General features: G+C 35.2%; 6 protein-coding genes across 7 annotated transcripts; 5 read left to right on the plus strand and 1 right to left on the minus strand.

Annotated features, from left to right (window-relative positions):
• The first annotated feature begins 227 nt into the window (after positions 1-227).
• Positions 228-25867, plus strand: LOC146138136 (apoptosis-stimulating of p53 protein 1-like). The gene is made up of 10 exons (XM_083393423.1): positions 228-699; positions 2985-3125; positions 10733-10823; positions 13085-13163; positions 16093-16379; positions 18203-19131; positions 21803-22021; positions 23490-23697; positions 23771-23895; positions 25315-25867. The coding sequence occupies exons 1-10, from the start codon at positions 239-241 to the stop codon at positions 25433-25435; spliced, it is 2661 nt and encodes an 886-aa protein (XP_083249549.1). The 5' UTR covers positions 228-238; the 3' UTR covers positions 25436-25867.
• Positions 25868-28154: 2287 nt separating this feature from the next.
• LOC146138137 (myophilin-like) lies at positions 28155-33943 on the minus strand. Its single transcript, XM_083393801.1, has 5 exons — positions 33785-33943; positions 32484-32611; positions 30926-30992; positions 28637-28774; positions 28155-28415 (listed from the first exon to the last, which is right to left on the minus strand). The coding sequence occupies exons 1-5, from the start codon at positions 33833-33835 to the stop codon at positions 28188-28190; spliced, it is 612 nt and encodes a 203-aa protein (XP_083249927.1). The 5' UTR covers positions 33836-33943; the 3' UTR covers positions 28155-28187.
• Positions 33944-57991: 24048 nt separating this feature from the next.
• LOC146138138 (E3 ubiquitin-protein ligase HACE1-like) lies at positions 57992-89329 on the plus strand. 2 transcript variants are annotated; one of them, XM_083394771.1, is made up of 22 exons: positions 57992-58260; positions 62723-62777; positions 62884-62973; positions 64171-64275; positions 67294-67384; positions 70594-70710; positions 73290-73469; positions 75878-75982; positions 76046-76171; positions 76885-76948; positions 77190-77279; positions 77407-77536; positions 78077-78167; positions 78236-78382; positions 79256-79363; positions 83024-83172; positions 83433-83614; positions 83775-83869; positions 87494-87599; positions 87727-87851; positions 87924-88102; positions 88165-89329. In XM_083394771.1, exons 1-22 carry the CDS (start codon positions 58185-58187, stop codon positions 88265-88267), a joined length of 2514 nt encoding a protein of 837 aa, XP_083250897.1. In that variant the 5' UTR covers positions 57992-58184; the 3' UTR covers positions 88268-89329. The 2 variants fall into 2 exon arrangements, with proteins under 2 accessions (XP_083250897.1, XP_083250898.1); XM_083394772.1 differs by lacking the exons at positions 57992-58260; positions 62723-62777; positions 62884-62973; positions 67294-67384 and having other exon boundaries at positions 64214-64275.
• Positions 89330-92428: 3099 nt separating this feature from the next.
• LOC146138139 (radial spoke head protein 3 homolog B-like) lies at positions 92429-100572 on the plus strand. Its single transcript, XM_083393702.1, has 8 exons — positions 92429-92560; positions 96279-96366; positions 97071-97240; positions 97684-97801; positions 98196-98399; positions 99319-99481; positions 99804-99890; positions 99958-100572. Exons 1-8 carry the CDS (start codon positions 92457-92459, stop codon positions 100020-100022), a joined length of 999 nt encoding a protein of 332 aa, XP_083249828.1. The 5' UTR covers positions 92429-92456; the 3' UTR covers positions 100023-100572.
• A 1481-nt stretch (positions 100573-102053) lies between these two features.
• LOC146138140 (protein lin-28 homolog A-like) lies at positions 102054-108712 on the plus strand. The gene is made up of 5 exons (XM_083394526.1): positions 102054-102063; positions 102243-102356; positions 107959-108069; positions 108209-108371; positions 108538-108712. The coding sequence occupies exons 1-5, from the start codon at positions 102054-102056 to the stop codon at positions 108710-108712; spliced, it is 573 nt and encodes a 190-aa protein (XP_083250652.1).
• A 2672-nt stretch (positions 108713-111384) lies between these two features.
• Positions 111385-121227, plus strand: LOC146138141 (stromal cell-derived factor 2-like). The gene is made up of 4 exons (XM_083393601.1): positions 111385-111609; positions 115761-115957; positions 120494-120632; positions 120837-121227. The coding sequence occupies exons 1-4, from the start codon at positions 111447-111449 to the stop codon at positions 120971-120973; spliced, it is 636 nt and encodes a 211-aa protein (XP_083249727.1). The 5' UTR covers positions 111385-111446; the 3' UTR covers positions 120974-121227.
• The last annotated feature ends 511 nt before the right edge of the window (positions 121228-121738 follow it).

A 121738-nucleotide genomic window follows, 5' to 3' on the forward strand; every position in this document is an offset into this window, starting at 1 on the left:
TCTAAATCTAGATTAAAATAATCTAGAATGGCAACTATAAGATCAGTGGTGAATCGGTGACAGGGTGTCACAATTGGTTGACAGGTGACAGTGACAAGTTGTCAATAAAAAGTCAACACCGGTTAAAGATTCTAGGTTAGTGCCAAACAAACTACTAACTATTCCTATTATGAACTGTTGTTTAGAATTGTTTTTTTTAAGTTATTCATATATTTATTTACAGCCAAAAATATATAAAATGATTCCAACTGTTATTAAAGTACAGTTAAGTGATGACCCTTTATCTATCGTTGAAGTTCCCATAACTCCAAATACAACTGCAACAGATGTAATAGAATGCTGTAAAGAACCTGGTGAAGTTAACTGCCACCTAGCCGAATTGTGGAGAGGTAGGGAGCGCTGTGTCACAGGAAATGAAAAGCCTTACACTATCCTACAGCAATGGGGTTCACATGCATTTGAAGTTCGATTCTGCATTCGACACGATGACAATGTTATTGTTAACAACACTCAAGCACTTGGTCAACAGAGATCCACTTCAGAAATCTTTTCTTCTATACATGTAACTGAAGATGGTCAGATTTTGTCAAGTAATGGTTTTGATATGTCTTTAAATGACCTCAAAGCAATAGCACAAAGACAGCAACAACAAATAGAACAACAACAACACACCCTTGTTGGCAAAGAACAACGTTTAAGGTAGTTTTTGTTTTTATTAATGCCAATTATAATAGCCTGCTTGCTTTTAGATTATTACATAGGTTAGTAATGACTTCACTCAATGACTTGAAGTACACTGAAGCCACTGTTTAGATTACCTAATTTTTCAGAAACAGCTATATTTTTCGGCGCTGGTCTACAATCCTAACACAATGAACGTAATTTAGGTAAGGGTACGGGTTAACGTTTGGGTTTGGGTAGGTTAAGCAATATTATTAAATAATAATACTTGACCAACCCAAACACTAAGGCTGGATGTAGGGTTCCTCTCCGTGAATGTTTCGACGGGAAATTGCCAGTATTTCCCGCGAATTAGCAATCCCAAATCCAGGGAATTTTTTTTTATAATCCCGGGTATTCGGCAACCTAGCAAAACTTAAAAAAAAATATTATTGCCGTTTTTGACTAATATAAAGAAAAAAATAGTACCAACCATGTTAACGTCGTTGCCTGAGTTGTTTTATTTGCGCTTACCAGCGAAAAAACCTAATTAAATTTATTCTAACAAAAAAATGCGTCATGCATGCACAAATAAGGGTCCTGACTCGTATTAGAGAAGGTCTGGCGCTCCTTCAGTTATGAACGTATAAATTAATAAAAAAAAACGGTCTTTAAATACCGCTTACCACAAAGCAAATTTTTTGGGTTAGAATGCGGGTTAGCGTTTGGGTGAGGGTGGGTCAAGCGTTATTATTAATAATAAACATAATAATACTTGACCCACCCTCACCCAAACGCTAACCCGCACCTTAACCCAAACAATATGCGTTGTGGTATGCGGTATTTCTTTCTTTTGTTTTTTTTGCATAACTTTCCACGTACATAAGTGAAAGAACGCATAAAAATGAGCTTAATTAAATGTTTGAAGCTAAAATAAAAAAAATACAAACCTCAAAATGACGTAATTTTATGTATAATTTTATCGTCGGGATCCCGGGATTCCCGGGAAGTTTCATTTTTCAATCCCGTTTCCCGGGAGTGAAAAAATCCGGGAAAAAGAGGAACCCTAGCTGGATGCCCTCCAGACTTCAGACACAACGCGACGAAGTATGTCTGACTGTTGCCTTGTCTCGTTTTGTATGAAAGCGACTCTGTCCAATCCCCAGCGACAAAGTGCGCTAATGTTGAACTCGTCAAAGCTAGGCTATATAATTGAGTTGTGATCATGGCGGAGACAAATGAAATGAAACCTTAGGGAGAAATGTGGATTTGGAAACGTTACAAGCGGTTTATACGGCAACACAAGTGCTGGGTACACCCTATTTGTAAAAATATATTAAGAAGGTGGTTATTTCTATACACTTTTTTTGCACTGTATTGAAACATGAAGATAAATTTTAAAATTATGCAAGAATTTTGTCAAAATAATTTTTTGCCATAGGTTAGCACTTTTAAAGTAAAAATTGTATTAGGTAGATTAAATTCCTATTTAAATTGGAAAAAATACAAGTAGCCTTTAAACGTATGCAAAATTACAATTAGAACAAACTGGAAACAGCTTTTAAACCGTTCCAGGATTATGATATTTCCATAATAATTTAAAAAAAATATCTGTTGAACCTTTCAAAATAACATTCCTAACATAAAACCTTTAAACACCTGTAAAAAACTCGTTGTTTCTATTAAAAAACATCTTTAGTCACGGCATAAAGTAGTGCACGCTCTATCTTGCTAAACACACGTTTAGTCGTGTTTGTCTGCTGTGCGTAAGATTTGTCTCAAGTCTGGTCGGCGGAGACGCGACAACAAAAGAAGCAGTGTTTCATCTTATCAGTCTGCTTTAAAGCGTTTTTGTCTAACCGGTGGTGATTCAGCTTAACTGGTACCCTAACCCAAATATTGTGTTAACCCAAATATTATACCCTAACCCAAATACAACGCTATGGTTGGATTCTAGACCTGTTAGTTTTTGTAGTAAAAGATTGGCCAGAATATTTAAAATAATCAATGCAATTTTTGTAGCTAGTAATCATTATATTATTTATTTTAACATTCTTATCTAGCAGACTATTGTTAGAAAAGCAACAATTGCAAAAGATCACTGGGTAATCTGAAAAAATGGTCAGTAAAACACATTTGGGGAAAACTAACTTTCATTTCAGGAAATAAAATTCAGTAACCTAAAAATCAGAATACTAGTAAACTAAATGCATTTGATTTCTTAATATAAACATTGAACTTTCTGGGGTGCACTAATGCAGTACCCTTATCATGTGCCAGTAAGCTACAATAACCTAATACATTGCTTTTAAAATTTAACCTAGATTTTTAAAACATCAAATGCAACAGCAACAAACCAAGGTAAATGACAATGAAAAGTTGCAACAACTAAGAGAAAGAGCTGAAATTCAAGAAGCAAAACTTCGAAAAATACGATCTTTGCGTGGAAAAGTTGATCAAAAAAGGTAATTGTCTTTAAAAATTAGACTAATAATATTTTTATATGTATTTTTTCAGAAGCATTTTGTTGGGAGGCGACCAGCCTTTTCTGTTTTACCTACATGTCTCTGTTTTAGCTACACGTTTAGGCATAAGTAAAATGTTATGCCATTCTAAAAAAAAATTCGAATTATTTAGCCCAGTCCTTGACAAATTTTAATTCACTTCGCCTGGACAATCCTTCACCACTTAAAATACAAATAGTAAATACTCCAATTTATGGGTAGCGAACCAACGTGGCATCGCTTAGTTCTTTTTTGGGATCACCAGCACTCACCAACTCCTGCAGTTTTAGTGATTTCATTGCACTTGTGGTTTAAACGAGTGCAGTAAGTGCAATAAAAAAGTTAAAGCAAATAAAACAGAATATGGGCTAGTGTATAATTTCAAGTACAATCAATTGCTTGTGTTATTTAGCTCAAGCATTACTTATCTGCAAACAAACTGGGGTCAATGTATATTCTGATTTCAGTTCAATTATATTGAGGTCAGGTAATAAAAAGGCTGGAGACCACTGTTCTATTTAACTTCTGAAATGCCTGATATTTCTTGTAATAAAATGTAAATGTATCTATAACAGTAATTTGGGCACAGTTTTTTTTCGTAATAAATCTCATTTGGGCTTGGATAAATCTCATTTGGGCCCTTTTTTAGTTATAATGTAGCTCCAATAAAACAAATTTATGTTCAATTTATTCACACCTAAGTCAAAAAAATAATATGTTTTGGCTGTATGTATCTGGACTAACACCAATTTGGGCATTTTTTTTTGTTTTATAAAACTTTTTTTTGTCACTTTTTTGTCCGCAAGTAGGTCATTTAAAACTCATCTGGGCACCTTTTGTCCATAAGCAGCACTAATAAAACTTATTTTTTTGCACTTTTTTGTTTGTATGTAGCTCGAATAATAAGGCACATTTGAGAACTTTCCTTCAGAATGTAGCTTGAATAAAACTCATTTGGGCATTTTTGTCGTTTTTATGTAGGTCCTAAAAAACTCTTTTGGGCAATTTTTTTAAAACTTAATTGAAGTAAAGATAACGTATTATATTTATAAAGTCTTATAGGCAGGCGCGTAGCGTGACCATTTCAAAGGGGGTGTCCCGCAATTTCAACTTAGGGAATTCCCCTATTTTCCGTCTGACTGTAATGAATAATGACGTCATAAAAAATAAGCAGAAACACTTAACGTCCAGCAAAAACGAACACGTGCGTCGTATGAACACCCTTAGCGGGTACGGGCGGAGCCCGAAAAATCTTACGTTTCATGTATTCTAGACGCTAAAAACGGCGATTATTAGGAGCTTATGGCTTTTTAAATTTGTCTATTTGACGTTAGAAAAGTACAACACTCCGTTGACTCATTCATGTCCGATTGGCACGTGATTTCAATTGTGCGCGAAAATTATTAGATTGTGGTGTCAGAACAGGCTCTGTGACGTGTCAATCACTAACTGTTGCACTTCGTTGTCAGCAAAATTAACGCTGCTTATCAACAAATCTGGTGATATTTGTAGTTTAGTTTCGCCGATTGACTGGAAAGTGGCTTCAAAATCGCCCTTTTTAAACTCGGTATATTTAGTGAATTATTCAGCTGAAACTGTACAAAAAGAAAACAAACAAGTAAGAAGTAAGTAAGTAAGACCATTTATTATCAGTTAAGCAGGAAGCTATAGTTCGACGACGTTTTAATAATATATCTCCTCAGCGGAAAATGTTATTTAGACGATTCATCGTGAAGGGAGGCAGAAGTATCTAGGTCATTAATAAAAAATAAATCGATTGCACAGCGCGGATTCGAAAGGAGTTAAATGTTAGTGAAGCGATAGCAATATTGTTCTAGTGGACAGTGTTTTTGAAAGTTTGTCAGTGAAAGTTTGTCAGTGAAAGCACGAGTTTTATCCAAAAATATGACATCTCCAGAAAGAAAGAAGCAAGAAGTAGGAAAAATCACATCGTATTTTGACACAAGGAGTGTCAGTGGTCGATTAGAATTGCCAGAAACGATCCATGAAAAAGATAAAACACAAATCGAATCAGCGAGTATAGTGTCACCTCAACAACAATCGTCTGGAATTGGGTCTCCAAATGACATTGGAAATTTCGTTGGAGCTAATATTTCGAGGGAGACAAAGCGGAAACTTTTGTTAAATCCGTGGATGCCAGACGAAACTTGCGTATTCCCAAGACTAGAAAGAATGAAAAACAACAAAATCTGTTATGTGTCCTTCCATGCATCATGGCTTAAAGCGCATCCTTGGCTTGTTTACAGCGATGTAGTGCAAGGTGCGTTTTGCAAACATTGCGTTTTGTTTGCACCGGAAAAGGCAGGAGGGTCATCCCTAAAGCAGCTCGTCAAAACTCCACCACGGAGTGCGGCAGAATATGTAAAAGGGACTACGTTGTTGAAAGATCACGCGTCGCTCGAATATCATAAAACAGCAACCGTAAAAGCGGAATCATTTCTTCAGGTATTAGAGAGGGGAGACGTTTTGGAACAAATGGATAGAGATCAACAACGATTGCTTCCTCTAAAAAATGACTTTCTTGTCTCTGTGGTAGAGAGTATAATATTCTGCGGCATTCAAGGCATTCCCCTTCGCGGGCATCGCGATTCTGGTCAGCTAACTGCTCCTGCAAACTTTCGAACTGAAGAAAACAAAGGAAATTTTGCGCACTTTTAAGATTTCGAACTTCGGCAGGGGACACTTCAGTCACAGATTATTTGGCTCAATCCAATCGGGCTGCCATGTATTACAGTCCACAAATCCAGAATGAAATTGTTGATGTTGTCGGCGATGTCATTCGTCAAAAAATAATTGCACGAGTCAAGAAGTTCGTTTATATTAGCGTTTTAGCCGACGAAACTAGTAATGTTTCTGACATCGAGCAACTTTCGCTAGACAGCTTAAACAGGTGGGAAGCTTAGACAGCTTAAACAGGTGGGATTGAAATTCAGACAATATGTGTGGTCAAGGTTACGACGACGCCGCCAATATGTCCGGAAAATTTAATGGCGTACAGGCAATTATTGCACGTAAATGTAGTTTACACGCCTGTTTTCTCTATGTCGTGGAGAAGTCTGTTCGTTTTACCAATAAAATACATATGCGTTAAAAGGCCTGTTTCAGATTACTTGAGTCGGTGACAGGCGAAATGCCAAATGAAACAACGATAACGAGCGGTGATTAACGGCGATAAGCACCGACCTGATTAGGCGGCCGACGTGTTTTCAATGCCAGGTGCAACGTTTTCCGATGTAGCAGCAATTACGGTTTGATTTTTGTGATCATTGTTTACTGAGATTTCAAAGGGGGGTGTCAAGACTCCTAAATACCCCCCCACGCTACGCCCCTGCTTATAGGTAATACACAATAAGACCTAAAAAGCAACAATACCTAAAGCAGAAAGATCTATAAAACCATAGTATTAAGAGTCCAGGGGCGTAGCGTGGGAGGGTATCTAGGAGTCTTGACACCCCTCTTTGAAATCTCAGTAAACAATTATCACAAAACTAAAACCGTGATTGCTGCAATGTTACATCGGCAACATCGCACCTGGCATTGAAAACACGTCGGTGCTTATCGTCGCCAACGCCTAATCACCGTCGTTATCATTGTTTCATTTAGCAGTAAATTGTCACCAACTCAAGTAATCTCAAAGTCTCAAACAAGCCTGATAATGAAAATATATTTTATTGTTGAAACGAACATTCTCAACAACGTAAAAAACGAGCATGTAAGCTACAGCAAACGTCTTCACCGCAGGTCGCTCTATTGAATGTTTTTATTAGCCTCAATCTCGAAAAGAAGCGCTTGACCGTCACCTTTTGAAAAAGGGCCATGTTTTTGTTTGTCTTGCACAGTTATAGCTGAATAATTTACTAATTATAAAGAGTTAAAAAAAGGGCGATTTAAAGCCACGCTTCATACCATCGGCGAAATTAAACTACAAATATCATCAAATTTGTTGATAAGCATCGTTAATTTTGCTGACAAAGAAGTGCAACAGTTTGTGATTGATACATCACAGACGCTCAGTGGCGTATCCAGGGGGGGGGGGGGTTTGGGGGTTCGGACCCCCCCCCCCCTTTTTGTAAGTGACAATATCGTTTTTTGTTCGTTTTTGTCAGCGTTTAAACTCACCGTCCGAAGCTGCGTGTTTTTAAATGTAATTGGGTCACGCGTCTTGAGCTAATGCGAAACCAAAATCAAAAGCAAAATGCCGTTTTTCGTCTTTTGTTTGGTCGACCGTAAACGCTAGATAGTTTTTTTATCTTTTGCCTTTCGTTATTCGTTCGGGTTGGCTGATCAGCAAGTGTGTGTTCGACAATTAATAATATAAATCCAGCGGTTTCCGCTTCTTTCTCTCTGAAAATGTTGAGTTAGACTGTGCTGATGTTTCTCGCTGTTTGTTGTCTGCGTTAATATCAGATGTTGGCGTAAGACTGGGGTCGGCAACCTACTGTATCGGGCCTGTCGCCTCTTTGACAAACTATACACGAGTTCATTTCAAATACTTTTTGACTATTTTAACTACGCAAGTGCGAAAATTTTTGATCTTACTACGTCCCATTTGTTGACGTTTTAATGCTGTATTTTGAACTAGATCAGCGCTTCTTTATCGTTGCACCGTGGAAAGCTGCCAATTGCGTCGCGGACAAACCGAAAACGTATTCAAAAATATTTGACATAGATTTTTCAACATTTTTCATTTTCGGCAATGTAATAAAAACTTATTTAAAAAGAAAAATTTAAAAGAAACGCTGTTATACCAAAAAAAAATCGCGCTCGCTTCACTCGCCAGGTGCGCCCAAACTTAAAATGGTTATCTAACGCTGAACTAAATGAACTAACTATTAAAGTTAGACCGTTTTTTTTCGAAATAGTTTTATATGTCGCGCTAATCAAAAAAACACCCGGGAAAAACGATCTCCGTTTAGTATTGCAGATGGCGAAAGACGTGCTTGTAATATAGCCTAGTCCTGTACATGGATCTACCAAAATCAATCACATATATTTCACGGTCTTGGTTTAGTTTTTCGCCTGAAGTTAACGATTGCACACTAAGCGGTTTCGCAGCTGGCGCCTGGTAGGATTGTCGATGACGCACGTGTTCGCTTTCCGTCTAAATGTTCGCTTTTGCTGGACGTTAATTGGCTGTTTCGGTTAATTTTTTTCTTGTTTATGACGTCATTACCATCGCTATTTTATGACGTCCTATCCGTCACTATTTTATGACGTCATTAACGTCAGACGAAAAAACAACGGGGAATTCCCTAAGTTGAAAATTCGTAACCCCCCCTCCCTTTTTGAATTTCTGGATCGCCCATGCAGACGCTGTTTTGACACCGCAATTCCATAGCGTCTCATAACACTCAGTAAAAACGATCTTCGTTTAGTATTGTAGGTGACGAAAGGCGTGCCTGTAATTTAAAGCTAGTCCTGTACATGGAACTTAGGAAATCACGCTGCTGATAGTTTATGATTCTTCCAAAATCAATCACACATATTTTACAGTCTTGGTTTAGTTTTTCCGCCTGGCAAGAGTGTCGACGACACACGTGTTCGCATTTGCTGGACGTTAGTTGTTTCTGATTAGAATGTTTTATGATGTCATTAAAATCACTATTTAATGACGTCACACCCGTCACTGTTTTATGACGTCATTATTCATTAACATCAGAAGGAAAATAGGTGAATTCTCTAAGTTGAAAATTCGAGACACCCCCCTTTGAAATGATTGCGCTACGCACCTGATTAAGACCAACGACTAGGGATGCTCAAAGTGGAATATCGAATCCAATTCTGCCATTTATTTCGGGTAATTGGAACCGATATAATTTAATGTTTTACCGCGGATTGTTGCGCCTAATTGCACAAACGCGTATGGTAAGTTGGCCTGTCGCCGCGGCGACCAATTTACAGTGCTTGCTTTAAATGTAACCTTGTAGTGCACTGTCAGCGTTTTTTCGGGCGATTTTTCGGGTTGCTTAAGACTTTTATGTGCAGTGTTGCATTTGCTCACTTTTGGCAAAAATATAAGTTTTGGACACAACCTGGGCAGTTGACATATTACAGTTTACAGAACGGCTTAAGATGACAGAACTTTGTTAAGAATGTTAAACATATGAGAGAGTTTTTTTATTATAATGTTCACATGTTAGAAAATGGTTTGGGCGATTTTTTGCTGTGATTGTGGGCCCTGTAGGGTAGATTAAGATTAATCCCTTCCCCAAACAAAATCGAGGATAAATAATTTAATAAAAATATACTAGGATTTGCTATTCTGGATTCGTTATTCTAGATTCGAAACCTATTATTCTAGAATACCTTGGGATTCTACTTTGAACATCCCTACCAACGACATAACTAAACCTGTTGGAATAAGGCAGGGCTTCCCAACCTGTTTTACACCGTGACCCGCTTTAAAAATTTTGAGTATTCAATGGCCTCTCCAAGAAACGTCATTTTAATTAAAAAACTTGTTTATACAGTAACCGGTAGTTAAAATGATAAAACGATATAAATACAACACACAATACATATGATAGTACATGAATTATTTATTAATGTTATTATACATATTCAGTTGATGTAATGGTTGAGCTTGTTTTTGCTCTGACAATGTCTTGCTGGTTTGGCGGTCGAAAGAGCCAGCCGCATTTCATATTAAATATCCAAGACACTGCGCTGCTTTGTCTTCAAAAGTAACATTCTTGAAAAACCACATTCACAACAACATGTTGATGGAAAAGGCAACAGCAAAGGCATGGCAATTTTATTAAGCTTAGGGTATGAATTGCTTAGTTTTCCCCAAAATGTGGTCAAACTATCTTTCTCAAAGCTTTTTTTTGCGGCTTCAAGAATTCATTAAAATTATTTATTTATTTTGATATAGTGGAGTAGACTTAGAGGAAATAAACTAAAAAAATACTATTTTTCCAATTTTTTCATGGCCCCCCTTGGAAAAGGCTCATGGCCCACTACGGGGCCATGGCTCGCAGTTTGGGAACCCCTGGAATAAGGCCTAAATTTTTGGGAATTAGTCCTAAATTCCTTGGAATAAGGCCCAAATTCATCCAAATAAGGCCTAAATTCATCGGAATAAGGCCTAAATTTATCGAATAAGGCCTGGTGGGTAATGGGTGGGGTTACAAAATGGGTTAGTGTTGAAATTACTAGGAGAGTTAGTGATGTAGTTAGGGGTGGTGTTTAGTTAAAATGTTGTTTAGGCCTGATTCTGACCATTTAGGTCTTATTCCGACGGATTTAGGACTTATTCCGATTTAGACGGTACTAATACCATTAGGTATTAAGCCTATTTTGGGCTAATTCCGAACTGCGTTTTATTCTGACGTTGATGTTGTTCTTATCTTGGTCTTATGGCTGGAGTCTGTATTATATTTCATTATCCTTGTCAAATAGTTATTATGTAGGATCTAGGAGACAACTGGAAGTCAAACTTTGTAAAAAAAAATTGTTATTCTTTTGCTTGTGCACTCCTTTTTTTTGCTTGTGCACTCATGAAAAAGATGCGTTTAGCTGTTAACACTTTTTTACACTATCTCTAGATATCAAAACACTTCAATATCAACAGAGTTAGAAGCTGTCCAAACTTTGTTTGAAGAAAAACAACAGGAGCTCTCAGTTGCAATGTCAAAGGTGGGTTTGATTAGTCTTACATTTTTTAAGTATTTAGTTGCATTTTCAATACATTACAGCAGGGCTTGGCAAATATTTTTGGTGCAACCCCAAAAAAGTTGTTGCAAATGTTTCATGAGTTGTTTTTAATAAAATGTTTTGTTCAAATCTGTGTGTTTGTGGCACCTTTTCTCGCAAAACATTGAAGAGTTTATATTAGTAGTTATAGTTTGAAACAATTAGTTTTTAGGGCAGGGGTTCCCAACCCTGTGGTACACTAGTGGTACGCAAAGGTTTTTTGGTGGTGCGCGAGTAGCTTCCGTTAAAAATGGATTCACAACTTTATACTTTGTTTATCTGGGTTTTTTTTTTGTTTACAAAAAAATAATACCGGAGCCTATTATAATTGTTACGTAACTATTTCTGTTGTTTCTTAACAATACGATCTTCAAAATACAGTTCATGTCAATTGTGCACAGTTGTTTCACACCCCCTACAACCCTGTTGGACAGTGGGCGTTAATTATGTCAAATATATAAATAGATATATTTTGATTGCTCTTGATAAATATCATCTACTGTTTTATAGCTTCAGCTACATAGAGCATTAGAATAATGCTAGTTGTAAGCTAAAAATAAGACAATATTCTTCTTCTGAATAAAATACGATTCAATCAAATAAGCTGTTCTGCGAGAAGTGGTACGCGTGGCAGTACAGAGCGTCCAAGTGGTAGGAGGTCGCGAAACGGTTCGGAACCCCTGTTTTAGGGGTGCAAGGCCTCGTCCTTGGTCGCCCAAAGTCAAGTATGTGTCATTAAAAAAATAAATAAACATTGACAAAATTTTTGCGAGACAATGCTAACATTATAGTAAAAAAGTTGGCAGATTTATCTTACATTTTTCTTAGTGTTGTGCTGCAAACATGAATCTTAACAAAAAATACGTGTCTATAGATAAAGTTTAAGATTTGTGTAAGCGAACAACAAGTGCCCAAATTTGCAGAACCTGCACTACAGTGTTATATTCAGCATGATTCGTCGCCACATAATTTCATAATTTTGTGTAATTTCAATGTTATACTATTTATACAAGAAAATGAAGTTCGTATCTGAACACAAATATAATCTTTATCAGTAATAAAGTCAGTCATGGACTCGCGTATTACCAAAACAAAATATTTAAATGGACGCAAGATATAGATTTTAAGTTAAAATTGTAATATTAAAAACGTACTTGAATGTTAAAGATTGCGCATGAGAAAAACAAAACACAGAAAGATGTTGAAAATTAAAATCTGAGTTCCATAGTCTAAATGAAACCATCAACCATGGTAATTCACTATTGTTAGTTCTCTGGTATGTCCTGTCCTCCTCCACCAGTTTTAAATTCAAATGTATATGGTAAAGCATCAATAGCATGTTGATGGCTTTTCAGTGTACTGCAATGATATGGAAGACGTAATCGGTGGTCAAAAAGCAGCTTCCGAGGGGCTAGATCACAGTTGTTATAAACACATATGTGTGTGTATCTTTCATTATTTAGTACGGTACTGTTGATCCCCTTCAATGTGAAGTTGCTTGTGCTAACCCAGGGGTTCTTAAATTGGGTTCCATGGACCCCTTGGGGGTCCGTGAACTAGTTTTAGGGGGTCCATGAAGGCCGAATTGAAATATTAGTGTAAATATATTTAGGAAGTAGTCAATTTTTTAAAGAAAACTGTTTGATTAAAAATAAAACAGTTTTGCACTGAATTTATTTAGACTCTATTCCATGTTCACATTTTTGGACCGAAATTAGCAGATTAAGAAGTTTATTTGTACTATGACGTCAATTTATGACGTCATTTTGATTTTTTTTGCCTACCGTGGTCCACGCGAGGCAAAGAGAGAATTTAGGGGTCTGCGGTAAAAAAAAGTCTGCGGTAAAAATTTAAGAACCCCTGTACTTACCGAATGTAGCAAGCATTAGCCTATAGTTGTTTCTTGACTTGATCCTCTCTGTTGTGTAGCCTCAGTTGGTAGAGCAACGGTCCCGGTATGACCGGAGGTCGTGAGTTCGAACCTCACTGCGGGCTAGTTGTTTTTCTGGCCTGCTCTGCTTGCATCATTGATTGACAGATTCGGAAAGTCTGTGATGGCTTTTTGGTGTACTATAATGATATGAAAGTTGTAATCGTTGGTCAAAAAGCAGCTCCTGAGGTGCTAGATCACAGTTGTTATTAAACACATATGTGTGATTGTGTGTGTGTCTTTTATTCTTTATTATATTATTGTATTTTCAAAGGTTCAAGAACTAACAAACCAGTTGGACGAACTTCGAACAAGTAAGACTGCTTTTGGATCATCTGCACTTCCAATATCTGGTAATTTTATTTCAGTGCTAATGACTTACAATCTTATAAAAATGTAATTCATGGCAATTTTTAGATTTATAATTAAAATACTGAGTATTTATTGACTTTTGATATGATAATCGAATTGTTTAATTTTAAGAAATTGCTGTATTGATCAAAACTTGTTCAGCAATAAACGAAAGCAAAATTTTGTCACTCTGCATGTGCCCAAAAAGCCATAAGCTTGACACAGTGGTTTAAACCAATATTCTTAACTTTGAACAGGCAAGCTTGATAAGTTTTTAACAAATATAGGTTTCATTTGTTTTTGACATGGGTGCAAAGCTGTTGTAATGAACTGATCAATATTTTCTTATCTTTGTGTTCCCTTTGATACCTAAACATTTACTCTGTCCCTTGCCTGTGCTTAGAAATTGCCTGCTATACTGTCACAAATTTAGTTTTATTGTTTACCGGGCGAAAAAATTGAGAACCACTGATTTAAACAGAAAATGTAGTGTTTACACATGTTGAAAATCAAGATTAAGTTACGTATTCCAAGTCAAACCATCAATCATGGCGATTGACTCTTGTTAGTTCTCTGGAAGTCTTTGTTAGTTCTCTGTTTTTTTATGCCAACCCAAATATTATTCATCAGCAGTATGGCAGAAAGACTTGGCGGCTATGTCGGCCGAAGAATCAAACAGAAATCGAAGAAATTGATCCAAAAAAAAAAAATTTTTTTTAAAGATGAATTTTCCAATCAAATATTATTTTTAAAATGCTGAATATGTAGGAACATTATGCACTAAAATTGGCAGGAAATAATTTTTTTGTGCCATTCTGAAAAAAGTATGAAGCACGTTGTTTAGCAGGGAAAAGCCAGTGTTTGGCATATGTTTATTAGTTTAAAAAGTACCAAATTTCGATAGAACTGTTGTGTATTTGCAGTTATACTTCATTTGGCAAATACTTCTTTATTGAGTTAAAAAAGCAATCACGATAGTCGCGATTCCTGTTAAATAGACAGGTATGACATTCGCATGGGCATAACAAGGATGTACTATAGGCCATGTTGTTCCATCTAAGGCTTAAACTATATTTTCGGCTGTGTTAATTATGTAAACGCAAAAAATGTTCACGCTTCGCGGACCCTCGGCCTCGTTTAGCTATGGTTGTGTCTCTGAAGCATATCTATTCAGTTGCCACTTAAAAAAATTTGATAGACGGCAAAACCTATTAAATTAAATGGGTGACGTTATAATATTGACTCATAAAACAACTCAACTTATAAACACCCGCTCTTTGAGAGTGAACTCATGCGTAAATATGCAAGTAAATATCGCCATGCCGTATCATGTCATGGTACGACACCTTTGGGCTGATATATTTCCTTAAAAAGGTCCGCAAAAACACACATTCAGAAAAATACCAACCTTGCTTAGCAATAATGTTGCACAAAAGTGTTCGACGAATGTTGAAATGCAACATTAGACTCGTTTAAAGTCTTAGAATATATAAGATTAGGCCTACATCAAACACTGTGAGTTCTACACGTTTTGATGATAGTGAAAACAATTGTTACTGAAAGTGAGAATAATTGGTGGGCCGCACGTAAACATCAGGCGGGCCGCAATGCGGGCTGCGGGTTGGACATACCTGGCCTAAAGGGTTTAAAGTGAGCTAAGCTGTGCTTTTCATATATCTTTTTGGGGGTCTCATTGGAACATGTGTGACCTCCAGTATTCTCAAAAGCATTTAATGTACTTCCATATCTCCTATTTTTAATTTCTGTATTCCATTAGTAAACAAGTGACTGAAGCTTTAGATAAAAGCCTATATGGTCATCATCAATTTGGGTTGCAACCCATACATTGGGAAACACTGCATTTGACTGTATACCACATGCATTTTTAATCATCCAGATTCTCCAAGGTTAACTGCAGGCAAACAAAATTCACAGTCAGTCAAAATCAATTAGAGGATTTTGTGTAGTTTAAAAAAAGTCTATCATAAAAACTTAGTCATGTATGTTAACAAAAGCCAATTTTCAAGCAATAGATGAAGCTAAGGCTAGTTTTCTGAAGCAAAAAAATAAGAGAACAACATATCATTCATAATTCATCCGTTATACTCTGTACATTTGAAAAAAAGCTATTGACAAAAAGCCTAAAAAAATTGGCTGTGTGGTTACCATGTCTTACCCGAAATGGCCTAAACTACTTGTAAGAGTATATCTGTATTAAGGGCCTTAATGAAACAAAGTTGTGTCGGTTTTTTACATGCATGTATGGGCAAATTAAATCACTCAGTAATATTAATGTTGTTACATTTGAAATTGTCACTCTCACACAAGTGTACAAATAGACTAAATTAAGTGTTTATTAATCCTTGTAAATGACCTATTATATTATTACAAACATCCACTTTAAACTCAGGGCAACTTTTAAGTGATCTCCAGAAGTCGTCTTGCAAACAAATCATACTATATGGTAATTGAATTTTATAAACCAAAAAGGTTTAAACAGACAGTTATAGAGAATATCTCGCCACACAATAAGTTTGCTATATGACAGGGAATGTATTTTAATAGTGTTGCAGGTAGATAGTTGATCTAGTTTAATCAGTCCTTAAACTGTTAAAGTAATATTAAATGACAAATTGTATTGTAATTTCAACTAGCTTTCACACAACCCTGCTTCATCAGGTCAAAGTAGAATTGGAAGCAATCAAAATACACAAATTAAGGCATAAGCACTAGTAAAATGCTATAACGATAGCAAGTCAAACACATCCACAGGCACATGCTCACAGATACATGGTCGGTCGGTGACTAACACAAAAACAAGCACAGCAAACATTGCGTTGTGTGTGTGGAAGAATAAAACAAAATGTGACATAAAAGTGACATAATCCAGTGCTATACAACAAAATTTTACATAAACTGTTTGTTTTATAGATGCATGTAATCAACAAACTGAGCTAGATAAACTCAAACAGGAAATGGACATACTAAATAGAATGAATGAAGAACAACAGAAACGCCTTCTGGAACAAAGGCACACTTTGCTAAAAAGGAACGAAGATGCATTGGATTTAGACAGGCGTATAGAAGAATTGACAAACCGTTTACACCAAAAGAGACTTGAAAACAGTATTGGATTTGGACAGTCAAAAGCATCTCAAGCAAAGATGCATACAATTGTGGCTGCAGTTGAACCTCTTGTAAAACAATTAGATCCAAATGTAGGTATTTTTTTGTTTGAAAATAGTTATTTTCAAGAGAATTGGCTCTTTAACAAAGTCAGATCACATTCCTTAAATTTATTTCAAAATAATATTAGCATTCAAGTTCTATAGTACAGTGCTTACACTTCATTGATCGGGTGTTTAATTGGTTTTAAATTTACCCGCTTGGCAATTAGAGTGCAATTCGCTCTGGGTGAGTGCTAGTTGACACCCACTCTCCCGACTGGCCGAAAAAAAATGGTTGTTGCTTTCAGACCTACAGATCTTAGTTAACAAATCTGTAGCATATTATGTTTACCTTCTTGACTAAAGGCCAATTATTTTTCTTTTAATAACTTACAATGTAGACTTGTGCCACTATAACAAGATATTTTTGTTGAGCATTTTATTTGTTTAATAATATTTCACAGAAGAGATTTTGCTCATTGGAATTTACATATCAAAATCTCTATAAATAATAGTGGTTTAAAATTGCCAATTAGAGTGGTTAAAAAAACCTAACCCCACCCAGGGGCGTATCCAGAAATTCAAAAAGAGGGGGGCGTCCTGAATTTTCAACTTAGGGAATTCCCCGTTTTTTTCATCTGACGTTAATGACGTCATAAATAAGAAAAAAATAATCAGAAACAGCCAATTAACGTCCAGCAAAAGCGAACATTTAGACGCAAAGCGAGCACGTGCGTTATTGACAATCCTGACAGGCGCCAGCTGCGAAACCGCTTAGTGTGCAATCGTTAACTTCAGGCGAAAAACTAAACCAAGACCGTGAAATATATGTGATTGATTTTGGTAGATCCATGTAAGTGACTACGCTACATCACAAGCACACCTCTCGCCACCTGCAATACTAAACAAACGTCGTTTTTCCCAGGTGTTTTTCGATTAGCGCGACATATAAAATTACTTCGAAAAAACGCGATAACTTATAGTTAGTTAATCTAGTTCAGTGTTCGATAACCTTTTTAAGTGAGGGCACACCTTGGCGAGTGAAGCAAGCGCGATTTTTTTTTTTGGTATAACAGCATTTTTTTTAATTTCTTCGCAAGTTTTTATTACATTGCCAAAAATAAAAAATGTTAAAAAATATATGTCCAATATTTTTTAATACGTTTTCCGTTTGCTCGTGACGCACTTGGCAGCCTTCCATGGCGCAACGGTAAAGAAGTGCTGATCGAGTTCAAAATACAGCATCAAAACGTAAACAAACAGGACGTAGTAAGATCATTTGCGCAAAGAGCAAAAATTTTTTCGCATTTACGTAGTTAAAATAGTCAAATAGTATTTGAATTAGACTCGTGTATAGTTTGTCAAAGAGGCGACGGGTCCGATGAATTACATCGGCCCGCGGGCCGTAGGTTGCCAAACCCAGTCTTACACCAACATCTGATATTAACGCGGACAACAAACAGCAAGACACATCAGCACCGTCTAACTTGACGTTTTCAGAGAGAAAAAGCGGAAACCACTTGATTTATTATTATTAATTGTCGAACGCACACTTGCTGATTAGCCAACCCGAACGAATAACGAAATGGGAAAGAGAAAAACTATCTATCGTTTACGGTCGACCAAACAAAAGACGAAAAACAGCGTTTTGCGTTTGATTTTGGTTTCGCATTAGCTTAAGACGCGTGACCCAATTACATTTAAAACCACGCAGCTTCGGATGGTGAGTAAACCCCCCCCCCCCCTGGATAAACCACTGACCCCACCATGCCAAGATTACGCTTTCTGCCATTAAGGCCGACTTTCTGTCTGGCAAGTTAGCTCTTTTTAACTGTGTGTGCTAAATTATTTTAAAACAATTTAAATTTATGCAGGTAATGGATTCCAAAAATTTTTTAACTCAAAATGACCAAGGAATTTCCACAAACAAACATTTTGCAGAAAAACCTAGATCTGGTTCTATTGATTACGACAGAAATACTGTTTTAACAAGAGGACAACCAGAGGGATATAATCCAAGATACCCAGATGTAAAATTCCAAGGAGCTGCAGAAAAATCATTAAATCAAACTTCGTTTTCAGATAAAGCACAATTTCCCAAGTCGGACACTGTTACTGCAACAGTTCAACCCATGCATACCATGAACTATTCTCCTTCAAGTGACTTGGCTGATGGCATAAAGTCAAACAAAGGTGGTTATTATTCACTGAATTCCCAAACAAGTACAAATTTGTTTGCTTATAAACCCCCTTCTTTGCATAACAATTCTAATTCGAGTAAGCCAAATGTGTCAGTTCTTCCTTCTGGCAACATTAAATATAATCCAAGTAAAAACAGAAATCTGCCTCCACCATACCCAAGCACAGATAAGGATAGTATGCACTCTCAGTCAATACAGAATAAAAATTCTGATCGTCCTGTAACTGTTGATATTGAAGCCTTGCGCAGGAAGTTTGCTCATGCTCCTAGACCATTAAAAAAAAGAAGTTCAATTACTGAACCAGAGAGGCCACAAGGCCCCAACTTACCAAAATTATTGTATGATCAAATTTACAAAAAGGCAGATACTCCATTTTACCGACCACACATGGAAAGTCATAGAAGCACACCACCTCCAGCATATGTTGAACCAAGTTACATCAATTCTATCCCTGAAAAGACAACCGATGTTGAGCATGAAGTTTCAAATGCCTTTACTTCTATGTTTTATGGGCACACTCCTGACAATCAAGCTGAAGTTGCAGCAACAATAAGTGAAACAAGGGAAAGTTCTTTAACAACTTATCCAAGAGGCATATTAAGGTACAAAAGTTTAATATTAATAAAGAATTCTTATTCAGTATATGTTGATAGTGATTTATTTTCTTTATTTTTATTTTTATTTATTTATATTTTTTTTATTTTGTGTGTGTAAAATATTTAAGTTATCTCTTTTGTTAATGCATATGTAAAATGTTCGGAGATTTCAATCCCTAAATCTTTCAATTAAAAAAATCTGTCCTTTTTACTGGTTATACAACCTGACATTATGCCACTTAAAATATATTTGCTTGAGGTTCCTTGGAATTTCACAGGTTTGAGTGATAATTTTGCTGTTTGCTTTTTACAGACTATTTATATAATTTATTGCAACCCATATTACACTTTCTTTAGTTGGGCTGGAAAAATGTGCCAATTTAAAAGCCTTCATTATGACTTTTATCTGCATGTCATTTTCTATGTTAGACTGTATTTTCAAAATCCCCAAAAGTGGCTATTAGATCTAGGTTGCAGATGTTGCCTAGGCAAGTAAATCAACCGAGCATGGGTAGGAAGAGCAGTTTTAGATGCCCTGGATTTCTGGCCGGGCGTCAAAGTGCCCTGAATTTTGGCCGATTTCCATGCGAAATTAACTGAATTTTAAAAGTTAGTTTGGCGCCTATGAAATCAATGCAATGAAACCTGCATTACTAAATTCAGATTAAACATACAATTGTGCAATAGGGCCTGAGAAGTTGTTTACTAAAATGAAAAATATATGTAGACAAAAACAAAAAGTGGGAACCTAATCAGAAACTCGCCAAACGCTATTTTTAGCGTGTTTTGAATACTTAAATGGAAATAATTTTAGCGCTTATCGCGAATCTCTTCTGTCTAAAAATATATATATTTATTTCCCTGCGGTCGAATGTATTCCATCATATAAATATGAACGAAATACCGGTCATTTTCTAAACTGTGAAACAACCTTATTTGGTTCATGCCAAGTTGTGTGTTTCTTCTGATTTATATGGCCATTTTACCACAAGTAACACTTATAACTTAAGCCATCAAAAGCACAAAATACATGTAGGATTTTTTGTGCAAATTTTAATGTATTTTGACCTTAATTTTTAAGTCAACATGCTCCATAACTTGATAAACACCAATACATCAAACAATGTACATTTTTTGTATGTGCTCAATGTGTCATGTCTCCCTCAAAGTGTACATTAAAATTTTCATTGTAAAAGAAATGCATCACATTTTTTTCTTTCTATAAATTCAACTTAACGTTATAACTAGTTTGTTAGATTATTTTTTTATAGGGTCAGAGTATGCTCTCATATTGCGTGTATTTGAGATTCTATGTTTACCCCGGCCTGCCACAACATTTTAGATTCCTAATGCGGCCCGCCGTTAAAAATAATTCCCCCCCCCCAATTTTAGAGCATAATGAGATTGTACTTAGACGAGAACAAATATTAAGGCCATACAACAGTAGGTATCAAAATTGAAAATATGCTGTAATTACCACGGAACTACACATTAGCTCATTTTGTCAAACGTAAAGACCATCAGCGTTTTCTATGCCTTCCAGGTGTTGTCTAAAAAATGCAATGCTCATGTTCAGTGTTCCCGCTAATTTTTTTACTCGACAAAGGACATAGACCTAGAAAGGCATTTTCATTTTAATCCTGGTCACAGCATAAAAATTAAGTATTTAAAAGTGAAAGGAAAATGTTTACTTTTAGGGCAGCGATCCTCATACTAGTTTGTCCAAAACCCAACTTTTGTTTCAATTCAAGGCCAGAACTACCTTGTATGTCATAAGAATATGCTTTCCCTGTTGCTACAAAAACAACCATGCATCACCAAAATACTGCCAGGCCTGTGGGTGTGAGGCACACGAACCACTGGTTTAGGAATTAGTAAACATCTCAGCTGCCACTTCTTTTAAATGTACTTAGATATTTTCTTTACCTTTAAACATTCAAATATCTAAGTTAACTGTCATCTGTTGAAAATATCATTAAGTTTGTAAAGATTAAATTTTGTCCATGAGTTTGTAAAAACCTTTGAAATCCTATTTACCTTTTCCATCTGGAATATTTCTGGATGATGGTAGACCATTAGGTTATAGTATAGTTTATTCAGGCTTGTGTTCAAGCTAAAAGGATTTATCACTTGTAATTACTACTGCCATTAGTGTACTGCTAGTTGATCCTTATATATTTATAACTACATGGTACTTTCAATACAGGATTAAGATTTGTACAAAGCCCCCCAGAAATTTGCTTTTACTTAGTTGAAAACCTCCAAAAAATATGGGGTATGGCCTCGTGCCAGTTTGTAAAATAGTTTGAGGGCAGGATAGTTTGCATTGGCGTGCCGGATCTGGCCTACAGGCAGTAGGTTGCCCACCCCTAGTTTTTGTGACCTTAAAAAATACATCATATATAAACTGTTGTGCTTCGTACCACTAAGGGGTACACCTACCCCTGGTTAAGAACTCCTGCTATAGAGAGTGGAGTATCAGTGCTCATCCGATACAAGGTTAGTACCGGTCCTGATCTGATACCAATTTCATTTAGGAATTTCAGCCATGATTTGCGATCAAATGCAACAACTTATTTCTTTTAAAGATAAATTTATCAAAAATAAGTGGGTTGAAATCTTAACTAAACATCTTAACAATAAAGCTTTAACAATATAAATTGTTTTTTGCATATAGGCGCTCCAATCAAGCTGGAAGATTTCCCAACCGCCGGATTCGATTTGATCCGCTTGCTCTTTTATTGGATGCTTCATTGGAAGGGGAGTATGACTTGGTGAGAAAGATAATCAGTGAAGTTAAAGACCCTAGTGGAGCCAATGATGAGGGTATTACTGCTTTGCATAATGCTGTTTGTGCTGGTCATTTGGAACTTGTCCGATTTCTGGTTCATTATGGGTAAGAATATTTTGTAGATCTGTAAATATATTTGGCTTGGGTTGTTTGCTGGAATGCGTGATGTTAACACAGTAAGAGAGAAGGCTACACAATATGCAATGTATCACTGGGTGTCCCTGCATTATTTGAACTAGAAATAGAGTAATTTCAAGACAAAAAAAGTATTGTTGCCCAACAGTCCGAGCAATTTTTCACAACAAGGCTACTATAAGATGTCGCAAGCAAACGTAATCTCTGATGGTACAACATAATGTAAAATAGTGGTTTAGGCCCAAGATGTTTTGCTTATTACAGTATGTTCAAAATTTTGCAAAATATTGCGTTATTGTAGCTGTTTTAAAAGTGAGCAATTTTCTTTTTCTAATGGGATGGATTTCACCTATGTTTGATGCCATTTTAAAGCAAGATTACCTGTTTGCTTGAATATCATTGAATTGCTGCGACAACACAAGCAATATCCTTAACAGACTTTTATTTCACTTCAGGAGTTACAAAGACATTCAGTTTAAATTTTAGGCAAAAACTATACACAAATATCAATGGTGTTGCAATGGGCTTCCTATTGCCGTTTTGCTAGCAGATGTTTTCATGAACTAGTTAATCGTTTAAAATCTTTGATGTTGCTATGTAGATGACGTTTTTGCTGTAATGCAAGTGTATTTTTTGCCAGTTCGAAATAAACTGGTAAACACTCCATTTTAACCTGGACAGTGCCAGGTATTTTGTCTAGTAATAATCTTTGTTGTAATGTCTTAAGTCAATCACTTGGTTCAGTACAGTTAAGGCCCTTTTTTTTAAAGACTTAACATAACTCGTCTTCAGTCATTTGGACAAATGACATAGATTAATCTGAAGTGTTTTATCGACAAACTTTTTCATAAAGGATGGGTTATTTACTTCTATTTTTAAACAGGAAAAAATGTTCTCGCTATTTGTTTCGTTTTTGGTGTTTACTAAACAAAATATTGCTTGGATTTAAAAAGTATCGCATTTATTTTTTGATGCACTTGAATTAAATTGGATAACTAATTGTCTCGAACTGAAACTTAACCTGGTAATTGTTGAAAATGACTTGACTGGGGCTTAGTCATTTTTAAATGACTTGTTTACAACAGTGTAATTAATTACTTAATTCTAGGTTTACAGCATGTGAAACGTTTTTCATTGTGGATTATTGTTTATCAGTTATCTCGCAAACATGAAAATCAGTTTCTTTTCATAAGTTGCAACTATAGGATGACCCATTTTTCTGGAAATAACTGTTGTGTTTTTCTTTTGTAAATCGCTATAATAATATAGTGGCTTTTTACTTTTCTTCACCGAGTTAACCACCCAAACATTAAAACTACATAATGAAATTGTTTAAACTAAATGGCGAATGTCCGTTTAATAACTGTATAGTGTTTATTTCATGACAGTTTTTTTAATATTTTAATTAGGCATAAATATGTCATATTATTATTTTTAGAAGCGATATAAATGCAGCTGATACTGATGGTTGGACTCCATTACATTGTGCTGCTTCTTGTAATAATCTTACAATGGCAAGGTTTTTGGTTGAAAACGGTGCTTGTGTTTTTGCTGCCACTCTCAGTGATGGTGAAACTGCTGCTGACAAATGTGAACAACTTGATGAAGGATATATTCCTTGTTCCGAATACTTGTATGGGATTCAGGTAAAAAGAATCGATAAATTAGTATGTCCACCTAACAGAAAATGAATTCTACCCTACCCTATTTTTTCGACAGGAAAATCTTGGAGCTGTTAGACAAGGCCAGGTTTATGCATTGTTTGATTACAATGACAACAACTCCGATGAACTAGCATTTAAAGATGGAGATTACATAACCATTTTGCGGAAAGGCGACGAAATGTAAATAAATACCTGCATTATATTTGCTTAGTATGTTTTCTAACGGACTCCAGCCATAAGACCGACATAAGAACAACACCAACGTCAGAATAAAACACAATTCGGATTAAGGCCAAAATATGACTAATACTTGGTATTGGTACCGTCTAAATCGGAATAAGACGTAAATCCGTCGGAATAAGACCTAAAAGGTCAGAATCAGGCCTAAACAACACTTTAACTAACCCCAAAACCCACCCCTAAGTACATCGCTAGCTCCCCTAATAATTTCAACACTAACCCATTTTCTAACCCCACCCAATACCCACCAATAACCCCAAATAGGATCAAAAACCCGGTGTGCCATAACAGCGCCGGTCAGACTAGGGCGTCCAAACATATAGTCACCAAAACGGCCGATACCAGACTGATGGCCCCCGATTGTCCCATAATCTTTACCCACAGGTTGAATTTGGCCTTATTCCGATGAATTTGGGCCTTATTTCGAAGAATTTAAACCTTATTCCGATAAATTTAGGCCTTGTTCCGATGAATTTAGGCCTTATTCTGACAGATTTAGGCCTTATTCAGACAGATTTAGGTCTTGTTGAGACGATTTTAATCTTATGCTGTACTGGATATTATTGCGTATTTGGCTGTATTATGTCGTTGTTCGTTGGTCTTGATAATATGGTTTTATGGATTTTTCTGCTTTAGGTATTGTTCGTTTTAGGTCTTGTTGTGTGTTCCCTTTTTTAACAATAGAATCGAAGGCCCACTACGTAAAACCACTACAAAAACAGTGGCGGATTTAGGATATTTGTTTTGAGTTGGAGCCATTAGAATGAATCCACAAAGTTATGTTATAAAACAATGAACAGAAAATTACATTAACTATATATATTTTGGTAGAAATGTTATTTTGCAAGGAGTCTAAGTTGACACCAAGTAAAGGTGAAATATTACACGCATTGATTGATGCCGAAAACACGTAAAACCACTACAAAAACAGTGGCGGATTTAGGATATTTGTTTTGAGTTGGAGGCATTAGAATGAATCCACAAAGTTATGTTATAAAACAATGAATAGAAAATTACATTAACTATATATATTTTGGTAGAAATGTTATTTTGCAAGGAGTCTAAGTTGACACCAAGTAAAGGTGAAATATTACACGCATTGATTGATGCCGAAAACACTGCCATGCTATAATGTAAAATATACTATAAAACGAAAAATATATGCACACAGCGAAACACATTTGGGCCGCAGCCCACAGTTTGCTGACCACTGCTTTTAATGGTTGGCATTTTACGCAGCTTGAATTTTTTTTCCTGCAAAAGCTGCTTAGCAAAAATATTATTAAATCCGTGCAAAATGCAGCTAACAATATGATTTGTTCAACAGTTGCCTTATTAAAACTGATTTTGCATTTGCAGTGAAAGAGAGTGGTGGTGGGCCCAGTTGGGTTCCAATGAAGGTTATGTCCCAAGAAATTTGCTTGGATTGTGGCCAAGAATTAAACCAAGGGAAGAAACAAAAGATTTAATTTCTGCATAGTTAATTATGTAATGATTTAATTTGTAAAATACCAAGCAACTTTTGTGCATTATTTTTCATATATACCAAATTGAAAAGTAAATGTTTTTGTGTATTTTGATTTTTCCTGCTGGTGAACTAAATAATATACATTTCTAGGTATAACACAGTGGACTTCCAAAGAATATTTCGTTGAGATGTGTAGGTTAATGTTTCCCTTAAATTAAAAGTATATGTTGTTGCAACTGGCCATTCAAAGCACAAATGTGCAAGAAATTCTAACTGGCAATGACTTCGTGTCATGAATGCTGGCTTCTATATTGCAAGGGTGGCCAAAACCGGGCATTGTGAGCCGCATACGGCTCTTTTTGTTAAGGTTCTATTAAAGTTTTAAGATATCCAGTGTCAAATTTCTTGTGCTTTCTCTTTGGCTGTTTTAACTGTTTGTGTAAATAAAAAACAAATGTAAAGCTTCTCGTTTTTCTGTGATGTCTTACACCTTTTAAGAACACTTGACAGCGTAAAGAAATTTATTTAATAATTCCTGAAGTGCAAATAAAAAATTGCTTAAATGTTACATACGCAATTTTGTTAGTGTGTTACATTTATAAAAAAATCTAGCTAAAGGAATATCGCCATCTGAACCACTTATCCGAGCAGAAATTATGACAAATGTGGTATCATTAGAAAGGTGTGATACATTATTGGGGCAGTTGGCAGTATTAAATCGTTTTGCCAGGACGAAAAATCACGTTATTTCGCCTATGTAGTTGTGAATATAAAACTTTAAATTTTTTTTTATTTGATCAGCGTGTAAAATTCAAATTCGAAGGGAATCAAGAAATCTAGAGCCATTTGAAAATTGCCGCGATTGGTTATGAATATTAATATCGATTATCGGCTATCGCCGACTGAACCACTTATCCGAGCAAAAATCATGACAAATATGGTATCATTAGAAAGATGTGATAAATGTCTTTATGATAATGTAGGTCATTATCTTAATCTAATGAGAAACCAAAATCGAGCGCAAAACGCCGTTTTTTGTCTTTTGTTTGGTCGACCGTAAACGCTGGATAGTTTATCTCTTTCGTTATTTGTTTAGGTTGACTGATTAGTAAGTGTGCATTCGACACTTCTTTCTTTTTTTCTCGCTAAAAAACGTCGAGTTATACGCGGTATGTTCCTCGCTGTTCGGTCTCTGCGCTAATATCCGATGTTGGTCTAACATCAACATTTGTTTTAGCAGATTCTTAAAAGGAGGTATAATGGCGACCAAAGTCTCTATTTTTCAGTTATGATGGTTAACGCAAAATTATGCTCTTTAAGCATATTCCAAGACCAAGTGCTAAGTGTTCAATGGACACAACTTATTTCCCCTCAAACACAGCTCGGCGAAGATGTTGCGCTAATCGTGGTATAATAACACCCGGAAAAGACGATCTTCGTTTAGTATTGCAGGTGGTGAAAGACGTGATTCTACCACAATTAATACCACATGTTTCACGGTCTTGGTTTGTTTTTTTGCCTGCAGTTAACGATTGCACAGTGCACACCATGGTTTCGCAGCTGGCGGCTGACAGGATTGTCGACGACGCACGTGGTCGCTTTTGCTGGACGTATTTGGCTGTTTCTGATTAGTTGTTTTATCACGTTTGCAATCATCAATCTGTGACGTCATACTGTCACTGTTTTATGACGTCATTATTCATTAACGTCAGACGAAAAACAGGGGAATTCCCTAAGTTGAAAATTCAGGACCCCCCTTTTCAATTTTGTGGTTACGCCCCTGACTGCCCCCCCCTGGAAAATTTTCTGCGGGCGCCCCTGCCTGTCTGTATTATGTCGTTGGTATTAATACTATGTTGTTATAGATTTTTCTTTTTAGGTATTACTGTGTGTTACCCTGTCGTATGGTGCAAGTTGCATTGCTTTTTTTGTGTAAAAAGGAAATATTTGTTATAAGAATCATTATTCTTGGTGAGTTGCGTTGTGTATAATATGGTTTTGCAGCCCTGATAATCTGTCACATTGTAAAATGTAACCTTTGCTAAATATATTACAAGGACACAGGTAGTCAGTTCGCCCAGCATTAACGGCATTATAATAACGTCTTGTTGTGTAGTATTTACACTGCTCGTGTTTTGCCTTGGCTTATGAATTCTTAAAGCGCAGTAGATATCACACTTAAGTGATACGTTTATGCTTGTGACGTCATAATGGCGCATTGTTTGTTATTTTACTTTTGTGGTATTCAGGCGTTGGGAATGTAACTGACGCAAATGTTCCTGATTCTCCCGGTTCCCCAAATAGTTGGTATGAGCATATTATTTAAAATTGTACGACTGACTTTGTATTTGACACATTGCCTTTTGTGTAGAAACCGTCTCCTTTGTCTATTGCAGTGGTAGACTAATTTTCAGCGCCCCTTTTTAGAAATTTCCGTAGCCCGGCGCCCCGTAGCCCGGCGCCCCAATAATAAAGGGCCTAGAATCCTAGGACCAGGTGGTTGAGAACCACTGGTCTTAATACCTTAAGCCTTAAGCTATGAATGCTCTGCCAGATTTAATTTGTTGTATGTTTTGTTGTGGTAGCACATTTGAGAACGGGGACCTAAAATGGATGCTCTAACCTAAATGCTCCACCCGGGGACCGATGCTACGCTTTGCCACCTTCTTGTCTATAACCCTGTTAATTAACACTGCCTTCAACTATGTTTACTTTCGTTATACAAAACGCAATGGCTGCCATTGATTTATTTGGTTAACAACATTTATGATCGAGGACCTTCATCAACGTTAATTTGCCGACGAACTCCGAATGCACCTCCTGACTGACTTGCAAGCTTGTTGGTACCAGCCTGGATACCAATGATTTTTTTGCCTTCGGCAATGGTTGCCTCGTCGAACTCTCGGACATTTTCATGAGAAGGCTTGGGGCCAAGTGTTGGCCAATTCTTGTAGTTCGGACTGTTTTGGTTCCAATCTTCTTTATCGTGGCACTGGAACAAAACATCTTTTAGTTTGCCGTAAAACATTTCAGGTCGTAATCATATAACCATTTTATTTAATTTATTACTATTAAAATATTTTTTTATTTTGTTTCTAAAATTGTTTATAGTTGTGAATAAAATAGTATTAATTTTGGGTTGGTTATTAAAACAACCCCGAAACACAATATTATTGTTTAAATATGGGGTATTTAAAACGACTTAAAACTTACAATGCGTCCAAGCGCGAATAATGTTGCGGTTACTGCGGGAACGTTTGATCCTTCAAAAAGATCGACAGTTTGAAAGAGATCTCCTTGTGGAACTCCGTATTTTTTAACGTTTACCAGGAAGTTGTTGATATTTTCCATCTTTAAGAAATATTTTAAACATATAACAATAATTTATACTTCATAAGGCAGTTGATTTTCCAGAGTTCTAAAACGAAGAAAGTGTTATAAGTAAGCCTAACGGTCCTTAAAGGCGTATTTTTTTGTATTAGGGAAAGCCTTTAATATTACAAATGCTAAGTTTAGGACGCAAAAACATCACACAATTTGGCAAAATCGATGAAACTATTTAAGATGTATTATGGGCGACTTTGGCAACAAATCTTGTTAAAATCGATGACAACTAAATTTATCTTAGGCAGCTCGATGTAGTTTTATGTTTACAAAGTTTGTATTTCTTGCACTATTGCTTGTATTGCCAAAAAAGGTACAGATGCTATTATAGCATGGAGCGGGCCACAAAACAAATGTTTTCTTATTGTTTTTCTTTACTTGGTACAACTGTTGTGTTAAACGCATTCATTCACTTTTGTTTCAGAAAAGGAAGGAACAGCGCGGTACTCGACAAAATGGCTTAAAAAGGGAAAAAATGGGTTTATAGGATATTTTAGCAAAATTTTGATTTGGGAGGGTTATACCCGTGATAGCTTTCTGACAACTAAGAGCACAGAAACAATGGCAAGTATTGGCGCGTTTGCCATTTGACCATATAGAATAAATATCCTCTCATAGTGTAATAATAATTTTAGTTTTATTTTATTAAATTGGCCAAAAATAATAAGATGATTTTGTTTGTTATTTTTGGCCATCACAACATTAGTTCTCTTTCGCTGAGTGTGTGGACCGGTATAGTCATCAAACATAAAGTGGCTCCAGTCAAGTAAATATGTTTTGGTATACCAGTACTTCTTTTGAATTGTTTACAAGTTTTTTTGCATAGTCATAGCCTAATTGCATTATCTTGATGGTAGTGAATGCTTAATGCAGTGGTTCTGGTTTGGCCAATTCAACCTATATAAATGCAAGTTTATATTTGATTATGCCCAGTTTCAGTTGCATATTCGCGTACGGGATGGCTACAGAGAACAACAGGTGTTTTAAGATGAAATGTTTTATGACGTCATGTTTGAGTCATCCATGACAACTTTTATGTTCCCTCGAAACAAAAATCCTGGTTTGCTGGCAAACATAGGGGAAATAAATACTGAGCGAAAATTTGAGGTTCAACGAAAGCTTGCAGAATAACATGTGGGTTCGACACGTTGTCAAAGGTTAAGAACCACTGGCTTAATGAGATAAGCCGAAACAAAATATAAAAAATAGAGCTTATTCTATTACACCGAAAAGCTTATTCTATTATTATAATAGTTTTAATTGATAAAACACACAGCACACAGTTTGGTTCCAAAAAATTGAATCGGAATAGCATCATTATAACATCACACAATATAATAAATGAAACTACCCCGCAAAGTGAGCCAAAAGCAATTGAAAAATAATACAGTCTGTTATGATTTTTTTACTACCTTGCATCGTACATAGCGCCTATATATGGACAACTGGGCCACGGACTGCCAGGTCTGTTATTATACAAAAATTATTACGGAAATTGCAGATTAATGTGTAATAGTAGGAGATTTATAGGCTACAATAAACAATAAGTTTATTTAAAATATATGATGAACTCTGACAATGGCAAAGTGTAAACATCAATCTATGTGGTAATGGTGGATATTTAATTGGCAGTGTTGTAAACTAGTATTTTGAATTAACTTACGCTCCAGTCAAGTTATTTGTAACATAACTAAAAACCAAGTAAAGTATTTAAAAAAAACTTCAAGTCAAGTTATTTATAGAAATTCAACTCCAAGTAAAATCATTGATATATAATAACAAAACGTTAAACCATTAAACTTGGGAAACTTATCCGATTTATTATGAGCGATAACATAACTAAAAATAACAAAACAAAAACAACATGAAGCCACCTAATCGTTTTAAATGCAAAATTGAAATAAATATTCAATGTTTTTAATAAACTGTTAAAGGAAAACCCTTAACATCAACTCCATCGAGACACTTACTAAATTACTTCATTTGACTAAAGTCATTACAACACGGATAATTTGATGGTAAGACGTCGAATATATGTTTAGGTAATGTAAATGGGAGATTAGCTGTAACAAATTTGCACTTGTATTACTGTGAAAACAGTGGGACACTTTACTTTACCTGTTGAAATGGCTTCGTACTTGTTGAAATTTTTTTCACACTCTTAGGTTGCAACTTATTAATCAATCTAAAAGTAGAAAAGGTTAGTTTAAAAATATATATCAATATTGTTAAGTCTCAAATGATTCAAGTTTGGATCCCTCGCCTGTCTGTCTATTTGGAAAACTAATGGGTTAATTAACAAAAAATTAAACAATTTGCAACAGAAGTTTTTTTTTATTGGTTTATGACGAAGCTGCCACGAATTCGAAAGTCCTGGGAAATATCGTGTCTAATATGTAACGTCATTCAATTTTGTTATAGGCTACAATTTTAAAATGCCTATAGACACTCGAAATTGGTCTCATATTAAAAAATATACTGCGGGTGACAAATCGTCAAATTGGTTTAATAAATTTGCAATTAGCGTGAAAACTTTGGAGCCACTCAGGTAGCTAAACTCTGCATTACAGTGTTTCGCAGCGCCAGGTTTGTTAGAGTCTGCGAACAAATTGGCTTTGTCAATTTCTGTTCAGTTATTATCCGTTTATTTTACTTAATTTCCCGTTTATGAGGTATTATTACGTATCTGGGTTCACAGAACTTTTACTGAATTACCAAACTTAATCTTATAATTTTAAATAGGTTTTGCCGCCATTTTTACAGTCCTGAATTTTCAGATTTATAGTTCCGTGGTTAAAGGTGATTTTTGTTAAGTTTGATTAAAATAGACTCATAGAGGTTGGGCTAGTCAACATTTTTGAACTTTTGCTAATATTATTGAACTTTTCAGGGCTGGATAATTAAAAAGACTGGCGGTCGAGGGCCAGACATCTGTAAAGGTTGGAAATCACGGTTTGGATATTAAACCTGTCTTCACCTTATTTGACTTAATTTAAAAAAACGAACGAAAGAATATCAGTCAAAATTTATGCTGACGTTTAGGAAATGTCGTTTAGACTAATATGTCATCAAAATTTAAGCACCGGACAAAGCATTTCGTTTAATCAGGTATTGAAACACATATCTTCACAGCAATTTAATCGAGGTTAAATTCGGTAGAGTGCAAAACTAGGACGTATCTAGGATTTTGTTTGGTGGGAGTAGGGATGTACCACGCTTGATATTTTATATCGATACCGGATTTTTAATCGAAATTAATATCGAAACCAAATGACGTCATTACTATGTGCAAGCAAAATAGATGAGATTGAAACGGTCAGAGAAATTTGTTCTGGGTTATTAGGCCAAAATTTCCTCAAGGTTTAGTTACCTTAAGGCTTAAGCTGTTAACCTAATATTAAAAAACTACATGTTTTTAAGGTAGAATGTATTTCGTTGAATAGCAAATAATTATGCTTCAAATTACATTCAACCAGAAACAAAAGTTTATTTAAGTTACTGTTTCGTAGTGTTTCTAAACAAAAATCCTAGCTAGCCTACTTTCCTTTGTGTGAGTGAGGAAGGAACGGAGTGCTATTAATTTTCGATCGTATATGGCTCTTTGCTGTTAACAAAGTAGGTTGCCAACCTCGAACTTGATTAATAGCCTAACTGTAAAACAACAACTTGCTCATACTTGCACAGAATTGTTCCATCTTTTAAATTCTGCTCGTAGTTTAGCGTACTGTCAAATTTCACTTCTGTTATTGTTTCAATCCAGCTTATCACTTTAGCTTCTTTGCCCGGGTCTCGCTTGCTTTCAATCTGTAATTTAACCAAAGCTTTAGAATTTAGATAATTTAGTGGTTTTAAACATCGTGAAAGGATTACGATGCTGTATAGTGAAATAAACTCACAATATTTAGGTCAAAAAGCTTTGTACAATTAAGCAACACCATGTTTTTGATCTCAACACGAACTACCAAAACAAAACCTTGGCGACATTTTTCTATTACACCGAACCGTCAGAGTATTTAAAATAGATAATTAACCACTTTTACTTCTATTTATAAGTTCAGCATTGGACAGCATTTGCTGTAGGGTTAAAATATTGCTGGGGTTAAAATATTGCATTAGCGCAAATGTGCATTGAAAAAAAATCAAGAAAATAAATAACCGTTTCCAAGTTATTTATGCTTTGCATATTTCAAATTAATATAAATAGGTGGTGTTTAATTTCGAAACAACACAGCTTTTTTAAATCATCATACTAGTTTACTTAACATATATTAGTGTTTCTCAACTTTTTCGCGGCGACCCAAATACTTAGCTTAAATGTAATAGCGAAATTTTGGCGACCAACCCCTCTTCAGCAATTTTATGTTTGCGAACAAAACAGTTTTGCATTAATATTATCGAATATAATTTTTAAGAACCGTCTTAAAAATATTATTGAATATAATTTTTAAGAATCTTCTTTTCCGCAGTTATCGCAAACTTTGAAGCAATATTGTTCAGAACCAATTTCAATCACTCCTATACTATTAAAAACTGCAATGTCGCAGCCCAAACCAATCAAAATGCGATCAATTTTTGGCGTCCATAGGTATATTACAAGGTAATTAATTTAAATTCATTATAGTAATAAGCGAACTACAGTATATATAAACAAGTAAAACTCATAGTTAAAAACATGAGTAAAAACAGGATCAGACGTTTTGTTTAAAGGAAAATATATTTCGCCAAAGTGGCATCATCAGTTCCTTAATTCGAATGAATAGTATATATACAAACTGTTTTGCCTATCTAAAATGATGTATTTCACAAAAGTTGTTTACGTACCAGCAATGATGAAATTAATACCAAACCCCTTACTTAAATAGTCTGCAACGAAAACTATTATTGCGAAACTTGATATGGAAATTTTACAAGATTAAAGAATATTTGAGAGATATCACGAGTATTGCAAGAAACCGCGATCTTAATCCTTTCACTTACCTTCTTTGCCACTTGTGCACTAAGTCCGTAAGCGTAACCCTTATTTGCCATTATGAACTTTAAGTCTAAAAGAAAATAGAAAAGGATCAACAAATTTAACAAAAGTAACTATCATTTAACTGGATCCAACATAAATGTACGTTAGTTTTCCGCTACAGCATTATTTGCTATAGGCCTTCGTCCCGTAAGTTTTGTTCCTACTGGCTGGCGTTTTAAGGTCGAATGACAAAAAAATATAATTTTGGATAATTTCATGTTTTATTTTAAAGGGTTTATTTATTTCTAAGCGGGTTTAGCGTATATTTTTTACTCGCAGATATATATTTTTTTAAATCGTTTCTGTATGGAAACAGTTGAAATACCTCTGAGAAATGGTATATTTAGGTTACTACCTAATAAGTATGTAATTACTAAATGTAACAAAAATTGTCCTAAATTTAGGAATCAACCCTTGTTTTAACATAAACTTAATTGTCATTTATTCATCGCATTTATCCAAGGTGTGTAACCTTTTTATCGACGGCCCAAACATGTGTATCCGTATGAGACCATAAGGGGATTTTTTTTCGGGAAGGCACAAAGTTTTTATAGATGAAGTCACAAAGTATGTCGTTAAATAATTATCCTTTGAAACCTGTAGTCCTTGAATATGATTCAAGCGAACAAGTTGTGGCGACTTCAGACTTAATGGCGGTATGCGTTAAGCACAAAAAGTTTTTTAATTTTGATTTTTTTAACATTAATATAATGTTCATTGTGCAAAATTTGGAGAATTTTTACTGATGATCCAATGGCCTTATTACAAAGACGTTATAAATTTAGACAAACGGCAAAAATGCAATAACTTTGGCAAAATTTATTGTTCATAATCTGAGTGTAGAATAGAAAGTGTGTAAAAAACAAACTTAATTTTAACTTTTTTATCGTTTATTTAGTTTAGTCGGCAAAATTTAAGTTATATTTTGGCCGTTATTCTTTGCTCACGTGTAGTCATACTGCAAGTACACAAATGTTTCGCTCTCTGGGCGACACGTCCAACACCCCTGATGTTGAAACCATTTATATTATCTTTCGCTTTTTAACAAAAGATGCACAATTCATTTTGTGTTTTTCAATAATATTCAGCTGTATGGACGAACTAAAATTACGTTTTGGCCTTAAATTTAAAACATTTGTCCACCTTTCATCAATTTTAGCAGATCATATTGTGCTGTTATTAAACAAGATTCAATTAACATAAGTTGTTTAAACCGAACAACAGATATTGGTTTATAGTAGCTCTTAAAGCATATCTCTGTTCTGTTACTGATATCAAATCTAGCAGCCTGGTCCACCGGACTTGTCTGCATAAAATACGTTTCGCCAAACTGACACTCAATTATATATATATATAATTGCCAAATCCCTATGGACATCACTGAAATAGTTTATGAGTATATGGTGGCAACTCCGTTAAGTGCACCAAAGCGACACATGATGTCATGGTAGATGAAATCATATCATTAAACAAGGAGGTTTCGTTGTGTGTTCAGCTGCGCACCGTACCATTTTGTCTATCAACTTGCGTTAAGCTTTATACGAAAGATTTTATTATTATCAGTCGCTTTAAAGCAGTGGTAACTCTTGAAAGAATATTATTCATTACTAACTAGTAATTAGATATTAGACGCTTAACAGCGTGATTAAATTGGATATTGTTCAACAAATCCCCAATTTAAAATAATTTTTGGCGTTTGTCTAATTATAATTGGCGTTTGTCCAAAAATTATCAAAATATTTTCGTTTCCTTTCTGTTCAATTAGATGCGTTTTAAACTTTCAATCACTACAACACAAGCCGCTTTAATAAGCAACAAGTATTAAGTTTAGTCATTATAGCAACCCATTTTAAAATAAGTCTCGTTTTTTAAGCTGCATGCCCCACTGGTATAACACAAGGCTGTACCATAGTAGAAATAATCCATCCTCGTGAGAGAAAAAACATCTGAAGCCTATTTTTAAGGCAGAAGCAGTTGTGTTTTGGAAACAAGTGCAAATTAAAAAATACCCGAAATCAAATGGCTGTACTTAAAACACCTTTCATATTTGGGTCCACTTACGTTTTTGAGTCCGTGTTTTCCACCCCGAAAAACGGTAAATCAAAGCACCGATCAGTTATGACTGACATAAGCAGCTGGGCTAGATGTAAATGAATTGCCTCAATTGGCAACAACGAATACCAGACAGATTAAAAGGGGCGTCAATCACGATCGACCGGTTGATCGCCTCATCTCAGCTGGTCGATTCAAACAATATTCATATGAATAGAACGAAAACAGTCAATAAACTTGGATGAACTTGATCACAAGTAGCGTAGTTATAGTGGGTGTTGGTCCGTTCTCTACCAGCTTGTGTCAAAATTCGTTACGTGGAAAAATACTGGCCACGTCATTTCAGTAACTGTCGTACACTCGTACACATTTATAATTATTAGAATTACCCGACGCTGTGTCTGGACAAGTCTACTGCGTTATATGACGTAACAAATTGAATTACTGGCTTGTGATATAATCTTTAGGACTTTGAGCGGCTATAGAATTTTTTGGAAGACTGCAAAACCGCAAATCAGAATATAAAGGAATGTACTACGTAAAAATGTTGGCGCCTTTGGCTTGTTACATTATGCATCGCTCCTTTTCCTCTTGGCTGACTATGACTAGGACATTTGCTGGCTGTGTTATAGCTCTGTTGGTGTGCCGCTAGAGAAAACGGTTGCGGGGCACTGGTCTAGGTTTCTATATGCTGATTATTTATGCTTGTTTGTTCATGTCCGAGAGTGCAATTTTAGATATACAGTTTAAAGAATGAGTAAGCGTAAGTGTTGCACAGAATATTTTATCGTTTGTTGTTTGTTGTTTTCGCCTTATTTTCACTATTGCGTTGTCACTTACTTAACTTTTTTTGCCTCTTGACTACTACACCTCACCTTTCACCTGTTTATACCTTATCTAATCACATTTGTTGTTAACATATTTTTATCTGTCGTTACTGCATAGCCATCACACCTTTTTCGCATGGCCTGTAGTTTTGAAAAAGTTTAATGATAGTCGTCAGCAGTCAGGTTGGGCAAGGCTGGGCAACCACCTGTTTAGATCGTCTTTTACTCCCTAATTTGGTCTCTGGCAGCTTTATATTACGCCCTTTTACCGTTTTATGTTTTATATGTCAGTTCGCCTGTATCGCCCTATATTACATACAACACTGATAGGTCTCTGGTAGTGCTCAGGCGTCCGACAGGCCGTGAAGCAGAGAGTCGTGAAACTTTTGCGTAACAAATTGGCGAGCACGCCAGAACTCTACAGATGAGCAAGGGGCGCTACACGTAGGCATGTTGTCCTTCACATTGCCGCCACCTATTTATCGGTTAGGGGACAATTTAATATCTTTCTTACCTGTGTTCGAGTCCCATTGTAATTACATTGCGGCAAACGAGGATGTAAGAAAACATTTTGTTGTTAGCATGCCTCGATTGGGATTCTTTGTTCGAGCGGTTGGGAAAGTGAACTTTACGATTTGTCTTATGCGACCATAGTCGAACGCGCTTTAGCGGCCAAAGATTTAAATAAGGGAATTTGTATATTCTTTACAAAACCTTGGGGATTTAGCCTACCGAGCCGCCAGTGATAAGACGATAAAAAACGAATTGCTTTATAGGGTTTTGCTGCGCGGATTGAGCGACAGGACGCTCGCCGCAACTATTGGTCAAGACGTCACTATAAAGCGCAACTTTTCCCAAAGCAGCAAAGATGGAAGTACACGCGAATGTTGCCTGCCAGTCTCTCCCGAACATAGCTCATTTAAGCAATAACGTCTTACACGACAAGTTGATGGACCCTTAGGCCTTTCAAAGTTCTGCCTGGAAATGCAGATTCAGATGAAGCTCTTGACGACAGATATTTGCTTTAATCAGCACCGAATGTCCATCCGAGAGCCGAATGACCTCTCTGAAGGCATGACGGCACGGCCATTCTCATCGCAAACAGGCAGTGCCGTTCGGCAGCAACATCGTTCCTCTACTCGACCCCCAGTACCCTTTAGACCAGCGTTTCTCAACCGGTGCGCCATGGAAGGCTGCTAGGTGCGCCGCAAGCGATAGTAAAAAACATATCGAAATAAGTAAATTAATCGGAATAAGACTTAAATAGACAAAATAACGTTTTTAGTCTCAAAGGCTGGAAGTCCCTTTAAAGATATGCAACTATAAAACCCATATAATAAAAAAATGCAGGCAATTTAAGAGAAATATCGGTACACCTCAAAAATTTCGCGCTCGCTTCGCTCGCAAGGTGCGCCGCCACGTTTTTATACGTTTCTAGGTGCGCCCCCCAAGTATAAAAGGTTAAGAAACACTGCTTTACACTGCGGAGTCGAGACGTTGTTTCATCGAAAGAAAGAATAAGTTCCAGCATATTTGGATATCGGCAATCGTTGCTGCCGGATAACGCTTTGGGAACAAGACCATCGAAGTATACGGTGTTCACGGATAACTTTCGAAGCCGCCATGATCGACTCATCCCGACGAAAGAGATAACGTGTAACACACGCCCCAAACAACGCCGACGAACGGAATCATTCGAAAGGCGGGCGGGATCTAGCAACATAAATTCCATCTTTGATGACCGGCCAGCATTTAATGGTTGCCTCCAAAACGTACCCAGAAGCGGCCTGAAGCACTCTTAATCTCTTATGGGACTATGGCCAAGCAAACCAACGACCCAATGATGGAGCCAGCACCTGACGTCGGACTTTGCTTTACGATCGCCTCAACACCACTATCACCAACTTCAAAAGGCAACACCCACCAGCCCACAAATGACGCGGACCACAGCACACAAGTACCGGTCATTTTTCATGGCAAATCCATCCCTGCCACCAGGGCCGGATTAAGGGTACTGTAAATACTAAAAACACATACATGAAAAATTGAAATAATTTACTGCAAAATAACACAAACATAATATATACATGTAATAAATGTAATTAAGTGGCATGGACCCATAGTTTAGGGGAGATGTGGGACCAGTGGATCACTTTTGACGTTTTTACATCTGCAGGTTTTATTTGCGTTGTAAAATAGGATTTAGATGTCGTAACGTGAAGTTTAATCTACCCTTCAACATACCGTACCATAGCATTTAACTCAAGATGTAAGAAGAGAAAAGTTGAATAAATGTACCTACTTTCTAATTATTTAACAAATCAGTCATTTTAAATTAAACTAACTTAGTTAGTCATTGCAAAACTTGTTTTTGGACTCCGCCGAGATGATTTCCTAGATTATTTTAATAATGCGTTACTATGATTTGCCAAATACGCTGTGCATAACCTAACTGAATATTGGCCTAAAAGTTGACCTTGAGTAATTCCGTAGCATACCTTGCGCGTTTCACGATGGAATGTTGTTTTGCAAACTCTTTAAGGAAATTGGGAAATATCTGCACGAAGCATTGCAAGTTAGTTGCTTGCCCAACAACATTTGACGGAAACTTAAAGATTAGGCAAAGCTTATCGTCAAGTAATTGGCTAGCGGAAAAAACGCTGACGCCACACTACATGGCTACATATATAAAGCAGCACAGTAAGTGTTTCGCCACAGCAACAGGCCTTTATCCAATCTTGCCATCGCAAACGTACGGAATACCTAATAGTCGTAGTACCGTCTAAATTAAAATAAGTCCCAAACCCCTCAGAATAAGACCTACATGGCCAGAATCAGGCCTAAACAACAGTTTACCTAACCTCAAACCTCACCCCTAAGTACATCACTAAGTAAGTAAGTAAGTGATGTTTATTTTTCCGTTAGCGCTTAAATTAAAATACACAAGTAAGCTATGGTAAAAAAACAAATTCACGCACGATACGGCCGGAGCAGCGATGGGTCCAATGGACCTTCCAGTCAGCTGCACGGTAAAGGTAAAGGTAAAAAAAACTAACTTCCTTAATTTTCTAACCCCGCCCATTACCCACCAATAACCCCAAACAGGGCCAAAAATCTAAACACAGCGGCGCCCTACAATGGCGCCGGTCAAACTAGGGCGTCCAAACTTCGACACCAAAACGGCCCCTGCCAGACCTATCACAGCGCCCGATCGATCCATACCCTACAATTTCAGGCGTTATTTTGGCCATTTGGGCAATATTACGATGAATTTAGGACGTATTTTAAAATATTTAGGTCTTATTCAGACGATTTTTATCTTATTCTGTACTGGGAAGTAATCTGCGTACCGGTGCCGGTATTTGGCTTTATTATGTCATTGGTCTTAATACTATGGGTTTAAAGATTTTTCTGCTTCAGGTATTGTTGCTTTTTAGGTTTTATAGTGTGTTCCCCTTAAAGATGATAGCACAGAACATGGATAGATAGTTTAACTCGTGTGCAGCATAAATGAAACGATTTATTTATCTACTCACACACAAGGCACATATTGACTCGACTCAGTCATTCGTTTTCAAGCAAAAACTGTACTGTACCGTTTTTTTCCAGGGCCTAAGGCTGTAGCCTTATTAGCCCATTGGTTAATCGGGCCCTGCCTGCCATCATACCGAGGCGTTTGGAAAAAAACGTTTTTACCCCGATATAGAAACCTTCCGCTAACAATGTTGCCCAGGTGGGCAACGAAATTAGAAAGGGGGGATGTTGCGCAGAATATTTTATCGTTTGTTGTGTGTGGTTTTCGACTTATTTTCACTATTGCGTTGTCACTGTTACGTGCTTAATTAGCACTAAAAAATTATCACCGGTTGCTAATTACGCCGACTGTAAATTCTAACATTCATTATTAATTTTGCGCCTTTGTTCTTAAATGTAGGGCTAGGAATTAGGTTTTCGTATTTCGAGACATGTATAATTGTATATTAACGTAATATTCTTGTGCGCTGTGGTGTTCGCCGTTAATTGGACTTTAGACATGTTTTTTTCCTGTCTCCAAACATTTCTGCAAATCTCACAATCATTTATCGCTTGTTTTTCGGCGCGGTTTAACTTCTCACTAAAAGGTCCGCCCAATGTTATCTTTCCACGAAACGGCCGCCCTGTAAGGCAGGCCTGGGGTTTCCGGGAGCGCGTCGGCTCCCGTGAAAAGGAGTTTTGTTTTAGCGTATATTACGAGCGGCTCACCGCCTACAGCGAAGAGAGACGTCTGGGTGTAGCCTTGTGAAATTAGCGAGTAAAACTTTAAGTTTCATTATGCTCTGTCTGTCGCCTTTGTAAGTAATTGTGTGTGTCTAAGTGTCATTATTGTTTGTGGTGTGGTAATATTCTACTCTTGCAACCAATACATCTGTACATTGGGTTTTCTTGTTGTGGTCTTTAATATAAGTTCTCTTTGGTAGGTTATTGATTGCCCGAAAATTAAGAACTCACAGCGACTTTACAGGAGGCCTAGGTAATTTTCTAGAATTACTAGTAAAGTCGTAACAGTCACCCACTTAGCTTCTCTTGCCTCTTCACTTCTGCACCTCTCCTTTCACCTGTTTATACCGTATCTAATCACGTATATTATTAACACATTTTTTCTGTTGTTACTGTATCCATCACACCTTTTTCGCATGACCTGTAGTTTTAAGAAAGTTTTATGATAATCGACAGTCAGCTTAGGCATGCTGTGACAACTACCTGTTTAGATCGTCTCCCCTACTGGGACAACCACCTGTTTTAGATCGTCTCTTCGTCTACGCCCTTATTTGGTCTCTAACCGCTTTATATTACGCCCTTTTACTATTTTGTATGTCAGTTCGTCTGTATCGCCTTATCTAATAATAATAAAAGAGAAAGTTTGAGAGTGTGTGTGTGGCAACATGTTCGCCCGGTCGGTCGATGGCAGAGCAACGTCCTCTTTGATTAACAAAAGGACCGGCGACTCCTCGTCGTTTGCTCGCTTCTCCACTGGCGCGCGCGTGAAAAATAAATTTTAATGTTTTCAACTTAAAAGATGTTTAACGTGCTTAGCCGTTGGGTATTTAATCCCTCCAGCAAAATATCACGTTTGTTGTCGCAGTACGTAAAAGATAGTCCAAGTTTAACCTACTTAAATCAAATTTAAGTATATTGGTTTAATAAAATTAGTATATTGGTAAATTTAGTATATACTTTTTTTCAAGCGCAATTATCAAAAAATAGAGTTCGCAAAAATGCGAAGAATTATATGGGCCGAAAATTTATTTTCGGGACATATCTTGTTTTTGCCGCTATTTATATGGGCCGAAAATTTATTTTCGGGACATATCTTGTTTTTGCCGTTATTCTTTTTTGGTTTCCTATGGTTTCCTATGGTTTCCTATGGTTTCCTATGGTTTCCTATGGTTTCCTATGGTTTCCTATGGTTTCCTATGGTTTCCTATGGTTTCCTATGGTTTCCTATGGTTTCCTATGGTTTCCTATGGTTTCCTATGGTTTCCTATGGTTTCCTATGGTTTGTTTCAGACCGAGTTTTGTCCGAAGCTTTATAGAAAAAGTAGACATCGTAGAACCTTCAAATTTTCAGACATGGCGTAGGGTGGTATGTAGGTGCTTTGTAAAAGTTTATGAGGCTGCACTCCCAGGGGCCTTTGCTTGGGGGGTAAAAACCTGAAATATTGCGTTTTAGCACTTTGTAGCTAACGACAGCCATCTAGCAGCAGAAAAACTTTCATACAGAATTCGTTCATATTCGCTTGCTTTATCCAGCTCGCGTCGCGACGAGGCGGCTGCTGGCATCCCTGCTGCGCCCTATTGTCCCGCGCGTGCAACATTTGTGTTGGAAGTGGCTTGCCTAGTAAAACTATGCACATGCGACTTGCCTTTCATAAAGAGGCCTCTCTAAGTAAAAAAACCTATTGCTCTTACAACACAAAATATTTTACCACCGCAAATTTAAATGCGAATCCTACAGGCAGTGTACACATCTCTGTTAGCACATGTTGTAATTGTTGCACCATTCAAACATATCAACACCAGGTCTAAGCAAATATAATTATACAAGGGCCGCAACAACAAAAAGCTTAAGTTTAACGCATTCTTAACGACGACGTTACAAAGCTACGTCATAACATGGCGTCATAAATAAATAAATCTTGCGTTTATTGGATTTAAATTGGCAAAACTTTCAATATAAAACGTGGCTTATTAGGCACATAAACGTGTTTGCATATTGCTAAAAACTACAGATTTAAACTCTGTTTCAACAGTGATTGCTCAGACCAAGGCATGGTAAAAATTTACACAGTAAAAGTTGGAAAAAGTATAGCAAACCATAGACGTTAAATCATTTAGAGAGAATGAAAATATTGACTTTTTAAACATGCTAGCTGACCAAAATGTGATAACATGGCCGTAAGCATTATCTACGTAAATTTTTATTGATCAAATGTATGTTTCGATCATTTGCCAAAATCTACGCCATATTTGAACCCCCTTCGCTTCAAAGCCATAAGTTATTATATTATTATACACAACTTATAATTGTGTGTAGATATGTTGGATTGGAGTAACATACAGAACAGGTGCAAATAGCAAATATTCTCCAAATACGATGTTTCCAATATTCTCCAAATCGTATTTCATCGTATTGTCGCGGTAATACACAAAGAGGTAAGGCCGTGAATAAAGTTTCACCCACCGTACAATTAACGGAGGGAAGCATTTCGAGTAGGGATGTTCAAGGCAGAATATCGGCGACACATTTATAATGCTTGCTTTAAATGCGGCGTCAGCATTTTTTGGGGCGACCAATTACTTCGCGATAAGCTTCGCCTAATAATTAAGTGTCAATAGGTTGTATTTACCGCCGCAAGTTTAAATGCGAAATCTTAAGGCAGTCTACGCCTCTCTGTTAGCACCTGTTGTGCATCTTGCTCCAACCAGCATACCAACATCAGGCCTAAACATCTAGCAAAACTTTCGATTTAATAGTTTGCGTATTAGGCACATAATAGTGTGTTTCATATTGTTTAAAACTACAGATTTAAAGTCTGTTTTAACAGTGATTGCTCGGACCAAGCCATGGTAAAAATTTACCGAGTAAAAGTTTGCAAAATATTGCAAACCATACGCGTTAAACCATTTTAAGTCTTGAGGAGAATGATAATATTTGGTTTTCAAACACGTAAGCTCTGGCCAAAATGTAATAAAATGGCCATGTACATTATCTACGCAAATTCTATTTATCAAATATATGTTTCGATCATTCCCCAAATACTACGCCATATTTGAACCCCTTTCGCATCAAAGTGGGGAAGTTTTCGGCCCATATCTGTTTTTGCTTGCAGAAACAAGTTAAGGAAAATGAAAAACAAAATATGAAATATATAATATAAAATACACAATACAAAATACAAAATATTAAAAAATAAAAAGTGTAAAATAAAAAAAATATTAAATAAAAAAAAAAATAAAAAAATAAAAATAAAAAACACACAAAAAAAATAAAAAATAAAAATTAAAAAATGAATATGAAAAATAAAATTGAAAAAAAATAAATAAATAAATAAAATCAATTTCAAAAAAAAATTAAAACTAAATAAAAATAAACACTAAGCCCTGACAATATACCCCCTGACAAAATATACAACAACCGCACCCCCGTCTAGTTATATGGGCCGAAAATTTATTTTCGGGACATATCTTGTTTTTGCCCGAAAATGTTTCAGACCGATTTTTGTCCGAAGCACTATAGAAAAAGTATACATCTTAGAACTTTCAAATTTTCAGACATGACGTAGAGTGGTATGAAGGTGCAATGTCGAGGTTTATGAGGCTGCACCCCTTGATGCCTTTGATTGGGGGACAAAACACCAATAATGTGACGTCATCGCTTTAGTTTATAATAGCTATCTACTCCTAACTAGCGGCAGAAAAACTGCAATACAGAATGCTTTCATATCACTTGCTTTATTCAGCTCGCGTCGCAACGAGGCGGCTGCTGGTATCCTGCTGCGCTTTATTGTCCGGCGCGTGCAACGTTCATACAGTGAAGTGTTTTGTCGTAAACTAGGCGCATGCGACTTGCCTTTTAGAAAGAGGCTTCTCTTAGTAAAAAAAAATTATTGCTCTTACAACACAACATATTTAGCGTCACAAATGTAAATGCGAAATCTGGTGGCAGTGTACGCCTCTCTATTTGCCACTATTGCGCATGTTACTCCAATCAAACAAATCAACACCAGGCCTTAACAAATTGAAATTGTGCAAGGGCGCAGCAAGCAAAACATAATGCTGAACGCATTATTAGGGAGCACGTTACAAAGCTACGTTATAACATGGCGTCATACTGAAATAAATATTAAGAACACTGCGTTTATTGGATTTCAATTGGCAAAACTTTCAATTTAAAAGGTGGTTTATTAGGCACATAACTTGTTTTATATATTGCTCGAAACTACAGATTTAAAGTCTGTTATAACTACGATTGCTCGGAATAAGCCATGGTAAAAATTTACCCAGTAAAAGTTGGCAAAAGTATAGCGAACCATGTACGTTAAACCATTTTAGCAGAATGATAATATTTGCTTTTTAAACATGTTAGCTGGCCAAAGTGTAATAACATGCTTGTACGCATTATCTGCGCAAATTCTATTTATCAAATATATGTTTCGATTATTTCCCAAATACTACGACGCCATATTTGAACCCCTTTCGCATAATAGCCAGAAGTTAAGTGGGAAGTTTTCGGCCCATATCTGTTTTTGCTTGCAGAAACAAGTTAAGGAAAAAAATATAAAATATGTAATATAAAATATACAATGCAAAATACAAAATATCAAAAAATTAAAAAAAAATTGTTAAATTTAAAAAAAAACAAAAAAACACTAAGCCCCGAAAATATACCCCCTGACAAAATATACAATAACCGCACCCCCGTCTAGTTCTTTTTTGGTTTCCTATGGTATGTTTCAGACCGATTTTTGTCCGAAGCTTTATAGAAAAAGTGGACATCGTAGAACCTTCAAATTTTCAGACATGGCGTAGAGTGGTATGTAGGTCCTTTGTAAAAGTTTATGAGGCTGCACTCCCAGGGGCCTTTGCTTGGGGGGTAAAAACCTGAAACATTGCGTTTTAGCACTTTGTAGCTAACGACAGCCATCTAGCAGCAGAAAAACTTTCATACAGAATTCGTTCATATTCGCTTGCTTTGTCCAGCTTGTGAAGTGACGAAGGGACTTACCGCCTGCTGCGCTTTATTGTCCCGCGCGTGAGACTTTCATTGTGCGAAGTGGCACGTCCTAAACTGGGCTCGTGCGACTTGCATTTTAAAACGAGGCTTCTCTTTAGTAAAATTACTTAATGCTGTTAAGAAACAACTTATTTTACCGCCGCAAATTTAAATGCGAAATCTGGTGGCAACTCTAATCCAACATATCACCACCAGGCCTACACAACTTAAAATTGTGTGTTGATATGTTGGATTGGAGTAACATACTATACAGGTGCAAATAGCAAATATTCTCCAAATACGATTTTTCCAATATTCTCCAAATCGTATTTCATCGTATTGTCGCGGTAATACACAAAGAGGTAAGGCTGTGAATAAAGTTTCACCCACCGTACAATTAACGGAGGGAAGCATTGCGAGTAGAGATGTTCAAAGCAGAATATCGGCGACTCATTTATAATGCTTGTTTTCAATGCGGCGTTAGTTTTTTTTCGGGCGATAATCTTCGCATAATAATTAAGTGTCAATAGGGTGTATTTACCGCCCCAAGTTTAAATGCGAAATCTTAAGGCAGTCTACCCTCTCTGTTAGCACCTGTCGTGCATCTTGCTCCAACCAGCACACTACCAACATCAGGCCTAAACATCTAGCAAAACTTTCGATTTAATAGTTTGCGTATTGAGAACATAATAGTGTTTTTCATATTGTTTGAAACTACAGATTTAAAGCTTGTTTTAACAGTGATTGCTCGGACCAAGCCATGGTAAAAATTTACCGAGTAAAAGTTTGCAAAAGTATAGCAAACCATAGGCGTTAAACCATTTTTAGTCTTTAGAAGAATGATAATATTTGCTTTTCAAACACGTAAGCTGGCCAAAATGTAATAAAATGGCCATACACATTATCTACGTAAATTCTATTTATCAAATATATGTTTCAATCATTTGCCAAAATGTACGCCATATTTGAACCCCTTTCGCATCAAAGTCATAAGTTAAGTGCTGGGGAATTTTTCGGCCCATATCTGTTTTTGCTTGCAGAAACAAGTTAAGGAAAATGAAAAACAAAATATATAATATAAAATACACAATACAAAATATCGAAAAAAAAAGTATTAAAGAAAAAAAAAAAAAAAAAAACCAAAAAAAAATAAAATTAAATCAAAAAAAAATAAAAATAAAAATATTAAAAAATAAAAATATTGAAAAATAAAAATAAATATTTAAGTCAACTAAAAATATTAAAAAATGAAAATTGAAAAAAAAATAAAATATAAAAAAAATAACACTAAACCTTAAAAGTATACCCCCTGACAAAATATACAACAACCGCACCCCCGTCTAGTTCTTTTTTGGTTTCCTATGGTTTCCTATGGTTTCCTATGGCATGTTTCAGACCGATTTTTGTCCGAAGCTTTATAGAAAAAGAATACATTGTAGAACCTTCAAATTTTCAGACATGGCGTAGAGTGGTATGTAGGTGCTTTGTAGAAGTTTATGAGGCTGCACCCCCAGGGGCCTTTGCTTGGGGGGCAAAAACCTTAAATATTGCGTTTTAGCTCTTTGTAGCTAACGACTGCCATCTAGCAGCAGAAAAACATTCTTACAGAATTCGTTCATATTCGCTTGCTTTGTCCAGCTTGTGAAGTGACGAAGCGACTCACCGCCTGCTGCGCTTTATTGTCCCGCGCGTGAGACTTTCATTGTGCGAAGTGGCACGTCCAAAACTGGGCTCGTGCGACTTGCATTTTAAAAAGAGGCTTCTCTTTAGTAAAATTACTTAATGGTCTTAAGAAACAACTTATTTTACCGCCGCAAATTTAAATGCGAAATCTGGTGGCAACTCCAATCCAACATATCAACACCAGGCCTACACAACTTAAAATTGCGTGTTGATATGTTGGATTGGAGTAACATGCTAAACGGACAGGTATTGCAAAGATGTCGGTTAACTTTGTGGGATGAGTGCACCATGAGTCACAAAAATGCTCTCGATGCATTGGATAGAACACTTCAAGACTTGCGTAACAACTCCTCGACAATGGGAGGAGTCACAGTAGTATTGTCTTGTGACTTTCGACAAACCCTGCCAGTTATTCCTAGGGGAACCAAGGCCGACGACATCCGCGCCTGTCTAAAATCATCATATTTGTGGACCAAAGTTAAGATTTTTAACCTTTCTACAAATATGAGGGTTCATCTGTTTGGAGATCAAGTTTCAGGACAGTTTTCAGAACAATTAATAAAATTTAGAAAATGGATCATTCCCTTTGGATAGCTATGGCGTAAAAAAATTCAGACTCTATCAGCACAGTGCTGGTCAATGAAGATGAACTGCTATTAAAGTAATTCCCCGGTTTAGAATACAATTATTTGTTACACGAATGGTTATGCGAAAGAGCTATCCTTGCGCCAAAAAAACGCAGTAACGGTCAACAACATCAACTGGCAACTGTTGCAGCAACTTCCAGAAAGCACCACAATTCACAAATCAATTGACACTGTAGTACAGGGGTCGGCAACCTTTTTTGCACTGCGGACCGGTTTAAAACTGAAATTTTGTCGCGGACCGGCCTTAAAAGCAGCTTTCAATGTCCCAATTAAAAGGCATGCTTTTTTTCTAAAATTTCCTGTCTGAACATCAACATTGTTTATAAACATTGTTTGCATGATTTGATTCTATTGCACTTTGGGGTGAACACGCTTGAACATAAAAAAAACATTATATATGGCCCGATTTCGATATATTGTACGTACGAGGAGTTAGATTTTTATCAAAATATCATCTGGAAACCCTGCTACGGACCGGTAATGAACTCCTCGCGGACCGGTACCGATTGTCGACTACTGCTGTAGTACATCAAGAAGAAGTCGTTCATTTTCCAATAGAATTTTTAAACTCTCTGCAACCTTTCGGACTACCACCACACAAGCTAGAACTCAAAGTTGGCTCCCCGATTATGTTACTGCGAAATTTAGATCAGCCGCGGTTATGCAACGGTACTAGACTGATTATTGAAAAGCTAATGGCACATGTGATTATTACAGGATGGGCAAAAGGTGACGAAGCCGTAATACCCAGGATTCCACTAATTCCAACAGATGTACCTTTCCAGTTTAGAAGACTACAGTTTCCAATACGTCTTTGTTTCGCCATGTCCATAAACAAATCTCAAGGTCATACGTTAGCAGTGAAAGGCATTTATCTCGAAGAATCCTGCTTTACCCATGGCCAACTTTACGTAGGATGTTCACGTGTCGGAAGCCCTAGCAATCTGTTTATATATGCTCCGTCTGGGACTATCAAAAACATTGTCCATTGTCTATCCAGAAGTATTACGTTAAGAACAGCAAGTTTGGCAAATATACTGTTTATCTAATTTCTATTAGCATATTTTTAATTTCTACTAGTTCTAAAAAGTACGTTTAACGATGGTGAAATAAATTACATCTGCTGTGACTGTTGTGGTTTTTTTTAAGGACATCAGCGAAAACTCTACCTATTATTGTTACTACTTTTAATCACACCATATAGTCCAGGGTGGTTCAAACCCAGGCCCGCGGGCCAGATGTGGGCCACGACATCATTGTTCGTGGCCCGCGAAGCACTGTTAAATTATTGTAATACGTACAGTTGAGGGTTTAGTCAAAGAAACTAAAATGACTGACGATCATCAAACACTGCAATTGTTTGCTTAGGATTACATTTTTCCGGCTATACACTATTAAATAAACCAGTTTACTATCGCTCATCAAATTCGTGTCCAGGGGGTGGCAAGAACACGTAATTTTTGATATGTGTTAGACCAGTTTGAAAGTCGAAGTACGTTCTATAGGCTATGCAACTTTCTAAAATGGCTGTTTTGCAAACCTAAATAATTATATACTGGCGTTTTGTTTTCCGTCTTTTTAATATAAACATAATATAAAAAGCCCTAGATAAATTACTATTTTTGCCACCTAAAGTAAATAAACAATAAAATATATCGCGCTTCTGAAAATCCTTTCATGATGTCATTTCAGCCAAATTGATCTAGTTAAAAACATTCCACGCTTATAACCTAAATTAAAAGTTTTGTTAAATACGCAATTTTTTCGCGCTTTGCGCGCCCTGTATTGCCAGTCTCATAATAATTATCGTTCGATTTCATTTGCGCACAAGTTAGAGTGGACGGTAGTAGAAAGTTTCGAGAGCTTATGTGTCTTTCGACGTTACTAGGGCCATTTTTATTTTAACCTAAAAAACATTTTCTTTAACCATATTTTTATCAAATTTTAACTTTATTTTAACCTAACGAAATTGCTTGTTTGTAGAGGCCACAGTTATTCCTTGAATTGATGCCAGTTACCCAAACATAAAATTTTGTCGATTTCAGACCCAAACGTATTATTTTGTCGCAAAGTCAAGGTGTTTTAGCCTATGGATTATAAAAAGTGTGTCGTTTTTTTTTGGCGATAGATTTACATTGCTTAATGCTTAGGCATTTTTGTATTACAGAATGTCAGTAGGCTATTCCTAAAATTCAAAATGTTGATCTTCCAAAAGACCACGTTTATCAAAATTAAGTGTTTTATAAGAATTATTTAAATTATAAAAAATGGACAATTTGCGATAAAAATTACTCCTGATTCAAATGGGCATTGTGACATATTTCCCGCTTTTATAGGTTAATATGGTTTAATTGTGTCGCAGTTCCTGATTTACAATGCTTCCACGACGATTTTTACAAAAAATTCTCTCAAGAAACACAAAAACTTTGTCAAAAGCCATAATTTGACAAATTTTCACTTTATTAAAAATTTTTAACTTTATTGTAAATTTTAACTTTATTTTGACCTGTAAACTTCTTACAAACAGTCCCCTAGGTGCTGAAAACAACTTTATTCTTTGATTCGTGGACAGACGTGGTCCTTAAAAAAATTTAACTTGATTGACTTTTGCGGTCCCTAGACGTTACTTTTTGTCGATGCTTTGTGGCGTCATCTTTACAAAATTCATGCCCCGACCAAACGAAAATCATTGATCCGCCCCTGGCACGCATGTAACACTTTATGTGGCTCGCAAAGAATATGCAAGAAATATTGTGGCCCGCGATGCAGTCAACCTTTGACCACCCTGATATAGTCCATACTGGTGTTGAATGTTTGTTGTTCTTTTTTGTTGATTTTTTTATTAGTTTTGTCACTGATGTTTATTACTACTGCTTAAAATCGCACTGCACTGTTTTTGAAGCTATTTTAATTTTGTTTGACCATAACCATTATTTTAGCCTGTTAAAAATGCATTTGGTTATTTTTAACGAGACCCTAAAGATAAAACTTACTACAATTTTTTAAATTAAAAATAAATATTCCAGTTTGGGTTCCCACGCTTCCATTTTGCCTATGAACGTGGATTTTCTTCTGGATTAACAAAAAAAAAATTCATTTTGTTTAACCACACAAATTTCAGGTTAATTTCGCCAACTATCGCGCTTTAATTTAAATAGCCGGTACAACTACCTCAGCCCTTAATCAGTTGAAACAAAACTGGTATATACCCTATAACTAACCGGTGTAACGCCGGGTATTTCGTCTAGTATTACATAAAATGATACGTCTCGTGTAGTTCTCAGGCATCCGTCCGTAAAGTAGAGAGTCCTGAAACTTTGGCGCCCTCTCTTGATCCGCTCCTGCTTGTGCTATAATACAATCCGTGTATAGAAAAATGTTTTGTAAAATAACTTCAACGTAAATAATTGGTTTGTAACGCAACACTACCGAACGCGGTAAAACTGAGTGACAGACGAATCACTATTGTAAGCGAAATACAAAACGCAAAAAATATTGTGAAGTGCAACGGTCGTGCTGCAAAGAATACGCCTCTATAGTAGCCTGGTCTACATTAACCGCTGTATGGGTGGTTTGCTAGTTGGAACGCGTCCCCGACCGCTTGTTCCTGCACTGCCTTTAGATTTGTAACACAAGGTGCACGAGTCTTTCCACGGTGACGGTTCTCTGTCAAACAGTACGAAAAATCAACATAAGGAAATCGTACACGGCTATGGCAGACGAGAATCTACAATCTTACATTAACAGAAATTCATAATTTAGCACAAACAAATAATAAAGGAAACTAAAGGACCAAAAGATACGACACTATACGCAAAAAACGCGCAACAATTTCACTATATCATCCATAGCAGCTTGCTAAAACGGCTTCAACGGTCGACGCTTCGGAAACTTCGATTGGTGGAGCCAGGGGCGCCCGCAGAAAATTTTCCAGGGGGGTCAACCAGGGGCGTAACCAGAAAATCAAAAAGGAGAGGTCCTGAATATTCAACTTAGGGAAATCCCCTATTTTTCGTCTGACGTTAATGAATAATGACGTCATAAAACAGTGACAGTATGAGTCATAGAATGGTGATTGCAAGACGTGATAAAAAAACTAATCAGAAACAACCAAATACGTCCAGCAAAAGCGAGCACGTGCGTCGTCGACAATTCTGTCAGGCGCCAGCTGCGAAATCACGGTGTGCAATCGTTAACTTCAGGCAAAAAAACAAACCACGACCGTGAAATATGTGTGATTAATTGTGCTAGATTCACACATAATTCGACTATCAGCAGCGCAGTTTTCAAGTTCCATGAATGGAACGAAAATTACAAGCACGTCTTTCACCAAACGAAGATCGTTTTTTTCCGGGTGTTATTATGCCACGATTAGCGCAACATCTGCGCCGAGCTGTGTGCCAAGTCAGCTAAATTACAAGCTACGGTTGAGGGGAAATAAGTTGTGTCCATTGCACACTTAGCACGTAGTCTTAGAGTATGCTTAAAGAGCATAATTTTGCGTTAACCATTATTATTTAAAAATGAAAACTTTGAAACGCGCACGACAGTCACCATTATACCCAGGGTTACCATACCGTGCTTATTTCTAAGATTTGTGCTTATTTTGGGGCGCAGTGTCTCAAAAAACGCAAATGTTCTCATTTCTAAAAAACGTGCTTATTTTAGAGTTGTGTGCTTAGTTTGTCTTATTTTAGTTTCTAAAAGCGTTCTTTATTAATTTTTTATTTATATTTACCAAGTTATTTAACCAAGAATAATTTTATTACAAGCATAACTCCGCCAAGTGAAACAAACTTAACTACCAGGCAGGGTCAAAATTAGGCGTTTCATGCTGCCATGCACCACGGTTTAAAGGTGTATAACTGGTGCGATCTGACGCGAAAAAATTGACAAAGCTTGCATTAAATAAGGGTGGTTAACTTGCCAATTTCAACCTAATAAACGCATTTTTTTGCGCTTCGTGCGATTAAGCTACGTTTTGCGCATACAAATTAGCTGTTTTTCAAGTTTTTATTTTATTTTATAACGGTATTTCTTAAACCTTGGATTTCACCCCCGGAGTCCTGGATCTGTCCCTAATCTTTAGTAACGTGCTTATTTTTTTGGAATAGTGTGCTTATTTTTTGATCTGCTGAGCAGATGGTAACCCTGATTATACCTCCTTTTGAAAATCTGCTTCAGTTAAGCAAATGTCGATGTTACACCAACATCGGATATTAGCGCAGAGACCGAACAGCGAGGAACAACTGCGTATAACTGGACGTTTTTGAGCGAGAAAAAAAGGAAGAAGGTTTGACTTAGCGTTGCAATTGTCGAATACACACTTGCTAATCAGTCAACCTAAACAAATAACGAAAGAGAAAAAACTTCCAGCGTTTACGGTCGACCAAACAAAAGACGAAAAACGGCGTTTTGCACTCGATTAAAACGCGTGACCCAATTACTTAAAAAGCACGCCGCTTCGAACAGTTTGTTAAACAATGACATAAACGAACAAAAACGATAATATCACCTACAAAAAGGGGGTAAGAACTCCCGCCCCCTGGATACGCCACTGGGGGCAATGGGTAATCTACATAATAAAAGAGAAAGTTTGTGAGATGTAAGTGTGTGGCAAGATGTTCGCCCATTCATTTTACAATATATTTGTGTTACATCACAATGGAAATGTTACGTCACAGTCAATGCGATTTACAACATGGTACAATGTTACCAAGATTGTGTTTAAGCATGTATCCCAAGCCCCAGCGTTAGTTAATTTAATATAGGTATATTGAGGAGTTTTTGTGGACCCCCGGTTGAAAACCACTATTATAAACTATGCTAACTAACGTGTGCAATGTTCCAAGTAAAGACTTAAGTTTAACAATGCCAAATTTTGGCAGAGTTCGCAAAATATCGGGTTTGTTGTCGCAGTACGTAAAATATAGTCCAAGTTTAACCTATCCACGCAAAACTTTTTTTCAAGCGCAATTACCTGCCGGGAAATAAAAACATAAAAGTAAGTATATTTTCCTTAATAAAAAAGTAAAATTTTAAAGACTGTTATGTTTAGGAATTTATTGATACCTGTTTACGCGTAAAATTTGGGTAGAGATCGCAAATTTACAAAGAATTGCATTTTTTTATTTTTAAGCCGTTTGTTAGCGATAGTGATTGAGGCCAAAGCCTAATGACTTCTTACGATGTGTTTACCTACGAAATACTTATCAGAGTTCGCGAAATATTGCGTTTATTGCAGTAGTTAAAAGTAAGCATTTTTTTTTCAATGAGGATTTTTCTCACGTTTGATACTAAAGTTTAGTTCGCAAATTTACGAAGAATTGAATTTTTATTTTTAAGCCGTTTGTTAGGATAGTGATTTAGCCAAAGCCTAAAGACTTCCGCAATACTTAGGAGAGTTCGCGAAATATTGCGTTTATTGCAGTAGTTACCAGTAAGCATTTGTTTTTTCAATGAGGGATTACGTATTTGCTTAAACAAAATTAGGGATTACGTATTTGCTTAAACATGACGCTATCAAGCAAGTCTAAGCAATTGCTGCTGCAACCTAAAGTTTTACGTATGGTAGTTATTCTCAATTGACAAACGTCACGGGTTTTCGTTACTTAAAAGATGTATTGCATGTTTAGCCAAGTGTTGTGCGCTATAGTTTACCGACTTCAATCACATGATTTGAAATTTCTATTTAGTGACACTTAGTTCAAACGTTTAGGCATAAGCAAATTTGTTATGACATTTTAAAAAATATGCTTGCATTATTTATGTCATTTACGAAGATCTTACGAATAATCGGTAAATATTCTATTTAACCTGGGCAACGCCGGGTATTTCGTCTAGTGTATAATATTTTTAACCGTCATAAGTAATACATATTACAATTATAAATAATACTAATAATCGCATTTTGAAATTCCAGATGGGGGCAAGTGCCCCCCCTTGCCCCCCATGTGGGCGCCCATGGGTGGAGTGCTTAAGCATATGGCGACCGTTGGCGTTTTTCAGTCAACAATTAAGACCACCCGAAGTTAAATATAGCGCAATGTCGCAACTTCACCGCGTACACGGTTTCTTATACCTTTACCTTTTGTATTTGCAAAGATTTGAGATGCATGGTCCAGTCGTCAAAATGTCATTTTACAGCTATATCAGAGTTTACGACCAACGTTCAACACATCAAAGGAATGTACAAACGTGTTGCAGATGCACTTTCTCTTGCTACAGTTACCAATGTACACAACGCCACTGTTGGTCTGGACTACAGCGAGCTTGTGAAGGCGCAACAGGTGCAAGAAGTTCAGGTTTATCGAACCGCAGTTTCCAACCTAAAACTTGAGGATGTCGCCATAGGGCCAAATGGCACTACCTTTTTTTGCGACACCTCATTGGGCAACCCATGACCAATAGTGCCAAAATTTTGGCGCCAAAAGGTTTTTGACGTCATCCATGGATTGTATTATTCCCCATCCGGACAACCCGACGACTCGTGGCTTCCAAATTTGTATGTTAAAGTATCCACAAAGATGTCGGCTTGTTCACCAAACAATGCGCAAGGTCCACCAACATATGCGACTGTCCAACGTTCGGTTTGCCGATGTGAAAGTTTTCAATAAAAGCGTGAAAAAGTATCAACTTAATGCACACTCAATAAACGTTTCAAATACTCAATTAAACATCTGAAATACTCAATTAAACATCTGAAATGACCCCATATGCTACAGGTATACCGGCATTTCTTGCAAGTTTTTATTACATTGCCGAAAATAAAAAAAAGTTAAAAAATAATATGTTTTCCGTTTGTCCGTGACGCACTTGACCTTCCACGGCGCAACGGAAAAGAAGCTCTAATCTGTTTGAAAACAGCCTCAAAACGTAAACGAAAAATTTTCCCACTTACGTAGTTAAAATAGTCAAAAAGTTTTAAAATGGACTTGTGTAAAGTTTGTCAAAGAGGCGGCGGGCCGGATGAATTACATTAGCGGGCCGGATCCGGCCTGTGGGCCGTAGGTTACCGACCCCTGCCCTAACCGTTTTGATGAGAGTTAGCGTTTGGGTTCGGGTTGGTCAAGTGTTATTATTATATTAATTCTAACATATTTGTGCCTTTTCTTTTATTTTAACTTTGACCACTCGTTTCGTTACTATGAAAACATACGTGTTGGGATTCTAGACCAAATCCCTCCGAGGCATGAAAACTACATCATAGAGTAGGATATAAAATATAAATTACGACACGGTTACTGTGGCGTAGCCAGCCGAAAATTTTTGGGGGGGCCAAAAAGTTTGAACTTTTTTGTTTAGCTTTTGTCACTGTATTAACTAGTTGCCGTAACGAAGACAAATAACAGTGTTAGCAAACCGTTTCTCACAAATGCTAAAAAACAAAGTATTAAGAGTAAAATATTGATAAATTTTGGGGGGCCATGGCCCCTCAGGCCCCCCTGGCTACGCCTATACACGGTTACGATATGCACGAATACTGACCTAATTTGGATACCCTTCGTAGGTAGGCCTATATCTTTTGTCAGTTGTATGTCCAGCCTAAATTTGGTATACACTTGAGTATAAAGTATACCAGGTTTAAAGAGCAGTGCGTTAGGCATTAGCTGGCCAGTTGACGTCTGGATTAGCCAAACCAGGCTTGCAAAAGGAAAATCGAAGGTAACAAAATAACACTTTGGCACCAAGCAAACACGCTGTAATTACATGAGACAAACAGTCGAAGCCGGTGACTTGCTGCAAGAAAAGTTGGGGCGAATGTGGAAGACTGTTTTTTAAGACACCAAGTGCACCCAGATCCAGATGTCAAGGTCCGGGAGGATCTTAACGTGCTGGACTAAATGGAGAGAGAAGTAAACTTCAAAGAAGGACATTACATGTCACCGTTGTTGCAAAACCGTGTCATAATTCTTAACCGTCTGGTCTCGTTAAAACGTCTCTTTATTCGTGACGATGTGCTGTGGCGCGTTCACATTAAAACCGTTTAGGGGTCCCTGGTTAAGACACAGCTGAAAAAAAATATAGATTCGCGTAAGTCGCAAACATACATTTATATAGTTAAATTAGGCAATATATATATATATTTCTGACGGGGCTGTGGCCTGGTCGCCCACTGGACCCGCTCCTACAACACTGACAATACCTAGCTACTTCCGCGGACCTCGAAAGTATGAAATGTTGCTTAGAGGGGAATTTCCCCGGATAAAAACCCCGATTAAAAGTGATAATCGTTTTGTTGATAAAAATGATACCTTTTGCCATCGTTAGCAATTAGTACATTTGTAAGCAAAAAGGTCTACGAGAATTAGGGTATCCAAGGACAGAAAAGTCTGTCTTTCAGATCGTGAGGTCGTGGCAATGCATTAATTTGGACCTTTAGGTATCTCTCGGCGTAGATAAATTGAAAATATTTGCTGAAAATTAACAATAGATAACAGAAATAAGAGATAGAATTAATAACACTTGACCCACCCAAACCCAACCGCTAACCCCAACCCTAACCTAAATTAAATGCATAATCACTTAATCACCAACTACTGTCTTACATATCTGACTCAGATAGCAGATACGCTATGCAATAAATAATTTAAATTATTCAATAAAGGATCAGTATTTTGTAAATCTATGTATGCATTGGGCAAGTGTGTTGCTAATATACTTATGTCAATGTTGTTAAAATAAAAATCACTTTGTTTAACAGGTTATCCTCAAACAAGTACATGCACTATTATGTTTTCAAGATCAACCTTTGGTCATGGATCTCTTCCCTTTTTCTTGTTTTTCACGTCATAGATTGCTAAGCAGCTTTAGAATAAAATTCAACACATTATAAAAACAACATTTTTGAGTCTATGCCTAATGTTTCCAAGGAAGTTGAAGTTTAAAATTATAAGGTGTAATGTGGAACCCTAAGAATCATCTTCTTCAACTTACCCAATCACTCAGAAATGCTCGCAGTGTAGAGCTGCCTAAAGGTAATAACATGTTCCTAAAAGTATGCGTAATTCAATTAGGAGAAATTTGTCCTTAATTATCATTATTCATTCCAATTATTTGGTGATGTAAATGTAATTATTTTTTGAGGATTTTTTTGGAAGAAGCAAACAAGTTAGGCTATTTTTTTGAAAATTGCAAATATAAAAAAATGATAGAACATAAAATAAGTATTATAAATGTAAGATGCCAAAGGTCCTGTTTCATCTCTTCTTTATGCAAGGATTGACCGTAAATGCAATATATTTTCTCGTTTGCCATTAGTAGTTTCAGATTTGGCCAAGTCCAGTCTTATTTTTTCTAGCAAAACTTGTTGAGTTGGGTGCAGCCAATTTTCCTTGTTTCTGCACTCGTTGAGTAACTTGAGTAACAATGGCATTTTTTTCTCAAGTAGATTCTCTCCAACGTTGGTCTAACTGTGACTGTCATGCGCGCTTTACACTTACCATTGTTATGTAATACTAGTTACCGCAAATTATTCTCTATAAGCATATTCTAAGACCATGTGTTTAGTGTGCAATTGACACAACTTATTTTCCCTCAACGGAATTTTTTTTGCTGACTTGGCACGCAGTAATTATGGCATAATAACAACCGGGAAAAAATCTTTGTTAGGAATTGTATATGGAATTTACGTTAATGCGATTCTGATAGTCGAAATATGATTCTACTAAAAACAATCACACATATTTTACGGCCTTGGTTTTGTTTTTCGCCTTAAGTTAACGATTTCATACTAAGCAGTTTCACAGCTGGCGCCTGGCAGGAGTGTCGATGATGCACGTGTTCGCTTTGCCTCTAAAGCAGGGATGTCCAACCTTTTAGCCGAATGGGCCGCATTGCCACTTTACAAATTTCGACAGGCGGCAAAACTATTAAATTAAATGGGTGACGTCATAAGTTACGTCATATATTGACGGCATAAAACAACTTAACTTATAAACACCCGCCCTTTGAGAGTGAACTCGTGTGTAAATATGCAAGTAAATATCGCCATGCCGTATCATGTCATGGTACGACACCTTTGGTCAAATATATTTCCTTAAAAAGGTCCGCAAAAACACACATTCAGAAAAACACCAATCTTGATTAGCAACAATCACGTTTGTTCTACACGTTTTGAGTTCTACACATTTTGATGATAGTTCTACACGTTTTGATGATAGCGAAAACAATTGTTACTGAAAGTGAGAATAAGTTGTGGGCCGCACGTAAACATCAGGCGGGCCGCAATGCAGGCTCACTTTTGCTGGATGTTAATTGGCTATTTTTGATTATTTTTTTCTATTTGCAATGTCATTACAATTACGTTTTTATAATATCATATTTGGATTTCTGGATACGCCCCTAAGGTCAAGCAAATTACTGGGGCCAAACAAAGCTAATTATTTAGGAATGACAAAAAATAAATATGAAATAAATTATCTGTTTACAATATTACCTCATGAAAAAATACCAAGTGAAACCATTAATATTTTAAAATAGGAATGTATTGCAGTATAGGGTCGAAGCTGATACCATATGCCAACTGGTAGTATCAGTACTCGGCAAATATTGGGTTGGGAATAACTAGGATGTTCAAAGTAGAATATCGGATCCTTGGATTCGAATCCAATTTTGCTGTTTATATCGGGTAATTGGAACCGATATAAATTTCATTCCAAAGTGCACTTTTCAGAAGGACGTGTGTGACGTATTTGGACTGACCGCCGCGATTGGATTTTGGACTCACAGTAATCGTAAAATACGCTGACATTGCATGTTAACGTTTCGCGTTTGTGCTAAGGCATCACCATTGGTTGTCATTGCGGTTAAAAAGCACAGACAGAGTTTTGACTAAGGAAATAGAAATGCCATGTACAAGGTCTTCAGGTGTTTGGGAACATTTTACTGCACCGGACCAACAAAATGATGTCACATTTTTTTGAATCATGTCACAAATTCTAATGTTCAGCTTGCCTAGTGCAATAGCTCTAGCTGTTTATTGAAGCTCTTGAAAAAAAAACATCCACTGTTAATTTTGTTAAAGTGTAAGAAAATCTTTGTTCTGACTTCATGGGTCAAAAGAATCAATGTAAACACAAACAGACAAACCAGATTGACGCCAGTCCCATATGTTCGCCCCAAAGTCACCCCTAATCAAAGCAATAAAATTACCAAACTAATAACAAATGTGATTGTTGTTAAATTTATGACCAATAAACCATGTAGCAGTACATTTTTAAATATTGATAAAAGAGATGCCTCCTGGTTTTGAGTTGCCCGTAGAGCCACCTTTGCCAGAAGGATAACTGACATGTTTTTTTGTTTTTTTTTCTTTTTCTTTTTTAATAATATTCAATTATTCTAAACTAAATGTTGTCTTTTAAATTGTTATGTAGTCATACAGATGCCAAATATTCATAAATATTTAAAATTCCCCAACATATTCCATAAGGATTCAATATTCTATATTCCTTATTCTAGATTCAAAGCATACTATTCTAGAATACCGTGGTATTCTACTTTGAACATCCCTAGGAATAACACTAGTTCACTACCAAATTTATTTCTTTATTCCTGTTTTTCTTTTTGCCATGGTTTGCGGCCTAATGCTAAGTTTTCTAGATTAAAAAGAAAAAATGTTGGGAAACTAGTTAATCAACTGTAAGGATTTCTCCGCTTTTAATGCTCAATCATAGTTTGGCTAAACAACCCCAAAGCTCCAGACTTATTTCAGTATTTCATTAGTAATTTTTGTATTTGATTTAAAACTTTAACCCAAAATACCTGCTTACTAATGGCTGGATGAAATATTTTGAGTATGTTCACAGGCCACATCAATAGAACTGAGAAACAATAGATTGAATTTATTGTGTATGCACTACGTTTAGTTTACAGTTTACATATGCAATATGCATACAGACGTTCAGCATTCACAAATACAAAGTAATAGAGTGACATAGGTGCCTTTAGGTATAAATTTTAATGTTTTTAAGAAGTAAAAAAGACACAATTTAGGAAACCATTGCAAATGTAACTTCTTTAATTTGTGCCAAAGGTGGCAAAAATATTTAGATGTTTTGTGTTTTTAAAATACGAAAAACGTGTTGAAAAGCAGTGATTCCAGCAATTTTAGACCGTATTTTAAATATCCTAATGTGGTAAGAAAACATTTTGGATTATATTGCAAGGGGTTACATGTGTGTGTGTTTGGAAAAGTGCAACATGTGGCTCACAGTGTGTGTAAAGCAGGGGTTCCCAACCTTTTTACGTTCTCGTACCACTTGGACCTTCTGTACTGCCACGCGAACCTTTTCTTGCAGAACAACTAATTTGCTCGAAACATATTTTACGTATTTTTAGCTTACAACTAGCATCATCCAACTCTATTTCTAGATTAAAAGCTATAAAACAGTAGATGCTATCTATCAAGAGCAATCATTTGACATAATTACCGCCCACTGTTCCACAGCGTTGTACGGCTTTTCAAAGCAACTGTGCTGCTTGTTGACTATTGACATGACCTGTATTTTCAAGATCCTAATGGTAGGAAACAACAGGGATAGTTACGTGACAATGAATGGGCTTTGGAATTTTTTTTTAACAAACCAGATAAACAAAATATAAAGTTGTGAGGGAACACACAATAAGACCTAAAAAGCAACAATACATAAAGCACAAAAATCTATAAAACCATAGTATTAAGACCAACGTCATAATAAAGCCAAATGCGCAGTAATATCCAGTACAGCATAAGATCAAAATCGTCTGAATAAGACCTAAATCTGTCGGAAGAAGGCCTAAATTCATCGGAATAAGTCCTAAATTCATCGGAACAAGTCCTATATTTATCGAAATAAGGCCTAAATTCATCGATATAAGGACTAAATTCATCGGAAGAAGGCCTAAATGGCCTATTAGTCCTATTTTGGCCTTATTCCGAAGTGTGTTTCATTCTGACGTTGGTGCTGTTCTTATCTCGGTCTTATGGCTGGAGTCCAGTTGTGAATCCAGGTTTTTGTAAAAAAAAGGAAGCTACCCGCGTACCACCTGAACAACCTTTGTACCACAGGTTGGGAAACCCTGATGTAAAGAGTGACCTGCAAGCATGTTTGACTTACCTACCTTATACCGAATTTCCTAATTTTAAAAAGTAAATCGCCAAGTTTATAACATAAATTTATGTTTATTTGGTTGGCAGTTAATTGACAATATCACATAAAAATATATGCAAATGCAATTTGTGGTTGACAATTCACTGGCTTTGTGGTGCATAAACAACCTAAGACAGCTTCGGTTGCATGTCTTGGGGACCACGTCATGTTAGACACTCCTGCCATACAGGAATAACCTAAAAAGTATCGGACATTACTTGGTAGCAGGAAATATATAAAATTGTGTCTTAAATGAGTTTAATGTATACTGCTATAGATTTATAAAATATGAAACCTATATTTTAAGATCCAGCTGCTGCTAAATCAGTTCTTCTTCCAATGGTTTTCGGAAATCAATACAAGTAAGTAAATTGAACAAAAATTTCAATGATTTTGTTGATCTTAACTACAATTGCCTGAAACGTGATAATGTTAAACCAATTGATTAAATAATCAATTTTGATTTAGGTCAATCGGTGATCTGCTTATTCGTTCAAACTTTGATGTAAACTACTCATTTGGAAGAGCTCAAAGGACTTTACTACACATTGCTGCAAAGTATTTAACTCGGTTTAAGCTTTATATTGTTTTTATAATTTATTTCCAGCCTTAAAAGTATTAAAAAAAGTAGGTTGTTTAAGTCCTTAATTAAGAAGTCATGTTTGTTAAGGTCTATTCGATCTCTAATCTTTTGCTTTAAACAACACAAAAAGTGTTTCATTTATCATCTTTAATAACTATTTTTTCTTCTTTATATTTAATCATTGTGCAAAGAAGATTTATAAAAGCTACTTTAAATCATATTGGTCATTAAGAACTTCAGAGTAAGTGATGATGTTGCAAATCTATAAAGGAAGTTTGATTTTCTGGCTTGTTCATGTAAAAAAACTTTTAAATAAAGTTATTTTTAGTGTATAGTTAAATTGTTATATATGTGTGTACATAAGTTAAATTGTTATGTCATTCCTCTTGTTTCACATCATGTGGTTTAAATTGTTTCTCCTAACTAGTGTGGTGCAGCAAAACTGCAAAAAATTATTCTTGTATTTTGCAAAATTGTTGCAACGCCCCACAATTGTTGATGCCCATACAGAGGAAAAATAAAATAAAAAATAAAAAGGTGGTGAAGTATAGATGTCTACTATAGTGATAGGACAGTGTTGTAGCTTTCATTCTAATCTACTTAGTTTGCACATCCTTTTTCTTTAAAAAAATAGGTATAGTTTAAAATTATTTTCAGTAAAATGATTAAAAAATAATAAACAAATCATTCTTCAAATTTAAATACAGATTTTTATTACATGCATTTCACAAATTAAAAAATAATGTATTCTGGTTGCTTGGCGTAATATGTTGTACATTCTAGCTTTTTTACATACATTTGATGTAAACAACAAAAGTTAAGTCTCCTTTCTGTTCGCTAATTTTACCCCATATAAATTATCCATCCCTAACGCTTACTATAGCAGCTTTCAAGTGCTTTTTTGGGGGGGAGGGATTAATCATAATATATCTTAGTGAAAAAACATCAATTAAGCAAAAAATAATTGCTAACATATTTATATTGTACTACAAGCACAGTAATTACTGGCCTTATTTACAATTAGGTGAAACTCTTCGCGATAAAAATAATAAATCATATCAGTTTTAATGACCCGATATAAACAACAGAATTAGATTCAAATCCAAGGATCTGATATCCTTCTTCGAACATCCCTAGTAAAGGGTTAGCTAAAAAAACTTTAATGTTTTTAGTTGTGGTCACTGGGAAAGTATTGTAACTTTATTGAAGCATGGAAGTAATGTGGATTTTCAAGATATATCTGGAAGCACAGCTCTACACCTGGCTGCAAAAAATGGGTAAACATGTTTAACCTAAAGTCAATGCTAATTCACCCAATTTGAATGGTTTACCAGTAGGGATGTTCAAAGTAGAATCCCAAGGTATTCTAGAATAATAGGTTTTGAATCTAGAATAACGAATCCAGAATAGCGAATCCTAGTATATTTTTATTAAATTATTTTAATTATTTAACCTTGATTTTGTTTGGGGAACAGATTAATCTTAATCTACCCTACAGGGCCCACAATCACAGCAATAAATCGCCCAAACAATTTGCTAACATACGTATATGATAATAAAAAAATCTCCCATATGTTTAACATTCTTAACAAGTGTCATTTGAAGCAGTTCTGTAAACTGTAATATGTCAACTGTCGAGGTTGTTGTCAAAACTTATATTTTTGCCAATAGTTAGTACAATGAAACACTGTCCACAGAACTCTTTAGCAATTCGGTCCTGTTTTTTAAAGCATTGTTGGGTCTTAGTGCTTTTTTGACTAATATGATCTGCTATGCAGTCAAATAAAATGTACTGCAAAGAATACAAAGTTATTATTGACATAACAAATTCTTGACAATTACGTTGTGCATAACTCCATAACTTCGCTGAATATTGACCTAAAGTTGAACTTAAGCAACCCTATAGCTCATTTTGTGGACGGTCAGCACGTTTTACAACGTAACTTTTGCAACTTAACGCATTGCGAACTCCACACCAGACATTACACGTTAGTCGCTCGCCCAATAACGCTTGATTGACATCTAATTATTAGACGAACGTTATCGCGAGACGCGGTAATTAGTCGCCCGAAAAAACGCTGACACTGCACATGACGTTACATTTAAAGCAAGCGCCATAAATTGGTCGCCGCAGCGACATGCCTACTTACCACACGCGTATCTACAATTAGGCGCGACAATCGGCGGTAAAACTTTAAATTATATCGGTTCCAATTACCCGAAATAAACGGCAGAATTGGATTCGAATCCCATCTGGATTCGAATCCAAGGATTCAATATTCTACTTTAAACATCCCTATTTACCAGTCATTTTGAATGACTAGACAGTTTTTTAATGCAATAATGATATACCAGTTGCTTTGTTTAAATGAATATTCCCTAAGGGGTTGCCTAGTAATTATTTACATAAGTGATGCTTCAATTGCAGTAAAATGGTCCACCCAGTGTGTATGTAGATTTTAACTATAATTAAGGTGTTGATGTACCTATCCATTCAGGCAGTGGCAGGTTCCAAAATGGTTTGGGGGTCCGCCAACTCCCGTTTCCTAAGTGCTAATCTGTTTTTTGTTCATATTTGCCAGGGTTTACTGTTGAAGTGACAATGTTTTAAATGTAATTGGGTCAAGCATTTAAAGCTAATGCAAACCAAATACAAGCAAATCGCTACATTTTCTTTCTTGTTTGCACTTTGGTCGGATGAAGACATTTTTCATCTGTAGAGCATTCTTCTCTAGTTGTCAGGTTGGCTGATCATCCAGTGTGCATTCAACACATTGAAAAACAATCACTTATTTGCAGATAAATTGCAAGTAGTCTTAGGATCAGGGCTGTTACCCGATGCCAAGTGGCATTATCTTTCGACAAATAAAAAGATTTGGTGTGGCAGTTATGTAAATGTTACGCTAGCCATGGGAATAATTCCTAATAAATTGTAGGCTAATTCTGCTGTAATTCATTCGGAAATATAAGGCTGTCAAATCATTTACATCAACATAAGTATAGAGTGTTTTACAGGTAGATTTATTATTCTTTTGTGGTTAAGCACCCAAAGTTTCCGCTAGGGTTGCTTGGAGCACCCTTAGCACCCCAAATTGGCGTCCATGTTTTGTTGTATTACTGCAAAATGGTTTTAAAATTCTTTTTAGCATGGATTTGGTTATAGCAACTAGTGTATATTGGATATCCGGAGTATGTCTCCAAATGTTAATAAGGATCTAAAATGCCCATGGTTTTCAGTGGTCAAACTAGTCAAGATCACTTAACAACCTGTGCCCGATATACCCTCTTAACAACATGTTGTCTTGTACAAAAATAATAGTTTGAACAATTGAGCCCAAGGCAGCACACTTTTACTTTGTTTCTTTTTTTCTCACTCTGTTTATCTGCTTGTTTAAAAAGTGCCAAGGAATAGCAGATAAAGCTTGGTATTTGGTAAGCACATGATTTAAAGATTCCAGGACATAAAATGCAAGTAAATGCAGTGGGATATTTTTGCCACTTCTTTCAGCATGACTGCTGTTCCTAGTAAATTTCAACTTAAATAATATTGCTTCAGATTGTTAACACACCACTGGCTGTCTTTTACCAACAAAGCTATGTAATTTCTAATAGTTTTACCATCCTAAGGAAACCTGGTCTCAAATTCTTTGGAAGCACCTACTGCTGGGAGCAACTCAATTTGTTAAATATTTTAAATGAGCTTAGTTTGTGTTCGATTTTTGACAAGCTGACTTAAATATTATCATTTACTGATGAAACCATACATCTGATTGGTCATTTGTAAAGAATACTTAATCCTAAATATAAGTTTTACTCATGTTAGGCAAATTCAGGTACTCAAATATGTGTTACAAAAATGCAACATGTTATCTGCGCTTGTAAGACGCCTGGATTAAAGATAATTTAATAGACTTACAAAATTGCATTATTACTAACTATCTTGAAATTAACTTAAATAGTTTAGCTTAAATCTTCCTACTTAATTTTCTGGTTGTTTTGGATATACAGCAGTGCATTGTTTATAATAAATTTCACAAAGCATTTGACAAAAAAGAAAGACTAAATTATTACTTGATGTCTGCACCTGATGTAAAAGCTGTTGTAAGGCTTATTTAATATTAGATGACATGATTATAAAAAACCTAATATTTTGTGAGATAGTGTTTATGACCCTACTTGTCACACTTGTTATAGCACAGAGTAGTCTGAACCTGTTTTTGGTAAAAGAAGTAAGCAATTATTTTTAAAGATTTGTATTATTTTATATAACACTTTTTATATATGTATTTACCAAGGAAAAAGAAATGTGTTGAAAAGCTTTTAGAAAATGGAGCATCCCCAGATTTGCAAAGCACTGATGGTTCAACTGCTATGCATTGGCTTGCTGTATGTTATTTTGACTATTTAAGTATTTTAAATCCATTTATAGACCACTTTTGAAAAACTTTTATAAGGATTGGATTTGATGTACTATGTACTAGGGCTTAAGTCAGAGTAATAAAACTGATTTTTGCCCTAGTTCCATTCAATCCTATTCTACCTTCACAATTTGCATGGTGCTGCAGGCTCTAAACTTGCTACTGAGCATGCGCATGTTGGAAATATGGTATTTATTTTACAAAAAAAACATCAAATTTATATCAACCCCTTGTTTGGGTTTTAATACTGGAGGTTAACTTAAATTTTACCAATGATATTAGTTATTTTAAGTGTGATAAGATAAACAAACTACTTGGGTACACTATGCACGGATCTTTAATGTAGCTTGACAATTGATTGCAAAGCCAAAAAGGTCGAGTAAATCGACAGCATCTGAGCTTGTATCATCTTTTAAATCGACAGGATATGAGCTTGTATCATCTTCAGTTAATGTGACTGAGAATTCAAGCATCACTATAAACAAACTAAGTGTGACAATGTTTACTAATACAATGGATTAGTAAGTTATGTATCTATTTGAGTGGCAGGTTTGTAAAAATTTCTGACACTGTCATAAAACATTTATATATGAGCAACATTTTGATTTAGGCTATGACCAAGATAAGCAGTTTAAACCTCACAGGCTGGATATTTTAGTTTGGCCTTGGTTGCCTAAAAATCCTTAATTTTGGGGCAACTTCTACCGGGCTACGTTTAAAGTCTTCAGAAAGACATGATCTGTTTGCTTAATTAGGTTTATCACGAAGCCAGGCACGGCTAAAAAAATCTAGCCTGCAGGGAGCTTTAATCTCATAATTTCAGCCAAATATTCTATGTAGCTCTCACAAAAAAAGTAGATAAGTGATAGCAAGTAATAAAAATGTGTTAAAATAAAGATCAACAAACAATTTTTTGGGGGGCAAATGTTTTCTAGTGATGTTGTAGCAAAGCAAATATTGTTTAGAAAAGATTGAAGGGGCATGCATTACATTTTATCGCAGTATGCCTAAATGACTAGTTCTTTGGCTTTGTTTATATGGTTTGTCAATTTACTTTAATGTTATTTTTTTAATTTAACTTTTTATATGTCTTTTTAGTTATTTTTATGACTTGACGTGTTAGTGACTTGCTTTAGCAATAACTTGGACTAGAACTTTGTAGGGATAAGTATGACTTGTACCGGTATTTGATTTTTTTTTTTAAATAACTCCACTTGCCTAAATTCATTTTACGAATGACTGTGATTAATTTCCAATTTACTTGCTTACAATATATTTTTTTTTAATTTGCTTTTCCACACATATACAATCATGAAATATGTATGCTTGTTTAGAATATGGATTAGTAATCCTAGAATCAAAACCTTTAAACAGAAAGTTATTATAACAAAAAGTAAAACAAATAGTTACTCTGCATAGCCATAGAAGTAGGGATGCTCAAAGTAGAATATCGAATCCTTGGATTCGAATCCAGATGGGATTCGAATCCAATTCTGCCGTTTATTTCGGGTAATTGGAACCGATATAATTTAATGTTTTACCGCGGATTGTTGCGCCTAATTGCACAAACGCGTGTGGTAAGTTGGCCTGTCGCCGCGGCGACCAATTTATAGTGCTTGCTTTAAATGTAACCTCTAGTGCAGTGTCAGCGTTTTTTCGGGCGACCAATTACCGCGTCTCGCGATAACGTTCGTCTAATAATTAAGTGTCAATCAAGCGTTATTGGGCGAGCGGCTAACGTGTAATGTCTGGTGTGGAGTTCGCAATTTCCCTAAATGCGTTAAGTTGCAAAACGTGCTGGCCGTCCACAAAATGTGCTATGGGGTTATTTAAGGTCAACTTTAGGCCAATATTCAGGGAAGTTATGCAGTTATGCACAACGTAATTGTCAAGAATTCGTTATGTCAATAATAACTTTGTATTCTTTGCAGTACATCATTTGACTGCATAACAGATCATGTTAGTCAAAAAAGAACACCCCATCCGTCAGAAATCAGTGCAGTTCTAAGCAAAAAGGTCTACGACAATCAGTGCATTCAAAGGATCAAAAAGTCCGACTTTTAGACTTTGAGGTCTTGGACAATGCACTAATTTGCATTAACAAATGTGCATAAGAAGATTAAGTTTAACAATACTTGACCCAACCAAACCCAAACGCTAACCAGCGCCCTAACCCAAATAATGTGCGATAATTTAATAATTATAACGCTTCAGGCCACAATACTTCAATTTGTGACGTAATAATCTTAAATACAATGGATGAGAAACCATCCGAGTTTGGGCTTTTTTCCCCAGCATTTAAAGAATTATTAAAATAACGCACATTATTTGGGTTGGGATTCGGGTTAGCGTTAGGGTTTAGGTGGGTCAAGTATTATTAATCCTATCTCATATTTTTTGTTATCTTTTAATAAATATTTTTAATTTATGTTCGCCGGGAGTTTACCTAAGGTCCAAATCAGTGCATTGCCAGGACCTCAAGGTCTAAAAGTCTAGACTTTTCTGCCATTGGATGCCCTGATTGTCGTAGACCTTTTTGCTTAGAAATGCACTGATTTCTAACGGATCGGGTGAAGAAGAAGCAATAAGACTTGACAATGCTTTCAAAATCTGGACCGAATTGCTTAAGACTTCTGTGTGCAGTGTTGCATTTTCTCACTATTGGCAAAAATATAAGTTTTGGACACAACCTGGACAGTTGACATAACGCAGTTTACAGAACGGCTTCAGATGACAGTTGTTAAGAATGTTAAACGTATGAGAGAGTTTTTTTATTATAATGTACACATGTTAGAAAAATGTTTGGGCGATTTAATGCTGTGATTGTGGGCCCTGTAGGGTAGATTAAGATTAATCCCTTCCCCAAACAAAATCGAGGTTAAATAATTTAATAAAAATTTGCTAGGATTCGCTATTCTGGATTCGTTATTCTAGATTCGAAACCTATTATTCTAGAATACCTTGGGATTCTACTTTGAACATCCCTACATAGAAGTAAACATTAAATCACATAAATTTTAAGTAACCATGAACTCGGCCATAGCATTTGTAATTTGTTAACCTAATACACTTGCAAAAACTAATACTAACCTGTTATAAAGTCTGTCTTATATTGACCAACATTTAACATTTTTCAAAAATTATATTTAACAAGTATGGAAATATTTTTTCATAAAGACCAATGGGCATCATGAAATCCTCAAAGTTATTTTGATGTTCACAAGTCAAATAAATATGGAAGATTGTCAAGGTCATACACCGTTACATGCTGCTGCAAGGAATGGTCATTCCAAGGTTGGATTATTTTATTAGATTATACTGTGAATTATTGCTCAATGTTAAACAGGTAAAACAAATTAAACATTGGCTTTTTCTGTTGTGCTATTATGAAGAGAAAAATACTTAAAGATGATTTTATTGATAAAATTAAACTAGAAATCTTTAGTAGAAAATTTGCAATAATATAAACCAACAGAAAAAATATTTTTCGTTTATTTTTTTAATAAAGTTTGGGGTTAACAGAGGTGAAATAAAAAAAGGAAATGCAGCAATCTGTCTCTGTTTTATCACTGGCTAATTTTGAAACAAATTGTGATGGCATTTGCATTTGTTTCATTTCTAAAAGGTGTTACTTACAATATAATGGCCAATATGCAAAAACTCCTTTATTATATACCGGTGCTGCCTGTTGTCACATAAAGGGTGTTTTGATAATTTGTTATTTTCAATAAGATAAAATCTTAAAAATTAAAATAATGTTTTAACAACAGGCTTCAACATACAATAAAAAAAGAATTTCACAAACACACAAAAGGTTTAGATTTAAACATTGTCTCAATCAACTGTCTCTTGATTGTTGTATATACACCAACCTTTAAAAAAATGTTTTTATAAAATGATTTTATTTGTTAAATGTTGGATAACTGGTATTTAGAAAATGATTTTGAAGTTGGATTAAGTGTTTCAAAAGACTTGGACATGTGATACCTTTTAGAAAAAAAAATAGCATTGCACTTTTAGAATAAAATGTAGTGTTAACAAATACCAGGGCTTTATTTAAAATTCAAGTTAAATTATTTATTTCCTTTGGATTTCTGTCATCTATATAATTTAATCCTTTGTACCAGTTTTTCTCCATTTAAGTACCAGTTTTTCTCCATGTGTAACAATATATCTGACAACTATCTATGAGGATCTTATTTTATTGCACTTTTTGTGCAGTCCATTTGTGTGTTAAATTACTGTGCAACTAAATTTCTGATTTACCACTATCAAATTCGTCTAAAATTCAATGACATAGTACAGGAGTGGGAAAACTGCGGCTTGTGAGCCCCATGCGGCTCGCCGGCATGTTTTTTGTGGCTCTTCTAGTAAAATCGTAAAATTCCAAAAAAATGTAAAGGCTACCAAGATGCCGTTTATGAACGTTTCTCTCTTTTTCTTTTTTTATTTAGGCCAGCATTTCGTTTATGACGTAACACTAGACGTAGAATCCGAAGAGTTAGTTAACAGCAATTCAACGCAATTTCCTAATTGCTAAGGTTTCAGAGATAAGCAAATCAAACAAAAGACTGATATTGATAAATATTGTGCGTGTTATTTTGTTAATACCGTTATTATTATTGTGTTAATTATTACCGTTTTGTTATACAGTATTACAATTCTGTTATTAATGCTGAACTTATATTAATTACCCTTTTTGTAAAATTGAAATAACTTTAATGTTCTCTGGTGCTTGTATTTGCTGCAAATGGCTCTTTCATTGAATACATTTGCCCGCCCCTGACATAGGATATGTGACTTGGAATAAAAACGTTGCTGTATTATTTCTAAAAAGCACTTGCTAGACCTTAGAGAGCTACGTTCTTACTTTGCGTTGTTTTTTCACCAGGGGCCTTCTTGCCTAACACTCTTTAAAATATATACAGTAAATAGAAGTATTTTAACTCTGACGTACATAATATTAAGTCAAAAATGTTGAGAGTGTTTAAATGCTTTTTGCAGATAATACTTAGTTGTTAAACCACACATTTATAATTATATCTTTATAATGATAGCTTATAACATAGCACTTCAGGTATCAAAATGTACTTATTTTAATTCAGGAGTAAAGGCTTTATTTGTGAGTTTCTGACTAAATTTTAGTCGAAGAATACTTGTTACAGAAAGATTCTTTGTCATAAAACTTAATCTAAGTTGTGCAGACATATCTATTAAAACAGTTTAATGTAAAATAAATATATGTTACCACTATAATTCGGCCCGCAGCAGAGTTGTCCTAAAATACATAAGCTAAGCAATAAAGCAAGTTTCTACAGCATGTTTGGTTGTATCTTAAACACTCTTTTAAGGGCGGATCTAGTCTAGACCCCACCAAACTCTATATTTAGCTTGTTTTAAATACTAAACTGAAAATTGAATCTCGTCTGTCTTTCTCGTATGTTCCACGCAATTTTTTGGCATATTTACAAACAAAAAGCGTCCTCTCCACCGAGGCACTTTACTAGGAGGTGATAACCATTAACAGTTTAAATCATAAAGGATATGCTGATAAAATCATGACGTTGAGAATTCGCCTGCAGCTTTCAAGACTATTTTGCATTAAAAAAATGATTTAAAATTTATTAAAAAAATTTGTCTGTAAATCAGGTATCTTATGTTAACATATTTTGTTTAATTGTAATCTAGTATAAAATTAATTTCTAGAAGGTGTGTTGATATTTCATCACTAAGTTTTTAGTGATGGTGAGTGTAGTGAGTAAATTAAATTAACTTAATATATTATAATTGCAGTAAATGCATTCTAAACTAATGTGTTAACTGAACTTTGAAATCCCTATTATACCAGTATATGTATTATTTTTATCAAACAGGCAATGGAATGTCTGATTTCTGCTGGAGCAAACATTAATTATTCTAATTCTGCAAGATTTACACCTTTGCATGCTGCTTGTTCAAATGGTCAAAGAGATGCAATTTCTACACTAATTTCCCACAATGTGAAGTTACAACTGGATAACAATGGACTTTCCCCCCTTGCTCTTTGTATTCAGGTTTATAGTTTTTTGTAATTGAAATTTTTTAATGGAAAAGTTGATTTAAACAGTTAAAGTGCTGACTTTTCATATTTTACCATCTTGTTTCTTTACAGTAACAGTCCTTATAAGTGCTGTGCAAAAGTGTTACCCAAAGTATTTTTTTAAATGTGTTTAGTATTTTGTTAATCTTTGTAAACCTTCATAGTGTGATCATTGAAATTATTACTAATTTGAATTGGCTAAATAATATATATTCCATTAAAATACAGCCGTCTGAAGCAAGAACATACACAGCTTGTTTTACTGTATTTTTTTTGGTCAGCCAACAAGGTATGTGTCGTAGGAAGGATAACAGTAAAATACTTCTGTTTTGTTTTATCTATTAGATATATATAAAATAACTCATAAATAAAGAGGCTAACAATAAATTGAACTTGTGAAAGGTAAACATTTTATTGGAATACCCAATGCATTAAAACATTCTTATTTTTTGTGAAATATGTTAAGGCTCTTTTTCTGATATTAGTGCCCAAATCCTGTTCAACTTAATAACAGGTTATATTGATTTTTGTGCAAATCTTGAGTGAGAAAACAAGAATACAGCAATCAATAACCAAACAAAATTATCACCATTTAGTTGTAAAACAAGTAGTAAACAAAAAGTCATACTCAAAAGTGACAAAATCAATTAGGTTATGAGTTTATGACATTGAAAAAAAAAAGTAATAGAAACCAAATCAGTTTAACAAAGCCACATCACTTCATGACATACTGGATAAAATACCTGGTATTGTCCAGGTTTAATACAGTTTTTTAATCAATTTTAGTACTAAAAGTTTGCATGAAAATATTTTTGCAATTTAATTTACCTCTTATTTATTGTTAACTTATTTCTAACTCAATTTTATCTTGCCCTATTTCTCTCTATTTTTAAAGGCATGTACCATAGCTATAGTTGTTTCTAGTGGAATACCTAGAAAAACGAATCTATAATATTTAATCTGAGTATTTATTTCTATATTTTTTATTCCAAATTTGGGGCTGAAGTGGGGAGCGATAACATATGCTTTTAAGATAAAACATCAGTTGATTTTGCACATCTGAGTTCAGAATCCTACCACAACTTACTCTTTTATCGAAATTTAGGTGAGTTATTTACTAATTCAGGTGTTCATCCAATTACTTTAAAAAAATGTTAAGCGTCCACCTGTCATAAAATACTGGTAGCTGTGACCAGGAAGAAGTGGAAAACATAAAATACAATTTTTCTGTCTAAATGGCAAATGTTGGGTAATTTTTCTAAACGAGAATTTTAAGAATGTGGGATAAATGTCATTCTAATTTGAAATAAATTTCAATTTAAATCGAGTGCCATCGACAACTTCAGAGCTTGTGTTTTAAAAAGGTACCTCGAAGCAGGCTTAAGCGCTCTGAAAAGGCAATATTACTTCCCAGGAAGGGCAAAGGTTTTTGCAAATATATAGTAAATTATTCCAAATCACAAGGTTTAGAGGAAGTCATGTCCCCATGTCGCCCCTACCCTTACTTTACCCAATGTTTTAAAATAAGTCGAAAAAATGAGCACAAAAAAATAATGTCCTAACTATTTACAAACCATCAGACACTATAGCTCTAATCAAGACAATTTAAGGTACTTTTTCCAAATTTTGGGCCATCTGACAACCCTTTAGTGCAGTGTTTCCTAATTGGTGGTATGCAACGGCATTCCAAGTGGTACATGAGCACCTTTCTGTATTTTAGCCAACTTTTTATGGACAATAATCCATTGTCTCAATATTAATTACTACCTGAAGATAACAAAGGTAATGGTAATGCATCGGCAATTGCACCTTTTTGCTGAGCCTAGATTCTAGAACAGGGGTGGATTTTTGCAACATTGCGATGCATAAGTACGACCCAGAATATTTAAAATATGGCTTTATCAAAATTTAATATAACGCAAAGGTGATTTTCATGAATTTCTTTCTAATGGTGCTACAAAACCAAGTGTTCTCAAGTGCTACATTACCCAATAATTTCCTTTCAGTGCCTTGGGAAGAATGTTAAATGTCAGGGTATTGTTAAAGCAGACACAATTTACCAGAAGAGGCCAAGAAATGTTTAAATGTTATTATAATGTTATAAAAAAAAGCAGTCATATCCAACTTCTGATTTTATTCAGCTAGGTGGTGTGCGCTGCAAAATGTTTTACTTCCAAGTGGTAAGCAACCACAAAAAGGTTGGAAATCACGGCTGTAGTGAATATGTCTGCAGTACATGTATTAAATTATAAATTAGCCCTAAGATTAGTGTCTGCAGTTTAGTTGCCAATGTATATTGCTGTAATTATAAAGCAAAATCAATTTTTCATCTTTTTTATTTTGTGTTACACAATTTTTTTATATTTATGTTTTTATTGTTAGGGTGGATTTGGTGTTGCTGCTGTCCTGATTATTCAATGCCCAGGATGCAATATACAAGACATTTTGCAATTATGTTTAATGGACACAAAAATAGAATTAACAAAGGTATGTTTATATAATTGCAATGTTGTGGCACTACATAATTTTTATCAATACTTTGTTTTATAGATAGTAAGTTGCTTCAAGTTTTTTTCTAGTAGTTCAATAGCTATTTCATTAGCAGAAAAAATGACACAACTTGTGGTAGACCTTGGATATCAACTTCTCAGTCCAGGGTCAAATAGTCAAAACTTGGTGAGTGTTTGGTTATAAATTGTTGTACTTAGGTTTGTAGAAATTTCATAATTCTAAAATTTAGTTGCATAGAAACCTTACTGGAATGCCAAATGTTTTAAGACAGTGGTCGGATAATTTTTTTTATTGTTACCTAAAAACTCTTTCTAAAGCTATTGATGGCCCATTACGAAAACAATTAAGTATCCAGCTTTTTTTATACGAGGAGTCATGCAAATGTTTAAAATGAACTCACAAAGTTACATCATAATACAAATATTCTTAGCGAACTAGTGCGCAACTATGTAGCTAAAATGCAGTCTAATGGCATTGTCTAGGAAAAAAATCATTAATTTGCTTTAAATTGGCAAAATCAATTGAAAAAGTTATGTGATGCAATGAGACTTTTATTTCCGATGTTAAAATTAGGAAAAAATAGAGTTTAGGGGGAAAAGCACTGTAGTTTTAAAATAAACCAATATTAAAACTCTTAGCCACACCATGTTAGGAAGACACACACCAACTTCAACAAAATAGTGGAATAAATGTCTGGTTATCACATGACCCACAACTACATGATAAAACTAAACTAATAAAAATAGCTCATAACCCACTAAAAATGGCTATAGGCCCACATTATGTAAGAGTAGAAAGTATAGTGTGGTTAAGTTTGAGATATTACTGTAATACAGTAGTAGCATTTTACATACCTACCTTTGCGTTTCATTTTGTAGATAAACTGTATTCAAAGGGCATCAAAGTTAAATTTGATCCTATGGAAAAGTGAAAACTCACCAGGTCAGTGAAAAGTAACTGTAATATTTGTTTTCAGGTAATATAACTTTAGCAGTACAGTAGTTGTATTGCAAATTTTTAAAACCAGCTGAAACAATGGCTTATCCTAAAAAAAAACAACTTAATAATGACTTGTCCTAAAAATATTTTGCTACAGGTGTTTTGTTTAGTATTTAAAACATATAGCAACGTGAATTATAGTTTTTGCTCTTTAAAAGTGAGTAATTTACCACCTCTCGTTAAGATTCACGCAAACAAGTTTCCAAAGACCTGTTTTGTACTTTTCAACCTTTGTGGAAATCTGTGGAGGAATGGCTTGTTCTGCTTAAAAATGGTTAGCCAGTATGTCAAATGAGTTTAACTCGGTTTCAACATTCTTTGTCATTCATCTATTAGTCTTATTGTGATAGACAGTTTAACTGTAAAAATATATATTTTAACTAATTCCCTATATATTAAAGAAATTAACAGTGAATCAAACACTTTTAATGCAACTTCAAACAACCTTATGGATTGTATGCATCAACGCCTCAGTGCCATTATATGGGTATATCAAAACGCTTGTGCTGTGTTGGATTCCTACAGCATTAGGTAAAACTTTTGTTATTAAATATTTTTTTTAAAAGCAAACCAAATGAGTTTTTGAAAGCAGCTAGTGTTCTTCTAGGTTTTTGTAAAAAATATAAATAAATAAATTATTAGTAACTTGCCAAAACATGCATACACATACTTTGACCTAGCCCTTTAGAAGTATTTTATTTTGATGAACAACAACGACTTATATATCATATTACACTCAAAGCCTTTGGGAGACTAAGCGATACAGTCAAGCAATTCAGTATATAAATGTGAGCAAGTCCCAGGGCCATACCCAAACCATCGCTCTACCAAATAAGCAACATAGGCTTTGAGGGTAACCAGTCGAGAAGCAACCATGACACCATTGCCTGCTGCTGTTAGTACAAACAACTGGTTGTGTTATCGAGTTTTTGTATACCAGCTTTGGTTCCATAGAAATTTAATTGACTGACATTCTTCTGAAGGCTACTGATGTACTTAAACTTTTTATTTCTTGTCAAAAAACAAGTTGAACTATATTAACTTATTTAAGTAGTAAACACTGATTTTTAGAGACCCACTAAGTGCATTCTCTACATTTTTTGAAAAGAATGTTGATGTTTTCAAAAGATTTATTCTTATTGATCCAAAGATTATTTTTCAGGTTAGTATGCTTACAATAAAGCAATTTTTATTTTGTTTTCTAGTACAAACTTCTTTATATATTTACAGCACTTTGAATTCCTTCTACAAGATAAATATCTTGTTCGTTTTTTTCTTGAGGAAATTAAAGCACAACCATTTTCAGAGAGATACTGTTGGTTTTATGAAAACTTGTGTAAACCAGAACTCAGTTTAACTGAACGTAATGTTATTCAGGTTGGATTTAAAGTTTTTCTAGTTTAACCTAAGTGTAACATTTGAAAAATTTAACCACTGAGGTAAACAGCTTAAGTAATTGGAATAAAATAATGTGTATTTAACATAACTAAAAATTAGTTAAAAAGAGAGAAAAAGATATATTTGTTAAACAATGTAACATTAGATAAATAAAAGCAAAGTGTTTTTTCTCAGAGAGTCCTTTGTACCCCCTTGAAAACCCTTCATGCCCCATAGGGTACATGCCACCCACTTTAAGAACCCAAGTTCTAAATCATGTTAATAAATAGCATTATATCTGCAACACTTTGTTTTTTTTTTATGTGCCCAATGTGTCACAAATTTTACCTATTAAAGTTAACAAACACAATATTTTTCTGGGTTTTCTCATTTTTTACTTGGTAATGACGTAACTTAGTGCTAGTAACTTCTCTGGGTGGACTTGTGTATTTTTAGGAGAAAAACAGTTAGGAGATTTGTAAGGATTAGCTTCTGGGGACCAAGGAATAAAAAAATTATAATAAGTTAATCTTAATGGTTCTCATCAAAACTGCAAATATCTACTTTGCAATCTGTAAAGGTAGAGGTAGATGTTTTCCACCCTCAAATGTTTCTGTTTTTAGAAACAGGAAAAGAAAAACTATAACATGCAATATATATACCCAAACCAATAAACTCTTTAAAGAAAATAAATATTTATCTGGTAAATTTAAACCAATTTGCACACTGGTATACTACACATACAGATATATCCACTGACATAAATTCGCCAAAAAGCTACTATGGACTTCTTTTCTAAAGACTTCTTTCTTCATTAAAATTAAACTAATTTGAAGTCAAACTTTTAAGGTGTTATATATGTTTCTTTTAAAGGTAAACCGTCATGCCATTTTTGAAGATAGTTGCTCTTATCTTAAAGACATAAGCACAGATATTCTAAAGGAAAACTTTAGTGTGCAATTCAAAAATGAAGAAGGAATGGTAAGTATTGTGCAAAACTTTCAACTATGTGCTCTATCTAATAGTTTTTATGCTTACAATATATAAAGTTGATGCAGCAAGTTAAAGTGGTTAATTTACCTCATAAATAGCTGAATAAGCATGGGCTCATTAAAAATCGATCTTAGTGCTTACTGTTCTGCCTATCTAAAATATTTTTGCACACTCATGATGAATCAAATCGTGCAGCTGTCTACATCTAATATTTTTAAGCATGAAAAGGAAAAAACACTCTGCACTTAAGTTGCCGGGAATTGAATTTGTTGTGCCATTCCAAAAAAGAAACTAAATTGCTAAGCACGCTGTTTGGTGGGAATAATGGCAGTACTGCTAGGAATATAGATTGTTAATTATAAGTACTCAATTTTGATCATAGAATACTTATGTGTTTGCCGTTTTACTTTGATTGGCAGCGCGTAAGTACTCCAATATTGAATTAAAGAAACAATCACAATAGATCTAATTAAAGTATGACACTTGCATGGGCGGATCCTAGGGATACCAGGACATGCTTCTCCACTTAAATATAATCCGTATTTATTGTCGGTTTTAATAATGTAAATACAAAAAATATTTCGTTTGGTTTGCTGTTCCTGTTTCCTGTTAGGCAAATCTAATAAGCACAAAGGCGCGATGTACTATGGCATGTTACGTGTTTCACTGTCCGAATAAGAAAAAGTAGACATGTGCACCCACAAAAATGTTACAAAAAAATTTGCGCAAATCTTGCATCACTGTTTTCCTTGTTAGTTGCCTTGTTTATTGCTCAAACATGGTACGCTTTATTCACATTCGTTAGGCGAATACAGCAATTAACTTAGAGCCGACACCAAAAAATGAAGAATTCGGGCCCAAAATGCTTGTCACCAGAAAGCTGGCAAGATTCTGCCAGCCTGTGCCAGGCCTCCTAAATAATTATAACATTTTTCAAAAATAAGTGTAGCATTAACGCTTGTGTTTATAAGGGAAATGTGATTAATCTAAATCTGTCTTCATTAGTAGATCAAATTGGCACTTCTAAACCTTCTTTTAATGCATCGTTTTGCCTATCGCTTTGTTTAGATTCTTGATGAAAATGTGATCTCATTCATTGAGATGTGAGCAGTTTTTCAGGTGATTAATTATTTTGGGCAAGCAGTAACATGTAATGTTTCCAGTTACAGATGTTTGCAGTTTTAATTAACAAAGAGGTTTTTTGCCTTTACCCAATTTTCATTTTCAAGAGCACACAAAACAATTCTGTTTTGCATTGTAATGCTCTAGTTTTTAAAAAAATGGTGCAATATACCCTGCAATAGAAAATTTAGAATCTTTTATCTTTTAGTTACCAAAAGTACCAAGGTACATATGAAAATTTGTTTTAAACTTTGATTTGTTATGTGTCCATACCACAGCTATTAAAGATAAATTTTAAGTTGCAGCAAAAAATATTAAAAACAACTGACCAACTCATCTCTCGTACAGGGGCATCCAACCTATGGCCCATAGGCCACATGTGACTCGCCAAAGCCTAAAAAGTGGCTCACCAAACTTGTTACGTTTCTGCTTAATATATGTTAGCTCGGACAGGAGCCACCAACATTTATTGTTTTTATCTATTTGTTTAATAACTGCCCTATGTAAAAATTTTAGAACAACCAACGTTTTTTTTCCTAAACGATGATTTGCCTTTCGCTTTAGCAAATAAAATCACTAAAAAGCTGATCTATACTTTATGTAAACAAAGCTATTTATGGTTGAGTATAATAATAAATGTTACTATTTGATAACTCATGCATCAATGGATAAAAAAGAAAATTAAAAGTCACACATGGCAAAAAAATGCTATTGAAAATAAGACTCCAGTAAAATGTGGCACACCTAGCATGGTCTTGTGACACATCAAAGTACTGGTCTTAGATAACCTTACCAAAAAGTAAAGCTGAAGTCCACCTCAAAATAAGAGGAACTTTGCTCATACTGTTTATTAGGACCCCACCCTTATGGCTTGGTTGCGTTTGCTTCTAGCATTTGGGGTCCTTTTGGAAAACATAAAATATACCTCAATAAATAAACAAATTTCTAAATCAGTGATCATTACCGGGTTACCATCTGCTCAGACCAAAAAAACAGGCGCAATACACCAAAAAAATAAGCACGCTACTGATGACCCTGGCAAGATCCAGGATTTCTGGGGTGGAATCTAAGCTTATAGAAATAACATCATAAAACAAAATAAAACTTAAAAAAACCTACTTTTGTTTGCGCAAACCGTAGCTCAATCGCGCTTGCGAAAAAATGCATTTTTTCGATTGAAATTGGTAAAACCTTTAATTTAAGAGACCTGGCGCCTTGGGCCCAGGGCATTTTGCTTGCTGTGCAACAAAGTTTTGCTTGTAATAAAATTATTCATTGAATGATTTGCTGTAATGCTTCTAGCAAAATTGTTGCGTCTTGTCGTAACATTGTGGGCACTAATTGTTTTTTTTTCATAGCCTCTATAGGTCAGTGTTTCCCAACATGGGCAGTACTGCAATCTACAGCATGAATATTTTACAAAGAAACTAATGTAAGGTATATTTAGGTTAGAAAGCAATTGTATGTTAAAAAACAATCTCATTTTGAACTCCTTAGAGCTAAGCTCTGATTTATGTGGCCAACATGTGGCCCGTGAGAAAAATTGTGCGGCCTGCAATGCACTTTGAAGTATAAAATAATTTATTTTATATTTAAGTGCCTCATGTGTTTCATTATTCTTAGGTCATAAGTAGATTTTCAGCAATTAACTTAACTTTAATATTGGGTTGTTTTTTCCTAGTGATGCCCAAACTTATTTTAATTATATTTTTAGGTTTGTTCGGATTTCACTTACATACAAAAAATGTTTGCGACTTAAACTGGATAAACCATAACAATTAGCCTACTGAATGAAAAAAGTATATTTTTGATACATTTTTGTTTAACCAAAGGTTTACACAGTGTTGACCCTATTTACAAAATAAAATTTGTGCAAATTCCATCTAGTTGAGGCATTTTTGCTATTTGTGGGAATCTATACCTCAATATGATCATTGTTTTAGAAATACACTCCACAACTTTTGAAACTGAACCCGTTATGTTATTTTTATGTGGTTTCTAGGCAGCCATATAAACAAATTATTAGGACCATTGTGGAGTCAATGGTCCTAATAATTTGTTTCCAAACTCATTTTGATAAACATTGTATCAAGCAATGTGCTAAGCTTTTTTGTGTACCTGGTGCACCAAGTATGTTTTTTGCAGAAAAGGCTCTCTGAATTTAAACCAAATAAACAAATTTTTTGTGCTTTGTGCACTTAAACTTACTCCCGCTAAATTTGGGATACAACTTTGCTAAAAAGCCGTTTTACGATTACTGGTTCAGTGATTGAGTGAATTAGAAACAAGCAATAACATGCTCAAAGCTTATTGTGTTTGCCTGCGAAGAACCCAAATAATAGTGTAGCCTCAGCTGTTGGCAGTCTATTACCTCTTGGATCTAATATATTGCTGCCTTTGGGTTAATCAACATGGTTTCATTTGGCCTTTGAAGTAATTTTATTTTGAGAAGAACCCAATGCTTAATATTTAAAGAAAGAAAATATTAGTAGTAAATTTAACTTATAAAACAAACTTATAAAACAGGGGGATGGAGTGTTAAGAGAATGGTTACATTTGCTGTCATCCGAAATTCTTAATCCACAGTATGGATTGTTTACACCCTCTGCTGATGGTTGCTTGTTTCAACCAAACAGAAACTCCTCTGTAAATCCGGACCATCTCACCTATTTCAAGTCAGTGGGCACATTTATTTGTCTTTTTTTTTTCACCAATTCACAAAGTACATGTTTGTTGATTAAATGACTACCTTGCAGTTTGCTTGATGCCATGTTTTATGTATGTTTACCTAAATGTGTATCTTAAGTTAATCAAACTTTTAAAGTCATATTTTCTTCTATTTTCAGCCTTTTGTTCTTAGGATTTTCACTTTACAAAAACAATTGATTTATTAAGGTACACATTAAACAAGCATCTTTTTTTTAATGTAATCAAGGTTTGCTGGTCAGATTTTGGGACTTGCACTCTATCGCCATACTTTGGTAAATTTCACCTTTACATCCTCATTTTATAAGCATATACTTGGAATCAAGGTTGATTACATGGATGTTGCATCAATAGATCCCGAATACGCAAAGAATCTGCAATGGATATTGGATAATGATATTAGTGACCTTGGTAACAAACATAATTAAAACACTGTAGTTAATTCATGATTGCTAGGCTAGCTTAGTTAAATACATTAATTTGTATTAAAAATCTTGTAATATTGGCAAGTATATAATATTACCTGAAGCATAATATATTTGTAATTTTATTTCTTTTATTTCTAATTTAGGTCTTGAGCTCACATTTGCTGTTGAAACTGATGTATTTGGGGTGATGCAGAAAATTGAATTAATTGAAAATGGTTCCAACATTTCTGTAACCCAGGTATGACAGTATAGTTACATGTTTCATTTAGAGTTATGTGCGTCATTTTGTATTCCCTTAATGTGTTTCAGATACAGCCTATCTACAAAATACAGATTAAAATGTTTTTTTGGTTAAACTCTGTTATGTTATATTTTGTGTTGAACTGTGTTCCTTAGAAATTCCTCGTTTTAGAAAATTTTCTTGTAAAATTAACCTTTATTTTCCAATACTTTGGCCAGGTAGTGCAAACATAGTTGCCTTCAGCCGTTTAGTGGGGCGCGCTGAAAAAAATCGTTACTACTGACAGAACACGTTGGTATTTGCTTTGTCATTACCTGAGGTTTAGCTACTTATTTGTTGGAGGTTTAACTTTTATTAGCCTAATGCGACGTACGTGTTATGTTCTATGACAACTCATTTTTACAGGTGAACCCGAAAAACAACAACTGTAACTCTAATGATAACGTAGCATTGTGTACTAGCCTATGACCGGACATTTGATTGAAACCTAATTAAAAATGATTAGCGCAGGAGTTCGTAATCAGCAACTAATCGATCGCCCCTAAAAAGCTAATCAGACCAAAAGTTACTAGTTTGAAATTCATAACTTAACTAAGCACCGAAAACCCCTGCGCTAAACAGCGCATTTAAATAAATTAAATCTGTTTTAGTTGCCCGTAATAAACGAAAAATTTGCATCAAATGCTTTAAATACATTAGACCAGCGGTTATTAAACTTTTTGCTGACGGCGCCCTTTAAAACTTCACACTCCTGGCGCTGTGACAAATTAAAAATGTCACCTACTCTACCCTTTTGACCCAGGATAGTTAGGCTAGATCAGTGGTTCTCAACCTTTTTCCACCGCGCCATGTTGGTAATCGTCCTGTGCCTTACCCCTTCTGATATCACATATAGGTATCATACTAAAAAAAGCAATGTTTGGATTACATATCAGTGCGACAACGTAAAAATACCAAAGTTGATTCTTAATCGCGCGAGGCGAGAAAAAATTGCGTTTATTTGGTTTTAATCCTGGAAGACACACAAAAAAATGCTTATGCTCTATATCAGCCTTTCTTAACCTGGGGTAAACTTACCCCTGGGGGTAAATTTCCTCACTTTAGGGGGTAAATTAGCTATCAATCAAAATATCCACATCAGCTGACGAGACAGAAAAATAGTGCCAGCTGTAGGTATTGGTAGCATAGTTTCCTAGAACTGCTTTTTTGAAACTAGCCTATAGTACCCTATTGATTTTTTATCGCCTTGTATCGATAACGTTATGCTTCGCTAATTGATCATTTTTTTAGTTTCTTGGCAATATCCTTATCTCTCAGTTACTTCATTAATACGTCATTTACTGTTTGAATAAATCAGGTTCTTCGGCAGTCACGGCATAGATTAAGGCAGTGGTCTCCAACCTGTGGGTCGCCACCCCAAGTGAGGTCGCCTAAAATTTTTGTGGGGTCGCCATAACTCACCATATTCGTAATGTTTTAGTACGATTTATGTATTTAGTTTTCTTTACAATGAGGTCCCACTAATAAACGTGACTGAGTGCATCTTCTACATAAAAATTGCTGTTTTTAGCTCTTAAGAGCTGCTATATCAGTTAACGTACATTTGACAAAATTTGTGTTTTTGATTTAGCGCAGCAAATGTCTCACTATTTCTAAAACCACACCAAGTTACATGTACAAGTGTGTCAAACGTAGACAGTAGACGGAGATGTTTAAAAGCGTCCCTCATTTGTAACATCATAACAAATGCTGTTGATTTCTAGTAAAACATCCGCGTTTTCTGAGGTTGCATTCCACAGGCCAAATTAGAAAGCATATCCACTTAGAAACACAAACAGGCGAAGAGGCTTATCGCTAAAAATATTTTTTACTTGTCATCATGAATACATTCCCTGGCGAAGTAGGTGCCCGTTCTGCTGCATTCTAGCACTTGTTTTAACATTGCCTATAATTGTCTCCAAAATGGGGTCGCAATGTAAATTCTGATTACATCTTATTTAAATTGGGGTCGCTTATTTAAAAGATTGGAGACCACTGGATTAAGGTAACGTGTCTGCGAGCAGTTTTGAAAGTTCCGATACACTTTTTGAAATTTCAGTGCTGGTTATACATGTGATTGCCTAATTTTGTCACTAGGTACGGCTTAACTGGCCAAGTTAGTTTATTGTTGATCTTTTTAGTCCAATGATTAAGGCTTTAAACAACTCATTGACTGATTATTATAGTCTGTAAAAGTAACAAAAAATGTAATCTTTAAAATGGCATGTCCCAAAAGAAGAGAAAGTACCAGAAAAATTATTTTAATTTTGGATTTACGTATCTTATTGAGAATGGTCTTCAAGTTCCTCAGTGTGTCTCGTGCGTGGAAACATTTTAAACAGTACCATGAAACCGACTCCTTTAAAAAGGCACCTAGAAAATTCACATCCAATTATGATGAGCAAAAACTTTTTTAGTCAAAACTGTCCAGTCTGAAATGAAAAAAATAAACCAAACTGGACTGTTTTGACAACAACTCGTTGCCAAAAGCAAGGGAACCCGTCGCATTGATTATACCTAATGTAATTTGTTACTTTCCTTTTTCTAATAGATGAGAACTATTTTATATAATGGGGGGTAAATCTGATATTCTTCTTTGTTAAAGGGGTAAAACATACAAAAAAGGTTAAGAACCCCTGCTCTATATGTTGGTTTTCATCGAGCTGATTTTGACAAACATATTGTGAAGCATTAACTCGACAGTTGTACGGCTGCACAGAAACCACGTAAAAATGTCAAAATTATGAACCGTTTTTGTACAGTTACTTATCTGCTCATATGTAATTTTGATCTAAAGCACAGGACAGCATGAAAGCAAAATTAGCAACAAACTCAACATGAAACTAATAAAATCATTATTAAATATTGGAGTAGCGCGCTCCCCTGATAATTGTTCCCGGTTAACAACCACTCGGCTAAATGCTGATCTTCACAATAGTCTTCACAAACACCATCTGCTGTTCCACACAAACTAATTTGCTTTATATAGTGGGTCCAGTTTTTGACCGAATACCAAAGTTATACTACTCAAAAAACAAAAATCACACTACAATAAAACATAAATGAAATTTGTGATTGCCTGAAATTACTAGGTTATGCCGTAACGCAACTTCTATTCAGTTGAATCTCTTGATGTTCCACCTAGCGCGAATCCGGGATTTTATTTTTTAATTTTACAAAAAAGGCTCACAAACACTAGAAACTTATAAAGATTTGCAAAAAAATTGCATATGCGAAAATTGGCAACAAAAATATTTGGGGGCGTGGTCACGTGTCTAAGTTAAAAAACTTTGCAATAGATTGGAGCACAACAATTTATTCGCGAAAAATTAGAACAGAAAAAAACGTAACAACTTTTACATGCTTTCACGCCACCCTTGGCGCCCGGTTTGGTAACCGCTTCATCAGATACAAGATTCTACTTTAAAAAAGTCATAATTTTATTTTTGGAATTTTTATTTCGATAAATTCTTGTTTTTAGTTTTATAAGAATCTATTGCAATGTTTAACGGCATATGTTTTTTAAGGTTAGCAACTTCACATATGCATTTTCTAAATTCAACATATAAATTGTTCTATCAGGAAAACAAAAGTGAGTATGTCCAGCTTGTCACAGAACTGCGCATGACACATGCTATTCAACCACAGATTACTGCTTTCAGGCAAGGTTTCAACGAATTTATTCCAGGTAGTTTTACAAACGACAAACGTATGCACTTTCGTTCGTGTATTGTACGTCTTTTAACTAAGATGTTCCAGTATTATTTAAAACTAAAAAACGCATAAAAAATGAAATAAAAAAAAACTTTGTTTAGAGTCACTTCTTCAAATATTTAGTGAAGACGAACTTCAAGTAATGTTAGCAGGCTCTCCTAAGCTGGATATTGATACTTGGAAAAGTATTACCACATATACAGGATGTTATGATGAAAATTCACAGGTAAACCTACCTTTTTTTGTAAAATTTTAATGAAGGTTACATACCTAAAAGGAATAACTGTATACATGGCAGATTGTTCAGTCACTGTGGAAGTGTATTACTTTAATGTCTGAAGAACAACGTGCAAATCTTCTACTCTTTGTCACTAGCTCGTCAAGGTTGCCACCCATTTTTTTGTCTCACCACTCAAATAAGTTTGTTGTTTCCATTGACCCGGGTAACAAACATCTATTGCCAACCGCAAGTACATGGTTAGTTAAAAAATAACAAAAATATAATTAAATTTTGGTAACAATACTTACTTTATTCGTAGTATGAACATGCTGAAGCTGCCAGAATATGACACTTTTGAAGAACTTCAGCAGAAGCTGCTTGTAGCAATCGAATGTGGACGTGTGGGATATTCCTACACCTAACATGTTTTCCTTTCTTAGTTAAACATAAGTTTTCAAGTTTTAGGCTTTTAATAATTTCACTGTACTCCTGACTTTTATATTCTTATGCAATCCTATTTGACGCGAGAGTTATAATTTCAGATATTCCAGTGTATTATTAGTGCTACTTTCAAACGAAAAACGAGTCTATGTGCACTATTAGTTTTTGTTTACTTAAGCTTGGCATAGACAAAGTATGGCATGAGATATGTAGTTTTATTTTGAAATACTAAAATTGCCGCTATACTGTCTCATTTAGGTTACAAACAGTCAGAAAGTTCTAGAATTCTCACAAAATTAATTTATATTCTCACAAATGTTTGATATAAGGTCAAACATCAGACCTTTAAAAAACATGTAGGCCTATTTAATTCTTTTTAAAAAACAAAGTCAAACAGCACATTGGTTTAAAATGGTATATTTAATAGACGAAAAACAATATTTCAAATAACAATACAAGTTTTCATTTGGAAGCAGCATTGGTACTCATTTTGTACAGTCTAAATTAAATAGTTTATATTTTTAAACTTCCCTCCGTTTTTACCCGTTTTAAAGAAAAATATTAACCAGAAAGGGCTTTGTATGCTATGGCTTGTTGCAAACCCCAACACAGTGCAAATTCTGTAAACAAGACTTGAATTGCATGCGAATCTTCCAATGCATCACAAGTTATAAGTTTTGCCAATTTAGACCAAATAAAAGTTTTCTTTTCGTGCTTCGCGTGATTAGACTGGACTTTAGCTGCAGCGCACATGTTCGTTTATGAACACTATATTGGCCACATTACAAGCTACAATAGTATGCGGCCCGTTAAGGTTTGTTTTTCTTGTTCCGGCCCTTGCAATATTTTAAGTTCTGCATGTGTAATGTTATAAGCATTTTTTCACTTTCAGGGTTAAGGCGTGTGCACTGTTCATGTTTTTATTGCAAAATGCCCCCCGTCAAGGCCAATCTGCTAACAGCAAAATACGTATGAGCAGATAATAATTAATTGAATCCGTGATGCTAGTATAGGCCTATTTCCTTATTAATGTTACAAAAGTAATGCCTTTTAATGCTAATAAAATATATTTTATTGAAAAGTTTGGCTATTAGGCTTGTTGCGTATTCCAGGCTGTTTTGTGTTGTTCGAGACGTTCTTCTTTATTATGAGCTTTCATGATTGAAATACCTTTTGGCAAACTTGTACAGACTCCAACAATAAGACCAAAATTAGAACACAAGGCCGAATAATAACAGTAGACCAAAATAAGAATAATGCTTACTCGGAATATATCGTCCCGATTGGAATAAAAAAAAACGCCGAAATAAGACCTTAATGCCCAACATACCTAACCCCTGACTTTTAACTCCACCCATTGCACCCCCTAACGCAAGGGTGTTCGATTACTTTTAAACTCGAGCCGCATGAGAAACTTAAAATATTGTGTCAGGTCGGGTCAAAGATAAAGTCTCAAATACACGCAATATGACTCGATCTATACTCTGACGCCATGAAACAAATGTGCTAACGCGAACTTGTTATTACGTTAGGTCAGGGGTCGGCAACCTTTTTCTAGTCGCGGGCCAAAACCAACCCCAGAAAGGTCTCTGCGGGCCGCACAAAAAATGGCGCAACGGTAAAGAAGCGCTGATCTAGTTCAAAACTTCAAAAGACAGCATCAAAACGTTAACAAAACGGATGTAGAAGGTTTTTCGCACTTACGTAGTTAAAATAGTCAAAAAATGTTTTAAATGGACTCGTGCTTAGTTTGTCAAAGAGGCGGCGGGCCGGATGAATTACTTGGCGGGCCGTAGGTTGCCGACCCCTGCGTTAGGTAGTCGAATTTTAAAAAAGAAAAAAATGCGACGTACTTGTTTAAAATGCAAACTGTATGTAGACTTAGAGGCCACGCATTGAGCACAGATAAAAATGTACATTGCTTGATATATAGGCGTTTATAAAGTTATGGGGCGCGTTGACTTAAAATTTAGGGATTATATTCGTAAAACATTCGTACAAAAAATAAAAAAAAATGTAGTTTTTTTCTTAAGGGTTTCGATGTATTACTTGTGGTACAATGGCCATATTGAAAAGACGGTATACATCGGGAAAGACACACAAACACACGCACGGAATACATTCGACCTAAGAGCAAAAAATATTTAAATATTAGGTTAAATAAGTTTGTTAAGATTTCGTTGGATAGTGTGCCCCAGTGCAGAGGGCGTTTTTTGTCTGCATATATGCCAAAAAATCGCATTGAACATACGAGATAAAAATTTCCATTTTACTCTTTAAAACACGCTAAAAAATGAGTTTGGCCGGGTCATGACTAAATCCGTCCCTGGAAATACAACCAAATATGTAAGGCCGGTTTGAACGTTTGACCTACAAGTTGCTTTATAATCTCGCTGCTCCAAGTTCACCGACCAAGCAAGTTCACGGCCTTACATTATATGAGATACTTGCCTTTATGAAGGAACAGTTTGACCCAAAACGCTCCGTGGTACGAGAACGATTCAAATTCTGGAACGACATGTATAACGCAAGCCAGGGGAATCCATTCAAGAGTTAGCAGCACGGATCCGCCAAACGCCAGCACGTGCGGTTTCTACTCAATCCAGGATCTATTGGACGAGTCTCTGCGCACACCTTTTATGCGTTCGGTCAATAACGAAGCCTTATTTAAAGCCCTTTAAGACTTGATTTTGACGAAATACCTTTTCCCCTGCAATACGTTGCTATACAAACCGAAGATAGATAAAAAATTTTTTGAGGTCTGTAGTGAACAATTAAGGTGCGCGATTTAGTAGACTACCCGACAAGCGTCGACCAACACCTGCGCTTACAAAGTAGCAAAATAGAAGGGAAGACACAAAGTAAGTGTTACCGATGTGGTAAAGTTGCTCATATTGCCCCTGAATGCCATTCTAGGACGCTGTTGGCGATTTTTGCAAGCGCAGGGGTCTCCTGCAATCGGTTTGCCGTAAAAGCAGCATCTGGTCTCTAAGCAAGTCAAGTGGGTCGACCGGTTGACCATCCAGGTTGCTGGTGTACCGAGGTTAGAGAAATTCCCGTCTGGATCAATTCTAAATCTTTGTTTATTGGAACGAATCCGGCCAAAAAAATATAAACCCAAGTTCGACTCCGGTCAAATGTACGATTTCGACGAGTCCCGAGTCCGGCCCCGACTCTACAGTCTGTATTCCGCCAATTTACGCAACTAAAATAACGTGGATATTAGGCAATTCACTTACGGGGTGTCGTATAATTAATTTACTTATTACACATGGTTAGAAATTATTCCATCTTTAAAATTTCCAGTTGGCAGCCATATCAGTTTTAAAATTTTGGCACTGTGCATGCGCATGTCGGACTCGGGACTCGGGTAGTTTTACGTGGTCATACTCGAGTCCCGAGTCCGACTCCGACTCCACAGCCCTGCTCGAAAGTATTGCAATAAACAGTTGTTCTTTTGCCAGCCGCGTTGAATATTGTAGCATTTTGTTCAGGTCAAACTCCGGTTAATTCTAAAACAGCTTGACTGGCTGTGTCACTCAAGGTGTCATTTAACTTCCCACTGCATTTTGTAAACTCGTTCGTTTTTCCTAGTCGTTTAGTTTTAGCGAATGCTCACGAAAGATTACACCACTAATTAACATCTGGTTGAGATAAAGCTAATATATAAGAGCCGATAAAATAGGTGAAAACAGCAGTTGTCGTATTAATAATTTATTATCAAGACATGCGTCGCTGCTAGACACCCGAAACTTAATGAGTCGGTTTTGAAATCATTTTGGTTGAGCCTGAGGTAAAGCGAAATTTTTAAATCACAGAATTGAAACTTTAAAAAAAACTTTCACCAAAAAAAACTTGAAAGCCCAGATTTAGAAAAAAGTCTTTAAACCCCAATGGAATTTAAAAGTAACGATTCCAACTCCCTAATTTTAAGACAAAACAACTCAACAGCTTGAAATACGCTTTCTTATTGTTATGGTTATTTCTAGTAGAAATGTAAAAACAACAACCTGTGAATGTAAAAGTTATACGTCTTTTGACTGTAGTGTTTTTGACAAAAGTTAATAGTGTAGTTAAGTTTTAGGGTTTGTAAATAATACTCCATTTATTAGACATAACAGTCAATCGTTATTCCTGAAATGTTTTTTAGGATTTGGAATTCAATTAAAAATGGCTGCAGTACTGCCACAGCAACCAGAAACTGGAACATATACTTTCCAAAGTAAACCAAAAGTCGTTGAAGGAAGAAGAAAGTATCGCTTTCAGTTTGACGAGTATGTATTTTGTTTCACCTAAAGCAAAGCAAACTACAAAATAATCGATACTTAAAATCTATGTGTTTATTTATGTTCTGTTACTATAGAAAAAACAAACATTAACAATGTCATAACATGTTACTTAAAAAGCGAGTATGGATTCTAGATAAGCAAAAAATCAATCAATCGGTGAGTTCCGGACTATGTTTATTCGAAACAGTCTGTTGGTAATGTTCAGTAAAATTGTACCTTTAACTCAAGTGCATAGCTTAATTTTGTTAAATATCAGTCACTCATTGGCTCCCAACCTTTAATCAGGGTGACCCAAAGTTTAGGAAAACATCAAACTGGGTAAATTTTGTAGCCCAAGTCTCTTCTGATGAGAAACAAATCCAGGATCTTTGTTTGAGGTTTTTTAAATTTTAGGAGATGACATCACAAATTTATGTCATAAAACATGTGGCCTTGAGAAAGTTGCTGATCTCAGTCAAAATCATGTGCAAATGAAAAGGATTTTAAATATATTCAAATAGGCAAAACTTTATTTTCAATCGCAAAGAAAAATAAATCGTGAAGCAAGATTTTTTTTGCAATAACGTAGTTAAAACAGGCAAAACATATAGTTTGGTGTGGCATGGCCTTGTGCCATCCCCAATCCGGCCCCTGCTTTTGGTGCAGTAAAATTGATAAATAATAAAATGTTTTGTAAAATACCAGAAATGTTAACATATATATGTGTTCACTTTAAGAGATATCATCTAACTTAGGGCTACCATACAGCCTCTGACTCCAGCCATAAAAGCAAAAAAGAACAACATCAATGTTGTAATAAAAATTCATTAGTTGGTGTAGGACATCTCACCACTACTAAGCGAAATATAACTTAGCACCAGTTATTTTCCTAAACATCAAGACGCAAATACATTCAACACTACACAAATAATAAGGTTAATCAAAGTCATGTTCGAAGCTCGTAATAAAGACTCTTTGTCCCGTTTTAAAAAAATTGTTTACCGGCAAACAATCAAAGATGTCATTGCTGCAGTGGCAAAGTTATAACTTTATAAGGTTTATCGTTTAACTTAAACATTGTTAACTTTTAAGTGTTTAACCCGGTTATTGATTTTTGTTATGTTTTGAGGGACCGAAACGGTCCAGTGAACACTACAATATTTGAACATATAGCCTACTTGTGTAACTACAGCTGAGAACTAGCAATTGGTCTATGTAAGTATGTTGTTGCGATCTCTTAAAGTTCATAGCGATCAACCAAGCCAAAGCTTGAAAAATAACTGTCTGTGAATATTTTATATCGCAGTTATGTTAAGATACAAATCAAACCATTGTGGACGCCCTTGGTAAATTCAAACAACCCACTATAGGGCGTCATGCAGCACAGAACCTCTGGTGCATGTGGTAGTTAATTTTGCGAATGATTGGTTTAGTTGTAAATTTACAATTATTTTGTCATTATTTGCTGTTCAACAAATGTGGCGTTTTGAAACCACAAGACAGGTTAACGATAACCCAAGAAATGACTGCGCTAGGACAAAATTTGCAGACAGCGTACCAACAAATTTGGCAAGTGTTATTTTGTCTGGGCGAGTGCTGATTGATAGCCGCTCAACCAACTGGCGAGTGTAAATTTTTGCTTAGGAACAACCCTGATCTATAATAGAGATTCGTCTTTAAATTAGTTTTACTGCATTTGGTAGTGGTGTCACAAAACATATATTAACATTTCACTACATGGTTTGTCCTATACCAGAATCAGGGCGGATTCAGATTTTTATCAAGCTGATTTTCACAAAAATGTTGTGTAGGCATTGACTCCACAGTTGTAAGACTACACAGAAATCACGTCAAAATGTAGCTCGTCTAAGCGCAAAAATTAAACATTGTGTTAATTGTGTTTTAAAAGGTGTGATGGCACACAATGCAAAGGCTATATATTGCAAATAACATTACAAATTCACGCAAAAAAGTCTGGGTTTACCCCAATTTGTGATATATTTATTGTTAAAATTGGCAAAAACACATTGTGGAAAGGGTGGCATATCATACCCGAATCGACCGTGAAAAATAGCAAATATTGTCCAAAAAAATAGAAGCTATCAACACATAGTAGCCTAAAAGTCTGGAAATCGCAAAAGCAAACCATTTTTCTTTAGTTACTTATATTCACATGTGTATTTTGATGTAAAGCATCTAGGACAGCAAAATTAACAACCAATACAACATGAAACCTATAAAATCATTACAAAAAGTTAAATATTGGAGATGTTGGAGTAAAGCTCGCACCCCCCTGAGACTTGTTTGGCGCCATCTTAGGGGGCGCACCGGCCCCCAGTTGAGAACCACTGCTTTAACTTAATGTTTGTCAAAGTAATTTTGATGAATACCATATTATAATGAGAAACAGGCAGATATTTTTTGTGCGCCTAATATGTAGCATTTAAAACTTTTTTTTGTCAAATAAAAAAAAAAAAGAGCTACTTTATATTGGATTTTCCACCGGGACCTAAAATAACGAAGATATTGACTTGTTTGAAAAGGGTAGCTCTTTAATATAAAGGTGTTATTGATTCACTTAAGGTGAAAACAAACCTTTTTGTGGTTGACCAAATATCTAAGTAAAGGTCAGCTTATTTATTGTATCTCTATTAAAAACACCACTGATTTAGGTAATAATTTGATGAGCAACACTGCATGTAGATTATTCCATTTGTTTATATTATACCCACAACTGATGTTCAGACCTGAACAATTAGAAATGCTATTAGGGGTATAAGTTTAAGTGCAAAAAGAGTCCTAAGGATTTTATCTTTTAACTTTTCACATATACTGAATAATAAAATAATTTACTTTAAACAAATGTATAATGCTCATATTTGACACTGCTGTAGTGATGTTTTATTTTTTAACATCTCAAATTTTTTGTCTGTTATGAGAAAACACACTTCTATTAACTGTTAACAAACATATCATCAACAAAACGTTTAAAAACCCCAGTGAAACACAGGATCAGACTTTTGTCAAAGAAATACATATTTTGTATACACTGGCATCTTCAGTTTCTGTAAGCGCAGTAAAATACCTATACATGGTAAAGCAATGGATACCATATAAATAATAAAATTACTAAAAGTCAAAATGAAATAAAAACAGTACAGGGTGGGTAAAAGTTTTAAAACAAACAGGTTGTCAGAAGGAAACTTTGGCTATCTACAAGGTGATTACTCCACGTATTAACTTTATTATTTCTTTGTTATCCACTGCTTTACTATGAAGGCATTATGGGCAAATTATATGTTTCTTTGACAAAAGTCTGATCCTGTGTTTCACTCAGGTTTTTAAACTTTGGAGATTTGCTTATACATGCTTCCCCTGAGCAGTGATCGACAAGCAGCAACCTACTGCCAATGGTTTCTGATTCCATAAAGATATTCCTATTTATGTAATTTGTGTCCTGAAACTAGGGACAGTCGAGCATTCTTGATAATGTAAAAATTTACATTTAATGTTGCTTGCTTGTATTTTCTTTATTACTCATTTTTCTTAACTATTAAATCTAGTTATATGCAAAACACATAATAATCAACCAGAAAAGAAGGGCATATTTATTAGAATATAAAACCTTGGCAATGACAAACTAATTCAAATTTTTTGACTGTATTATTCTTGAAATTAGATCATTTTTTTCCAAAGTTTTTATCACATTGTTATTTTTATTTAGAAATGAACATCCTTCACCATACGGAAACATCATGTATGATCGTAGAATTGTGCGAGGAAATACCTATGCTCAAAATACTCTTCCAGTGGTATATTAACAACTATTTATAAATGATTACTAAATCTTAAAATCTTTGAATCCAATTGTTTATATCAAGCAAAGCTGTTCATATATACAGTGCTTACATTAAGATTTTATTATTCAGAAGATATTGTTCAAATAGCACTTATTCAGCAATAGACAAACAAAAATAGCTTTACAGATTATTATTTAACTGCACATTAAAAATTTCCTCTTCCTTCTTTAAACCTGATTTTACAAACATTATGGCTGACAAGAAACACTTTTACAACTTCATCGTAACTGTCCTCACAATCGATTTATCATCTCTGTGCTAATTAAAAATTTAATCATCTCTGTGCTAATTAAATTAAATTTATAGTTTATATTTTTTTACTTTGTACAGCAAAACTTAACATTGTTGTAGCTTATATAACGTTGTAAATGTGACAATGTGGTATTGCATCAAAAACTTTGAAGAACCTTGATGGCTCAAATTATATAATTTATATCAAACTATTTTACCGTAAATACCTTGGTTATCAATTATAAAACTAAATTTAAAACTAATATAATAATGTTTTACATTTACTGTTTGTTGTCCTACTAATCATTTTTAGCTAGATTTATTATCTTTGAAAAATAATTTTGAACCTGTTCACTCATGCTTTTGAAATTTATTGTGTGATGTTTTTTTGTTGCTTCAGTCCTTTTTTAATTGCGTTTCCATAGACAACACAACCAGACCCACTTGAAATACAAAGGCAGCAAGAAATCAGGCGTCGAGCCATAGCAAAAAAACGGGCAAAAGAACAGTTAAGAACAAGATCCCCTGATGCTGTGGATGGAAGAAAGCATATAGATGTCCAAACTGAACTATACTTGGAGGAACTCAGTGACAGGTAAAGCCTATAGAACAGGGGTTCTTAAACTTTTTTACCGCGGACCCCTAAAATTGTTTTTGACGTCGCATGGACCACGATATGCAAAAAATTTCAAAAAATGACATCACAAATTGACATCACAATACAAATAAACCTTATAAATTTGTTGATTTTGGTCTACAAAGTGTGAAAGTGAAATGGAGTCTAAATGCAGTCAGTGCAAAACCATTTTGTTTTTAATTAAACTGCTTTTTTGAAAAAATTATTACTTTTTAACTATACACTAATATTTCGATTAGGACTTCATGAACCCCCTAAAACTAATTCACTGACCCCTGTTTAAAAACCCCTGTTATAGAAACTACGTTAAAATCATCTGCATTACTAGTTACCTTTATTTATTGCTTTAAATCAATTAAAAATAAATATTATAACTTTATAAAAACATTTGTTGATGATAGAATTGAAGAAGCTGATGTTGACACACAGACAGATGCATTCCTTGATAGACCCACATCACCGCTTTTCATTCCCGCAAAAACAGGAAAAGATGTTGCTACACAAATTCTAGAAGGAGATGTATGATACCATAATATGATTGCTATTATAAAACCAAAAACAAATGAATTACATACTTTACTATATGTAAAATGAGATTAACTATTTTAGTTAGCAATGGTACAAAGATGGCATGATATTTAAATAGGTAAAGTCAATTAACCACTCTGTAAAACAGACATACAATTTATTGCTTCTTGGCTGTGAATAAATTTATTAGACTTGAATGTTGTTAAGTCAACATCTTTTCAAAGTGCTCTGTAGTGTCAACTATGACACTTTTGTAAAAGATTTAGTTTCCAAATCACTCTCCTTGTAACAATTTTTGTTTCAACAATCTTGTTTAAAAGGGCATTCAAACGTCTTTGACGTCTTAGTGCTTGTATGATTAACAGCTAGTTTTGTTTTATTTCAGCTGTTTGACTTTGATCTTGAGGTTAAGCCTATCTTAGAAGTTCTTGTGGGTAAAACGTTGGAACAGTCGTTGCTTGAAGTCCTCGAGGAAGAAGAACTATCCAACCTGCGCCAGCAGCAACATGAATTCGAGGAGATTCGTAATGCAGAACTGGTCGAAATGCAGAGACTTCAGGAACAGGAACGTAGAAGAAAGGAGGAAAAAGTAGGGTTAAGATAGATGGCTGAATGACTATTAGGTAATTTTATTACAGGAATATGCACATTGAGATGCCTAATAATGGAAATCATTACATTTTAATGTAAAGTTGCACAATTTGAGTCATCAGTAGGGCCATTTTTATTTTAACCTAAAAAAAACATGTTTTAACTTTATTTTTATCAAATTTTAACTTTATTTTAACCTAACGAAATTGCTTGTTTATAGAGGCCACAGTTCTTCCTTGAATTGATGCCAGTTACCCAAACATAATATTTTGTCGATTTCAGACCCAAACGTAATATTTTGTCGCAAAGTCAAGGTGTTTTATGGATTATAAAAAGAGCGTCGGGTTTTTTGGCGATAGATTTAGCTTGCTTAGGCATTTTTGTATTACAGAATGTCAGTAGGCTATTCCTAAAATCCAAACTGTCGATCTTCGAAAAGACCACGTTTATCGAAATGAATTGTTTTATGTGAATAATTTAAATACGTAACAACAAATAAAAAAATGGACAATTTGAGATAAAAGTTACTGCTGATTCAAGTGGGCATTGTGACATTTTTCCTGCTATTATGGGTTAATATGGTTTAATTGTGTCGCAGTTCCTGATTTACAATGCTTTCACGACGATTTATGCAAAAAATACTCTCAAGAAACACAAAAACAAAAGCCATAATCTGACAAATTTTGACTTTATGAAATATTTTTAACTTTATTGTAAATTTAACTTTATTTTGACCTATTAACTTCTAAGAAACAGTCCCCTAAGGTGCTGAAAACAACTTTATTTCTTGATTCGTGGACAGACGAGGTCCTTAAAAAATTTTAACTTTATTGACTTTTGCGGGCCCTAGCCATCAGCAAATCTTACTTCAAACGACAATCGGGAAATTAATACCGCAATATTTCTTTGTTATTCAGGATCGTAGGATGAAACAACAGCGAGATGTTTTAAAGAAAGAAAAAGAAACCGCTGAAAAAATTGCTGCTCGCGCTTTTGCACAGAGTTATTTGGCGGACTTGGTACCTTCAGTATTCAGCACTTTGCGTTCAAATGGCTATTTCTTTGATCCCATTGAAAGAGGTATGTTGTGACGCACGAAAGAAAAAATCAAAATAGGAAGGTGACTCGATAAACTAAGTACTTAAAACTGGCGTGTTGTTCGTCCTTTTCAATGCACGCAATATAAGTTTCAATCGAATTTTGTTTCAAAAGGTTACGTTTGGCATAAATTAAATGGCGAAGTAGAGTAATTTTATATGAAATTTAAATTGCCATATGTAGTAGGCCTACAACTCCAATTTTCCGAATTTTAAATATAAGCTGTATTTATTTCAGCAATTCTGGTTACAATATTTTAATCTTCACTGTTGTCATATATTAAATAATATATGTTGTTTTTCAGATATCGAACAAGGTTTTATCCCCTACTTAATGCAACAAGTTTCTGTCCGTGTGAACAAGAGTGTACTTGGAAGAGTTCTGCTTGATAGTAAGTTGTCTTGGTCTATATATCGTTTTGCGGTAAAATCATATGACGTGATTCGTTTGTCTTTCAGCTGTTCTTCGGGATGTTATCCATCAACGAACGACGGCGTACGATAAAAAATCTTCCAAGCAGTAGCAAACTAAAAACATATTTTTCATTGCTATCGGTTTTGTCATATTTTATCGTTTTAACCTACTATGTCAAGAATAAATTACCAAATTTGGCGAACGTAATATCTTGTTTGGCAAACATTGTAGATGGCCATCTCAACCAAAATGTGTTGGTACACTAGTTGTGCTTGTATATCAAATTTGCATTGACTTAAATTCTTGAAATGCTTTGCTGCAATATGAAGGTAACTGATGTCTTACTGGGTAACCCTTTTCGACCGTTATATTGAATGTTTCTATTTTTGATATATATAAATTGTGTTTTATCGCTTCGTTGTCTCCTATATACTGTAAAAATGGAAATTATCCTTACAATTTTTTTTTTCAAATGCACGTGTTTTATCAACAATTTATTTATTTGAGCCAGTAGTTCTACGTTATTTACTTCAGTTTGTTTTGCGACAAAGGCCAACGCAAATGTATGTGTAGTCATACGTCCTGAAATCGGACACCAACATAGGGTAAACTGCGCATGAGGGGAAACAATATTACACACAGCCCTTAAAGTGATTTACATTCCTAAGTGCGTACACATGTGTTTTAATTAAAAGCATTACTTTTGTTCAACGTAAAGATTAATCTAAATTTTTAAGTCTAATTGTTGATACTGCTAGTTAATGTAAGATTTGTTGATTTTTATAAGCAAAAAACACCGATACATTGTAGGCTAGGTAGGGAGTTGTTGTAATTTATTTCCACGTGCGTATAACCGCACAACATTTTCACTTGTCGATAGACGGCTTTTCTTTTCCATGCAACAACATTTATGTCGAAAACGCAGACATAAACTACGGTAACATAGTTTCCCCGTCGCTTTTTTCTTTATGGACACAGGCGCGTGGAGTTTGCTGAAAAAAGAGAAAGGCGAAAAACTAGGTCGTGGACAGGGCGCGGCGATTCGCTTTGTCAACCGTCCTTCGGTCACTACTCGAGGTTCACGCAGCCGTAGTTCGCAAAGTTGCACTGTTGACTTGTAGACAAATTATGTTGTTAACATAAGCTACAAGCTTTAACTGTTCTTGTCAAAGTGCTTTGCGTTTATAATAGAAATGGTTGAAGGTGCTAATAAAACTAAATGCACCCGAAAAGATATTGTAGCGCGTAGATATTGAGATAGAAGTATGTGTTAAAGCGGTCAGCAAGCCGACGTAGTAAAGATGACGTCGCAATGCGTCTGCGCGTAAAATCAACCAGCCATGTTTTGTTTGACGCCGTCCGCGCAGTCCTGGCGATGTTCAAAAGCTTTTTTTGCTGTCGTTTGTTTAAAAATATTTTAATTAGTTTTAAAATGATTTTTTAGGCAAAGTGTATAAGGTTACCATTTAAAACAATTTTTTTTATAAAAGGATTAAAATGATACAAAAAGTGTGTATAAACTTAGCATACCAATTCAAAATGTTTGTTTCGTCTTTTAACTACTTTATAAACGACTTTTACAACCAGCCTTAAAAAACATGGCAATTAAACTCAAATGGCATATCTGGATTAAAAGATAAAAAAAACCTTTTGTTTAATCGTTTATAAAACAACAAAAATAATTTAAATATTCCACCGCAAATATAAAAAAGTCTTAAACACCGTTTTCAATAAATTATTGGGCCTACAGTGGTGATCGGGGTCGCGACCGCAACTTGTTTTTTTGTTAATTGAGTCCCACACGAGGGCATTTGGAGTGTAATAGATGTATTTCCTATAGTTTCATTTCAAAAATATGATAAACTTTAGCCGTTTATATTTTTTTATTTGTGAATAGGTGTTTTTTTTTCTGTTTCTAATATTAATGCGATGTTTTGTTTGCTAAATACTGTCCTTCAGCAAAACAGTTTCCACTCGTTCTAGAGCATTATAAGGTTTTTTGTAAGACAAACTAAAAAAAAATATTTTCTTTAATCTGTGCTTTTTAGGTAAAATATTTTCGGTTAAAACAAAGTTTGTCCGATAAAGCCTATGTTTATCACCAACTGTCGATCCAGCGGATGGAACACCATTATTTAAGATGACTGACGGTAATTTTACAACCAGTATTTGTTTATCAAACGATGTTGTAAAATATTTTTTCTACTTAAGTTGACTTATTAAGACTCTGTTATTCACCGTTAGTGTATCTATCGGCTATATCTGTGTGTATCGTATTTTGTATTATTGGTATGATGGAAACAGTACTGTTCTAAGTTGTATTGTCCAGAAAAGTTAGAAGAAGTTACCAAATTGGAAAACGACAAGGCAAATAAGTTTTCTAAACAAACAAGCAGTCATCAAACGGACGACAATGAAGTCCAAGAGTTGGTCGAAAGTTTCGGTGCGTACATATTTATCGTATTATATTTTACCTATGTTATTTATGTTAAACCCTGTACCAGTGTGCCTTAACAGAAGAGGCAGCTTAACTGGTGAACGCAAAGCTTTTTTAGCGACAGATGTTTATGCATATTATAGAAAATATGAATCCCCTGCCTAAAAAATTAAAATGTATTTGAAAATATAAGTAAGCTCTTTTATGAAATGTGATAATTAATCTCACTTTCACGACGTAATAATACTCAAAAGATACCAAGTGTGTTGCAGTGTTTCCTTTCATTTTTTACCCCTCGCTCAGGTGCCTATAATTTATCGCATGAGCCGAAAATTAGAGCCTGAAATCCCGAAATTCTTGAACGTAAAAGTGCCTAAACGGGCTCCGCGCAAGATCTTTTTTATTCTTCATTTCTTTCAGTCTTTTAACTTTAACCAAACGCCAACCACTGCTTTTTAACCCTTTTTAACGTCATGTAAATTTTCGGAATTCACCCAACTGGCAAATTCGAATTCCAACTAAGTTACAAGATGTAAAAAGTCTTATTTTGCATACTTCCGATTTTTAAAATTCCAAAATATTATCTAAACATATTTGGCTTGATTTGTCTACCGGTCGGACGCCGGGCGGGGATATTCACTGCAAAGGAGATGGTGCAATGTGCGCGAAGAAAGCGCTTTCTCAAGCAAGAGGTTTCGCGATACTTTTAAATGAGAAGCAAAGTCATTTTCCGCCGTTTAGTGTCGGGCTTAGAGTTGGCTTGAACATTACACAGGTCTTACAATTATTGCTACCACATGGGTCGTATCCTAAACATAATTTGATTCGGCTTTAGTAAACGGGTATTGCACAACAAACCTGCTCGACACTCGTGAAATGGTTTAGATTTTAGGCCAAAGCTTCATGGCTTCTTATAGAGTTCGCAAAATATCGCATTTATTGCAGCGGTTTGAACAGTAAGCAATTTTTATTTTTAACACGATGTTTATTACGTCATAAGGGGATTTGGTTCCGGGATTACGTATTATCTACATAATAAAAGAGAAAGTTTGTGAGATGTGTGTGTCGTGTGTGTGTGGCAACATGTTCGCCGAGTCATTTTACAATATATTTGTGTTACATCTCAATGGAAATGTTACGTCACACTCAATGCGATTTACAACATGCAAAAAAAATGTTACCAAGATTGTGTTTAAGCATATATCCCAAGCCCCAGCGTTAGTTAATTTAACATAGGTATATTTAGAAGTTTTTGTGGACCCCCGGTTGAGAACCACTGTTATAAACTATGCTAACAAACGTGTGCAACGTTCCAAGTGAAGACTCAAGTTAACAATGCCAAATTTTGGCAGATTTCGCAAAATATCGCGTTTGTTGTCGCAGTACGTAAAAGATAGTCCAAGTTTAATTTACCTGCCGGGAAATAAAAAAATAAAACTAAGTACATTTCCTTCAGTAAAAAAGTAAAATTTTAATGTTTCCAACTAAGACTATTATGTTTAGGAACTTATTGATGCCTGTTTACGCGTAAAATTTAGGTAGAGTTCGCAAATTTACGAAGAATTGAATTTTTATTTCTAAGCCGTTTGTTAGCGTTAGTGATTAAGGCCAAAGCCTAATGCCAAGTGTTGTGCGTTATAGTTAACCGACTTCACATCACATGATTTGAAATTTCTATTTAGTGACACTTACTTCAAACGTTTAGGCATAAGCAAATTTGTTATGACATTTAAAAAAATATGTTTGCATTATTTATGTCATTTACGAGGATCTTACGAATAATCGGTAAATATTCTATTTAACCTGGGCAACGCCGGGTATTTCGTCTAGTTCCTAAATATAACGCAAGTCAAACAATTTGTGATACGACTAAAGTTTTACGTTTGTTAGTGATTGCCAGTCGAAGTATGTCACGGGTATTCGTTACGTAAGATATGTGGCATGATTAGCTAAGTATTTTGTGCAAGCCGGGTATTTAAACGTTCCATTTTAGAAACAAACAGCAACATTGCAATTTGGTTACGTGATAAATTGCAACAACCCACTTTTAAATCGCATATTATATGCGGCTTCAGAAAATTTACACAAGTATGGTACAACACGTATTAGTAATTATGAGGCAACAGCTTACTGGCCTTGGTTGAATTCAGAATTTTAGACTGTGCGCTTTCGCATCTTTCCTGTTTATAATGACATAAATTAAGGCTGGTAATTTAGATGACTTTTATGACACAGCATTGCTTTTAGGTTATAGATTAATTTTGCACTGTACCCTGTTAAAACAAATAAACATAGGAAAGTTTTAGTTTACAAAGACGAACAATTTTATTCCATGTTTTACAATTACGCAGACGATTGCTATAATTTATACCACGCTAGTCGATTCAATTCCAAACTGGCCGTACCCTATAAAATGTATAATTACGGAAAGTGTAGCGTTACATAGTCTAGGCAATAAGACATACCACGAGGATAGCAAATTTACACAGACATGTTACAACGTAATATGCAATAGCTGATGAAGAGCCTACGGCATGATGTTTTGTTTAATTTTGATTAACATCGCCGGTATAGTCGGTTACCAGCTAAATTTAGGTACTCAATTTAACCTGAGCAACTCCAGGTATTTCGTCTAGTAAAATATAAAATAAAAACATATTTTTTTCGGCCGTACGTAACTTGCATAAAACTCATTTGGGCATTTTTTGGTCGCACGAAGTACGAATAAAACTAACTTGGGAACTTTTTTCATCGCACGTAGCTCGAATAAAACTAATTTAAGGCACTTTTTTGGTCATTCGTAGCTCAAATAAATCAAATTTGGGCACATTTTTAGTCGCACGCAGCTGGAATAAACCTTTATATTTGTGCACTTTTATGGTTGTGCGTACCGGTAGGTCGAAAAACTCATTTGGGAACTTTTTTGGTTGTATGTATTTCAAACAGGGAGTCGAACCGTTTGACTTTTCCGGTTCAGGTTCGGTTCGGGTACAAGGATTTTTTCGGAATCCGGTTCAGTTCCGGTTTCGGTTCGGAGCAATTTAAAAGTTCCGGTTCAGCTCCGGTTCGACCATCGTTATTTCAAAACCGGTTCATAAAGTCCCGGTTCGGATACAATATAAGTTGCGTTAAATCTCAAAATGTGGGTCGATAAATTTAGAGAATAATCTTTGAATACTAAGTCATTCAATCAAAGTTACGTGACGTATTAAAAAAAACGGCAACTCTTATTGAAATATCTAAAAAAAGCAATGTTTTTTATTCAATATTTAAATTTATTCATAAAACTTTAAACATGGAATAACTTGACTTTTTAAAATACAATTTGTAACGTCATGCTGGAGTGAACCGCTTTTATTAACAGGTTCGGGTTCGGTTAAGGTTCATGTTCTTTCAAATTATTCGGTTCAGTTCCGGTTCGGCTCCTTAAAATCGTTCAAATAACGGTTCAGGTTCGGTTACGGTTTTGAAAAAATGACCCAAAACCGGTTCATAAAGTTCCGGTTCGGTTCCGGTTCGACTCGCTGATTTCAAATAAAACTCATTTGGGCACATTTTTGTACTTATCGTAGCTTGAACCAAACTCGTTATTCTTTTAACTGTACCACACTGTTCTTTCTAAACACAGATACTGATGATGCTTTTGGAGCGAAATTTATTTATCTTTTAGCCAAACAAACTGACTTTCGGTTTACTAAGTTTCTGTACATTTTCACCACTGTTATAAATAATATGTCCCAAATAAAATTGTATTCTTAAATAGTACGAATTTCAACACTTGGACGTGGAGTTTAAAATCATAGGATAAAATTAATAAAAAAAAAGGCGGATCCCCTGGGGGAACCGCAAAACGTTTTCAGGGTGTCCTCAAAAACTTGTAAATATACCTTTATTAAATTAAATAGCGCTGGGAAACATGCCTAATCACAATCTTGGTAAGTGATAAAATTTCATCGCAAAATGTTGTAAATCGCATTAAGTGTGACGTAACACTTTATTGTGATGTATAGGGAGATTACTTTTCGACATGTCAAATAAATTTGTAAAAATTTACACGTTATGTCAAAATTCGTCAAAATTACTTCAAGTCAAAATCGTTTACGAAATGCACAGACGTCGTTTACCAAATTAAGAAACGCTGTAGTGAGCTGTTTGAAATTGTCGTTCAGTTTATTATACTATCGAATTAAGTTTTGAATTACATTGAAAAACATTTTTTGATGTTTTCCATCTTCATAAGAGGACTATACGGTATACGCAAGCCGACAGACTTAACCACCCAGGCCTGGTTAATCACAAAGTTCGTTATTGCTTCAGAAAGTTGTGTATCTCTGATTTCAACAAATGTATTGCACAGTATTTACTGCGTTTTTTGGTGGAAATTTGTAATTAATTTATATTTTAATAAATATGTTAGGTCTTTAATTTTTTGCAATTATTTTTACAATGTATTTTAACCAAACTGTTTGCTTAAAGATTTTCTAAAATACCTAACGTCTTGTTTTTCTTTGGCCTTTTAAAAGTTGTTTGTGCTTTTGACAAATATTAACTAACCATTTTAAAAAGATTTGTATAATCCTGAAAAAGTAATTGAATTGTAACCCACCGGTCGTCAGTAAACCATCAAAAAGAAATGACTGACGACGTCAAAACATTAATGCAGTACTTTTATGCAACAAGTATTTTTTAAATCGATGTATTTCCTAATACGTCAAAATTTTGTCAAAATGAATTATTTTTAGTTCAAAATGTGTCAAAATTTCTTACTTTTTAGGTCAAAAACTAATCGCCCTAGTGATGTAACAAAAATAGATTGTAAGACGGAGGGCAGCATTATTCACATTCGCAAAGATGACATGCGTTAAGTATTATCGAAACCACAAACACGCATTTCAAGATTTGCTTCGGAGATGCAGCAGCAGAAATCACATTAAAAACAACGTGTCATAAAGTAATGTGGTGTTGTCTGTTACTTTACTCAACATAAGGTGAATTAGACCAGTGGTTCTCAACCTTTTAAGCTTACGGACGGGTAAAATTTTAAAACAAATGTTGCGGACCGGTGGACCTCAAAATCAACCCAAAATGTAATTATGACAAAAGTATGCTACTTAGAAGCAAACAATGCAAACTTTAATTTATTGAGCAATTTGCTGCTGTCTTTTTGATATCATACGTGTTATACGTGGTTCTACTGAAGTTTTTTTACCTGTGAAGTTCTAAATTTGATGAACAAGCCTTTTACATCTTGCATTTTGCAATCAAAATATTAAATGGTAATATATTTGGCGGACCGGCAGGAAAGTTGTCGCGGACCGGCGGTTGAGAACCACTGAACTAGACAGATATAATGAATTATTAAAAGAAGTAAACACAGACATTTTTACACCAGAAAAATGTAAGGGGTCCGCGACTATTTGAAAGCATCAGAAACAAAAAAGATTGAGAACCACTGGTCCATACCCTATTGAAAGGCCGATCCAAAAACTATAACAAAAGGGAGCTTTTGAAACAATAAGCATGCGCAATAGTTTTGGCATTGAAACCATTGAAAAGGCATGATGAGTCAGATTAATTATTTTTTGAATGTATAAACTTTCGTTTTTAGGAAAATGCAAATGGTTTAACGCTGATAAAGGTTTTGGATTTATCACTTTGCTTCAAAACAAAGAAGACGAAAAGGAAGAGCAAGATATAGATGTATTCGTATACCAGGCAAGTCTTTCCGATTTCAAACAACTATACGTTTATCAAGGTATAATGGCAAACAAGCCAGAATGCTCTGTTAATATTGATTCGGTAATGTCACAAATTATTTTGACGAAATGCAACGATAAATTTCCTACTTTTTCAGTCAGTTATTAAAATGAATGGGTTTCGGAGTCTGCGCGAAGGGGAACACGTCAAGTTGTGGTTTAGAAAGTCGTCGCAAGGCTGGGAAGCCACGAATGTATGCGGGCCTGATGGAGCTGACTGTGTAGGATGTGAACGAAAGCATAAACGAAGAAAAAGACCAGACAGGCAAGTTATATACCTAATCTAGACAGACTATTCCTTATACCAGTGTTTTCGACCTTTTTTGCGTCACGGAACACTAAAGGCAATAAACTATTGATCTTTCACGTAACACTGGTTAGAAATCACTGCCTTACACGTTACTATTTTATAAAAATAAAATTGTACATAGATGCTACAATTGTGACGAAGTAGGACACCATGCAAAAGAATGCAAGTTTCCCCCTTTGCCTAAACGGTGCCATCACTGCAAATCCGTCGATCATTTGGTGCTAGATTGTCCTGGAAAAAAGGACCAACAGCTTTCGGAATCTAAAGAGGCAAATGACACAAACAAAGACGTATAATATGCCGAAAGAATTTCAAGCCTTATCCATGTCGTCTACCTCAGCCAAGGATTACCTCATTTTTAAAAAATAAACTCAAATATGTTTTGTTTGAGTTAAAAAGTTGCCCCATTGGGTATAGGTATACACTGATATTTTATTGATGATTTCTCAGGTAAACTGAATATTTTGTTGCGCTGTAAATTTACCGGTGTTATAATGATTTCTGTATGCTCCATTTTGCCAAGTTTTACTGTTGTTAATTTCATTTGGTGTATGTAACATTAGTTTTCAGAATAGCTCGTTTATTATTTCAGTTGCCATGAAAACTACATAAAACTACATAATGATGATAATAATAGCTATGTTAGAGCATATTCATCACAGAGCACCCTATAGCCTACCTGAAATTTATACATATTGGCCAAAAAATTACCCCTGCTTCAAATTCTTCCTTTTTTGTTAAAATTCCAAATGTTAGAAATTTAGCTGTTTCGAAAAATTATAGCATAAATTGAAGTGGGGTGAAACTTTGTCATGTAACATGAAATCAAAACAACTTCCACACATCAAAGAACTCGATTAAAAAATTACGACTCAAGACAAGTTGGGACTCAAGTTATCAATAATTTTGTAGTAATGTTAATTTTCATGACATACAAAAATTTTGGCGTGGCTTCATAATTTTCAAACCCTAGCTTCATGACATGATTTCATATTTTATCGTATTTGAAAATAACACCTCAATTTTTTACTTTTTCCCTAAAAGGTTGCCGTTTTTATTTTGTTTACTGCATGCTCAGGTTTTATTTGTCGTTTGCTTGGTCCAATGCAAATTGCGTTGCAATATAACATAGCCACATCCATGTCAATCGATGATGCGTAACACCTTAGTGTTACAGGTTAAAACACCGAATGTTCATAGTCAGTGACGGGTCCAGTGTTGGGTACGAGTGCCTGTATTACTTGCATTAATGGAAAAAATATTTGGCTTTTAATTATAAGTTAGGATGTTTTATGACAATCTTTCAATTATAGCCTAACTGAGTTTATTCGCCTTTGAATTTCCGATAACCCAAACAATGTAGGCCTAAAACGATAAAATTTGAGGCGCTTTCGAAAATTTTTCAGTATTTATTGTTATTATTGGCTAGCGCCTTGTTAATTCAAGACTCTCCTCAAAAATATAATGCGTATTTTTTCGCGACAATACCATTAGGTTTTTTTTGCAATGTCGCCAATCTATCATAATTTATACCTAATACTTCTTTCAACTTGAAAGTTATTCAAGATAAACGCACTATATATATTTTGCACCTGGCGTCAACTTTTAACTTAATGGTTTAGATAGAGCTATGGTCAATAACAGGGCTGCGGAGTCGGAGTCGGACTCGAGACTCGACAGAGTCGGTTTGTTTTGCTGAAGTCGGACTCAGGACTCGAGAAAGACCGCGCAAAACTACCCGAGTCTAGAGTCCGACATGCGCATGCTCATTACAAATTTTGAAGCTGTTAAGGCGGAAAATGTAGGTTGTAAAAGTGTAATAGTAAATGGTGAAATATTTTTTAACCATAGCCTACAGCGGTTGGATCAATTATGACACCCATATGAGTGGATTGCAGAATATCCACCTTAATTTAGTTGCGTAAATGTGTAGTCGGAGCCGGGCTAGGGAGTCGACGCAAACTTACATTTGGCCGGAGTACGACTCGGGAGTTGGAAGTCGGACTCGGGTTATTTTTACCCGACTCCGCTGATGATCATTAGGCTACCCCGCTGATGATAAGTAGGCTACCCCTTTACTTATCAGCTTTCACTATTTCCTTTAGGTCGAATTTCAGCTGCACATTTCTACCGGAAACAGGAAGTTTGTTCAGATTACTAATATCATGACATCACGTTATGACGTAAATTTGTTACGCCATCTCTGAAAATGTTCATGGCCCCTAAATAAAAATCCTGGACCAGCCTTTGCTATTGACATCTCACATGCTTGCAGGCATGGTCAATTGTAATATTTGTGTTTTTTTCGATTTATACATTCTTTGTAATATGGCCAATATATCGCAAGTAACACATCGGCAATTTAAACTTTAAAGCCCCAAAAAGAAAAAAAAGAACCATTGTAAGTTTTGTATACGAATTTTTCACTTATTTCAACCTTGAGATGTTAGGTCAACACCCCCACAGCTTTATAAATGTCAATATATAAATCAATTTCTTTAAATTCGACTTGAGATGTTCAATCGTCATGCGGCTCACGGTAAACAAATAATTGCCTACCCCGCTCCTGTTATATTGACAAGCTTATGGTTTTTAACGTCATAACAATATTTTTTCTAGGCAAATTTTGAAAGAATCCCTGGGACCTTTCCCGATATGAATCAGCAAAAAAGCCTTCTGTTGCAATAAGTCCGACGTGTTTGCCATTTTTACTTGATTAACTGACCTGTTGTTCTGACAGTGACACGTTTCGCTTGCCAACTCACAGTACACTTTTACGTACATATTCATGCTGTACAATTTAACTAATCAAATAAATTGTTAAAAACAAAAAAAATATCTTTCGTAAAGAATAAAAATAAAATATCTTGTCCAACGTTTATACTTTTGTAATGTTATAAGAAGTTAATAACCTAAAAACAACCCAAAACAGAATAGTCCTATACAATACAGAATAGCTCAAATCACGTGACCGGTGTGCAGTGCGTTGCAAATTTGCCTGAGTAGGAATTGCGGCCAAACAGTTTTTTAATGACAACCATGGGTCGGGTAGTTTGTTTTTGTATGTTTTTACAAGTAACTCTTGCAGCTCTACAGCTAGAAAAGGATTACATTACCATTGGTTCAACAGTTAAATTGGTAAACCAAGCATACCAAGTTCGACTTCATTCACACGATGTGAAGTATGGAACAGGTGGGTTGTGACTTTATAATCGCGGCTGGCAGGTCTACAACATATGTTCTATCTATGTCTGAAAATTGATCACTTTTTTTTAAATTCCCTAATTGTATATGTTTAAATGAGGATATTTTCAGTTTGTTTTGTGAAGGGGCGTTTTTTGCCCCGCAATGGTATCGAAATTCGAAGTACAGTACCTGATCCATTTTCCATATGGTGACGTGAAGTTCGAAATATAAAGTTCGGTACACAGCTATATAATTAATTTGCAACTTAGAAGTAAATTAGGCGCTGGTCTAGAATCCTACCACAACGAAACATTATTTGGGTTAGGGTTAGCGTTTGGGTTAGGGTGGCTCAAGTATTATTATTAAATAAAGAATATAATAATACTTGACCCACCCACACCCAAACGGTACCTCGCACCCTAACTCAAATTCTGTGCATTGATTTTATAACTGTGGTAGGATTCTAGACCAGCGCCGTAAATTATTGTAATAGTCGCAAAAAATTTTCGGTTTATTTGGTTGAATTGGCTAAACTGTAATTCAGGAGGCTTTTCTCATTGGGCACACAACAAACTGGTCGTGCTGAACGTATCGATTTTTATCAAGCTGATTTCGAGAAACGTGTTGTAGTTGTAAGGCTGCATAAAACCACATAACAACGTCGCCCCTGAAGCAAAAATTTAACCATTGTATTATCTTTTAAAAGGTGTGATGACACGTAATTAGGGATGTTCAAAGTAGAATACCAAGGTATTCTAGAATAATAGGTTTTGAATCTAGAATAACGAATCCAGAATATCGAATCCTAGTATAATTTTATTAAATTATTTAACCTCGAATTTGTTTGGGGAAGGGATTTTGTGCTAACATGTGTACATTATAATAAAAAAAATCTCCCATATGTTTAACATTCTTAACAACTGTCATTTGAAGCAGTTGTGTAAACTGTAATATGTCCACTGTCCAGGTTGTTGCCAAAACTTATATTTTTGCCAATAGTGAGTACAATGCAACAACGAACACAGAACTCTTTAGCAATTCGGCCCTGTTTTTAAAGCATTGTTGGGTTTTTGTGCTTCTTTTTTTGACTAAAATGATCTGTTATGCAGTCAAATAATGTACTGCAAAGAATAAGTTACTATTGACATAACGAATACTTGACAATTACGCTGTGCATTACTGTATAACCTCGCTGAATATTGGCCTAAAGTTGACCTTGAGTAACCGTATAGCGCATTTGGTTACATCCAGCACCTCTTACAACGTAATGTTACGTTTGCAACTTAACGCGTTTGGGGAAATTGGGAACTCCCCACCTGAAATTGCACGTTAGTCGCTTGCCCAATAATGCTTGATTGACACCTAATTATTAGACGAACGTTATCGCGAGACGCAGTAATTGGTCGCCCGAAAAAACGGTGACGCTACACTAACTGGTTACATTTAGCAATCACTATAAATTGGTCGCCGCGGCGACAGGCAACTTACCACACACGTTTGTACAATTAGGCGCGACGGTCGGCGGTAAAACGTTAAATCTCATCTGGATTAGAATCCAAGGATTCGATATTCTACTTTGAACATCCCTACACGTAATACAACGGCAATATTGCAAAAACATTATAGATTCGCTTCGCACAAAAAGAAGTCCCACTGTTGATAGTCTGTTATCATTACATATAATATGTATAAAATCTTGGAAAGGGGGATAACATTTGTCGTTTATCTATAAGTTCGCTAAACTATAATTTGAATAGGGCCGTTATACCTTCGATGATATGTGTATTTCTAATAGACAAAAAACATGCAATGGTACTCAGAGAGACTTTGTGCCAAAAAAGTTGTCAATGAAACAGTAAAAAACAACAGAACAAATAAGAAGATTGGTACATGGCAACAAATTTTGCAGTTTCAATGTTAAAGTTGTGCAAAAAACAGAGTTTGTGTATTTGTAGGAGTGGTGGCCAACCCAATTGTACAACTTAAATCGTATGTTAACAACTTACCCTTCAAGTGTCCAACTTATGTGCACAACTTACAACTATACCATATTGTTCTGACCATGGGCGCCGAACTTTCGAAATCCCAGGGTGTTTTTTTAACCAGTCCTTAAAAAGGGGATTCCCGAAATTTCAACTTAAGGCATTCCCCTGTTTTCCGTCAGACGTTAATGAATAATCACGTCATAAAATAGTGACTGGAATGACGTCATAAATATATAACCAGACACATCCAATTACCTTTAAGACGCAAAGCGAACTCGTGCTTTGAAACAGCTTAGTGTGCAATCGTTAACTTCAGGCGAAAAACTAAACCAAGACGGAGAACATGTGTGATTGATTTTGATAGAATCATGTTTTGATTATCAGCAGCGCCGTTTCATATACGGGACCACGCTATATTACAAGCACGTCTTTCGCCACCCTGAACCCCTAGACGGCCCTTAATACGCCACCGCTCATTACCAACAAAACGTAGCAGGTCTCGCTAACCGATTTTGCTAGTGTTTGCTTTGTCCTGTATTAAAATGATGAAGGACGAAGGTTAATACCAATCTACTTTGAGCAGTGTTTGTAACTTATTATCCGCCATAGCATATACAACATGTGCAGAAGGAGTTAGTGAAGCGAGGGAAAATTTTTTGCGCCATAACGATATTAAAAAGTAAAGAGACTTGTGCCAGAGAAGTCGGCGTTATTAAACAAGGTTTTTATATGTGTTTGGCGAAAAGCTTATGTTCGGAATATTACCTTTATTTATCGATTTTAGTGACCAAACGTCTCAGCATATTTAACATTATGAATTGTGACGCCAGACGAAGCACTGTGTTATACGACGTTTAAAAGTTAGGAACTAGAACACTTGTCTATTTCAGCCTCAGTAATTGGCTTGACGCATCTTTTATCACAGAAAATTTTTCACCGAACACAAATTTCTTATCAGCTTTAGTTTAACCTACGTTAGCGCAACCTGGTATTTCATATTTTCAGCGCCACTTCGGTTTAGTATTAGGTGCAAACGAACACTTTTGCAGAAGGTACTTTTCCCCATGTAATTCAGGAAAGTCAAGCATACTATTAGAGAACCACGATTGTGCTGTACGTTGCGCTAGCAGTAATATAGTGTTTACAGAGATGGAGTTGCACACTAATTGCACACGAAACTTGGGCAAATTCCAGGGCGTTTTGACGCTCTGCACACACGAATAAACACCAAACAAACTAATGAAATCACTACAAAAAGTTAAATATTAAATTATAGAAAAAACGGTATATAGCTATTGGCAAACATTATTTTCGGCAAACTGGATAAATTACATTGGTGGTTGACTAAAATCGTCATTTGAGAGGTCTGTTATAAGATAATTTGTATTTCAAAAATATAGTCACATGTCATAGCAAAGGAACTTTAGGATAGATAGAAGTCCTCAAACAAGATAAATAAAATACATAATCAAAGATTATCTTTCATTAACTTTGTAAAGTTACTCAGAATTCTAATTTGGGGGGTTGTCTGGTGCCCCGCCCATGTGCAAAATGTAGGTCTACATCAACTGTTCCAGATTGTTCTAAGTAAATATAGTTTAAATCTGATATTTTATTGAAGCCTACATAACACAAAATTGATATCCCAAACTCAATATCACAAAATCATAATGCATTATTTTTAATTACTTAACTGCACATACTCATTTTATGTAACATTTAAGATAGTGTTTTATTTAAATTCAGTTTTCTTATTTTTCTAAATTTTTTGTCGTAGTAAATTTTGTTATATGAAATTATTGCATAATATTCTTGTATTAAATATCTGATTTTATTGTTATGAATTCATAACATACTATCTTGAATAATGACGTTTAACCATCCTAGTTACTATACCAGTAAGTACTGTAATTGCATAAATGTATTTAAAGATCTTCAGCTTTATTGGAAAATAAATAGGTCCACATTCAATTTGTTTTATCTGGAAATTCTATAATAATTAAATTTGCCTAATTTACCAAATTTATTGGTTAAAACAATTGGATTGCACAAATAACTTCCAGCTTCGACACCTGATGTCTTGATAAATTGCAAGAAACTTACAAGCTTCTTTGAAGGTGTTTCCCTATGGAAAAGTTGACTATTTTGTTGATCTTTGAATATATTTCTACAGGAAGTGGTCAGCAATCTGTTACTGGAATGAATGCACAAGATGACGCCAACAGTTATTGGCAGATAAGAAGCCCTTCAAATGCAAAACTTTCTAGGGGAACCCCAATAAAGTGTGGCCAATCGATTAGATTAATGCACCTCAATACACAAGCAAACTTACACAGCCATCATTTTAAAGCTCCAATGTCAAGTGACCAGGTAAGCTAAAAATGGATGTCACAATCTCAGAGAAATGATTGCACAAAAATCTAAAGCAGACTATTCTGACTCCCTAAACTTAACAAATAGCTGTTACCACTGACTAATGCTGGTTGGTTATATAAGCCAGAAGTCTTGTTAAAAAAGGCCCAAGCCTCAAAATTATTGCAACAGAAGTTCTCTTGTTAAATTATTACTGGAAAGTTGCCAGGAACTTAAACTACGTACGGACAGAAAAGTGCCCAAATTAGTTTTATTCGAGCTACGTACGGAACAAAAAGTGCCCAAATCAGTTTTATTTAAGCTACGTACGGACAGAAAAGTGCCCAAATTAGTTTTATCCGAGCTACGTACGGACAGAAAAGTCCCTAAATTTTTTTTATTTGAGCTACGTTTGGACAAAAAAATTGCCCAAATTAGTTTTATTTAAGCTACATACAACCAAAAAAGTGCCCAAATTAGTTTTATTTGAGCTCTGTACGGAACAAAAAAGTGCCCAAATAAGTTTTATTCGAGCTACGTACGACCAAAAAAGTGCCCAAATTAGTTTTATTCGAGCTACGTACCGAACAAAAAGTGCTCAAATAAGTTTTATTGGAGCTACGTACAACCAAAAAAGTGCCAAAATTAGTTTTATTCGAGCTGTGTACAGAACAAAAAGTGCACAAATTTTCTATGTACGACCAAAAAGTGCCTAAATGAGTTTTATTTGAGTTACGTACGGAACAAATAGTGCCCAAATCAGTTTTATTTAAGCTACGTACGGACAGAAAAGTGCCCAAATTAGTTTTATTTAAGCTACGTACGACCAAAAAAGTGCCCAAATTAGTTTTATTTGAGCTACGTACGGAACAAAAAAAGTGCCCAAATAAGTTTTATTCGAGCTACGTACAGACAAAAATGTGCCCAAATAAGTTTTATTCGAGCTACGTATGGAACAAAAAGTGCCCAAATTAGTTTTATTCGAGCTACGTACGGATAAAAAAGTGCACAAATTAGTTTTATTCGAGCTGCGTACAGAACAAAAAGTGCCCAAATTAGTTTTATTTGAGCTACGTATGACCAAAAAAGTGTCCTAATTAGTTTTCTTTAAGATATACGTGCAACAAAAGTGGTTCTTAACTAGGGAAGGCGCTCACACCCAAATAGAGCGCCGACAAATTCTCAGGGCGTCGCAAGTTCTGCTATAAATATTTTATATTTTGTGCAGTTATTTTTATGGTTACATGTTACTGGTGTGATTTCTGCCTATATTCGGTGTCTTATGCTTTACTTTGAAATTACACGCAGGTGTAGTTTCAGCCGATCTGTTAGAAATTAGTGCAGTTTTATGCAAAAAGTCTACAACAATTAAGGCATCCAAAGGAAGAAGAGACGACTTTTAGACCTAGAGGTAGTGGCAATTTGCACTAATTGGATCTTTAGGTAAACTTCGGCAGATATAAATAAAAAATATTGGCTGAAAACTCACAAAAAACTATGAGATAGATTTAATAATACTTGACCCACCCGAACCCAAACGATAACCAGTTCCCTAACTCAAATAATGTGTGTTGATTGAATAATGATTTAAACGCTGGGAAAAAGCCCAAACTCGGGTGGGCATAAGATAAAAAAATAATTTTCGTATTGGGACCGAAAGCGTTTATATAATTATTAAATCAACGCACATTATTTGGGTTAGGGTGCTTGTTGGCGTTTGGGCTGGGCTGACCGGTATTATTAAATTAATCTTCTTAAGCAGATTTGTTAAGTCAAATTAGTACATTGTCCAAGACTTTAAAGTCTAAAAGTCAGTATGGCAGAAAGCTGGCGACTTGGAGACTATGTCGGCCGAAGAATCAGCCAGAAAACCGAAGAAAATGGTGCAAAAAATTCTGAGTTAAAAAAACATTTAAAAAAATTTTTTTTTAATTTTTCAATTTTTTGAAATTCTTTTTTCCAAGATTCATTTTACAAAATACCTTGTGGTTGTTTCCACAAATATTTACCCACGTCTATTTTTTTAAATCAGTAATATGTCATAAAAAATTTCACACTACAATCGGCAAAAATTAATTTTATTATGCCATTTTGACAAAAGTCACGGTAGTGTGAAGCACGTTGTTTAGTAAGAAAAAGCCAGTATAAGGCATATATAGATTGTTTATTATTTTAAAAAGTACACAATTTTGATCATAGAATTGTTATGTGTTGGCAGTTTTACTTTGATACTCCTATTTTGAGTTGAATTCCTGTACATTGAGTTAAATTCCCCCTTCCTGTTAAATGTACAGGTATAACATTCGCATAGGCATATTGAGGATGTACCAGGCTATGCTTCTCCATCTAAGGCCTAAAGTATATTTTTTGTTGTTTTAATTACACAAACGCAAAAAATTTCCACGCTTCGTGAGAACTTTAGCCTGGTTTTGCTGGGTCTTTGTTTTCAACAAATCTATATATCCCAAAGGTAATATGCATACTATGCGCCATGTTGCACTGTGACAAATTTCTGTTTAAGACTGTGACAATTTCTGTTCAATTTTATTATAAATGTCATTATTTCGAGTAATATAAATTGGAAATTTTTCCAAAGAATATTTTTTCTTACTTTTTAATCTGTTTTTTTGCTGCATGTTTTCACACAACTTCCCCGGAAAACAGCTTATCTATGTAACAGGAGTAAGAAGAGCAGACATGTGCACCCCCAGACCCCAGATTGTACCTTCACATGTCCCTTATGTATTTGTTAATGACAAGGCGCAAAGTTTATTATTTTATTTACTTATTAATAGACTTGTTTATTGCCAAAACATGGCAAGGTTCATACATTCCTTGGGCGAACACACCATTTAAGTTTAGGGGCGCAACCAAAAACCGAAGAATTTAGGCCAAAAATGCTTGTCACCAGAAGGCTGGCAAGATTCTGCCAGCCTGCTAAAAGTCAGACTTTTCCATCCTTTGGATGCCCTAATTGCCGTATACCTTTGCTTAGAACTGCACTAATTCCTGGCGGATCGGGTGGAAGTTTAGTAACTGTAAAATTTGGTTTGTGGTTTTGTGATTGACAAGTTTTTGAACTACTAATTTTGATTAGTTCTCGGTGTCTCTAAAAGGCTCACTTTACTCAGATTTAAATCTTTTACGGCGGATTTGAGCTTAGTTTGTCTAAACAAGGTAGTGCAGTTGACTGGAATCTAAGTTTTGCATAGAGGTTAGACACCACCAGGCCATGGTACTCAGTAACTGGAATTTTTTTGCGATACGCGCGAATCTTTCGTTTTACAAGTTTATTTTATTCCTAATTTGGAGATATTTTTAGCTCAAGGTATCTGTGTTTTGCACTGTATGTTTTGTTTTATAGGAAAGTACTTGCTTTATATAAAAAACCTCGCGTTGTAATAGCTTTAAACTTTTTTAAACAAAATTATTTCATTTCCCTGCAATATGCTTTTATTTGCAAAAAAAGAACTTTTTATGTTGTTTTTTAATGCTTAAAAGGTTAGGACTTTCCTAAGATAAAACTTTTAGGCTCATTTTTTTGGTAAAACAGTGTACAATGCAAATTACAATATACCCCAAAAAGCAAAGTTGCGTGTTGTGTCAACTAAAGGAGTAGGTTAAATTTATGTCAATACGAACAGGAAAGACGTGAAGGCCAATTTGTTTCTAATTAAAGTTATCACTTTAAAAAAATGCGTAACCCGTTTAAAAGTTAAAAATGCTTACTGCTAAAACCGCTGCCCTACGCGCTCGACCTTGCAATTCTCCAAATAAAGAGACTCATTTTTATGTCTGTGAGAAATTAATTAAGATTATAAGATTATTGCGACGCCTCTTGTGCTCTCCCGCGCAAGCATCCGTCCGACAAAGCAAGCAGATTATATAACTGAAAATAGTAAAGACAAAAAAAGGTCTCCCGCGTACCCAATTTGGGCACTTTTTTGTTGAAAATTTTGGGCACCTGCGCACATGGTAAAAAATTAGCGGGAACACTGCTGGCAATATTACTGGCCACCATGAATTTTGGTGCATCATTATTTGGGTCCTAATAGACTAATTTTGGTGTGTTGAGTCGAAAAATCACAAGAACATGTCTTCATGCTAAATTGGTTGCTTTTAAACATGATTCTTATGTTTTTTTGCTTTGCATGTGGATTTTGCTCTCAAAAGTAATTTAATAATGACTACTATATCACAACACTAGTAAGAAGTATTTCACAAAAAACACAAAGTGATGTTTCTCCAAGTGTACAACTATATTGAACAAAATAATTTTTGTTTTAGTTCTATATTTTCTTAAGGACCCATATTTTTTGCACTTATCCATAATAATTTTAATCAACCCCTGGTCCTCACTGCAAATACTAAAATACAGTATATTGTTTGTATTTCTTTTGTGTTAAATTTTGGTGTCTTTTTAACATTTATCCAATACAAATAGTGTGGGATAATTTGTCATGCTGAAATATTGTCAGTCTTCCACTAGATGAAATGTATGGCAATTTTGCAAATTATTTATATTGCCATAACTTGTTTCAAAATTGGTTACAGGAAGTCAGTTGTTTTGGTGAGGGCGGGGAAGGTGATCATTTGGATGACTGGGTTGTTATTTGCGATGGTACATTCTGGAAAAGAAGCGAAAAAGTAAAGTTTAAACATCAAGAAACAAACACGTTTTTAGGATGTACAGGTGTGTTTTTTTTTTTTGTTTAGTAAGTTCATTAAATATTTCAATTCCTACTAAAATTGAAATAAACACACATGTTTCATATTTTACTTCATCTGTTATTATAGAAAGGGGTAATAAGTAACTTTTAAATATATTACAAACAAAGCTTCACAATTTTAAAAGCTTTTGAGTTGACATAATTAGAAATTTATTTATATAATTCAGCAAAGGTATATGGCCGTCCAATTCATGGCCAACAAGAAGTGGTGTCATCACATGGAGACAAATCATCCTCTTCTGTTCAATGGAGAACCATGGAGGGTGTAATTCTAAGGCCTAGTGAGAATATAGGTGTGCAATAGTCCAAAAATCAATCTGAGTTTGTTGATGATACAAATGAAGCCTTGTTTCAAACCCTGTTTGAAAATCACATAAAAGCACTTGTGTATCATCTTTTGGACTATTTATTCAATATGTTCCACTGGGCTTTGCCTTTCAATTAAGTTGTATTTAAATCGTTTTTTTTTTATATATTGACCTTTGTTATAAGATTTGGTGAAACAATGACTCCTGTGGCGCTGTGCAACGTTTAAACAAGAATATATTTTGTTGTGTATTCAGTTGCAGTAACTGATTACTAAATATTGCTATTGAATTATGTTTTCACCATTTTAAATTCCGAAAAGTTTACACGTTTGAAGCTGGTTAGGATGGTTGTAAAAAAAAACAGTCTTCGTGATTAAAAGACAGACAAGACAGTAGACCGTTATTCAGGTAAAAGCTACAACAAACATCATATGAATGTAGCTTGCTTCTATAATTGTTGCATTATTGAAATTAAACAGTCTCTACACCAGCGGTTTCCAAACTGGGTTCCGCGGACCAACTGGGGTCCATACAGTAGTTTCACAGGGTCCACAAGGAGAATTAGTTTTAAGTTTTTCAACATTAGGCTTTAGCGAATGTTTTTAAACATTATCTGTCATCCTTATTAGTCTTTAGTTATGCTTTATTATTCGATAATATAGCTTGTTTTGTGATGTTACAAAACATTATAAAGCATATAGCTTATTATGCTGTACTACCTGTTACCAGAGAATCGCTCGTATTAGAAATAATCGTGACTG

This window comes from Ascidiella aspersa, chromosome 7 (assembly GCF_963924565.1).
Source record: "Ascidiella aspersa chromosome 7, kaAscAspe10.2, whole genome shotgun sequence".
NCBI classification, from domain to species: Eukaryota; Metazoa; Chordata; class Ascidiacea; order Phlebobranchia; family Ascidiidae; genus Ascidiella; species Ascidiella aspersa.

Excerpts from the sequence above, each read along its gene's own strand:
- LOC146138141 (XM_083393601.1), top strand. The coding sequence starts at position 111,447 with ATGACAACCATGGGTCGGGTAGTTTGTTTTTGTATGTTTTTACAAGTA. Across the intron at positions 115,958-120,493 it reads CTCCAATGTCAAGTGACCAG|GAAGTCAGTTGTTTTGGTGA; the intron begins GTAAGCTAAAAA and ends AATTGGTTACAG. Across the intron at positions 120,633-120,836 it reads CACGTTTTTAGGATGTACAG|CAAAGGTATATGGCCGTCCA; the intron begins GTGTGTTTTTTT and ends TATATAATTCAG.
- LOC146138138 (XM_083394771.1), top strand. The coding sequence starts at position 58,185 with ATGTGGAACCCTAAGAATCATCTTCTTCAACTTACCCAATCACTCAGA. Across the intron at positions 77,537-78,076 it reads TTGGATTCCTACAGCATTAG|AGACCCACTAAGTGCATTCT; the intron begins GTAAAACTTTTG and ends ACTGATTTTTAG. Across the intron at positions 83,615-83,774 it reads TAATGATATTAGTGACCTTG|GTCTTGAGCTCACATTTGCT; the intron begins GTAACAAACATA and ends TTTCTAATTTAG.
- LOC146138136 (XM_083393423.1), top strand. The coding sequence starts at position 239 with ATGATTCCAACTGTTATTAAAGTACAGTTAAGTGATGACCCTTTATCT. Across the intron at positions 10,824-13,084 it reads TCTCAGTTGCAATGTCAAAG|GTTCAAGAACTAACAAACCA; the intron begins GTGGGTTTGATT and ends GTATTTTCAAAG. Across the intron at positions 23,896-25,314 it reads TTGCGGAAAGGCGACGAAAT|TGAAAGAGAGTGGTGGTGGG; the intron begins GTAAATAAATAC and ends TTGCATTTGCAG.
- LOC146138140 (XM_083394526.1), top strand. Across the intron at positions 102,357-107,958 it reads AGAGTTGGTCGAAAGTTTCG|GAAAATGCAAATGGTTTAAC; the intron begins GTGCGTACATAT and ends TTTCGTTTTTAG. Across the intron at positions 108,372-108,537 it reads CGAAGAAAAAGACCAGACAG|ATGCTACAATTGTGACGAAG; the intron begins GCAAGTTATATA and ends AATTGTACATAG.
- LOC146138137 (XM_083393801.1), bottom strand. The coding sequence starts at position 33,835 with ATGGCAAATAAGGGTTACGCTTACGGACTTAGTGCACAAGTGGCAAAG. Across the intron at positions 32,612-33,784 it reads GTGCACAAGTGGCAAAGAAG|ATTGAAAGCAAGCGAGACCC; the intron begins GTAAGTGAAAGG and ends GTTAAATTACAG. Across the intron at positions 30,993-32,483 it reads GATGGAACAATTCTGTGCAA|ATTGATTAATAAGTTGCAAC; the intron begins GTATGAGCAAGT and ends TTCTACTTTTAG.
- LOC146138139 (XM_083393702.1), top strand. The coding sequence starts at position 92,457 with ATGGCTGCAGTACTGCCACAGCAACCAGAAACTGGAACATATACTTTC. Across the intron at positions 97,802-98,195 it reads CACAAATTCTAGAAGGAGAT|CTGTTTGACTTTGATCTTGA; the intron begins GTATGATACCAT and ends GTTTTATTTCAG. Across the intron at positions 99,482-99,803 it reads CTTTGATCCCATTGAAAGAG|ATATCGAACAAGGTTTTATC; the intron begins GTATGTTGTGAC and ends GTTGTTTTTCAG.